Consider the following 144,179-nt stretch of genomic DNA (forward strand, 5'->3'; position numbering starts at 1 on the left):
TTTGAAAGACTGGAGATCATAGGAAGTAGGAAACACAGACACAGGGAGACAGTTCCAGGGTTGACCTGTTGCATAAATGAAGGACTGGAAGTAATGGCTAACTCCTGCATTACAAGAGTAGGACAGAAAAGGGATGAAGTTCTAGGATTAGGTTAGCTTCTTTTAAAGCTGTTAGGCCATTTAGATTGGCTACAAACTTGTTTTTAGGCTCATTTGGGAGGATTTAGGACTTCGTTGGGGAAGAATCCCAAAGCTCAAAAATACATCCCTATACTTTACATGTTAAATCAACCCGCTGTACGATACCCCACCAAGCAATGGGCTTTCTCTTAATGCATCCCATCACGAAACATAGGTAGCACTGTGTACTGTATATATATATATATATATATATATATATATTTATATATATATATATATATATATATATATATAATATACCCCACCAAGCGATGGGCTTTCTCTTAATGCATCCCATCATGAAACATGGGTAGCCCTGTATACATACACACACACATATATATATATATATATATATATACAGTATACTGTATTGTAGTAGGTGGGGGCACTCACCATCCACTCACTCGATGTAGTGCTGCTCTTGGGTGTCTGCCCTTTCCTCTCCATCCTTCTTTCCTTCCATTCTCTTCTGTCTTTCTTTCCTTCATTCTTTCCATGCCCTTCTGCCTACGGGTGACTTTACACTCCCTCTCCTGTCTTTCTTTCTTTCATTCTTTCCATTTCCTTCAGCCTGTGGGTGGCTCTACACTGAGTGACAAGCAAAATGGTTTCCTGTGCACCAGGAAACCATTTACTATGCAGGGTGGTAATCATATAACCAAATTTTGGCGCCTGGTGGTTTAGTGGGTAATTATTGCGCTCCAATCGGATCGAGCCAGTGAAGGTTTATATCCAAGGGATGGTTGGGGTTGATTGCTCATGTAATGCCACTCAGGGATGAGTGAGGCTGGTCACTCTCATCTTAAATGTTGGGACCAACTGCCTAGCCCTGGGCTCCTACGTTCCTCATGGGGCAATGTAGGATTGAATGATGGATAGATGGATATATACTGTATGAATGTATGTATGTATGTATGTATATATATATATATATATATATATATATATCACCTCAATCCCGTTTGGGGTGGCCACAAACAAATCGCCTCCAAGTCGCCCTGTCCCCCGCCATTTCACTGCCCTGCTCCCAACTCACACCCCCCTCTCTCATATACCTCTCCATTCCATCCCTCCATCTCATCCTCGGCCTCCCCCTCCCTCTTCCCCCCTCCACCTCACTCACATACACTCTCTTCATCAGTCTTTCACCCACATGGCCAAACCACCTCAGTGTGTTCCTCATAACGCTTCCTATCACATCCACATCCACACCACAACGCTCCTTTATATCTTCATTCGTCAGCCTGTCTCTCCATGTGACTCCACAGGCTCCTCTTAAATAACTCATTTCCACTGCTCTCACTCTTGACTTGTGTCCTTCCAACAACGTCCAAGCTTCACTTCCGTACGTTAGAGTTGGTATCACAATACTGTCATCATGTAGTAACTTTTTCACTTCCATGCTCACTTCCCTGTTTCTTATCACTGCTTTCAAAGAACCAGCAACCTTTCTTCCCTGCTTTACCCTTTCAAGCACTTCACCATCCAAACCTCCATCCTTACTCATCACACTACCCAAGTCCTTAAACGTACTCACATTTTCCAATTCCTCACCATCCAACCTCGCTGTACATTCACTGACTTCACCTCTCTCAAAGACCATCACTTTACTCTTCCCTACATTCACCTTTAGATTCCGTTTCTTACACACTCTCCCAAACTCATCCACCAAGCCTTGCAGCTCCCCTTCGTCTTCACTCAACAACATAGTATCATCTGCAAACAACAGTACAGGGAGTTTCCAAACACTATCCTCTCTCACCAGGGCCACTCCAACATCCAGTACCTTACCTTGTACCTCTTTTATTACCCCATCCATGTACAGATTGAACAACCATGGAGACATGACACATCCCAGTTTGAACCCAACCTTCAAAGAGAAAAATTCATTTAGTTCACCATCCACACGCACTGCAGCCTTCGCACCATCGTACATATTCTTCACAGCATTCAACAGCTTCCCATCTACTCCATATATTCTTAATACTTTCCACAATCCTTGTCTATCCACCCTGTCATATGCTTTCTCCAAACCCATGAAAGCTGCATACAACTTCTTTCCCTTCTCTAGAAACTTTTCCACTAAAGATAGAAGAATGAATATCTGATCTACACAACCTCTGCCCTTCCTAAAGCCTCCCTGTTCTTCTCCAAGTAATTCCTCCGTTCTATCTCTAACTCTGTCAATAAGTATCCTACCATACACTTTTCCTATTATACTAAGAAGACAAATGCCCCTATGATTACCACACACTTCTTTTTCCCCTTTTCCTTTGTACAAGGGAATAATTATACCTGACTTCCAATCCTCCGGGACTCTACCTTCCTCCCAGGCCAATCTGCACATCTTCCACATCCACTCTTATTACTATCTCTCCCCCATGCTTCAGCATTTCACCACACACTCCATCAATTCCTGGGGCTTTCCCCGATTTAACTTTCTTCATTGCTTCCACAACTTCTATCCTACTGATTTCTTCCTGTCTTCTCACCTCTCTCCTTCTCCCAGCCATTCCCCAGCCACTTATACTCGCATTGCTTCCATCCTCTATGTTCAACAATTCCTTAAAGTGTTCTCTCCATCTGCTCACTCTTTCTCCCTTCTCCACTAGTAATCTACCATTTTTATCTTTCACTCCCCTGCTAACTTCACCTTCCACCCTGTTTTACTCTTTTCACCTCTTTCCAGAACATTTTCTTACAGTCCCTCCACTTTACACTCAAATTCCTTCCAAATTCCTCATCCACTCTCTTCTTACTAATCTTTTCACCTCTCTTTTTCTTTCTACATATAACTCTCTCTTCCGCCTCTCAACTTCTTCCACGCCCCTATTTCTCATCCATTCATTGTATACTTTCTTCTTTTGTACCACAGCCTGTCTCACCTCTTCAGTCCACCACGCTGTTCCTTGCACCCCCCTCCGTCTTCTCTTCCTTCCACACACCACATCACATGCTGCACATATTTCTTCTGTAAATATCCTACACACACATTCCACATCTCCCATCTGCTCCAATTCATATTTGCCCAATTGTTCCTCCACTTCTCTCTTATACTCTGCCTTTCTCTCATCCTCTTGTACCCTTTCCACTTTCCTTACAACTATTCCTTCCTCTCATCTTCCCCTTCTATTCCTCCATCTTACTTGAATTCTAATTCTTGCCACCACCAAGTAGTGGTCAGAAAGTCCACTCCCCCAGCCTCTATAAGCTCTTGTATCCATTACACATCTTCGCATCCTTTCATCCACACACACATAATCAATCATTGCCTTCTTTTCATTCAGTTCACCACCCACCTTTCTCATCACTCGCCATGTATACCTGTGGATCATTTTCTACATATAACTCTCTCTTCCGCCTCTCAACTTCTTCCACGCCCCTATTAGTGGTCAGAAAGTCCACTCCCCCAGCCTCTATAAGCTCTTGTATCCATTACACATCTTCGCATCCTTTCATCCACACACACATAATCAATCATTGCCTTCTTTTCATTCAGTTCACCACCCACCTTTCTCATCACTCGCCATGTATACCTGTGGATCATTTTATGCCTGAAGAGGGTATTGGCTATCACCAACCCCCTCCCAGCACAAATGTCCACTAATGCACTCCCATTCTCATCTGTCTCAGCAGGCACACCCCACTCACCAACTATTCCATCCACCTTCACATTCCCAAGTTACCATTCATATCGCCGATCAAAAACACTCGTTCCTTCCAAACTTTTCCATGCACGTTTCTATATTTGTCCAGAACTCTTCTCTCACTCTTCTAGCACGATCTTGTGTTGGTGCATACACACACACAATCGCCCACTTTTGTATTCCAACTTTCAACTTTACCCACGCAATCCTTGACCCAACTGATCCATACTGTCTTATGCTCTTCTTCCATCTTTTACTCACAACTATACATACTCCTTCCTTTGCCCTCTCATTCTCAGCTACTCCTGCACATATACCCCATCCATACTCTCATTCTCTCACACTTCCTCCTCTCCATTTTGTTTCAGTTATTCCACATACATCCACTTTCGCACCCTCAAGTACCTGGACAATCTCTCTCTCTTTCACCTCATCATTCGCTCCCCTTACATTCCACGTTCCGATAACCATGTCCTTTGTCCGGTCCTTGGTCGTCATCGTTTGGTCAGTCCTTGTCCGAGGCTTATTGTTTGTTTTTTTAGTTAGTTGTTTTCCGGGGAGGGGCACTAACCCTCCGCCAACCCTTTTAGTCGCCTTTTATGACAAGCAGGGATACTGGGGGAGTATTCTTGAAAAAAAACCCTACCCCAGGGGTATATATATATATATATATAGGAGGAGGCTGTAGCACGGGCCAAATAGGGTGGTACTCCAGAGGGGAATGGGAATGCTGGTGATAGGGAGAGCCAGAGCTCGGGTTTCACTAGCTATTTACCCATCCCCTTTTGCTGACCTTTTCAGTGTGACAGTAACATGGAGAGTAGACCAGCATACTCTCTCAAACATTTCATCTACCTATCTTATCCACCAAACCACATGCACTTTACACTTCACACAACGTATCCCACTACATTACAGGGGTTGGCGCCAGCAAGGGCATGAGGCCAGAAAACTTTGCCCCTGCTACCTAGTGGCGAACTTCTGGGGGGAGGCGTGAATGGGTCCAGGGTGAGATGGGGTTCGAGCCTGTGCTAGAGGGTACAGGGCATTGTGGTTCCCAGGCTGCCATTTCTGCCCAATAGAGAGGGGCCCGAACCAGTGAGTAGCGCCCCAGGAGGCTGCCCTATCGGTGGATGTATAATGGCGGGACAGTTGCAGTGCCAAGGCGCACTTGGAGGGTGTCCCTGCAGCTGTCCTGGCAGGGTGCCCTGAGGCCACTACCACAGCCATTGGTAAGCTGGTGGGCTAGGGGTCCCAGATCCATTGCCTGGACCTGGGACTGTGCAGTGAGTGGGGCCTGTGGTATGTCTATCTCCCTTTATTAATACTGACTATGACAAAATACAAGAATAAGTTTCAAAGCAAGCCTGAGGACAGTAAATCACCCAGGGGGATGAGGGTGGGTTCATGGAATGTGGGAAGTTTGAGGGGAAGAGCAGGGGAAGTCGTTGAGGCATTCAGTAGGAGGTGGGTGGATGTGGCATGTTTGCAGGAAGTCCGGTACAGGGGTAGATCAGCCAGAAAGATTGTTGCGAAGGACTGTTACTATAAGTTGTTTTGGCAGGGGGGGACAGATGGATATGGGGGTGTTGGTGTGATGGTTGCAGAGAAATGTGTGGAATATGTTATGAATGTTATAAGAGTAAGTGATAGGATATTAGTAGTGAAAATTCTGTTTGGCAGAAACATAACTGCAATTATATCGGCACATGCTCCACAAGCAGGATTGGATGATATAGAGAAAGATAGATTTTGGGATTATTTAATACGTGTAGCAGATAGTATGCAAGATGAGATAGTGGTTTTGGGAGGGGACTTAAATGGTCATGTAGGTGAAGCAGCACAAGGTTATGAAATAGTCCATGAGGAATGCACGTATGGTATAAGGAATGCAGAAGGAGAAAGGATACTCGAGTTTGGGGAGGCAACGGACATGATTGTGTGCAACACACATTTTAGGAAAAGAGAGAGTAGGTTAATTACGAATAAGTCTGGGGGAAATAGCAGTCAGATAATTATTTTCTGGTTATGAGGGCTGATAGGAGGTTAGTGAGGGATGTTAAAATCATAGGAAGTGAGGAGTGTGTGCAGCAGCACAGACTATTGATTTGTGATATGGTGCTTAAAGAACAAGTGATGAAAAAAGGACTTATGTACCTAGGAGGAAAATATGGAAGCTGGAAAACCAAGCAGTAAGGGATCCCTTCTATAGTGAGATGAGGAGAGTGGTGGCTGAACAGGGAGCCATGGACAGAGGCATTAATAAACAGTACAGAGCCTTCAAGAACAATCTCTTGACAGTTACAGGTGTAACATGTGGTGGGACAAGAGGACCACCAAGACATAAAGTAACTTGGTGGTGGGATGAGGGTGTAGAAGCTGCAGTTAAGGAGAAAAGAAGGCATTTCTGAGAATGGAAGGAGGGTGGTAGCAAGGAGGAATACTTGGCTGCCAAGCGTAGGGCTAGGAGAGAGGTATACAGGGCGAAATTTGAGTCACAGAGACTTTTACTTGATAACCTAAATCATGGGGAAAGGAAAAATATGATATTTAAGGTGGCAAATCAGATGAAGGGGGATAATTGGGATATTACAGGTATGCAGTGTGTGAAGAATGATAAAGGAAGGGTAGTGGTGAACAGTGAGGATATTAAAGATGCATAAAGACAGCATTATAGCCAGTTGTTGAATGAGGAGTTTGACTGGAACAGGGAAGGTTTGGAGCCAGCAGATTCAGTGTTTGGCCCTTGGCCTTTGATTGATGCTCCTACTGTGAGTGAGGCAATAGGAAGGATGAAGGTGGCGAAGGGAACAGGTGTGTCTGGGTTGACTGCTGAAATATTGAAGGCCTCAGGAGATATAGGGGTGAGGTTGGTCACTGACCTGATAAATATGAATACTTATGAATGTGTTGTCCCAGATGATTGGCTGAAGAGTGTAATTGTAAATGTGTATAAAGGGAAGGGTGATGCTCTGGAAAGAAATGGAAAAAATGGAGTTCCCCCGAGCTAAGCCCTGTATTGGACTATATAGCCCCGCTAGGGTTACAGGAGCGAGCTACCACTCCCGGCACGGCAGCCCGGGCGAGGCTCGAACTCGCAATCCCCCGATTACGAGTCCAGCACGCTACCACTGTGCTACCGTGCCCCCCCGATGCTCTGGAAAGAGGAAATTATAGAGGTATAATGCTTTTAGATCAGATAATGAAGGTAATGGAGTGTTTTAGAAGGTATGATTAGAGAAAGAGTGAATATTCATGAGATGCAGTTTGGATTTATGCCAGGTAGGGGGACCACTGATGCCATATTCATTGTTCAACAGCTTCAGGAAAAATATATTGGGAAGAAAAGGGATCTGTATTTTGTTTTTGTTGATTTGGAAAAGGCCTTTGACAGAGTCCCTAGAGAGGTGGTGAAGTGGGCAATGAGGAAGCTTGGCTTGGAGGAGTGGCTGGTTATCGCTATGTAAGTGGGTGCTCGCACCCAGGCAAGAGTGAATGGAGATTTGAGTGATGAGTTTTCCGTGAACGTTGCTGTGCATCAGGGGTCAGTTTTGAGTCCCATGTTGTTTTATCATGGTACTTGAAGCCCTCTCATGTGACTTCAGAAACAAACTCCCTTGGGAGATGTATGCTGATGATTTGGTGCTGATTGCAGAGAACGAAAGGGAGGTGGAGGAGAAGTTTAGGAAGTGGAGAGATGGTATGGGGCACAAGGGCTTAAGGGTAAATGCAGATAAAACAAAAGTGATGATATCTAGGGTTGGTGGCGGTACTGTCAAAGACGAGGGAGAGTGGCCATGTGCAGTTAGCCACAAGGGCGTGGGAAGTAATTCCATCTTGTGTGGTGTTTGTGATAAATGGGTGCACAAGAGATGTAGCGGTTTCAGAGGTAAACTGCGAGATAATGCTGATTTTATGTGTATGGCGTGTTGAGGAGAGCAGGTGGAGATTGTCAGACGTGAAAGGATTGAACTTGCTGGTGAATCTCTTGAGTGTGTGGAAGAGTTTTGCTATTTGGGAGACATGTTGTGTGCTGGAGGTGGGGCCGGAGCTAGCTCTGTGGCTAGGGTGAGAAGTGGTTGGAAGAAGTTCAGGGAGCTGTTACCTATCCTGACATTGAGAGGACTCTCCCTACTTGCTAAGGGGTCTTTGTATGCAGCATGTGTTAGGAGTGTAATGCTGTATGGTAGTGAGACATGGGCAGTAAAGGAGGAGGATATTCGCAGGTTCAGATGTACATAAATGACAATGATTAGGTGGATGTGTAGTGTCCCTGCGTGCAAGGTCTAGAGGGGCTGGGTTTATGATGGAAGAGTTGAGATGTAGGATGGGACTGGAGTGTGTTGGTGTTTTGATGAGGAGAGGTAGATTGAGATGATTTTGGGCATGTGGAGAAGACAGGGGATGATAATTGGGTGAGGAAGGTGAGATGTGTTAACCCCTAGGCGCCGGTCCATGTCATATGATGTGTTGGTACAGGCCTACGGTCCACTTCATATGACGTTTTAATTTTTCGGGGGCATGTTTGAACTTAGTAGCACGCCATATGGACTCAGAGTTTTGTCCCGGCACGGCTGGTGTGTGGGGTAATACTGGCTGGCCGGGGGAGGGGGTGGGGGTGTGGGTTGGGGGTGGGAGGGCATCCCAGCAGTGAGGAGGGCTGTGGTGGAGGGTGGTGGGAGGCTGGCGTAGGGATAGTGTGGCCTTGGAACCAGCTGATATTGGTTCAGGGTTGGGGTAGGGGTCGGGAGGGGTGGGGTGGGGTGGAGGGGAGGGCTACTAGGGGGCCCTGAGTGGTGTGGGGGACAGTGTACGGGTGCATGAGTACACTTGTACTAACAACAGCCAGACTTTAGGGAGTTTCATACTGTCAAGAGTTACCAAAAACAGTGAAATAATGTGTAAATAGTGTGTAAATAATGGTGAGTAAATAAACAGACATAAATATGTTAGAAAATAAGTATCATGGAAAACATAAAACAAGCCAATCTTTATTAATACCTTTCTTGTGTGTTTTTGCTATTTTAGTTGTAATATTGTGTTCATACAGCACTGTGAATTATTGTGAGAAACAAATACACTCAACACTTATTTTGGTGCAAGGTAATCATCTCTTTTCCCTCCACCAATACCACCAACACACCACCGCGATCTTGAACATGATCAGCCCAGCTGCCACACACTGGTTCCCTCACACCACATCACCACCTCCAAATCATCAACTGAGAATAAGTACGCACTTTTTATGTGTTTTTTGTCATTTGTGATTGATTTGTAATGGAAAAAAAAAAAAAAATTAGGGGGGAAAACTAATTTTCCTGAAAATAACACAGTTCTGGGACACGGACAGGTCTACCCATGCCTGGTGCCTAGGGGTTAATATTGGTGGTGAGTTTATGAGGAGCAGACCGAAAAAGACACGGGACGAGGTCATTAAGTGTGACCTCAGGGTTAAGGTACTGAACAGGGAGGCTGCAATAGATCATGCAGCATGGAGAGCCGCCATTAGGTGACCAAGGCCAACGCATACAAGCATGTTGGAGCCTTTAAAAATGAAATGAAACAATCTATCTATCTATATATATAAATATATATATATATAGATAGATAGATATATGAAAGTGCTTTTGAAACATTTGAATGTGGCTTGGGATAATGGTGGAATTCCAAAAGTGGAAAAATGGAGTGATTATAAAAATACCAAAAAAGGGAGATTTAAGTGTGTGTGGCAATTGGAGGGGGATAATTTTGACACCTGTAGTTGCAAAAGTCTTTTCCAAAATCTTGTTGAACAGAATAAAGCCAGTAATTGACAAATTTTTAAGAGACGAACAAGCGGGATTTAGAAAGGGTCGAGGTTGTAATGATCAGATTTTTATTGTAAGGCATCTAATGCAACAAGTTAATGAGATGAAAATGCCACTTAGTATGTGTTTTGTGGATTTTGAAAAGGCGTTTGATAGTTTTTCACTTGAAGCTATGTTGAAAATTATGAGATTCTATGGTATACCAGAAAAGTTTGTAAATATTATTAGAAGCCTGCATGAAGATACATTTTGTAAGATAATGGTGGGTGGTTCTTTGAGTGATCCATTCGAAGTTAGGTCAGGAGTGATTCAAGAAGGAGTTCTTTCGCCACTGCTGTTTGTTTTGGTTATGGATTATGTTATGAGAAAGGTTGTAAGGAGAACAGGTGCAGGAATTAACTGGAAAGAAATAAGAAGCTGATGGATTTGGACTATGCTGATGATATTGTACTGATTTGCGGAAGTATTTACGAGATGCAGAGGATGCTTGTCTGGTGGAGGAAGGAGAAAAAGTGGGATTGGTAATAAACTGTGGAAAGACTGAAATTATTAATATGAATGTAGAGAACCAAATCGATTGTGTAATTGGGAATAATGTGGTGAAGAATGTAGAAAACTTTAAATATTTGGGAACGATTGTATCATCTAATGGATCATTAAACAATGAAATTGAGGAGAGGATTAGACAGGCTTGGCGAGCTGTTGGAATGTTGAAATCTGTTTGGAATAATATGCTTTTGGTACATACTAAAGTGAAAATTTACAAATCCATGGTTAGAGAACAATTTTAATTTATGGGCATGAGTCATGGTACAGTACAATTGCAACTGATCAGAAAGTATTAGGATTTGAGAATATAATACTAAGAAGGATTCTTGGGGTAAAGTGGCAAGACAGAGTTACAAATGAAAGAGTAAGGGATATTACGAGAGTGGAACCAGTTAATGAATATGTGAGACTGTCTCGCTGGAAGTGGCTGGGGCACATATACAGAAAAGAAGGCAGTTTAATACAGGATGTGCCCACCAATAGCTTTGTGGCACTGCACTGTCTGGCTCAGTACGTTGGGTATGTGTACACGTGTGTGTGCGTGTATGTGTGTGTGTGTGCATATTTAAGTCAGGGAAAGATTGTGTAGTTTTGCATATTTGAGTGAGGGAAAGATTGTATATGTGCATTTTTAAGTGAGGGAAAGATTGTGTATGTGTAAATATGAGCATGTTTCATGAGAGAGAGAGAGAGAGAGAGAGAGAGAGAGAATGTCAACATTTATGCAAAACTGATCTGTGGACTGGTGTCATAAAATGGTAGTAAATATGAGGAGAATAAGTCAACAACATGGAAGCAGATGGAGTAAAGTTCACGTACGGGGCCAAGTAACTTGATTTCCATTATGCAAATGGTGTGGTGTTTGGGTGGTGGTGTCGCTAAACTGAAGTTCAGAAAATTCTACTTCACAGAAAAGCTGAATAGCATTAGGTGATGTGTTCTGTTTGGTTACTACAAGGCATGATGGGTAAGGTAAAAGTGGGATATAGTAGGGAAGAAGGGGAACCATGGGAGGTCATAACATACTTTTCACATGTAACATTTACATACACTACTATCTATGTAGAACATGCTTGTCAAAGTAGATATGACTCTCCTCCCCCTCCCTTGAAAAAAATTAAAAAAATAAAAATAAATTACATTTATAAAAATAAAAATAGTACATGAAAGTCTTTGGGAGTGAACTAGGATTAGTTTCATTGAGTGCGTTGGTATTTGACAGCCCAGGCTGAGACAGGGAGTTCCTGGAGACGACGTACGGTTGGTAGCCCCCAGCGTGCCCACAGAAGTCCCACCACCACCAAAACTGCACTCTCTATGTAGTATCCATCCATCAACACCTCACACACACCTCCTCCACCTTCACACATCTGGGAAAAAAAAAAACACACACACATTTTACTCATCCTTTCAATAACCAAAATCAATAACAATAAATCTAGGCAGAGCTGGAAATATCCATACTGTACAAAGGAATTTCAGTGAGATTTATCATTTCCTCATAATTTAAGGACGTTCTAGCATTAAAGTAGTACAGTCGGTGGTAGGTGGTGGTGGTGACCATCATTCACTCACTTGATGAAATGCTGCCTACTTTTTCTTCCCCTTTTTCATTCCAACTCTTTGTCTGCCTCCTTTCTTCCTGCTTCTTCCTTTCTACCCTGTCACTTTTTATTATTTTTCTTTCCACTTCAGGTTGCTAACACAAGATATTTTACAAACAATTTTAGAAGTAGGAGAAAGGTAACATTCATGGAGGAGCCAAACTTAGATTTAAACACTGCAGATGGTAAAGCAATACCAGTTAGAGGAATGATTGAGTTAGACATCAAATATGCAGAGACTATCAAAACATTAACTACTGTATTCTTCATAGTAGAAAATTTATCTATAATGCAAATATGCTTCTTGGACTTTGTACAATGAGAGAAGAAAATATTATGTAAATGCCATATTTCAATGACATAAATTTCGACAAAGAATCTATCTATCTATCTATTGCCAGACACCATAATCCCGTAAGGGGTGGCCATTTGACTTTGAGTTAGTTGTTTTACGGGGAGGGGCACTAACCCTCCACCAACCCACTTGTTGACACGTAGGGAGCACGTATGGACTGGTTATGTGGTTACCACCCAGCGTTGTAAATGGTTTCTTGGCTTACACGAAACCATTTGGCTTGTCAATGTAAAGCCACCTGTAAAGGAAAGAAAAGCAATAAGAAGTGACAGGAAAGATGGGAGAAATAGGAAGAGAGGAGGGCAGGCACAGAAAAAGAAAGATAAAAGCTAAGGAAGGAGTAGGCAGCGTAGAATAATAGAGGAAATTTCTTCTCCAAATAATCATTATCATCATCATCATCTGGACCTCCTTTCCCACCCTAGGGCAGGGTAAGGAGCAGCAATGTCCAGACAGACCAAATCTGCCCAATCCAATAGGCCACACTTCCATTTACTCATCATTCAAGCCCCCAGAATCCTGGCTCTATTGGATACGCCAAAAACATTCACCACGTTCTGTAGCTTCGCATAAAGTATCAGACAGAGTCAATCCGGTGGCTGCCACGTTAAAAAGGGGTGCCAAATCCCTGATCGTGCACTTCTCCTCACAACATTCATCCAGCCAGCTTGATCTCCTGTCAGTTCCCTAGCCTCACTGACTTCCAAACCTCTCTTCCTCACACACTCATCCACCATATCTCTCCACCTTCTCCTTGGCCTACCTCACCTCCTCCCTCCTTCAAATTCACTCAGATATACCTTTTTCACCACTCTCTTGTTATCCATTCTCTTCACATGACCATACCATCGCAGTACACACTCTTTGATTCTGGTATCCACAGATTTCCTCATTCCAAATTTTTCATGAATCACATTATTTCATATCCTATCCACTCTCTGTACTCCATGTACTGTACATTCCTTAACAGTCCCATCTCCACTGCTCTTACTCTTGACTTTTCATATTCTTGCCACACCATGGTCTCACATCCATATGTTAAAGTTGGCACTAACACTCCTTCATGCAAGCCTCAAGCAGCTGCAACACTCAAGCCTCTGTTTCTTATCAAGGCCATCAGTGCACCAGTTACTTTTCTTCCTTGTGTCACTCTACTGTCCACTTCTTTTGTACATTTTCCTTTCTTTTCTATAACTGTTCCCAGGTATTTGAACTCTCTCACCAGTTCCAGTCTCTCTCCATTCACTGTAACATCACGAGTCACCTTCTCTCTCAGTAACCATCACATTACTCTATTCAACATTTACTTTCAAGGCACGATGCTCAGAGACATCAGCAAATCTCTGCACTAGCCCATCTAGTTCTTGTCCGGCATTTGCAAGTAGTACTGCATCATCAGCAGACAACAAATTTGAGATATTCCATCCATCACCAATGCCACACACCCCTGTTTCAGTCCCACATTTGATCTCAATGTGGGACTGAAACAGGGGTGTGTGATGTCTCCATGGCTGTTTAATATATATATGGATGGGGTTGTAAAGGAGGTGCAAGGTAGGGCAGTGGATGTGGGGGTGGCCCTAATGAATGAGGGTGAGATTTGGAAGCTTCCGGTGTTGCTGTTTGCTGATGATACAGTATTGTTGAGTGAAGATGAATGGGAGTTGCAAGGTTTGGTGAATGAATTTGGGACAGTGTGTAGGAGGAGGAAGCTGAAAGTTAATGTAAACAAAAGTAAAGTTATGGTGTTTGAGAGGAATGAAGTCACAGAGTGTGCAGTGAGGTTGGATGGTGAGGATATGGAGAATGTGAGTGCATTCAAGTACTTGGGTAGTGTGATGAGTAAGGATGGAACTTTGGGGGATGAAGTACGTGAAAGGGTACAGCAGGGAAGAAAGGTTGTTGGTACACTGAAAGCAGTGATGAGAAATAGGAAGGTGAGTATGGAAGTTAAGAAGTCACTGCATGATGGTATTGTGATCCCTACCCTGACGTATGGAAGCGAGGCGTGGACATTGCAAGAGGGGAACAAGTCAAGAGTGAGAGCAGTGGAAATGAGTTACTTGAGAGGAGCATGTGGAGTGACGTGGAGGGACAGGTTGACGAATGAAGAAGTGAAGGAATGTTGTGGGGTAGATGTGGATGTGGTTGAAAAGATTAGGAGAAATACACTGAGGTGGTTTGGACATATGGAGAGAATGGAGAATGAAAGACTGACTAAGAGGGTGCATGTAGGTGAGGTGGAGGGAGGGAGAGGGAGGGGTAGACCGAGGATGAGGTGGAGGGATGGAGTTGACAGGTATATGAGGGAGGGGGGGGGTGAGTTGGGGGGAGGGGAGTCAAATGGTGGGTGACAGAGTGACTTGGAGGCGTTTTGTCTGCGGGCACCCTTTGCGGGATTAGGGCGTCGGGCTATAGATAGATAGATAGACCAATGTCATCCCCTCTCCCTTAGTCATGTTTTTACTTCTCTCATCACCCCATCCATGTATATAAACTGAACAATCATGGAGACATCACACAACCTTGTCACATGCCCACACCGATCATGAACCATTCACTTAGATGACCATTAACCCTTACACATGCTTCACTACCATCATAAAAACTCTTGATGGCACCTAGCAGCTTACCATCTATACCGTACATGTGCAAAACTTTCAACAATCCTTCTCTGTCCACTTTGTCGTATGCTTTTTCCAGATCCATAAATGCCATAAACACCTTATGGTGTGAGTTGGGAGCAGGGCAGTGAAATGGCGGGGGACAGGGCGACTTGGAGGCGATTTGTTTGTGGCCACCCCAAACGGGATTGAGGCGTCTGGCAATAGATAGATAGATAGACCTTATGGTCCTTCTCACAAGCCTTCTCTGCTATCTGTCTCACTGCAAACACTGTACTTGATGCACACATCCTCTGCCACTCCTAAAGCCACCCTGTTCATCACTCACTAGGACTTCTGATATCTCTCTTATTTTATAATAAAAAAAAAAAAAGTTACTACATGACAGTATTGTGATACCAACTCTAACCTACGGAAGTGAAGCTTGGACATTGTTGGAAGGACACAAGTCAAGAGTGAGAGCAGTGGAAATGAGTTATTTAAGAGGAGCCTGTGGAGTCACGTGGAGAGACAGGCTGATGAATGAGGATATAAAGGAGCGTTGTGGTGTGGATGTGGATGTGATAGGAAGCGTTATGAGGAACACACTGAGGTGGTTTGGCCATGTGGAGAGGATGGAGGGTGAAAGACTGACGAAGAGAGTGTATGTGAGTGAGGTGGAGGGGGGAAGAGGGAGGGGGAGGCCGAGGATGAGATGGAGGGATGGGATGGAGAGGTATATGAGAGAGGGGGGTGTGAGTTGGGAGCAGGGCAGTGAAATGGTGGAGGACAGGGCGACTTGGAGGCGATTTGTTTGTGGCCACCCCAAACGGGATTGAGGCGTCTGGCAATAGATAGACAGATAGACCTTCCCAACCACACTCAACAAACTTATGCCATGATAATTCTTGCACTCACTTCGCTCACCTTTATTTCTGTATAGGGGTACAATCACAGCCTTTTTCTGCTCTGCTGGCACAGTTTCACTTATCCATGCCTTCTTACATATCTCCAAAAAGCAATTCATTCCACTCACTCCACTACACTTAATCTGTGCCAGCGTCACGTCTCCTGGCACTGCAATCCTTCTTCGCACACCCCTAAAACCAATCATGTTTACAGCCACTCTGCTCTCTATATTCCCATTCATCAGTCTTTCAAAATATTCGTTCCATCTGCTCCTTACTTCATCCCCATGGGTTAATAATCTACCACCTACATCCTTCACACCATCACAATTCTTTCCACTTTCACTTCTAGATTTCTGCACCTCTTTCCAGAATAACTTCCTATTTTCAGAGTGGTTTGCATTCATTTTTCTTCCTAGATCATCATTTACCTCCTCCTTTTTCCTCTTCACTAGTCTCTTTACGTGCTTCTTGCTCTCACTATATTCAGTTATTTCAATTGAACCCCTGTCCTGTAACCACTTCAGCCACTTCTTTCTCTTTTCCTCCACTGCTCTCTTAACTTCACCATCCCACCATGCCGTACCTTTCTCCTTTGTTGTTACTCTTGCCATACCACAAACTACTTTAGTATTTCTAACTAAGCAATCCCTATATGCATTCCACAGGCTGTCCAGATCCATTTCATTCCAATTCACTGATTCTAACTCCTACCCTACTTTGGTCCTGTATTCATCTGCCACTTCTTTGATCCTCAGCTTCTCATCTTTCAGTCTTTCTCCCTGACTGCTCCTCTCTCTCCTGATCCAACTCACTCCTCACAACTTGATCTTGCATAACACAATCATATGTTCTCACAGACCCCCACATCGTCCTCTCATGGCCCTCGTATCAGCAACCATTCCCAGCGTCGACCTCTCTAAGAGCACATAATCACATGGAGAGACAGGCTGACGAATGAGGATATAAAGGAGCGTTGTGGTGTGGATGTGGATGTGATAGGAAGCGTTATGAGGAACACACTGAGGTAGTTTGGCCATGTGGAGAGGATGGAGGGTGAAAGACTGACGAAGAGAGTGTATGTGAGTGAGGTGGAGGGGGGAAGAGGGAGGGGGAGGCCGAGGATGAGATGGAGGGATGGGGTGGAGAGGTATATGAGAGCGGGGTGTGTGAGTTGGGAGCAGGGCAGTGAAATGGCGGGGGACAGGGCGACTTGGAGGCGATTTGTTTGTGGCCACCCCAAAAGGAATTGAGGCGTCTGGCGATAGTTAGATAGAACTCATTTAATGTGGCTTGCTACACATAGTGGCCTAAATTCGGGTTCCAGTCAGGGAATTCCCACCAAACAATGTCTCCTCGCCATGCTACTCAGTTCAGCCCGAGTCTCTTACCGTAACAGACGTGCTCTGAGTGGTCTCCATCCTAAAACGTGACATATACTTACATGTAAAATAGGGGATTAGGTTCTAGGAGCCCCATATTTTTTGTTAAAAATGTATTTAAAGATAGGGTATTATAAATATGTCTGCCGTAAGACACCCAAGACAGTGTGTTTACACATGATGTCGCCGAATGGACACATCAGCGCATTCTAACCTAGCCTAACCAACTAGTTTTGCCCCTGAACACTCCCCATAAAAATTTTAACCACCAAGGACTGCCACTAAGCTTCTTGGAAGTCCTCATTACCAATCAAGAAAAAACTTCTGACCTATCCAACACGTCAATGGCTGTCCAGAATCACGCGTATTTCGCCGGGAACCACTTTCGGTGCACACACACACACACACACACACACACACACACACACACACACAAAATGCAGTGTGAAATTATTTCTGAAAGTCATTAGTAAAAAAAAAAAAAAAAAAAAAAAAAAAAAAAAAAAAGAGGCTATACTGAAGTCGTCAGCATGGAGTAATTGCGTACTTTTCACATCTCAGATATGCACGAATTTGTACATTTTTCTTTGTTTATTATTGTACGTTAGTTTGAATAAATATCACTGTTCTTTATAATGGAGGAGTATTAATGTCCATGTGAGTGTGAATATAATAGGTAATCATAAGTCTAACCCCTGAAGTGAGGATCGTCTGTCCACCAAACTCCATTTTTCCCATATGGCCTGTGGTTCCGTTTATGCGTGCTTGTTTGTCCACCAAATTGTCGCATAAAGGGGGGCCCTACTGCATATTTATTTGCATCTTTGTGTTTGAAATTGAGTTACAAATGCACAATCTCCTTTCCTGACATATCCTTCAGTTGCTTCGCGTTATCATTTTCTCCTGGTACTCCATTACAAACCATTATGTTATCTTCTCCACATAATGCATCCAACAATTATATAATACATTCAACAATTATAGAAGCTCTAAAGTAACAACAGTGGTCAAACATAAAAAGAAAAATATACAGTATGCCCTAAATTCTCTCAAAGAAAACAAAGAGTATAACCAGCATCTGATCAGAAAAAAACGGGACCTCTAACCCACTCTCACTTAACCAGTCAGACTTACCTAAACTGGACTTCTCACCCAAGGCCAAAGGTCACAACAGCAGTCATCCATGTTTTATTAACTCTAATATTACTTTACCGAAAAGATCATTCACAAAAATCATGATAAAGAGTAAATTGAGAAACTGCAATTTTTTGTATTAGAAGAGACCTGTAAAGTGAGAGGCTTATCGACTGAGAATGCTTTATGTTGGATAAATAACAAAGAGAAAACAAATGTCTTCCTAATTAACTTAATGAATGGTGATTAACAGATCAATAAAGAAACTTGCATATGTAATTCAGAGACCAGTCCAGATCCTATACAAGAAGTGAAAATAGCTGGAGTGTCAAGTAAAATTGTCATACACTGAGTGCATATAACAGCATTTGATTCGCTCAGAAAACTTTTATGTTTAGAATGATCAACTGGATTTACTACAGAAACATCGACAGACAGTCGCATTATCCGGTGAAAAATTAGGCTGTACTAATTTAATACAACACCAGATTAATGTTAAACAGACACCCAACCTATTTACATGCCAGCATATAGAGTCACACATTTGCAGCGTGCATTGGCTAAACAATGTGTGGATGAAATGTTAAGTTTGGGTATCACTGAACCTTCAGTGTCCCTATGGAATGGCTATTACCAGATAGAGAAAAATCATGCAAATACACAACATTTTTACAAATAATGGTAATTTTCAGTATTCAGCACCGAAGGATGCCAATGGGGCTTCATACAGCATGTGATTCACATATGGGTAAGATGCTGTACAAGCTGCTCTAGGTCATTATGGATAGAAAAGATGTTGGCATATTCACCAGGTGGATCAGTGAATGGAGAGGAGGGCCAAAGGTGGTGGTGAACACTGAAATCTCCTAGATTGGAGATTTCAGAGAAAGAAGAAATTGATAGGATGTGTTCCTCTTACAAGGAAGATAGTCAAAGAATTTTTCATAGTCAGCAGAATCAGAGGATAAGTAAATAGCACAGCTATATTAGTCAGAGAATGACGGGATAGCCGAAGCCAGAAAGTAGAGAATTCAGAAGATTCAAATTCAGGAGCACAATAGCAAGATATTTTGTTGCGTACATATACGCAACACTTTTGACTCTGAAATGAGTACAGTAACCCCTCTAAGACCCAGACAACCAAGACCCGGACATTTTGGGCTTGGGTCCATTAGTCGAAGTCTCAGATATTCCCTACGATATCCGGACAAAAGACCATCTAGACGAAGGTCCAAAACAATCTGGGGCACCAAAAATGGCCAAAAAACATCAATTTAAAAAAAAAAAAAAAAGCCAATATGTGTTCAACCCTATTCTTTAAATTTGCTGCGCGGTGACGAACAGCTGTGTTTCGGGGTATAGTTCCGGCGACGTCCGCTAGAGCTCCCCTGCATCCTCACCACTTCCCGCCTACCTACCGTCGTGACTGCACGCTCGTCGCCATGGCTGCCCACGTGCTTGCTTTGATCGTGATGCCCTACCTGCTGCAGGACCTGCTGTTCCTTTTCATTTATTTTATGGTTTCTGTCCCTTATTTGTGTGAATATGGTCTTATATAGGTGCTGTGCATGTCCAGTAGGTTCGGTTGGGGTCATAAGTACCTGTCCAGGGGCATTTTGTTCAAGTCCCGGACATTACTTGGACTCTATTACGTTGGATTTTGGAGGGGTTACTGTATAGAAAAAGCAGGAGGATACAGGAAAGGTTTTGCTATCAAGTCACCTCAGACAGCTGAGTCTCAGTGAGGAGGAGAGGATTAGGTTTAGAGGAGGAGAGGTGGCATTCAGAAAAGAGAAAATTTGAGGAAAGGCCACGAATGTTGCAGAAATGAAGAAGTGTGTCAGACAGTGGTTCCAGGCATCTCGCTTGGTCGTCACCGGGAGAGAGGCAGATGGTATGGGCTTGATGGTTCCCCCCCCTCTCCCGGGATTCCGAGGCTTTGTAATGAGATGCCACTTATTTTTTTTTTTGAATTTTGAATAGGAAGTGTAGTGTGTAATGTGCATGAAGTTTGGCACTGACAGTGAGAGGAACTTGTACCAGAGAGCATGCTGGCCTATTCTGTGTTACTGAAACAATGAAACAGTTCAGCAAAAGGTAATGGTCTGAAGCTAGTCCTGAGGGCTGATGAAACAGGAGTTCCAGCTCTCTCTGTCATCAGTTTTCCATCCACCTTGGGAGTACCACCCTGCTTAACTGGTACTACAGTGTATTAAGGCATACAATTTATATGTTTGCATAACTTGATTGCAAATACACTAGCTGAACTCAATAAAATCCATCCATCCATTTGCTTCACTACAAATAATGGCCAATAGAGGTAGAAACACTTTTTATTCCTCAAATTACATGCTTGATATACAGTACCTCCATCAATCACGACACCTGTTTTGAGAACTTTCTTGTAGACTAACTAGATGGCAGTACACTGCACTGCCGGTAGTAAACAAATTTCATGAGGACTGTGTGGCTGTATTCTTGATAATTTTATTACTGGTAAATCTACTGAGTAGGTAATCAAATGCATGAGATAAATAACTGTATGAGTGCTTTGAACTGAGCCTATGCCTACCCACACCTCAGTTCATTACTTCTGTCATCGCACATCAGGGTTCTTCGAAGCATATATATATATATATACAGTATATATATATATATATATATATATATATATATATATATATATAAATATATAAAAGGTGCATCTTCCACACCACAAAATATGGTAATAAAATAATTGTGGATGGCTTCTTTACAATTATCAGTAAACTGGGGAGTAAATCCATGTCCATGAGAAGAATCCCGGTTTTTGGTATTTGCAGAGGTTTTGGGAACCTAACCCCTGTGAATATCATGGGTATACTGTACTGTACATGGCTGATCAGTTTATGATACAAGCAAATCAACATACCTGCCTGTCCTTCTCTGAATAACATGTGGCTGGAAGATGCAGTTGCTCCTCCATATTCTCTACTGTGGCTGCAGGAAGGCAGGAAGTCCATGTTAGCTCTGAGACAAAACGGAGGGCTACCCAAGATGGCCAGTTGCCTCCCAAGTTTGTGAAAGTGTTGAGGAGTGTCATGTATGTCCCGCCAACAGTGGAGTCACTGATGCGTGCAAAGAATGCCATCACACCCACAAACATGCAGTTGACAAACACCTGTGTCAAGAGGATATGAGTTAGAATTCACTAGTTTTACTGTTTGTATTTCCTTTTCTCCAGCTTTTACATTTCTTCACACTTTAATTTTTTTTTTTTTTTTTTTTCATATTTCTACTTACTCTACACACTTTTATAAAACAGCATTGCTTCTCAAACTCTTTGACATCTGCTAAATATAGCAGCCTCACCTTTCACATGGTTAATTGGGGGGCAGACAAGCTCTGTATACGAAGAGCATGTAAACGGTAATATCTACTCATATCTATCTATAGTGTTACGGAACAGAGAAAGATAATGTACACTTTAAGTGAGAATACTAATAATCACTACTGTCCCGTAAAGTTCCAGGTTCAAAACAAAAGAGTTAGGTAAAATTACAAGTTAAAGTTTAATGCTCAAACTAACAACAAAACATTCAGGACTCATAAGGATAATGTAATGGCAAAACAGGTTGAATATATGGTTAACTGCAATAGCCTCTATTAACACGAAATTAGCATGAGTAAATTTATCTAAGTCAGCCCTGATAAAATGAGATACCAGATAATACTCAGTGAATGCAAGATAAATTATTACAGATACAAAATAATATTAAAACTGATGGACATAAAGATCCCTACATGAATTACAAAAACTTCACTAGGCCTACAAATTAAACTTATGCTATACAGTACAAGAAAAAATACAACAGTTATACTCAAATTACACACAGCTGCTAGATGTTTGGAGATTTCTTGAGCACTCACAATAATAATATCTGTACAGGGGAGGACAGAGATGTGAACAAAATGAGGAGCAGATCTAAGTGGCAATGATGCAGAGACTGAGCTCATTATATAGGGGCCAGGAGAGCCTGATACAACTTGTAAGAAGGACGCGCAAATGAAGCCATGGGGACAAAAGGCTGAAAATCCCGCTCTGAATAACAGAGAGAACGACTTACTCTACTATAACGGTAGAAGGGGGGGACTGAGGCAGAACACGCTCGTGATCAAACATGCAGCAACTGTGCGTTAAAATTACACAAAGGATGATGAAATCATAGGCTATGTAACACCTCCCCACAAAGAAAAAAGAAATTTACAAAGGAAATTTCTTATTACTCTAAAACAATCTGTACATGGCATTACAGAACATGCAAATGTCTTTCCCAATGTCACAAAACATGAGATCTCCCTAGCACGTTCAGTCATAGGTACTTGCCAGTATCCCTTTAACAAATCAAACTTACTTATGTACCTAGCCTTTCCGATCTTGTCTATGCAATCTTCCACACGAGGGAGAGGGTAAGTGTCTGTTTTAGTTATCTGATTAACACGTCTGTAGTCAATGCAAAGCCGCTGTGACCCACCTGGCTTAGGGACCAGAATGACAGGAGAACTCCACTCGCTCTGACAGGGCTCAATCATCTTGTGGTCCAACAGGTAGCCAAGCTCCTTCTGGATGAGAGGAACTTTCACTGGGTTCACACGGTAAGGAGGCAATTTAATTGGCTTTGCGTCTCCAACATCGACATCATGCATCAACACAGTGGTTCTTCCTGGAGTGGCACGGAACACTTGCGGGTACTCCTGCAGTAATGCCGAAAACTCCTGCCTTTCCTTGGGAGGTAGATGAGAAAGCTTAGTCTGGAGATCATTCATGATATCAGGATTCTTCCCCAAACTATCACTCAGTCTCATACTGCATGGGAGAGCTTCACTTGCAGACTCGGGTGGAACAGCTACAGTGCAGACTGGATTATTTTCGTCCCGCCTGTGATATAACTTAAGCATGTTGATGTGACATAGTTGCTTGCTCTTTCTACGATCTGGTGTGGCGATGACATAGTTGACATCACTGAGTTTCTTCTCCACGAAATAAGGGCCACTAAACTTGGCTTGAAGAGGTTGCCCATGAACTGGTAGCAGAATCAAAACCTGATCTCCTGGCTGAAAGTGGCGTAACCTGGACTTCTTCTCATACCAAGTCTTCATCTTCTCCTGAGCAGCTCCTAAATTCTCTCTCGCCAGCTGTAAAGCAGTGGACAGCCGTCCTTTGAACTTCATCACATACTCCAGCAGGTTGACGTCATCTTCCTCCGACAGCCAGCATTCCTTGAGTAACTTAAGGGGTCCTCTTACTTCATGGCCAAACAGTAGTTCAAAAGGTGAGAAGCCCAGTGATTCATTTGGAGATTCTCTTGCAGCAAACACAACGAATGGAAGACCTTTATCCCAGTCTTTCTGATGTTCCAAACAGTATTTCTTGAGCATCGATTTGAGTGTTTGATGATATCTCTCCAACGCTCCTTGGGTCTGGGGATGGTAAGCTGAAGACGTGATCTGGGTGATGCCCGAATCTTTCAGAGAGTGCTTGAAAACGTTTGACATGAAATTACTTCCCCGGTCTGACTGTACCTCCTTGGGCAAACCAAACTTTGTGAAGAACCCTAGCATTTCCTTAACCACGTTCTTTGCTGAGATATTTCTAAGTGGAATGGCTTCAGGATAACGAGTAGCCATATCAATCAGGGTCAACACATAAGAAAATCCTGAAGAAGTCTTAGGAAGAGGGCCCACAATATCCACCAACACACGGGTGAAAGGCGCCTCAAAAGGAGGAATGGGAACTAGAGGTGCAACCTTTTCAGTCTGATTACACTTCCCCACAACTTGACAGGTGTGACAAGACTTACAATACCAGGAAACATCCCTGAAGATACCTGGCCAGTAGAAGTGTTTCAAAATGCGTGCCACAGTCTTCCTCACTCCAAGGTGTCCTGCCAACTGGAATCATGAGCCACTCTAATGATATCCTGCCTACAAACACGAGGGATGACAACTTGATGTACAACCTCCCATTCACAGTCGGCTGATGCTGTTGGGGATCTCCACTTCCTCATAAGTACTCCTGACTTTACATAATAACAAGTAGAAGCACCGGCTGACTCTTCTTCACTGTAAGCAGAGTTAGCTAGACCTTTCAACTCAGGGTCAGCAACCTGCAACTCAACCAACTCTTGACGAGACAAATTATCAACACTACGGGGTACTGCCTCATCTGGTGAGTGGTCCAAATTAGCAAGAAAAGTGTCAGCTAGGATAACATCATCATCATCCTCTAAATCACCAGTAACTTTAGACTTAGCCCTAGTGACAGCACATGCAGGGAACACATCAGGGACATCACAATCCTGGGACGCAGCCACTGGCTCACTAGACAACTGAGGAGCTGGACACACTTGACTTCCACCAATATCATTTCCAAGTAAGAAAGTTACACCTGACATTGGGAGTGTCTCAACCAACCCAACCATAACGGAACCATTAACAAAACCAGACTCTAAATTCACTCTGCACAGAGGGACAGAGAAGTAATTATTCCCTACACCTTGTAAGATAACAGTTTCATCAGAGGAATTAACATTAGAGCCTAGAACAATGGTCAGCATAAGGGATTGGCAAGCACCTGTATCACGATATATTTGAACTGATTTCCTGTCATTACTGTCCAGAGGACTGACAAAACCATCAGACAGGAAATTAGCACATGAACTCTTGAGAGTGTCACCCACGGTACTGCTCAAAAGAGGAGCTCCATCATGAGAATTTAAGTTACCCCTCAAAGCAGGTTCAGTTAACTCAGTTAAAGAATTATGGGAACTCTCAAGGGTGGACACTAGACCAACTGACTGAATATTTAAAGACTCCTTTTTGTTCACATCACGCTGTCTCCTGAAACATCTCTCCGTAGTATGACCAAGCTTACTACAATAAGTACATTTACTTTTCTGAAATCTAGAGGTGAAGCTGGTATTTACTGCCTGAGAAACATCATCCTTATTCTCTTTCCTGTTACCTGTACTCTGAGTAGAGGCAACGTACTTACTCTCAGCTTTCCCTTTTTCTCTAGAATATCTCTTGTGAGTGAGAACATACTCATCAGCTAAAACTGCAGCATCAGACAAATTATCTATTCTTTTCTCATCAAGATATAGGCTTACATCTTTACTAATACACCTTTTGAAGTCCTCCAGCAAAATCATCTGCTTAAATTTATCAAAATCAGAATCCACATTCTTAGAATTTAACCACTGCTCTAACAGATCTTCTTTGATTTTTGCATACTCAACATGGGATTGCTTATCTTGCTTGTAAGTTGTCCTAAATTTTACTCTATAAGCTTCAGGAACAAGCTCATAGGCCTTAAGAATCAAGCTCTTAACTACATCATAATTATCAGACTGATCCTGAGGCAAAGATGCATAAGTTACTTGAGCTTTACCGGTGAGAACAGTTTGAAGGAGTACTGGCCAATACTCCTTAGGCCAATTAAAACCTGTAGCTACCCTCTCAAACAACTGAAAATACTTTGTTAAATCAGATTCATTAAAAGGAGGGACAAGTTTAACATTTTTAGCCACATCAAAATCATCAGAGCTAGATGATCCAGTTCCACCTTGTTTCATGCGATACTCATGGTCTGCCTGAATCCTAGCAAGTTCAATTTGTGCCTGAGCCTGTATCTGTGCCTCCTGAATCCGAACCTGAGATTCCGCCTCCTTAGCCTGAGACTCAGCCTCCTTAGCACGTGCTTGAAATTCAGCTTCCTTCACACGAGCCTCCTGCAGGGCTAGCTGTAACTTAGCTAATTCAATCTGCGTTTGCTCATTTGGAGGAGTTACATTAAACAAGCTTTCATTGATCATGTCAACAATTTGATCTTTAGAATGATGAGAGCGAACAGCAATTCCCAATTGTTGAGCAACGAGCTTAAGTTCATTCTTTGTTCTGTTTTCTATATCACACACTGTTTGCACATTTGACAAAAAATCTTTGGCTTCATCAAGTGTAGTAATAGTAGACATCATGAATAAGTAACAGTCACAAAATATCAAGCAATATCCTTATGATAATATCCTGAATATCCTGATGAGAGGTCGCCAAATTTATGTTACGGAACAGAGAAAGATAATGTACACTTTAAGTGAGAATACTAATAATCACTACTGTCCCGTAAAGTTCCAGGTTCAAAACAAAAGAGTTAGGTAAAATTACAAGTTAAAGTTTAATGCTCAAACTAACAACAAAACATTCAGGACTCATAAGGATAATGTAATGGCAAAACAGGTTGAATATATGGTTAACTGCAATAGCCTCTATTAACACGAAATTAGCATGAGTAAATTTATCTAAGTCAGCCCTGATAAAATGAGATACCAGATAATACTCAGTGAATGCAAGATAAATTATTACAGATACAAAATAATATTAAAACTGATGGACATAAAGATCCCTACATGAATTACAAAAACTTCACTAGGCCTACAAATTAAACTTATGCTATACAGTACAAGAAAAAATACAACAGTTATACTCAAATTACACACAGCTGCTAGATGTTTGGAGATTTCTTGAGCACTCACAATAATAATATCTGTACAGGGGAGGACAGAGATGTGAACAAAATGAGGAGCAGATCTAAGTGGCAATGATGCAGAGACTGAGCTCATTATATAGGGGCCAGGAGAGCCTGATACAACTTGTAAGAAGGACGCACAAATGAAGCCATGGGGACAAAAGGCTGAAAATCCCGCTCTGAATAACAGAGAGAACGACTTACTCTACTATAACGGTAGAAGGGGGGGACTGAGGCAGAACACGCTCGTGATCAAACATGCAGCAACTGTGCGTTAAAATTACACAAAGGATGATGAAATCATAGGCTATGTAACAATAGCCATATACCTTAATGCCGTAAGAGGTGGCACAAATAAATTGCCTCCATGCTGCCCTGCTCCCTGCCATTTCACTGCTCTCCCCCCAACTTATACCTCCTCATTCATATTTCTCTCCACTCCATCCTTCTATCTCATCGTTGGTCTCCCCCTCCCTCCACCCCCCTCCATCTCATTGACATGCAATCTCCTCATTAATCTCTCATTCTCCATCCTCTCCACATGGCCAAACCACCTCAATGTATTTCTCCTAATACTTCTGTCACATCTACATCCACACCACAATGCTCCTCAACGTCCTCGCTTATCAGTCTCTCTCTATGTAACTCCACATCCTCCTCTCAAATAAATCATTTCCACTGCTCTTACTCGTGACTTGTGCTCTTCCAAACATTAGACTGGGTATCACAATACTATCATGCAGTGACTTTTTAATTTCTATGCTCATTTCCTTATTTTTTAGCACTGCTTTCAAGGAACCAGCAACCTTTCCACCTTGTTGTACTCTTTATAGCACTTCACCCTCTAAACTTCTGTCCATACTCATCACACTACCCAAGTACTTGAATGCATACATATTTTCCATTTCCTCATTACCCATCCTTACTTTGCATTCAGTGATTTCATTTCTCTCGAAGACCACAACTTTACTCTTCCCTATATTCACCTTTAGATTTTGTTTCTTACATTCTCTCCCAAACTTATTCACCGAGCCCTGCAGTTTCCCTTCATCTTTATTTTATAATACAGTGTTATCTGCGAGCAACACAACAGGAAGTTTCCAAACACTACCCTCTCTCATTACGGCCACTCCAACATCCACTGCCCCATCTTGTACCTCTTATAACTTCATCCATTTACAAACTGAACATCCATGGAGACATGACATATCCCTGTTTCAATCCAACCTTCAAACAGAAAAATTCACTTAGTTCATTGTCCACACACACTGCAGCCCTAGTGCCCTCATCCATACTCTTCACAGCATTCAGTAGCTTCCCATGTTCTCCATATATTTCGAATATTTTCTTCATTCCTTGTCTATCCAGTCTTATGCTTTCTCCAAATCTATGATGGCTGCATACAACTTATTTCCCTTCTCTAGAAACTTTTACATCAAACATCCTAGAATGAATATCTGATCTACACAAACCCTTCCCTTCCTGAAACCTCACTGTTATTCTCCACCTAATTCCTCTGATTCCCTAACTCTTTCAGTAAGTATCCTACCATTTCTTTCCTTTTTACATGAAGACAAATAGCGTTATGATTACTGCATACAGTACTTCTCTTTCTCATTTTCCTCTGTACTGGGAAATAATTATACCTGACTTTCAATCCTCTGAGACTCTACATTCCTCCCAGGCCAACATGCATATTTCCTATATCCATTACACAATCTCTCCACCATGCTTCAGCATTTCATCACACACTCCATTAATTCTTGGTGGTTTCTCCATTTTGACTCTTCATTGCTTCCATTACCTCTATATCCTAGTGATCTCTTCCTCCCTTCTCATCTCCCTCCTTCTCCCAGCCATTTCTCAGCCACTTATACTCACACTACAGTACTTTCATTCTCTATCTATATTATGTAAAACAATTCCTTAAAATGTTCTTTTATAAAAAAACAGCTGATGGGGGGGAAGGAAAATCTTGAATAACTTTTACATACGAAGACTGTATTAAGGCTCTACTGAAATCTATACTACCACCAAACATATTCATACTCACTCACTGATCATCATTAGGTATATCAAATACTGACTGTAAAAGAATAATGGTAATCATCGTCATATCATTTATAAAGTTTCCAACATGCTTGCATGCGTTAGACTTGGTCACCGAATAGCGACTCTATACACTGCTCAATCTCTGGCAGCGAAACACATTCATATTCACTCACTGATCATTAGGTAAGTCAAATACTGACTGTAAATGAACAATGGTAACCATCATCATATCATTTATAAAGTCTCCAAAATACTTGCAGGCGTTAGCCTTGGTCACCTAATAGAAGCTCTCCACACTGCTCGATCTCTGGCAGCCTCCTTATTTAGTCTCTATCCCTCAGGTCACACTCTATAACCTTGTCCTAGGACTTTTTCCAGTCTGCCTCTTGCAACCCTACCCCCAATGTTCACACTGCTCACTTTCTGCATTTAACTGTCATTTTCCATCCTCTCCACATGTCCAAATCATCTCAATCTATCCCTCCTTATTGCAACACCAATACACTCTAGTCCCATATCCTCTTTTACTGCCCAGGTCTTACTACCATACAGCATTATATTCCTAACATATGCCACATACAAAGATTCCTTACCACTTAGGAAGAGGAAGGGCCCTCTCGGTGTCAGGAGACGCAACAGCTCCCCTAACATCCATCCTCCAACCATTCTTTACTCTTGCCACAGAACTAGCTCCAGCTCTACCTCCAGCACATAACAGGTCTCCCAATCACCAAAACTCTTCCACATACTCAGGAGACTCACCAGCAAGACCTATCCTTTCATACTCTCTACATACAGTACTCTCCCCAAAACGCCGTACACACAAAATCAGCATTATCTAACAGCTACATCTACTTTTTAACCTTCAATCTGTGCCTTCAACTCTAGCTTCCTTTCTGGCTGTTCTATAGCTGCTGTTGTAGATGGCCACTGCTCTGCTAAAGCTATCAATAGTGGTGTTCCTCGGGGATCTGTCCTATTGCCCACTCCCTTAGTCTCAGTCTATCATGGTCACTATCAACTCCCTCAGGATTTCCTCGTCCATATAATTTAAACTCAATCTCATGCTGGTGAGTAATCCATAAGTTCCTACAATGATTTTGTTTACATGCTTTTCTGGTGACAGGTCATCCTGAATAATCACTCCTAAGTCTTTCTCATCTTTTCTTTTACGAATGATCTCACTGTCTATTTTATATGTCCAGTGCGGTCCTTTTTCATTCATTCCCATTTCTAATACATGACACTTCTTGGCATGTGTCCTATTTGTGACATGCCACTTTGTGTGGGTGATTGCTTAAAACGGTACCATGCCGAGCGAAGTATTCCCTAGTGGAGCGTACACACACACACACACACACACACACACACACACACACACACACACACACACACACAACATAACTCCTCATCTTCAAACCCCACAAGATCCAGCCAGCAGCTCAACATCCCTGGAGGAAGTGAGTTTTCCAAATTTTGTCGATTTGTATATTGACCTATTCCAATATTTCTATATTTTTCACATAAATAAGCATTGCTTTCTACATAAACACATATGATGAAAGTACAGCTTCAGTATCAGTACCTAGGAAAAAGACTAGTGGTCATCTTGAGTTTCTTACAGCACTATAAAAAAAAAAAAAAATTGGATTTTTTACATGTAGACTTTGAATAAAACAAAAACCCTCTAGCATGTGAAAATATGTACATGTGGGTGAGGCGGGAAAAATTGACAGTGCACTAGGAGGTATGTTGTTCTCTTTCGTCCAAGTAATAGTTATGTTGATGTTTTGACATCATGAGGGAAAAAAAAAAAAAAAAAAAAAAAAAAAAAAAAAAAAACTTTGGGAGCATATTTTTCAAGTAAAGGTGGGGGAGGAGAGTGTTTTTTTCTCACTTGCAGTAAAACTATGCTGCGCTCGGAGGAGTATTCTACCTCTGTCGTCCATTTACTCGAAGTATTGAACGTATCAACTTCCTGTAAGAACCATGATAAAGAGCTGTAAATTCTATGTATGTATATGACCAAAAAATAAGCCTTTCGAAGCATATTTTTTAGGTAAAGGTGGGGGAATAATGCGTTTTTATCTCGTTTGCGGTAAAACTATGAAGCGCTTGGAGGAGTATTCTACCTTTGTCGTCCATTTACTCGAAAAGTATTGGACGAATTGAATTCCTGTAAGAACCAAGATAAAGAGCAGTAAATTCTATGTATGTACAGGACATAACAATGTAATATCTCTGATGAAAAGTCGCTGTTACGTAGGTGGGAAAATAGCGGTTACTGTGCATGCATGACGAAAGTGCAGCATAGGTGTGGGTACCCAGTAGTTTTTTGCGATTTAATTGGAAATTATGAGGCACATGAAAAATCTGTAGATACCATGAGAAAGCCCATGAAATTCCACACAAGATTATGAAATAAAAACACAACCTATGAGAGAAAACTTATGTGCTAGAGTACTCTGCACAAAGCATCAGTTTCCAGTAGGAAATGGCTTTTAGTTTTTTGCTATTTTCTCGAAAACTACAAACGTATCAACAATTCACAAAGCTTATTAGAAGACTGATGAAATTCTCTTTCAAAACTTCTAATAACATTTTTCTGTATGATCGAAAACATTCAAACTATGATGCTGGGATGTGAGACTGACATTCCAAAATGTTTATTCACACCGGCCTAATGTACTCCTATTTGTACTTTTTTTTTTTTTTTTGCTTATCAGCTACAACAAACATCAGCAAATAAGATAATGTAGGTTTCATGGCAATATATATATGTTTGGGTGGCGAAAATAAGGCGAGAATACATGTTTTCAGCAGCACGTGGGGGGGCTGGTGGGGAGGAGGGTGGAATAAAAATCGTGCGCCGCGAAGCTTACTGAAAACTTATTGTGCGTGAAAGGGTTAAGAAGAGATAGCTAGGATGATGATGATAAAGATTTCAAGAGTTCCTTGGTATTCATGGTCGTATGCATAAACATTAAGCTGATAAGTAGAATGGAAACTCCCTATTTTAAATGATAATTTATGAAGCATGTGAGTCAGACATAATGTGTTTAGCATTCCTATATTGTTGCTGACTGCACTCCATAATGTGGGATGCAGGCAAACCATGCCTAATAACTGCAGGCATTCTAAAAAATGACAAAAAGGAATCATGGGTATTTGCACTGCACTTTATGATTTAAGGTTCAAGCATATGGCACTCAACTTCACTCCAGTTGACTGCTGCATTGCTGTATCTGTACTACATTTCATGAAATTCTGACTGTTTATCGTACACTATAAAGTAATATCTCATCTTCCCTAGCTTCCTTTCTTACTTTTCTCATCCATCTTTGCTTTATAACTTTTCAATTCTTCAACATTTTCCAGTTTCACCCTTTCAATCTCCATCCTCTCTATCTCTCTTCTTTATTTTGTCTCCATTTCCTTCCTCCATAACTCACCTGATGTACAAGATATATGATGACGATGATAAGGTAGTAGTGGAAAGGGTATGAGCCATCATCCAACCTGAAGTAAGGTGTGTACCATACCAGTCCTGCCAATGCTAGTCCAAACACAAGTCTGTGAGTAGGTAAAAAGGTATAAGCATTATGTTGCGTTTAGAGACCACTGATGATGGTAACATGTGTTGGTCTTTTCATTTGATGGCAACTTTCCATGTGTCACTATCCTTAGTCACTTCCCTACTCTCCACTATCCAAGAAGTCTCTGCACAGGACTTTATTCCACATCTTCCTAGATCTGCCTATAGGCATTCTGCCCTCCAGATTCATACCTCTGAATCACCCTCCCCCTTCCTCAACCAGCCCAAACCATCTTGTCCAATTTACATATCTCTTTCCTATGTCAAGGCTCTTGCAATACACTATTCTCAGTTCTGTCACTCAGTGATGCCTTACTCATCCATCTATACAGTCTCATTGCTTCTCACTGCTGTGCATTTCAGTCTGCATTTATCCTCTTGTCTTACTGGCCAAGTTTCAATGGCACACAGAATAAGACTACTTATACAGTACATATTTTACAAAGAGTACCTTTAGCACAGAAGGAGAGTTTCTTCATTGTCAGGAGAGGCCACAGTTTCCAAAACTTCTTTCATCCGCTTCTCTTTTAAGCATCAGAACTAGTCTCTGACCCTCCTGTTGCAGTTAACATGTCCCCCAGTTACAGAAATCCTCCATCCACTTAAACTGGCTGTCACCCCAAACAGTATTTTCTATATTATTATCAACAGCAGGAACAACCTTACATGCTGCACAAGGAATATTTCTCACATTCTGCAATCTACCTATATCACCACTGCATTTGTTGTGGACCCATCTATTGTGGTACAAGTTGTACACCAAATAAAATTCCTCGCAAATCCATTTTTACTTACATCACAAGGTTACACACACCATTGCAGAATGTTACCAATCTCACATCTACTGCCCATGCCTTTGTTTTATCAGTTTAAACTTAAGTCTTTTGCCTCCATTCCATTCCTCTACCTCCTGAACTTCTATATGGCCTCTTACATACTTTTAGGAATCAAAGCTAAATCACTGGCAAATAAAAGGTCCTACGTAGCCCATGTCTAAACTCTCTTGACAATACCTCAGGTGCATGGATGAACTGCAATGGACTAGGCATGAAAACTTGATGCACCTGTATACTGACTGAGAAATCCTTGTTTTGCTCTGCAACCACTCTTATGCATGCAGCTGACTTTGTACATTTACATCACCAATCTGACAAATCTTTCATCAACACAGCTTTCTTATAACCTATTTTATTACCACCCTCCAGACAATCAAATGCCTTCTCCAAATTCACAAATACAGGCAGGTTCTACAATAGGAGTGGGATATGTTAATGGGGGACTGCTTGGATAGCTTAATGTTAGATAACAGATTACTACAACAGATTGCAAAACTTGTATAACAGAATGCAGACCTGGGAAAAATAGGGTTACATTAACTGATCCTGCCTGCATCACCAAATTTGGGTCTAAACTGCCCAATCTCATATCACTGGTTTCTCATATAGCGAATGCTTGTAAACCAGGACCCGCCTGTACATAGCATAGCTTTCCATTCATTCCAAGGTACCATACTTCTCTTGTGGCTGTTGGACAGTGAATACTTCATTATTTGTGCCTCTTCCTGGCCTTAGGCCATATTGTATTCTCCAAAATTTATTAATAAACAGCAAACTTGATAGTTCTAAATGCCATGATTTTGTACTTCAATCTTAAAATACTATAGATGCAGTACATCTATATGGTAGTACAATTTTTAAAGCCTTCTCTTTGTGAAAAACCAGTATACAACTGACCTGAAAATGTAGCCATACATAAAAGGTGAAAGCGGCCGAGGTCCAGAAGTATGACGTGAAATATAGAGGGGAAGAAAGATCTGAACAGGTGTAAGAGGGATGGACAACAGTGCCAGCCGGTCCTTTGGAACACCATACTCTGTCAGCTTCAGAGCTGTCAGTGAGTCTGCTGCTGCAAATCCAATCTGTTCCAGGAAATATCATGGCTTTACATATTACCGGTACTATAGTACATTATATATTGTATATACATATATATCCATCCATTCATCATCTAATCCTATGTCGCCCCATGAGGAGTGTAGGAGCCTGGGGCTAGGCCAGTTGGCCCTGACATTCAAGATAAGAGTGACCAGAATCACTCAATCCTGAGTGGCCCCCAACCATCCCTTGGATATAAAACTGCACCAACTCAATCTGACTAGAGTGCCTTAACAACCCACTAAACTACCAGGTGCCATAATTTGGTTATGTGGTTACCACCCAGTGTAGTAAATGGTTTCCTAGTGTACAGGAAACCATTTGGCTTGTCACTCAGTGTAGAGTTACCCATACACAAAAGGAGGAGGAAAGAAAGAAGGAAAGAAAGACAGAAATGGAAGGAAGGAAAGAGGGATTAATAATCATAATCATCATCATCACCACCATCATCATCAATTGGACCTCCTTTCCCACCCTAGGGCAGGGTGAGACGTAGCAATGTTCAGACAGCCCAAATTTGCCCAATCCAATGGGCCATGCTCCCATTCACCCATCATTCAAGCCCCCAGAATCTTGGCTCTATCGGATATGCCAAAAACATTCACCACGTTTTGTAGCTTCACATAAACATATCCGACAGAGTCAATTCAGACGCTGCTACATCAAAAAGGGGTGCCAAATCCCTGATCATGCACTTCTCCTCACAACATTCATCCAGCCGGCTCGATCTCCTGTCAGATCCCTAGCCTCACCGACTTCCAAACCTCTTCCTCACACACTCATCCACCATATCTCTCCACCTTCTCCTTGACCTACCTCGCCTCCTCCCTCCTCCAAATTCGCTCAGATATACTTTTTCACCACTCTATTGTTATCCATTCTCTCCACATGACCATACCATCTCAGTACTCTCTTTGATCCTGGTGTCCACCGACATCCTTACTCCGCATCTTTTGTGAATCACACTACAGTATTTCGTATCCTGTCCACCCTCTGTACTCCACATACATTCCTCAGCAGTCCCACCTCCACTGCTCTTACGCTTGACTTTTCATTTTCATGCCACACGAGTCTCACATCCATATGTTAAAGTTGGCACTAACACTCCTTCACGCAAGCCTCGTGCAGCTGCAACACCCAAGGCTCTGTTTCTTATCATGGCCTTCATTGCACCAGCTAGGTTTCTTCCTTGTGTCACTCTACATTCCACTTCTTTTGCACATTTTCCTCTCTTTTCTATGACTGTACCCAGGTATTTGAGCTCTCCCACCAATTCCAGTCTCTCTCTCTCCATTCACTGTAACATCACACTGGGAGTCACCTTCTCTCTCAATAACCATCATTTTACTCTTTTCTACATTTACTCTCAAGGCACAACGCTCACAGACCTCAGTAAAACTCTTCACTAGCCTACCAAGTTCTTGTCCGGTACTTGCAAGCAGTACTGTAACATCAGCATACAACAAATTTGAGATGATCTATCCATCACCATTCATTACCAATAACATCCCTCTCTCCATTACTCATGTTTTTACTTCTCTCACCACCCCATCCATATATATATATATATATATATTTTGAACAACCATGGGGACATCACACAACCTTGTCGCATGCCCACACCGATCATGAACCATTCATTTAAGATGCCCTTTAACCCTTGCACATGCATCACTATCTATCTATATCTATCTATATACCTAGGCTGCTTCCCCCAAGGAAAGGGAGGTAGCCGAGACAGGACGACTCACTCTCCACTTACTCATCCATTCAAACACATTCATTCGCATCTTAGCCCCAAAGGGGAGAACGGACAGATCCTCACCGCACCACACCGCACAAGGGTCAACTGGGCAATGCAATCAGTGACATCCGCAGCAGGGCCCGACAGCAGAACTGGTTTACCCCTGCCACATCATAACAGACCCATCCCCTTACCCGCACCTGACCTGACTAGCTGATCATAAAAACTCTTGACGGCACCTAGCAGCTTACCATCTACACCGTACATGCGCAAAACCTTCCACAATCTTTCTCTGTCTACTTTGTCATATGTTTTTTCCAGATCCATGAATGCCATAAACATTTTATGGTCCTTCTCACAAGCCTTCTCTGCTATCTGTCTCACTGCAAATATCTGATCCACACATCCTCTGCCACTTCTAAAGCTACCGTGTTTACCACTCACTAGGACTTCTGATATCTCTCTTACTTTCTCTATAATAATTCTTCCATATACCTTCCCTACCACACACAATAAACTTATGCCACGATAATTCTTGCACTCACTTTGCTCACCTTTATTTTTGTATAGGGGTACAATCACAGCCTTTTTCCGCTCTGCTGGCACGATTTCACTCATCCATGCCTTCTTACATATCTCCACCAAGCACTTCATTCCACTCTCTCCATTATACTTCAGCATCTCTGCATACACCTCATCAACCCCAGCTGCTTTCCCATTTTTCAGTTACTTCACAGCACTCTTCACCTGGGCGAGTGTCACATCTCCTGGTACTGCATTCCTTCTCTGCACATACCCAAAACCAATCATGTTTATAGCCGTTCTGTTCTCTCTATTCCCATTCATCAGGCTTTCAAAATATTCTTTCCATCTGGTCCTTTCTTCATCTCCATGAGTTAATAATCTACCACCGACATCCTTCACAATGTCACATTTCTTTCCACTTTCACTTCTACATTTCCGCACCTCTTTCAAGAATAACTTCCTATTTTCAGAGTAGTTTGCATTCATTTTTCATCCTAGGTCATCATTTACTTCCTCCTTTTTCCTCTTCACTAGTCTCTTTACATGCTTCTTGTTCTCAATATATTCAGTTCTTATTTCAACTGAACCCCTGTCCTGTAACCACTTTAGCCACTTCCTCCTCTTTTCCTCCGCCGCTCTCTTAACCACCTCATCCCACCATGCCGTTCCTTTCTTCTTTGTCGTTACTCTTGCCACACCACACACCGTTTTAGCATTCCTAGCTATGCAATCCTTATATGCATTCCACAGGCTGTCCAAATCCATTTAATTCCAATTAACTGATTCTAACTCCTCCTGTACATTGGTCTTGTAATCATCTGACATTTCCTTGATCCTCAGCTTCTCAACTTTCAGTTGTTCACCATGACTGCTCCTCTCTCTCCTGATCCACATCACTTCTCTCAGCTTGATCTTGCATACCACAATCATGTGATCTGACAGACCTCCACACCGTCCTCTCATGGCCCTAGTATCAGCAACCATTCCCATCATCGACCTCTCTATAAGCATGTAATCAATCAGGCTTCTTTCAACACGATCCCCGTTCCCTCTATACCATGGATATTTATGTGCATCTTTGTGTTTGAAATACAAGTTACAAATGAACAACCTCCTTTCCTGACACATATCCTTTAGTTGCTTCCCATTATCATTTTCTTCTGGTACTCCATAACAACTCATTATGTCATCCTCAGGACCAGTTCCTACTCTTCCATTCATATCACCCATTACAATCACTTTATAGCTCCTGGGCATTTCTCCCATACTTCACCCAGCTCACCCCAAAACATTTCTCTCTCTCACTCCTGTCCTCACACGGTGAATATGCTACAATCAATGCCACTTTCACCTTCTCAAACTTGAACTTGACATACATACACCTTGAGCTGACACATTTGTAGTCTCTCATTCCTTTCTGTCAGACCTCATTCATCAACAAAGCAACTCCTTCCTTGCAACTTTCTTGCCCATTCATTCCCGATCTTACACATTTAACATCCTCCCACTCCTCCACTTCACACCCTTTCATCTTTGTTTCACACAATGCCATCATGGCATATCTTGCACTCTTGAACACGTTCACCACTTCCACCCTCTTGCTCTCTTCATTCACACCTCTCACATTCTACACAGCCATGTGAATCTGCCCATTTGGTTGGGGCCCTGGGCAGGTATTAGGCCTGCTGAGGCTCTCTGAAACGACTGCCGTGATTAAGTGATTTTGGATAATAATAATAATAGTAATGATAATAATAATAATAATAATAATAAAAATCTTTCATTGGCAAGTGTCTTTATCCTGTGATGGGTGGCAACAAGTAAATCATCTCACTGTTGCCCTGTCCTCTGCTATTTGGCTGCCCTCCTTCCAATTCATATTCCCCTCTCTCATATATGGTGTATCTCCACTCCATGCCTCCATCTCATCTTTGGTCTCCCTCTGTTCCTCTCCCCCTCTACCTCAATCACATACATCCTTTTAGCCAGTCTCTCATTCTCCGTCCTCTCCTCATGGCTAAACCACCTTCAAGCATCTCTCATACTACTTTCAGTCATGTCCAGATCAACATCAAAATGCTCCTTTACTTCCACATTTGTCTGTCAGTTTCTTTTTCACATACCTCCACATCCTCCTCTTGAGTAACTCATTTCCACTGCTCTCACTCTACGTTTTAATCTCTCAACAGGGTCTAAACTTCACTTCCATTTGTTAGTTGGAGTAGGGATCACAATACTGTGATGCAACTTCTGCGTGATGAATCGTCAGAGAATGCTGGCATGCATTAGTGGTCAGTCTTGAGCCCCTTATTGTTGGTCATGGTGCCTGAAGCTCTTTCATGTGACTTCTGAAATGGACTCCCATGGACGGCCATGATTCTTCTCGTAGAGCAATCAATAGTGGTGTTCCTCTGGGTTCTGTCCTATCATCAACTCGCTTCCTTCTATTCATCAACGATCTTCTAAGCTGTACACCTATCTGTATCAGCTCATAAGCTGATGACTCCACCCTTCACCTTTCCATTTGCTTCCTGCAGTGTCCATCTCAGCAGTTACTTAATAAACAAGGGAGGAGGCTATGGTACACCTAATTTTTTACTTGGGTTGCAGTACATCTCTGATTGGGGTGAAAATAATCATGTTGTTAATGCTTCAAAAACTCAGTTCTTACATCCTTCAACTTGTCAAAATCTTCTGCAGGAGTATCCTCTTATTTTTAACAATATCAAACTCAATCCTGCATCATCTTTAAACATACGTGGGGTTTCATTCTCATGGGATTTATCATGGAATGATCATATTACCTCACTTGTAAAATCTGCTTCTAAGAGATTATGTGTGCTAAGCCGACTCCGTGCCTTCTTTACCCCTGTGCAGTTGTTGACTTTATCTATCTATCTATCTATTGCCAGACGCCTTAATCTCGTATGGGGTGGCCACAAACAAATTGCCTCCATGTCGCCCTGTCCCACGCCATTTCACTGCCCAACTCCCAGCTCACATCCCCCTCTCTCATATACCTCTCCATTCCATCCCTCCATCTCATCCTTGGCCTCCCCCTTCCTCTCCCCCCGTCCACCTCGCTCACATACACTCTCTTCGTCAGTCTCTCACCTTCCATCTTCTCCAAATGGCCAAACCACCTCAGTGTGTTCCTCCTAATGCTTCCCATCACATCCACATCCACACCACAACGCTCCTTTATTTCCTCATTTGTCAGCCTATCTCTCCATGTGACTCCACAGGCTCCTCTTAAATAACTCATTTCCACTGCTCTCACTCTTGACTTGTGTCCTTCCAACAAAGTCCAAGCTTCACTTCCATACATTAGAGTTGGTATCACAATACTGTCATGTAGTAACTTTTCACTTCCATGCTCACTTCCCTGTTTCTTATTACTGCTTTCAAGGAACCAGCAACCTTTCTTCCTTGTTGTACCCTTTCAAGCACTTCACCCTCCAAACTTCCATCCTTACTCATCACACTCCCCAAGTACTTAAATGTATTCACATTTTCCATTTCCTCACCACCCAACCTCACTGTACATTCACTGACTTCACCTCTCTCAAAGACCATCACTTTAATCTTCCCTACATTCACCTTTAGATTCCATTTCTTATACACTCTCCCAAACTCATCCACCAAGCCTTAGAGCTCCCCTTCATCATCACTTAACAACACAGTATCATCTGCAAACAACAGTACAGGGAGTTTCCAAACACTACCCTCTCTCACTAGGGTCACTCCAACATCCACTGCCCTACCTTGTACCTCTTTTAATACCCCATCCAGATTGAACAACCACATCTCTGTTTCAACCCAACCTTCAAAGAGAAACATTCACTCAGTTCACCATCCACATGCATTGCAGCCTTAGCACCATCATACATACTCTTCACAGCATTCAACAACTTCCCATCTACTCCATACATTCTTAATACTTTCCACAATCCTTGTTTATCCACTCCGTCATATGCTTTCTCCAAATCCATGAAAGCCGCATACAACTTCTTTCCCTTCTCTAGAAACTTTTCCACTAAAGATCTAAGAATGAATATCTGATCTACACAACCTCTTCCCTTCCTAAAGCCTCCCTGTTCTTCTCCAACAAATTTCTCTGTCATTTCCCTAACTCTGTCAATAAGTATCATATCATTCACTTTTCCTATTACACTAAGAAAACAAATGCCCCTATGATTACCACACACTTCTTTTCCCCTTTTCCTTTGTATAAGGGAATAATTATACCTGACTTCCAATCCTCTGGGACTCTACCTTCCTCCCAGGCCAATCTGCACATCTTCCACATCCATTCTACTACTATCTCTCCCCCATGCTTCAGCATTTCACCAGACACTCCATCAATTCCTGGGGCTTTCCCCAATTTGACTTTCTTCATTGCTTCCACAACTTCCATCCTTCTGATTTCTTCCTGTCTTCTCACCTCCCTCCTTCTCCCAGCCATTCCCCAGCCACTTATAATCGCATTACTTCCATTCTCTAGGTTCAACAATTCCTAAAAGTGTTCTCTCCATCTGCTCACTTTTTCTCCCTTCTCCACTCGTAATCTACTGTTTTTATCTTTCACTCCCCTACTAACTTCATTGCCACCCTGTCTTACTCTCTTCACCTCTTTCCAGAACATTTTCTTACAGTCCCTCCACTTTACACTAAAATTCCTTCCAAATTCCTCAACCACTTTCTTTTTACTCACTCTTACTAATCTTTTCACCTCTCTCTTTCTTTCTACATATATCTCTCTCTTCCACCTCTCAACTTCTTCCATGTCCCTATTTCTCATCCATTCATTCTATGCTTTCTTCTTTTATGCCACAGCCTGTCTCACCTCTTCATTCCACTATGCTGTTCCTTGCATTCCCTTCTGTCTTCTCTTCACCCTACACACCACATCACATGCTGCACATATTTCTTCAGTGAATATCTTGCACACACCTTCCACGTCCCCCATCTGCTCCAATTCATATTTATCCAATCATTCCTCCACTTCTCTCTTATATTCTGCCTTTTTCTCATCCTCTTGTAACCTTTCCACTCCCCTTGCAACTACTCCTTCCTCCCATCCTTCCCTTCTTCTATTTCCCCATCTTACTTGGATCTTGATTCTGGCCACCACCAAGTAGTGGTCAGAAAGTCCACTCCTCCAAGCTCTATAAGCTCTTGCATCCATTACACATCTTTGCATCCTTTCATCCACATACACATAATCAATCATTGCCTTCCTTTCATTCAGTTCACCACCCACCCTTCTCATCACTCGCCATGTATACCTGTGGATCATTTTGTGCCTGAAGAGGGCACACACAAACAAAAAAATACTCTACCTATACACTACTGTATGTACAGGACCCCTCCAAATTTTGGTATTGTTTTCAGATGAATCTGTCATATTTAGACATCAAAACAGACATAGGAATATTCAACACCAAGAGAACTATGCAAAAAATTAATAAATAAATAAAAAATAAAAACTACTTATATGTACAGTACCTCTCCAAACTTTGGCAGTGTTCTCTGGCCATTCTGCCATATTAAGACATCAAGACACACATAGGAATATCCATATCAATGCTAAACACCAAGAAAAAAAATGCATAAACAACAAAAATCCACAGAAATCCTGAAGATGGTTGGAAAATCAGTTATCACTGTGACACGCGTGATAGGTGCTACTGGGGGGGGGGGGATCTACGGCCAAATATGCCACTGGAAATTGGTTATATTGGTATAAATGGTATACCATCATCTTTGCTGGTGTTTATACTATAAGAGAAGCTAATGGGGAAATCTACTGCCAAATATGCCACCAGAAATTGGTTATATTGGTATAAATGGTATACCATCATCTTCACTTTATATTATAAGAGAAGCTAATAAAAACACAGAAAACTATTAAGTAAACTAACAAAACTGCTGTGAAAAAATGGTGTTCAAGAATAAAACTTACCTTCATTAACTCCCCAAGATCCTAGCGCAAAATTCTGCCCTCGCCTTGCACAAGTTAAAACATATGTCTAAATGCAGAATTTCATGAGCTTTCTTATGGATTTCACGGAATTTTGATACAACCAATAGTATTCAAATAAATCAACAAAAACTTTAAAAAGTCACAGGTCAGTGCTTTCAATGCAAAGAAGCGGAGGGACTGAGGAAGTGAGGGCGGAGCCTTGAGACCTGGCTAACAAGGCAGGGAGCATGGGAAGGTATAGAGGGAGAGGCAAGGCTGTGAGTAAGATTTTCACCCTTCTGTCACGAGGCAGAAGGATGCATTCACCTGGCATGTGGTCTTCTTACACGCATACTGGCCATTGGGAAACACAACTCCTGGTAAGGTGACTTTGGACATTTGGTGTAGAGGACGACGGGCGCTTTCACCTGACTTGTGGCTTGCAGTACCTGTTAGATGCGTGGTGGCAGTTGGGAAAGACTAATCCCGGTGGCCACACGACTTGGGACATTCGGTGGGGATGCTTACGGATGTTTTGACCCTGGTTGTGGGTTACATTCGGTATTACTTACTCAGGAGGTTCATAGAGAGCGATCAAACCAGTGCGCAACTTTGACCATTCAGTACAGTGGTGGACGGACATTTTAGCTCAGGTTGTGGGTTACGGCTTGCTTCTCATGCACGGCTAGAGCCCAGCAGCTATGATAACAAATGTCTGAACATGTCGGCTGGCTGGCTGAAGTTCTCGCGAACTTTTACATCCGGATAATAGCAAGTAAACTTGGATAATGGTTTAATACAGCCAAGGTCCAGTATCTGGATAATGAACAGGTCCGGATAAATGAGGGATTACTGTAGTTTGTAATATCAAGTGTGATACTGTATTATTGTTATTATATAATAAAGGGAGAAATTAAGTGCTCGTTATTCTAAGATCATTACTTTCCTCTGTCTTAAATCACGACTTCACCATACAGTACTGTACACAGTATGAACAATGTCCCGGTTCACTGAGGCTCATCTGCCCATATGTCATTGCACCACTTCCTGGCTGTCTCAGTGTCACACCAAGGCCTGAGAGAATGAGATGGTGAATGTTGAAGAGGTTTCGTTTTCGTTTCGTTTCATTTTTAAAGGCTCCAACATGCTTGCATGTGTCGACCTTGGTCACCTAATGGCGGCTCTCCACGCTGCACGATCCATTGCAGCCTCCCTATTCAGTCCCTTAACCCTAAGGTCACACTTAATGACCTCGTCCCATGTCTTTCTCGGTCTACCCCTCATAACCCCACCCCCAATATTAACACTTCTCACCTTCCTCACCCAATTATCATCCCCCATCCTCTCCACATGTCCAAACCACCTCATCACAACACCAATACACTCCAGTCCCATCCTACCTCTCAACTCTTCCATTGTAAACCCAGCCCCTCCAGGCCTTGGACGCAGGGACGCACTGCACATCCACCTAATCATTGTCATTTCTGTATGTCTAAGCCAGCGAATATCTTCCTCCTTCACTGCCCAGGTCTCACTGCCATACAGCATTACACTCCTAACACATACTGCATACAAAGACCCCTTAGCACGTAGGGAGAGCCCTCTCAATGTCAGGAGAGGCAAGAGCTCCCTTTTTAAAATTTCTTTACAGCTACTTTGTAACTGATTCTGAGATTCTTGACTGAGGCACACAACCCTGAATTTTCAGTGCGGTCAATCGTTGAGTACCACAAATAATACAGAATGCACAAGGACCATGGTACTCAAACTCACAGAACTCAACAATATGTCTGCATGTATTCTGGCCACTTTCCAAAACTCTCACCCTACCCCACATAAATTACCCCCTACTTATACCCACCATCAGATACAACATTGAAAGAGATATAGCTGTACTGTATTGTAATTATGAATATGAATGATATTAAAATAGCATTAACAAAAAACAAAACAGTAAATACAAATGATAGTGATGCTGTAACTAGAGTTGTTTTCTTATGGACCTACACTCTCAAGGAAAATCTATCTATCTATCTATCTATTGCCAGATCCATTAATCCCATATGGGGTGGCCACAAACAAATCGCCTCCATGTTACCCTGTCCCAAGCCATTTCACTGCCCTGCTCCCAGCTCACGCCCCCCTCCCTCATATTCCTCTCCACTCCATCCCTCCATCTCATCCTTGGCCTCCCCCTCCCTCTCTCCCCCTCCACTTCACTCACATACACTCTCATCATTCTCTCACTCTCCATCCTCTCCACATGGCCAAACCACCTCAATGTGTTTCTCCTAACACCTCCTATCATATCCACATCAAGGAAAATATATAATTTTAGTATTAGATACTGTACATCTCAGGTGATTATCATTTGATTTTCGATAAAAAAATATTGGAGAACAAACAAAATATACCTACTAAGCGATATTTCAGAAAGCTGCATGAACATCCCAGATAGCGTGGTTACTGCTGATCTCACCAACTGGACATGACATCAATACACCAAACAAACTCAAATGTATAAAATTTATAACCATAAATAGCAGTGGAAGCCTAACTGTAGTTGTTGAAAGTTAACCATGGAGGCTTCGCTCCCCAGACCCCCTAGTGATTATAACCTACCTCACAATGTGCAAACTAAACTGGATTAGGTAAAACTTGTGCCAAAACAATATCAAGCGTTAACAACGTTCATTACTCATGGTGAGTTTGGCAATCGTCACATGACCATGCATAATGCAAATCTTTATATACATCACAGTGGAGACATCCACTGAAATATGTCACAGGTTAGCAAAATAGTGCTTGGTGATTAAATCGGAATGCTTCATGTTCAGTAAAATCTAAGATACACACAGTATGAAAAACAATAATGGAACCTACTATTTATGAACATTTTTAAGAACCAACATTTAAAAAAAGGCCAATCCATATGGTAATCTATAAAAAAATAACAAAGGATCCTGTCAATACTTCAGTCCAACAGGAAAACTAGAAATACCTCGTCACTTTTGTACATAATAAAGAGTTAGGCTTGGTAACTGCATGTGTGTCTTGCTGATGCGTGGCTCCCCGGCACTGTCCCCCCACTCCCCACCCCCAATGTTGTTGCTATCATTGTTAAAATGTTGCTGTTCCATCACTTCCTTCTTCAAAATCAAAGCTTAATCCTTCGATGTCCAGGGCTGAGGAAATGAAGTTGACCTCGTCGTCGGAGGTGAATGTACCCAGACGTAAGCCGGCCAATCATGGTGAGTCTGGCGAGTGATGTCATCGCACACAACTTTTAAATTGCATCGCCTGGCTAGCTGAGACTTACCACTTGAGCTCAAGATTTTCCCAATGTTGATTATGACCTATCACATCATGCTGACTGTTAGAACAAAAATGCGTTATTCAACCGCATGTTACTCAAGGAATGACTGTGCTTGTAAAACTGAAGGTGTCCAATATTTGTCAACCTTGTAAAACTAAATTCCCATACAATGGACATTTGTAATAGGGAACCTTGCTGTACTTTGGCAGCAACCAAAGCATAAACACTGCATGAAAAACGGAATCAAAAGAGAGCAAGAAAAGAGGACAGATCAATTGCAAGTGCCCTCTATACAGAATAACAAAGCACAGATGCACTGCACACTAGTATACCTAATACAGTAAGCTCAGGATATAATGCAAGATAGGTTCTAAGAATAATCATGAAATATAATTTTGTGTTATATAATTACATGTAATTCACTGGAGAAAGCAGGGTTATGTTCTATATGAGCCAGGAAAGCAGCAACCAAAGCATAAACACTGCATGAAAAACGGAATCAAAAGAGAGCAAGAAAAGAGGACAGATCAATTGCAAGTGCCCTCTATACAGAATAACAAAGCACAGATGCACTGCACACTAGTATACCTAATACAGTAAGCTCAGGATATAATGCAAGATAGGTTCTAAGAATAATCATGAAATATAATTTTGTGTTATATAATTACATGTAATTCACTGGAGAAAGCAGGGTTATGTTCTATATGAGCCAGGAAAAAGTGGGGTTGGGTACTGTGTGAGGCCAAGGAATGTGAAGTTAGGTTCTGTATGAGGCCGATAAAAGTTTATAAATCATCTGAATGTTTTTTATTATTTTCTCACAAAGAACAGCACTTTTACTAACCACTGAACTAACTGAACAAGGCAAGACTGAAAAACAACTGAATAAACAGCTGATGCACCATGAACATATACCGATAAGTAAACAGCTGGCATAACGGTCTTTGTTTACCACTGCAATGACAGAGAAACACACTTTTGTGAGCCAACTTAGAATGCCATTTCAGTATCAATTTACCCTAATTAGTGCTGATTCATCCAAAACTAACCAAAATTAACCAAAAATAACCAAACATGTATTCTAGTCTACCCATACCTAACCTAATCTAACCTAAATTTTCATAATCTAACCAAATTTATCCAAACCTAACATCACCTAAACTAACTAATTCTAACCTAATTTACCCTATTTTATTCTAATCTAACAAAACTTATCCTAACCTAAACTACCCTACTTTATCCTTATCTAATGAAGCTTATCCTAACCTAATTTACCCTTATCTAACCTAACCTAATTCTAGCCTGCTGGTTTCGGCCTGTATAAAATTTTACACCATTATAATGCAGTACAGATGGCCCGATCCCTCTGTCTCCGATATAAATCATAATTTCTTTGTTTACTGATGGATCCATGTACAGTCAAACCCCCTTAATCATGGGTAATTGATCTGCTAAACTACCACAATAGCCCATAAACAATTCCTGGTAGTGAACCAGACAACCCTTTTCTCTCATATTTCTCATAACTAACATTGTGGGCCAGCATTCTTAACACTGTACAGTTCTGTCTTTTGTCTATGAACACAAAATTCTCACAGTTAACTACAGTATTCCTATCCATCAATTTCTGTTCTTGTGAATGTGACATTTCTAACATTTTGTTTCGTATACAAAGGTTCCAATATGCTTGCATGCATTGGCCTTGGTCACCTAATGGTAGCTCACCATGCTGCCCAATTTCTGGCAGCCTCCCTATTCAGTCCCTTATCCCTGAGGTCACACTCTATGACCTTGTCCCAGGTCTTTTTCGGTATGCCTCATTTTTTTATTAAATTTACTCTTAAATATCATATCAATGGTTCAGTTCATTTTGAACTGCTACCACAGTCAAATCTAAAGGCTGCTTCCATAACTGGTATCAATTGGGGCACTTTATAAATGTGTGTGGTGTGCACAAAGTGTTCTTGTGTTTCAGAGTTTTTTGAGTGTGGAAGCCAGTTTTGCAAGGGATGCAATTACCAAAGGAACCAATACAGAGCTACTAAGTGGCCTACTGCACTGGCTGCCTGTAACTTCACATATATTTTCACTCACCTTTCTGGTCAGCATGGTGTACTTAGAGCTATTTGGGGGATTTAATGCAGTAAGAAAAAATAAAATCTATCTTATCTATAGCCCGACGCCCTAATCCCACAAAGAGTGGCCTCAGACAAAATGCCTCCAATTCGCTCTGTCACCCATCATTTGACTGCCCTCCCCCCAGCTCACGCCCCCCTTCCTCATCTACTACTCAATTCCATTCCTCGACCTCATCCTTGGTCTCCCCCTCCCGCTCCCTCCCTCCACTTCACCTACATACACCCCTCTTAGTCAGTCTTTCATTCTCTGTTCTCTCCACATGTCCAAACTACCTCAGTGTATTTCTCTTAATTTTCTCAATCACATCCACATCCACCCCATAAATTTCTTTTACTTCTTCATTTGTCAACAATGACAAAAATGCCCATAGCAAAACCAGTAAAGAACACTATTTTTTATTTTTTCTGAAGGGGTGGATCAATATACTTCTTGCCAATTTTGCAGACATTAGTTCATTTATTCGTTTTTGAAAGCTCCAACATGTTTGCATGCGTCGACCTTGGTCACCTAATGGTGGCTCTCCATGCTGCTCCATCTCTGACAGCTTCCCTATTTAGTCCCTTATCCCTGAGGTCACATTCAGTGACCTCGTCCCAGGTCTTTTTCGGTCTAACTCTCACAACCCTACCCCTAACAATAACACTTCTCACTTTCTGCACCCAATTATCATCCCCCATCCTCTCCACATGCCCAAACCATCTCAACCTACCTTTCCACATCACAACACCAGTAAACCCCAGTCCCATCCTACCTTTCAACTCATCCATCATAAACCTGGGTCCCATGGCCTCACACCCAGGAACGCACTGCAAAGCCACCTAATCATTGTCATTACTGTAAGTTTGAGCCTGTGAATATCCTCTTCCTTTACTGCCCAGGTCTCACTACCATACAGCATTACAATCCTAACACATGCTGCATACGAAGATCCCTTAGCATGGAGGAAGAGCCCTCTCAATGTCAGGAGAGGCAACAGCTACCTGAACTTCTTCCAATCACTCCTCACTCTAGCCACAGAACTCTAGCTCCTGCCCCACTTCCAGCACATAACATGTCTCCCAAATAACAACACTCTTCCACACACTTAAGACTCTCAAAACCAAGTTCAATCTTTTCATGCCTGACAAACTCCACCTGCTCTCCCTGACACACTGCACACATGAAATCAGCAGTATCTCGCAGTAGAAGACTGTAGCACCAGTCGAGCAGGGCAGTACCCCCGAGGTGGATGGAAAGCTGATGACATGGAGTGCTGGAGCTCCCGTTTCATCAGCCCTCAGGACTAGTTCCTGACCATCCCCCTTTGCTGAACTTTTTCAGTGTCTCAGTTATACAGAGAGTAGGTCTGCATGCTCTCCAGTACAAATTTCTCTAACTATCTACACCAAACTACATGCACAGTACACACTACACTTCCTATTCAAAATTCAACTAAAATGGCGTCTCATCACCAAGCCTCGGAGTCCCCGGGGAGGGGGGGGGGGACCATAAATGCCCCCACCATCCGCTCCTCTCCCGGTGATGACTCGAGGTGCCTGGAACCACTGTCTGACTCTCTTCTTCTTCATTTCTGCAACATTCGCGGCCTTTCCTCTAACTTTCGCTCTGTTGAGCACCACCTCTCCTCCTCTAAACCTCACCTTCTTTTTCTAACTGAGACTCAGCTGTCTGAGGCAACTGACAGCAAACCCTTTTCTGTATCCTCCTACTTTCTCTATACTCATTTCAAAGCCAAAGGTGGCTGTTGTGTATATATACGCAACAAATTATCTTGCTCTCGTGTTCCTGAACTCGATTCTTCTGAATTCTCTACACTCTGGCTTCGGCTTTCCTGTCATTCTCTGACTAAATATATCTGTGCTGTTTACTTATCCTCTAATTCTACTGACTATCAAAAATTCTTCGACTATCTTACTTTTACGATGGAACACATTCTATCCATTTCTCCTTTCTCTGAAATCTCCATTCTAGGAGATTTCAATGTTCACCACCACCTTTGGCTCTCCTCTCCTTTCATGGATCCACCTGGTGAACAAGCCTACATCTTTTCTATCCTTAATGACCTAGAGCAGCTGGTACAGCACCCTACCCGTATCCCTGACCGCCTTGGAGAGAGCTCCAACGTACTTGACCTCTTCCTCACAACTAATCCTTCTGCTTACTCTGTTAATCTTTTCTCTCCGTTGGGCTCCTCCGATCACAACCTTATTACCTTAACCTATCCTATCACTCCGGTACGGCCTGTGGACCCTCCAGGGAAACGTCGTCTGTGGCATTTTGGAGCCGCAGACTGGGAGGCCCTCAGGCAGTACTTCTTTGATTTTCCCTGGAATGAGTATTGCTTCCATGGCCGGGAGCCATCTGAGTGTGCCTTGCGCATTACGGAGGTTATTCTCTCGGGCATGGAAGCATACATTCCTTTCTCATATCCTTTGACTAACGCAAGAAAGCCTTGGTTTAATCACGCTTGTTCTAATGCTGTCCGCAACAAGGAGAGGGCCTACAAAAGGTACCGGAGCCAACCTACCCCTGAATCACATCATCTTTACGTTTCTGCCCGGAATCGTGCTAAGTCTGTTCTCCTCTTTTCTACTCTGATGGCTCTGTTGCTATTTTTTCTACTGATAAAGCAGATCTCTTCGCACAGACTTTCTCCTCCAATTCCACCTTAGACGATTCCGGTGCTGTTCCTACATCACTTCCCCCCTCTGACTTCCTCATGGCTGACATTAAAATTTCTTCAGTTGATGAATTTTCTGCCATCACTGGCCTCAGTACTAACAAGGCATATGGGCCTGATGGGGTCCCTCCTGTTGTGCTTACACCCTGCCTAGGCAAACTCTTTCGCCTTTGTCTGTCAACTTGTACCTTTCCTTCTTGCTGGAAGTTTGCTCTCATTCAGCCAGTCCCAAAGAAGGGTGACCACTCCCAACCCTCCAACTATTGTCCAATTGCTTTAACGTCCAGTATTTCAAAAGTTTTCGAGTCAATTCTCAATAGAAAAATTTTAAGGCATCTTTCCTATCACAACCTTCTTTCCGATCGTCAGTACGGGTTCCATCAGGGACGCTCCACTGGCGATCTTCTCACCTACCTTTCAGACTCCTGGTCATCCTCCTTTCGGGACTTTGGCGAAAGCTTTGCCACTGCACTTGACATCTCAAAGGCTTTCGATCGAGTCTGGCATAAATCTTTAATTTCCAAACTGCCCTCCTACGGTTTCTATCCTTCTATCTGTGCCTTCATCGCTAGCTTCCTTTCTGGTCGTTCTATAGCCGCTGTTGTAGACGGCCATCGTTCTTCTCCTAGATCTATCAACAGTGGTGTTCCTCTGGGCTCTGTCCTATCACCAACTCTCTTCCTTTTATTCATCAATGATCTTCTAAGCTGTACATCTAACCCTATCCACTCATACGCTGATGACTCCACCCTTCACCTTTCCATTCGGTTCCCGCAACGCCCATCTCAACAGTTACTTCAACAAACAAGGGATGAGGCTATGGCACACCTAATGTCTGACTTGGCTCATATCTCTGACTGGGGTAAAAATAACATGGTTGTTTTTAATGCATCTAAGACTCAGTTCTTACACCTATCAACCCGACAAAATCTTCCACAGGTATACCCACTAATGTTTAATAATATTCAGCTTAATCCTGCATCATCCTTGAACATGCTTGGGGTTTCATTTACTCGGGACTTATCTTGGAAAGATCATATTACATCTCTTGTAAAATCTGCTCCCAAGAGATTGGGTGTGCTAAGCCGACTCCGCTCTTTCTTTACCCCTACACAATTGTTGACTCTATACAGGGGTTTTATCTGCCCCTGTGTGGAGTACAACTCTCATGTGTGGGGAGGCTCCCCACATACAGCTCTTCTCAATAGGGTGGAGTCAAAGGCTTTTCGTCTCATTAACTCTCCTCCTCTTACCGACTCCCTTCAACCTCTGTCTCTTCACCGCACTGTTGCATCTTTATCTCTTTTCTATCGCTACTTTAATGGTCACTGCTCCTCTGAACTGTCTGCTTGCATTCCTCCACCTCTACGACGGGCGCGTAGCACCCGTCTGGCAGCAAACTCTCATCCCTTTTCTGTCCAACTCTTTAATGCAAGAGTTAACCGTTACTCCCAGTCTATCATTTATGCAACAGGTCAGCTCTGGAACTGTCTCCCTCTGTCTGTATTTCCTGCAGCCTATGATCTCCAGTCTTTCAAACGCAGTGTGTCCAGGCATCTCAAAATGATCGGATCTTGAATTTGGCTCTCTATTGTACTGTATTTTGTTTTTCTCTTGGAGGGAACTGTTACTGTGGGCTCATGGCCTTTGGTTCCTTCTTCCTCGCATAAAAAATTAAAAAAAAAAAAAATAAATAAAAAAATAAATACCACCACATCTCTTATGCACCTACTTATCACAGACGCTGCACAAGATGGATTTACTTACCACGCCCTTGTGGCAAATCGCATATGGCCACTCTCCTTCTTTGACGGTACCACCACCAGCCCTAGATACCATCACTTTTGTTTTATCAGCATTTACTCTTAAGCCCTTGTGCCCCATATGATCTCTCTATTTCCTGAATCTTTCCCCTGCCTCCTTTTCATTTCTACAATCTACACCAAATCATCAGCATACAACATCTCCCACAGCAGTCCATTTCTGAAGTCACATGAGAGGGCATGAAGTACCATGATAAACAACAAGGAGATCACTGACCCATGGTGCACACCAACATTCATGGAAAACTCATCACTCAAATCTCCATTCACTCTTACCTGGGTGCGAGCACGCACATACACAGCCATAACCACCCTAACACAGCCACTGCTGGATCACAGGCTTTCTCATTGCCCACTTCACCACCTCTCTAGGGACTATGTCAAAGGCCTTCTCCAAATCAACAAAAACAAAGTATTGTTCCCTTTTCTTTTCTATATATTTTTCTTGAAGCTGATGATGAATAAATGAATGTCAAACAATGAATATGGCATCAGTGGTCCCTTTGCCTGGCATAAACCCAAACTGCATCTCACCAATTCACTCTTTCTCTAATAATACATTCTATGACTCTCTCCTTTACCTTCATTATCTGGTCTAAATACTTTATTCCTGTATAATTTACTCTTTCCAGGGCATCACCTTTCCCCTTGTGCACATTTACAATTATACTCCTCAGCCAATCATCTGGGACAACACACTCATATATAACTGTATTTATCAGGCCAGTGACTAACCTCACTCCTATACCTCCTGAAACTTCTAACATTTCAGCAGTCAACCCAGACACACCTGCTGCCTTCCCCAGCTGCATCCTGCCTACTGCCCCTCTCACAGTAGCAGCGTCAATCAAAGGCCAAGCGCCAAACACTAGATCTGCAGGCTCCAAATCTTCCCTGTCCCAGTCAAACTCCTCATTCAATAACCAGCTGTAATGCTCTCTCCATGAGTCTTTACTATCCCTACTGTTCACCACTACCCTTCTGACATCATTCTTGACACACCACCCACCTATATCCCTATTTTCCCTCTTCATCTGGTCTGCCACCTTGAGTATCATATTCTCCCTTTCCACAAGATTTAGGTTATCAAGAAAAAGTCTTTATCTAGCTATTAGAAAATATTCAAATTTGAACCTTACTATAGTTCAATGAAGTAATTATGGGAACAAATGAAAAGTTCAAGGAGCATTTAGTGGCTATCCAAGGTTTTCTCAATACTGAAGTCAATTAATTTCTGCTGGAGCAAACAGGTAGGAGGGAAGCCTAATCTGTGTCAAGACATACTTCATTAGCTAAGGGTAACTACAAACATAACAGCCAATAAACTAGCCCATTACATCACACACAGGGACCATGTCAAGTCTTCCACTCAAAACCTCCATCAGTCTTGTGTGTTCTACTCTTCTAACAGATGGTCTCAACACATGTACTTCTCTTTCATGCCTGTCCTTCCAAAGAGCATGTGTACTATAATCAGAGCCATTTCCACCATGTGAACTAAAATCTGACATACACCTTAAAATTATATGAGTAAGGATGAAAGTTTGGAGGATGAAGTGCTTGAAAGAGTACAACAAGGAAGAGAGGTTGCTGATTCTTGAAAAGCAGTGATATGAAACAGAGAAGTGAGCACTGAAGTACAGTAGGTACCCACAGTACGTGAATATATGGGCGGCAGAGGAGGTCACTTAGTAGGAATTTGCGTACTCTGAATACACAAACTTATAGGAAAAATTACATATGGGCAGCACCCCCCATCATCGGTAACCCCTGAGACTCCTTTCAGACCTAAGTATTGTACTGTACAGGGAAACTATCTAAGACATATTACCTAAGATAATGTATACCAACCAGATTATGGCTCTACTAAATCAACAAGGATATGGTTTAACTAACCCAACAAGAATATGGCTGCTCACCTTAACCCAAGAGAACAACAGGTTTAATGGAGATAAGAAGGGGATCCAAGGCAGGGTGAGACACCTACCGTGGGATTTGGAAGAATTTGCCATCAAGTCAATTCGTCATCACACAATAACAAGACAATTCGCCGTCATTAATGAAGACAGCTATGGGTGATACTAGACTATGTATTCAAAGGCGACTATAGTGAAGAAAAAACGATTTAATTATTGTCTGATAGCAAATTTTCTCGGAACCCTAGCGTGCCCCTAATGCACCACCCACCACACCACCCAACACACCACTCTTGTCACCAGCGCTTTCGACACTTTCACTAGCTAATGCACTCACTTTGTTCATAAACCCTTCAAAGGGAAGTCATCGCTTCCTCCACTCACAAATGACAGTGTTCGATGTTCTTGAATTCTTCCTTGAATTTATCTAGGGCACACAGTACCCGGCTGAGCTCCATCATCGACAAGTCTCCACTCTCCATCACTGGTGGTTGGCACTTCTTGGGGTGGCAATGTCGCGTGCTCAGGGTAAACCCCAGATTTGGGCCACTCTTCACTGCCGTCTCGCCTACAACAAGTTCCATTCGCGTACTATTAAAAAATACACTAAAATTCGGAAAAATATAGGTCCTCGCGTACAATGAGGATCGCGTACTCTGAACTCGCATACTGTGGGTACCTACCATAAAAATGTCACTGTATGACAGTATTGTGATACCAACTCTAACGTATGGAAGTGAGCTTGGACCCTGTTGTTGGATGGACACAAGTCGTGATAAAAAATAGGAAAGTGATCATGGAAGTAAAATGTCGCTGAATGACAGTATTGTGATACCACTCTAACATATGGAAGTGATGCCTGGACCCTGTTGGAGGGACACAAGTCAAGAGTGAGAGCAGTGGAAATGAGTTATTTGGGAGGAGCATGTGGAGTTACATGGAGAGACAGACTGACATATGAGGAAATGAAGGAGTGTTGTGGCATGGATGTGGATGTGATTGAAAGTGTTAGGAGACTTACAATGAGGTGGTATGGCCATGTGGAGAGGATGGAGAGTCAGAGACTAACAAGGGGAGTGTACGTGAGTGCAGTGGAGGGGGGGAGTTGGAGGGGAAGGACATGAGTGAGGTAAAGGGGGAGCCGAGGAAGAGATGGAGGGATGGAGTGGAGAGGTGTGAGGGAGGGGGACAGTGAAGTGGCAGGGGACAGAACAACATGGAGGCAGTTTGTTTGTGGCCACCCTTTATGGGACTGAGGCATCTGGAAATAAATAGAAAAACAGACAGATAGAGAGATAGTCTTTTCCATAATTCATTAACAAGCTAACTCATCTTTATTTTGCCCATGCCTGCTCATATCTGACATTACAGATGCCAGTTATCACAACCTCCCATTCATCCATGATATTCCCTCTCATTTTGTAAGTATCTAAATCTTGGCTTGACCTTCTGTTCTGTTGTGCTCTACTTGTGAGGAGCTTACTGCCTAATAAGAATGACTGGAAGGCTAAATACTAAGCTTATAATCACAAATCACTATCACTACAATACCTCTCAGGTCAGTGGTAACCAGCCAACTGTTATCTGGACAATTAAAGATAATTAGTAGTAGTGAGGGAATCAGCAACTTCCCATTTACAACAAAGTATGATAATGCACCAGACTGTGGTTTTCGTTTTCGTTTTTTCGTTTTTAAAGGCTCCAACATGCTTGCAAGTGTCGGCCTTGGTCACCTAATGGCGGCTCTCCATGCTGCACGATCCATTGCAGCCTCCCTGTTCAGTCCCTTAACCCTAAGGTCACACTTAATGACCTCGTCCCATGTCTTTCTCGGTCTACCCCTCATAACCCCACCCCCAATATTAACACTTCTCACCTTCCTCACCCAACTATCATCCCCCATCCTCTCCACATGTCCAAACCACCTTAATCTACCTCTCCTCATCACAACACCAATACACTCCAGTCCCATCCTACCTCTCAACTCTTCCATTGTAAACCCAGCCCCTCCAGGCCTTGGACGCAGGGACGCACTGCACATCCACCTAATCATTGTCATTTCTGTACGTCTGAGCCGGCGAATGTCTTCCTCCTTCACTGCCCAGGTCTCACTGCCATACAGCATTACACTCCTAACACACGCTGCATACAAAGACCCCTTAGCACGTAGGGAGAGCCCCCTCAATGTCAGGAGAGGCAAGAGCTCCCTGAACTTCTTCCAACCACTTCTCACCCTAGCCACAGAGCTAGCTCCAGCCCCACCTCCAGCACACAACATGTCTCCTAAATAACAAAACTCTTCCACACACTCAAGAGATTCACCAGCAAGTTCAATTCTTTCACGTCTGACGATCTCCACCTGCTCACCCCGGCACGCCGTACACATAAAATCAGCATTATCTCGCAGTCTACCTCTGATACCACTACATCTCTTATGCACCCATTTATCACACACACCGCACAAGATGGAATTACTTCCCACGCCCTTGTGGCAAACTGCACATGGCCACTCTCCCTCGTCTTTGACAGTACCGCCACCAACCCTAGATATCATCACTTTTGTTTTATCTGCATTTACCCTTAAACCCTTTTTGCCCCATACCATCTCTCCACTTCCTAAACCTTTCCTCCGCCTCCCTTTCATTCTCTGCAATCAACACCAAATCATCAGCATACAACAACTCCCACGGGAGTCCGTTTCTAAAGTCACGTGAAAGGGCTTCAAGTACCATGATAAACAACATGGGACTCAAGACTGACCCCTGATGCACACCAACATTCACGGAAAACTCATCACTCAAATCTCCATTCACTCTCACCTGGGTGTGAGCACCCACATACATGGCCATAACCACCCTAACCAGCCACTCCTCCAAGCCAAGCTTTCTCATTGCCCACTTCACCACCTCTCTAGGGACTCTGTCAAAGGCCTTTTCCAAATCAACAAAAACAAAAATAACAAAATAAAGATGTGGTGTTGGTACTAACCTTGCACGTGAGGAGAACAGCAATGAGCGAGGTCATAATGGGTTTGGTGACAATGGTTCCAAGTATCTTGTAAGTCCCCACTAGCCCAAAGTCTGGGTCTGCACTCTTTTCATCAACCTTAACAAAAAGAAAGCCAAGTTCACATTACTCTAGTTGAATGTTTCTTGCTTTACTTCCTACTCCGCCTCCCTATCTACATATCCCAGATGACTGTTCCCACTGTTCATTCAACATGACTAAAACAAAAATGCTTCCCTTTCTCTCTATCATAACTCACTGCACACTTTTCTGACATACTAAACAGATCAATCTCTTGCATGATGTTACATTCATCTTTTACCTTGTTCTGTCTTCCTCTTCTCATTCTCCTATCATCTTTACATCTGTTAATACACCCTCTGTTAGTCTTTCATCTAATACACAGTACTGTTACATCCCCATCCCACACTGCCACAGGTACCAACAGCAGTAGTTCAGTTTAGGAAGGACGTTGCCCACCAAATTGTTCTTCTGAAGGTCAGCCTTTCAGTGTACAACAGGTGTGGGAAATAAAAGCTGGCTTCATAAGTTTGCTGTCTTTATTCAACAAAGAATTACCCTTAATGCTGGCCAACTACGCTTCACTGTTTTCACATGCACCAGAGCTATACAATCTCCACTAGGCTGCACTGACACTGAACTGCACTGAAACTAAAACTGAAACGAAACTGACTCCTCTAGGCTCCTCCACCTCCTAGATAGCCTTCCCTGGTTCTCCAAAGTTCTAGTGCAATCTCAAAAGAGCAAGAGATACCACTTGAAGACATTCAAAACACCCCAGAATTTTCTTACACTATGTACCATTCTAAATATTCTGCATACAAACTGATAGAAAATTACATGATTTAGCAAACAATCACATACATAAAACATTTTAGAGAAAAAAAGGGCATAAAATTTAATGTACACTCAACCCCCTGCTATCGCACCTAACTGGTCACAGCAAACGCGTGTGATAGTTGAATACGTGATAGCTGAACTGAACAATCAATGGGAAAATTTGTAATTGGTGTTTTGGTGGCCCATTTTTCTAACCTTTAACCACTTTATGCCTGCAATTTCCTGCCAATCTCTTCTCCAACATGAAATAAAGCATTATTATATTAATAATAACATTATAATGAATAAATAACCAACATAAAAGGCCATCAAACTTTTATAAGGTTTAAGGCTTGGGCCCAAGGCTTGGGAGTGGCTTAATTGCCACCAGATCTCTTTAGGTGTCTCCATGATTTCTTAGTGTCCACAGCTAAAAGGGGTATCACACGGTACATCGTATCAGGAACGTCCGAGGAAGATTTAAGTGGAACAAAACTTGCACGCTATCACACATGTTCCTCATACTGTTGCCAGAGCCCAGTCTCAGTTGTAAACACATGATTACTTTATCGCATCACAGTTCTACATAGGAAATATTAACTCTTTATATGGGTTTCAAAATGATTGATATTTATTCTAAAATACAGTATTAATAAATATTCAGTGTTAGGCTAAATTTCTATGCTGTAGTACGATATATTCTTTCGAGTCGAATGGGCTTTGTTCACACTGTTTTCGTTTTGTTTTTAAAGGCTCCAACATGCTCGCATGTGTCGGCCCTGGTCACCTAATGGCGGCTCTCCACGCTGCACGATCCATTGCAGCCTCCCTGTTCAGTCCCTTAACCCTAAGATCACACTTAATGACCTCGTCCCATGTCTTTCTCGGTCTACCCCTCATAACCCCACCCCCAGTATTAACACTTCTCACCTTCCTCACCCAATTATCATCCCCCATCCTCTCCACATGTCCAAACCACCTCAATCTACCTCTCCTCATCACAACACCAATACACTCCAGTCCCATCCTACCTCTCAACTCCTCCATTGTAAACCCAGCCCCTCCAGGCCTTGGACGCAGGGACGCACTGCACATCCACCTAATCATTGTCATTTCTGTACGTCTGAGCCGGCGAATGTCTTCCTCCTTCACTGCCCAGGTCTCACTGCCATACAGCATTACACTCCTAACACATGCTGCATACAAAGACCCCTTAGCACGTAGGGAGAGCCCTCTCAATGTCAGGAGAGACAAGAGCTCCCTGAACTTCTTCCAACCACTTCTCACCCTAGCCACAGAGCTAGCTCCAGCCCCACCTCCAGCACACAACATGTCTCCCAAATAACAAAACTCTTCCACACACTCAAGAGATTCACCAGCAAGTTCAATCCTTTCACGTCTGACGATCTCCACCTGCTCACCCCGGCACGCCGTACACATAAAATCAGCATTATCTCGCAGTCTACCTCTGATACGACTACATCTCTTATGCACCCATTTATCACACACACCGCACAAGATGGAATTACTTCCCACGCCCTTGTGGCAAACTGCACATGGCCACTCTCCCTCGTCTTTGACAGTACCGCCACCAACCCTAGATATCATCACTTTTGTTTTATCTGCATTTACCCTTAAACCCTTTTGCCCCATACCATCTCTCCACTTCCTAAATCTTTCCTCCATCTCCCGTTCATTCTCTGCAATCAACACCAAATCATCAGCATACAACAACTCCCACAGGAGTCCGTTTCTAAAGTCACGTGAAAGGGCTTCAAGTACCAAGATAAACAACATGGGACTCAAGACTGACCCCTGATGCACACCAACATTCACGGAAAACTCATCACTCAAATCTCCATTAACTCTCACCTGGGTGTGAGCACCCACATACATGGCCATAACCACCCTAACCAGCCACTCCTCCAAGCCAAGCTTTCTCATTGCCCACTTCACCACCTCTCTAGGGACTCTGTCAAAGGCCTTTTCCAAATTAACAAAAACAAAATAAAGATTCCTTCTCCTACCAATATATTTTTCCTGAAGCTGTCGAACAATGAATATGGCATCAGTGGTCCCCCTACCTGGCATAAACCCAAACTGCATCTCATCAATATTCACTCTTTCTCTAATCATACCTTCTAAAACTCTCTCCATTACCTTCATTATCTGATCTAAAAGCTTTATACCTCTATAATTTCCTCTTTCCAGGGCATCACCCTTCCCTTTATACACATTTACAATTACACTCTTCAGCCAATCATCTGGGACAACACACTCATAAATAATCCTATTTATCAGGTCAGTGACTTAACTCACCCCTATATCGCCTGAGGCCTTCAACATTTCGGCAGTCAACCCAGCCACACCTGCTGCCTTCTCCACCCTCATCCTGCCTATTGCCTCACTCACAGTAGCAGTATCAATCAAAGGCCAAGGGCCAGACACTGGATCTGCTGGCTCCAAACCTTCCCTGTCCCAGTCAAACTCCTCATTCAACAACCGGTTATAATGCTCTCTCCATGCATCTTTAATATCCTCACTGTTCACCACTACCCTTCCTTCATCATTCTTCACACACTGCTCACCTATGATATCCCGATTATCCCTCTTCACCTGACCTGCCACCCTAAATATATTTTTCCTTTCCCCATGATTTAGGTTATCAAGTAATTGTCTCTGTGACTCAGACTTTGCCCTGTATACCTCTCTCCTAGCCCTACGCTTGGCAGCTAAATATTCCTCTTTGCTACCACCCTTCTTCCATTCCCGGAAAAGCCTTCTTTTCTCCTTAATTGCAGCTTCTACACCCTCATCCCACCACAAAGTTACTTTATGTCTTGGTGGTCCTCTTGTCCAGCCGCATGTTACATCAGTAACTCTCAAGAAATTGTTCTTGAGGGCTCTGTACTGTTCATTAACACCTCTGTCTACAGCTCCCTGTTCAGCCACCACTCTCCTCAACTCGCTATAGAAGGCATCCCTTACTACTTGGTTTTTCAGCTTCCATATTTTCCTCCTAGGTACATAAGTCCTCTTTTTCATCACTTGTTCTTTAAGCACCATATCACAAATCAATAGTTTGTGCTGCTGCACACACACTGTTTTACCTGTCGTATCCTCGGCAGGAATCCGTTCAAATGCATTCCAAATGCCCGTGGTATCGTCGGCAATTTTACCATGTTACCGTTCCGATTAACCATCGTATCCCCGGCAAACCTCATTTGAAGTGCCGTGTGAATAAGTTTCACTTAGCCTGTCTTCAAACTCGATGCGTGATAGCAGTCGTGGGATGCGTGATAGCATGTACGGTTGTGCATTTGATGTGTGCGCAATAGCAGATAAACGCGATAGCTGAACACGTGATAACAAGGGATTGAGTCTATAACTTTACAAAATAACTCCCCTCACAAACAGCAGGCTAACTGGCAACTCTGATTCGTACCTGAACTATGAGAATTTCTGAGAACGTTCCAGTACCGCCCAACTAGCAAATACCGCTTCTCAACATTACCCCCTCCTTAGTCCTTCTGTTGTCCCAACAAAACTACACAGTGTATACAAACACAATCCTTAATCCAAACTAAACATTTAATTATACACAAAATAATCCTTAAACTTATCAGGTCTTCTTCTATGCCGCTTCTGACGACGTCCCTGCTCCTCCACACACTCCACTCCTCCTGGGAGGTTTTGGTCCTCTTCCTGATTAACTCCTTCCCTCGGGAAACTGTCACCATCCTCTTGTACTTCAGCTCCTTAGACCTCCTCAACATCCTCGGCTGAGGATGAGCACGATTCCTTGGAGACGTTTCAGTTGTACTGTCCTGACCCGTGATACTACCACAGACGATTCACATGTACCACCTTTGGGCGAGGCTTCCTGCCTCCCCAAACCCGGTACGCTACTTCTGACAGGCGTTCCATCACAGTGTAGGGCCCATCCCACGGGCTCTGCAGTTTCGGTGACAATCCCTTCTTCCACTGAGGATTGTAAAGCCAAACACCGTCACCATCCTTGAAGCTCACCTCACTTGCCTTGGCATCATACTTATGCTTCATCACTTCTAAAAATTTCAGAGCCTCTCAAACTTGATGATGTACACGCACGGAAAAAACAAGCTTTACGCTAAATGCTTTAAACATTCTGGAAGTGGGTCAAAATCTTGTGATAATACTTGCATCCACTCAGCTGTGATATTGGTAACCCTGCTGGAGGTCGCCAAGTATGTGATTTAAGTCTTCGAATGAACCCCCACCATTAAGATAATAGTGTGAACAACCTTCATTCACATTAGCATATTCAGTTGCCTAACAACATACTATTTAAAGATAACAGTATATGATAATAAACACTTCAGTGAAATTTGATATTTTATTATGATTAACTCAACACACACAAATACATAGACGTGAAAACTCTCTCTCTCTCTCTCCCTCTTGAACGAGGTTTATCTTGGTCTCTTATCTCAAGAAACTGCAGTGTCTCTATATGAAAAGTCAAATAAGCCCATGTTGCACATGGCCAAGATGTTGACATATTGTGCCCATTTGCAAATGATTTATTGTATCACAAATAACTGCTGTATCAAAATGTATTATTGTCAGCCCGCATCCACTTTGTGGGGCGGTAAACAGAGATTAAGTCATGTCTCTCTCTCTCTCTCCATATTTTTGTAGTTTTTAATATTTTCTCGCTCTCTCTCTGTCTCTCTCACATATTCTTCATACAGTATATGGGTATTTCTCTCTCTCTCTCTCTCTCTATCTCTCTCATATATTCTTCATATATTGGTATTTTTTAATAATTTATATTTACATATAGCTAGATACACCCTCATTTATCTCTATCTGCAGCCCAATTAGGCTGTCAACATCCATATAAAGGATATTCTGCAGGAAAGTAGTAATATTGCCCCCCCTCTCCATTTTTTTTACACAATTAGTAAAGGATGTAAGAGCCTCCAGCACTCAAAACATAATTCAACCTTTAAGGCATCTGGCAACTCTTCCAGCAATGTTTTACTTCAATCCTGACCCACTTTTGAGCACAATGAATCCCGAGACAGTTCTGCCATTGTTTACAAAATGCTTCAGTAATATTATAGGAAATACCTGTAATAATCACGGATGTAAAATATAACAATGTAATATGTATATTTGTAATAAAGATATGTGTTCACGTCACACCCTCAAGGTAGGATGGTTAGATCAGTTATCTATAGACTTATGCAGGTGTTTCTCAATGACACGTTTATATGGGCGAATCTTACTCAGGCTAGGGCCAATTGTTGGAGATCTCACTTGTCCTTGAATCAGCATTACCAACATCACAGACTGATGTTTCACCCAAATCATTCCATTCAAACAAACATATATACAACTCACCAGCGTAATGACTGTTTTTTCCGCGAGTGTACCTCAGCCAGTCTTTCCTGAAGACGCTTTGCATAGCTGGAGGTGTCTATAGACAGCTCTTCACCAGGTGGTCCCATTAACAAATCAACTGGCAATCATAATTTGTGGCCCAACATCAGTTTTGCAGGGGTGTAGCTGGTAGACTCATGGCATGCAGACCAATATGCCATCAACAATGCAGGTAACTTCTGGTCCCATTCCTTTTGTCCCTCTACACAGTACAGTAGGTACCCACAGTAGGCGAGTATTGTACATGGGTGGCAGAGGACGTCACGTACTAGGAATTTGCATACTCTGAATACATAAAATTATCGGAAAAATTACATACGGGTGACAGCCCCCTTCATGGGCATCCCTTGAGACTCCTTTCAGACCAAAGTATTGTACTGTACAGGGAAACTATCTAAGACATATTACCTAAGATAAAGTAAACCAACAAGATTATGGCTCTACTAAATCAACAAGGATATGGCTTGACTAAACCAACAAGAATATGGCTGCTCACCTTAACCCAAGATGACAACAAGCTTTATGGAGGTAAGAAGGGGATCTGAGGCAGGGTGAAGCACCTAGCATGGGTTTTGGGAGAATTCGCCGTCAAGTCAATTCGCCATCACAACAATAACAAGACAATTCACCATTATTAATGAAGACACTATGGGTGACACTAGACTATGTATTCAAAGGCAACTACAGCGAGGAAGAAACAAATTAATTATTGTCTGACGGCAAACTGACGATGGCGAATTTTCTCGGAAACCTTGTGTGCAACTCCTGCCACATCACTCTCGTCACCAGCACTTCGACACTTTCATTAGCTAATGCACTCACTTCGTTCATAAACCCTTCAAAAAGAAGTCATCACTTCCTCCACTCGCAACTGACGGTTTTCGATATTCTTGAATTCTTCCTTGAATTTATCTACGGCACACAGTACCCGGCTGAGCTCCATCTTCAACAAGTCTCCACTCTCCATCACTGGTGGTTGGTGCTTCTTGGGGTGGCAATGTCCCGTGCTCAGGGTAAACCCCGGATTTGGGCCACTCTTCGCTGCTGTCTCACCTACTGTACAATGAGTTCAATTCGCATATTATTAAAAAATACACTAAAATTCGGAAAAAAATAGGTGCTCACTTACAATGAGGATTGTGTACTCTGAACTCACGTACTGCAGGTATCTACTGTACTTGGCCAGTTACTGTCCCAGGGTCCAGCTGAATTTCTCCACCATCCTATCTGACTGTGGTCTTAATGGGGTCATCCTGGTCTTCTTGATCCCCAGTAACTTGGAGCACTCACAGAACACAGCAGACTTCAGGTTACTACCCTGGTCTGAATGAAGCTATTTTGGCATCCCAAAATGACAGAAATTTGGTCAGCCAACACCTGAGCAACAGTCACATCCTCTTTATCAGGGATGGCACAGGCTTCTGGACACTGTGAAGTAGTCCATGGCGACAATATGTACTGATTTCCTCTTTTAGTGAGTGACAGAGGTCCAGCACTGTCCACTGCGACTCTTTCCATTGGTGCACCCACTTGCCACAGCAGAAGAGGGTTGCAACCACATTTCTTGGGTCCCTTCTTGGCACAGCATACATCACAAGCCCAACACCATTCTTCAACATGCCAGTCCAGTAGAACCTCTGTCGCAGCTGACAGCGTTTTCTTCACTCCCATGTGCTCACTAGTGATCTGGTTATGGGACTCATCCTAGATCTCGAACCTCATTTTCTTTGGAACCACCAGTTGCCAATACACCTAAACTCCCATTATTTGACAGGGATGCATTCCATAAAAAGTGGCTGAATAACAAACCAATCTTTTCCCATTAGATTGTTAAGAAGTAGGGAGGTTAGGTTACTGACCACCTTTGTCACTCAAAAAATGAAAGTTGTCTTGATATCCTGATCTAACTCCATTTTTTACCTACTTACAGCCTCTTTATTCACATTTTTGTATTTATCTTATTTATCTATTGCCAGACGCCATAATCTTGTTAGGGGTGGCCATTTGACTTTGAGTTATTTGTTTTAGGGGAAGGGGCACTAACCCTCCACCAACCCACTTGTTAACATGTTGGGAGCACGTATGCTTTGGTTATATGTTATCACTCAGAGTTGTAAATGGTTTCTTGACTTACAGGAAACCATTTGGCTTGTCACTCAATGTAAAGCCACCAGTAAAGGAAAGAAAAGCATTAAGAAGTGACAGGAAAGATGGGAGAAATGGGAAGAGAAGAGGGCAGACACAGAAAAAGAATGATAAAGGTGTGGGAAGAAGTAGGCAGCACTACATCAAGTGAGTGGATGATGGTCACCACCACCTACCACACTGTCCTATAAGAATTTGTCCTTCTGGTTATTCTGTTATTCTACCCTTTAGTTTACTGTTGGGGTATACACATTAATCTATCAGGCTATCAAATTTTACTTTGCCCTTCTGGCTGTGACAATATTTGTTCTAGGATATTCTAAATAAGTGCAGCTTCGAGCAAGAATACACTTTAGCCCTTCTAGCTAAATAATTAGTGGTCTCTTAAGGACTGTTTTCAGTAACTGCTCCATATCCTCTGATGGGTACATTGCACATACCTTTTAGGGTCAGAATAAAATACCATACGGTACTGAAAAACATCCTCCAGTATCAGCTACCTATGTACTATAAACCATTATTTTAAAAAACACGCAAAACATGGCCTGAAATGAGCACTATGCATAATAAAGTTCTTAACAGAGTATCAACACTTACCAGTAACAATGCTTAACAGATTTCAAACTCTTGACTACAGTGTCAATTGTGAAATTAACACTTGGATTCTTCTCATTCCTGACAATACAGTACAGTACACTTACCTTACCCACTCTGGCTTCACTCTTGAATAGCCAAACACCAGTGGTGGTGAGGCAGAATACCACACCCCAAAAGTACAGAAAGCCTGAGGGGAATAGGAGAGGTCTGAGGTTAGGCAGAATGACGGCTGAGGGATGATACTATTTCTTTCACACAACAAATAAGATCTGCATGCCCTGGTAGTTAGAATGTCATGAATTAGTATGTTAAAAACTGTGATTCTCTCTCTCTCTCTCTCTCTCTAAGAGATATATATATATATATATATATATATATATATATATAATATAGCTGAGTAAAGAGAGACATGGCCCGGACTGTTGATTACATTACCTGTCGAACATTTAAGTCATAGGTGTAATTTATATATATATACATATCTTCTCTATCTATTCTCTTGCCTCTCCTGACATTGAGAGGGCTCTCCCTACATGCTAAGGGGTCTTTGCATGCAGCATGTGTTAGGAGTGTAATGCTGTATGGCAGTAAGACCTGGGCAGTGAAGGAGGAAGATATTCGCCGGCTCAGACATACAGAAATGACAATGATTAGGTGGATGTGCAGTGCGTCCCTGCGTCCAAGGCCTGGAGGGGCTGGGTTTACAATGGAAGAGTTGAGAGGTAGGATGGGACTGGAGTGTACTGGTGTTGTGATAAGGAGAGGTAGATTGAGGTGGTTTGGACATGTGGAGAGATGGGGGATGATAATTGGGTGAGGAAGGTGAGAAGTGTTAACATTGGGGGTGGGGTTATGAGGGGTAGACCGAGAAAGACATGGGACGAGGTCATTAAGTGTGACCTTAGGGTTAAGGGATTGAACAGGGAGGCTGCAATGGATCGTGCAGCGTGGAGAGCGGCCATTAGGTGACCAAGGCCGACACATGCAAGCATGTTGGAGCCTTTAAAAACGAAAACGAAACGAAAACGAAAACTATTCTTATATCACTGAATGAATTTTCCTATTCTTCAAGTTGAAAATTATGATGGGAAAGAAGAAGGGAAGATAAATTGTAGTGTGGAAGAATGGGAGGTACACACAGACCTCCCTCCTCACTTCACCTCCCCCTCCTCCCTCCTCCTCCTCTTCCTTGGTGCCTGCATGTGTCACACACACACACACACACACACATATTCTCTAATTACTGCCACCTACTTTCCCACAAGTTTTTCTGATTTTGTTTCACATGACAAAAATTGGGATGCTGAACACAAGTTATCTCCCAGGGAGACTGTCCTACAGGGGTGAGGTCAGATAAGGACATCTATATATATTTGTCTAGCTAATTGCCTCTTGCAAAACTTTTTATTTAGTATTACTGAAGACCTAATGTTTGACCCAAAAGGAAGCTAATTACTTATGTATTTATTTCTCCTCCTGGAAAACTTTGTTAGAGGAAAAATACAGAAAGGCGAGAAGTGTAGGAAAAAAATAAAGTGGTTACAGACTAGGAAGGTTTGAAAATAATAGGAAAGTAGCAGAAAAGTAAAGGAACAGAATTTAGTGATGCTGAAGGGAAAAGGGAAAAATTCTCTCTCTCTCTGAATTTCTTCAATTATATTTTTTATGCCATATCCCACTCCAATCAAAATTGATAGTAGCATCAGTGCCTCGAAAAATATCTCTATTCTTCTGCACCACTTCAGGCTGCCTCCTCCAGCTGTTTCCTTTTCTCTTGTTTCTTCTTTCCCCTTCTCTTCTTCTCTCTCTACCTCTTCATCTGTCTCCATCGTCATCTCCATCTGATGCATTCTTCTGCTGCCCCTTGATCCCCCTCTTGTTCCCCATAGTCAAAGGGAATTCATATAAATTCCCCCTTGACAAAAGCCTGCACATCCAGGTCCTCCATTGCTCAGGTGTCTGACTGGGTTTACATCACGTGCGCAGTAAATTTGCTCCATTTTTTTTTTTTCTTTTTTCACAAACGGCAACCACTTGTCATAAAGCATGGCCAACGTAATTTGTATTATTGAATGATTACGTAATTTTCATATTACAGTCCTATAATAATATATATGTATATAAACAGATGCTTACCAACACAAAACTATAAATTGGAAACATCAGCCTGAGAAGGAAGTTACCAACTTGTGTAGTAAATTGTAGTGATTTTTTTTTTCCTCATTGCGATTCCCAATAGGTATTATTCCATGGACCTAAATATTCAGTGAAGAAGCTTTGCTTTACAGAGAAATATGAAAACAACAACTGATTAGCAAATGCTTGAGGAAAAAGAGGAGATACAGATGAGTGGGGCACGGAGGTAGGGGAAGTAAGACAAACCAGATTTGAACTTGGCGTGCTCAGAAGACAGGCTGGGACAAAGGGGTTAATGATAAATATGTGCCTCTTGAATTTTTAGAGACAAACCTGAACAACACTGATACCAAACTAAGTAAAGTTGTAACTGGACGCATAAGGACAACAGTCAGCGACTGATTTGTTTGTTTAAATTTTCATTTTATAATCTCTGATTTCATTCACATGCACGCGGTTTTATTTTAGCAGCATAGTTCAGCTACTATTTTCTCCTGGGGTTTGCTTTTATCTTACTTTCCTTTTTTCCATCATTAACAAAAAATCTGGTTCATTCTACACTGATGTAACCCATTAATTTCCCTGCTCCTCTCAGTCGAGGGGACAGAGAGATATCTTGCTTAAGGAGAGGGTGCATGGTGACCAGAGATAGAGTGTCTGTCTGTCTGTCTCATATGATACTTATGAAAATGTTAAGAAAAATAAAACACCTAACTTATTAATGTAATAAATAATTGTACTGAATCTGACTACGAATACAAACATAAATGCAGAATTTTAAAGCTACTGTTACCTATAAAGGTAATGACAATGTGTATGTACAGTATATTAAGAACAGCATGTATCGGCCTCAGTGAGGTGTGTGTGTGTGTGTGTGTGTGTGTGTGTGTGTGTGTGTGTGTGTGTGTGTGTGTGTGTGTGTGTGTGTGTGTGTGTGTGTGTGTGTGTGTGCTTACACAAACCATAATTATTAGAAGGTAAGCAAAGCATATCTAGTGTAAGGTTGTATATTAGTAGATGAGGTAATGAACGGCGTGGTGTAGACTGTATACTGTGACACTGTGTAGTAGTGGTGGGAAAAACATTCGAGCCTTCACAGGACCTCAGAACCACCTTGCTATGAACGTCTGAATTCCCCCCCACAGTCAGTGACTGTTGTCCGTATGCGTCAAGTTGTGATTTTACTTAGTTTTGCTATCACTGTCATTCAGGTTTATCTCTGATAATTCAAATGGCACATATTTATAATTAAATATATCACTGCTATAATAAGTATCTGTGTAATCTGGTATCTTACAAATAAATAAGTTTTGGTTAGAATACAAAGTCAATTTGGAGCACATTCAAACATGACGGGAAATGACCAATCACCGCCCGAAAGCATCGCGCAGTGTTAAAAAATTCTACCTGTCCTCAGCTGGCAAACTCAGTGCATCAGACTCGCTGAAACCGACTATAGGTTCGAATTCATATGAGCCTGTGGCAACAACAACAATGACAGGAATCACAAAACAAAATCATTTCGTATGAGTACAGTTGAAAATGAACGAAAGACCAATGAGAGTCAGAATTAAAAATACAGATTATTACAGGGACCCTCATCATACCAAATCCAGTATGCCAGCAGATCCATCCTTGGTACCACCAGCATACCACACTCACAATGGAAATGAGGTTGTCCACAAGGTACTACAAATGGCAGAACAAGGATTACTGTACAATCCTATATCCTCTATATTCACCTCATGTCCTCCTAGGTAGGTATGCCCCCCAGTCTGGGAACCACTGGTCTATGCGATGGTGATGATAAATGGTAAAAACCAGTTGGAAAGAACAGGAAGAGTACATCACAAATATATGATTCAACATGCAAGGATAAAACTATACCTGATAGTGTGACGAGTGAATCTGGTTGTCCAAGGTAGTTGATGCAGAAGTCCTGTGACTCAAGTGCTAGGAAGACAACAAAACCCAAGAAGTAACCCGCCGTCTGGCCAACCGAGTTGCACGTAGATGCCCATCCCACATTCTCCCTGAGAAGAACGAGGATCACTCAGGTTTGTGAAACAAAAAACTTGGTTTTATACAACTCTGACTTTCTGAACATACTCATCTTCATCATCATCTGGACCTCCTTTCCCACCCTAGGGCAGGGGGAGGGGTAGCAACGTCCAGACATCCTAAGTCTGCCCAAGTCAATGGGCCATGCTTCCAGTTACTCATCATTCAAGCCCACGGAATCCTGGCTCCATCAATCAATCAATCAATCAATAATTTCCTGTGGCACCCCACGGGATGCATAGGGCCTCAATGAACTCTCTTCACTAGTATTTGTCTCTTGCCATCTCCTTCAAATCCCACCAACACTCCTCTCCTGCTTCTCTTTTCATTGTCCTCAACCAGGTTTCCCTCGGCCTACCTCTGCCTCTTCTTCCTCTAGCAGTCCATGCTGGCACATCCTGTACTAAATTGCCTTCTTTTCTATATATGTGCCCCAGCCATTTCCAGTGAGACAGTCTCACATATTCATCAACTGCTTCCACTCTCGTAATATCCCTTACTCTTTCATTTGGAACTCTGTCTTGCCACTTTACCCCAAGAATCCTTCTCAGTATTTTATTCTCAAACCCTAATACTTTCTGATCTGTTGCAATTGTACTGTACCATGACTCATGCCCATGAATTAAAACTGGTCTAACCATGGACTAGTAAATTTTTACTTTAGTATGTACCGAAAGGATATTATTATTCTACACAGATTTCAACATTCCAACAGCTCGCCAAGCCTGTCTAATCCTCTCCTCAATTTCATTGTTAAATGATCCATTAGATGATACAATCGTTCCCTGATATTTAAAATTTTCTACATTCTTCACATTATTCGCAATTACACAATCAATTTGGTTCTCCACATTCATATTAATAATTTCAGTCTTTCAACAATTTATTACCAATCCCACTTTTTCTCCTTCCTCCACCAGACAATCAAGCATCCACTGCATCTCATAAATACTTCCGCAAAATCAGCACAATATCATCAGCATAGTCCAAATCCATCAGCCTCTTATTTTCTTTCCAGTTAATTCCTGCACCTGTTCTCCTTACAACCTTTCTCATAACATAATCCATAAACTAAACAACAGCAAAGATGAAAGAACTCCTCCTTGAATCACTGCTGACCTAACTTCAAATGGATCACTCAAAGAACCACCCACCATTACCTTACAAAAAGTACCTTCATGCAGGCTTCTAATAATATTTACAAACTTTTCTGGTATACCACTGAATCTCGTAATTTTCAACACAGCTCCGAGTGAAACACTATCAAACACCTTCAGATAGGACAAAAATTTCACCACGTTCTGTTGCTTCACATTAACCTGAACCCATCTGACAAAGTCAATCCAAACGCTGTCACGTTCTGCGTTTTTTCCTCACAAAACTCATCCAGCCAGCTCAGTCTCTTGTCAATCCCTTAGCCTCACCAACTTCCATACCTCTCTTCCTCACACACTCATCCACCACATCCCTCCACCTTCTTCTTGGCCTACCTCGCCTCCTCCCTCCTTCAGATTCACTCAGATATACCTTTTTCACCACTCTACTGTCATCCATTCTCTCCACATGACCAAACTATCTCAGTACACTCTCTTCGATTCTGAATATACTTACAAATTTTAACATCTTTAAAACTTTTAAAGCCTAATTATCATCTGCAGACACAGGATACAAATGACTTCAGTATTCCAAATCTATGTGGGAGAGGGAACTCCACCTTCATTTTTTATTTCTACTTCAACATGGACACATATTAGAAGAAACAGGATGTCCCAGTTATGTCTCTCCTTTTTCCTGTACTGTTTGCAACATAACTGCTGTATGGTGAGGTTTCAACATCCTTGGGTTAGTACTGTGAAAAGAAGAGGGCTCCCTTCCAACTGTCTCCATTTAATTGTCTTTTATGATATGCATGGAATACACAGGCAGAAATCTTTCACTTTTATCCCCTGAAAACATGATTTACAACACAAGATGAAACTATCAAAAAAAAAAAAAAAAAAAAAAAAAAAAAAACTGCAGGCAAAAAATAAAGAATGGCCTCATTTTATGATGAGATGCTTTAAAAAAAAAAAATCCATCCCATAACAATTTATTATATATCAAATCAATTATAACATGGGTTCACTGGGAATACATTTTTGGCCAAGGGTCACCCACCTAACGAAGTCTGAAAACAAGTTTCAAGCTCATCTTAACTGTTAGTTATTTCACTTCACTGCCCTTCACTTGTTGCATACAATAATAAAAAAAAAAGTATAAAAATCATCATCCAACTCACCTATGCTGGTCCTATAGTTATTTCACTTCACGGCACTGCACTTGCTGCTTGAACTCCAATACGAAAATATAAAAGTAAAATTGATGGTAGGCAGCAGTTTCTTCAAATATTTCTTTTACATCATATGTCACTGTTAAAGCTCTGTACTCAATGTATCATTTTTGTTTTTAAAGGCTCCAACATGCTTGCATGAGTCGGCCTTGGTCACCTAATGGCGGCTTTCCACACTGCATGATCCATTGCAGCCTCCCTGTTCAGTCCCTTAACCCTGAGGTCATACTTAATGACCTCATCCCATGTCTTTCTCGGTCTACCCCTCATAACCTCACCCCCAATATTAACACTTTTCACCTTCCTCACCCAATTATCATCCCCCATCCTCTCCACTTGTCCAAACCATCTCAATCTACCTCTCCTCATCACAACACCAATACACTCCAGTCCCATCCTACCTCTGAACTCTTCCATCGTAAACCCAGCCCACCCGGACCTTGCACGCAGGGACGCACTACAAATCCACCTAATCACTGTCATTTCTGTACGTCTGAGCCGGTGAATAACCTCCTCCTTTACTGCCCAGGTCTCACTACCATACAGCATTACACTTCCAACACATGCTGCATACAAAGACCCCTTAGCACGTAGGGAGAGCCCTCTCAATGTCAGAAGGCAAGAGCTCCCTGAACTTCTTCCAACCACTTCTCACCCTAGCCACAGAGTTAGCTCCAGTCCCACCTCCAGCACACAACATGTCTCCTAAATAACAAAACTCTTCCACACACTCAAGAGATTCACCAGAAAGTTCAATCCTTTCACGTCTGACAATCTCCACCTGCTCTCCCCGACACAACGTACACATAAAATCAGAATTATCTCACAGTCTACCTCTGATACCACTACATCTCTTGTGCACCCATTTATCAAAAACACCACATAAGATGGAATTACTTCCCACACCCTTGTGGCAAACTGCACATGGCCACTCTCCCTCATCTTTGACAGTACTGCCACCAACTCTAGATGTCATCACTTTTGTTTTATCTCCATTTACCCATAAGCCCTTGTGCCCCATACCATCTCTCCACTTCCTAAACCTTTCCTCCGCCTCCCTTTTGTTCTCTGCAATCAACACCAAATCATCAGCATACAACATCTCCCACGGGAGACCATTTCTAAAGTCACGTGAAAGGGCTTCAAATACCATGATAAACAACATGGGACAGTTCCCCACAGACCCAGACTACGCACCTTTCACTTACAATCAGACGAAACACATCATTAACAACCTCAAGCACTCATCTGCCTGTGGACCAGACAACTATAAGCAACATTCACCTTAAACACCTAGGACTACAAGGCATACAAGCACTCACCAACATATCAAACTACAGCTACTCAAACAACATAATACCCAACATCTGGAAGCATGGCTATATCATCACTATCCCTAAACCCAACAAAGACCCCACGTTACCCTCCTCACATCGCCCCATCACACTCCTCTGCACCCCCTCTAAAGTCACTGAATGACTGGTACTACAACTAGTCACATCTCACATTCCCCTAGCCCAGTCACAACATGGCTTTAGGCCACTACACACCACAAACACCCTTCTTACAGACCTTACACAGAGAGTTTCTGATGGCATGAATTCAGCTAGGCTACCACACAGAACGCTCCTAGTCACACTAGACATTAGCAAAGCTCTTGATGCCATCCCCCGCCACAACCTCACAAACAAAATACTCAAGACAAACATGCACAATAACACAAAAAGATGGCTGGCAAACTACTTAGCAGGCAGATGTGCACACGTAACATTTCCCGGTCAGTCTTCTAACATCAGAAACTTCACAAACGGCATCCCCAAAGGATCTGTTTTGTCCCCTACACTCTTTAACCTATACATGCACGATGTACCCACACCCCACACACCACAGATACACATAGCTTCCTATGCAGATGATATAACACTTACATGTATGCACCAAAATGCAAACATAGCTGCACACATCATTCAACCTTACCTCAACACACTACACGAATGGTTCACCACAAACAGGCTCAAAATAGCCCCAGCCAAATCTACAGTGACTCTTCTCACAAATGGGACAGCAGAACACAGTCACATCCCACACCTCACCATAAACAACACCCCCCTACCACACACACACACACACACACACCCAGAATCCTTGGTGTAACATACAATATATCAATGTCATTTAAACAACACATCACAAACATTAAAAATAAAATAACACCAAGACTCAATGCCTTGAGGTCACTTCCCCATACAACATTCGGACACAACAAAGAAACCACCACCACAGTATACAAACAATACATACGTTCAGTGATGAATTATGCAAGCCCTGCCTGGGCTTCTAACCTCACCAAAACAAACTACAACACTCTGCAGACCATACAGAACAAGGCCCTAAAAATATCATCACAGACTGCACAGCTACTACACCCCACAGACCACCTACATCAAGAAACCAAAGTCCTCAAAGTCAAGGATCACCTAGACATGAGAGGCACCCAATTTCTTGCTGCAGCCTCCACAAACCCACAACATCCACTACAGTACATGGCAGCACATCCACCCACACCAAGGAACATCAAAACAACACCCAACACACGATACCATACACAAATACTGTCATCTCTCCCCCCTCGCCCACCTCAGACCAGCTTCCAGAAGCATATCCACACTCAGATCACTCGCCGCTCCATCCAGTCACTTAAAGACAACACACAGCTGCATGCACGGCCTCCTGACATCCACCCTTCTGAATCCTATCTTCCTCATGAGGACAGGGTCCACCTGGCCAGGCTGAGATGTGGGCACCATCCAGCCGTCTTAAACTACCAGAAGAGGCTGGATGACTCCGATGCTGATGCCTGTCCAGGATGCAACACAGCACCCCATACTATTATGCACATTATGGAAGACTGCATTGCACACAATCACCTATGCCAACAACACAACATACACTCTTTGAGAGCTTTGAGGGAAAGCCCAGTCTCGGCCATGGCCTTCCCAAGGGACTCGGGGCTGTCTAGCCAGACTGCCTAGGGAACAACTACTACTACTACATGGGACTCAAAACTGACCCCTGATGCACACCAACATTCACGAAAAACTCATCACTCAAATCTCCGTTCACTCTTACTTGGGTGCGAGCACCCACATACATAGCCATAACCACCCTAACCTGCCACTCCTCCAAGCCAAGCATTCTCATTGCCCACTTCACCACCTCTCTAGGGACTCTGTCAAAGGCCTTTTCCAAATCAACAAACACAAAATACAGATCCCTTCTCTTAGCACTATATTTTTCCTGAAGCTGTCAAACAATGAATATGGCATCAGTGGTCCCCCTACCTGGCATAAACACAAACTGCATCTCATCAATATTCACTCTTTCTCTAATCATACCTTCTAAAACTCTCTCCATTACCTTCATTATCTGATCTAAAAGCTTTATACCACTATAATTTCCTGTTTCCAGGGCATCACCCGACCCTTTATACACATTTACAATTACACTCTTCAGCCAACCATCTAGGACAACACAGTCAACCATCCATCCATCCATCATCCAATCCTACATTGCCCGAAGAGGAGCGTGGGCGTCTGGGGCTAGGCAGTTGGTCTCGACATTTAAGATGACAGTGACCAGCCTCACTCATCCCTGAGTGGCATTACATAAGCAATCATACCCAACCACCCCTTGGATATAAACCTTCACCGGCTCAATCCGACTGGAGAGCAATAATTACCCACTAAACCACCAGAAGCCAAAATTTGGTTATATGGTTACCACCCAGTGTAGTAAATGGTTTCCTGGTGTACAGGAAACCATTTGGCTTGTCACTCAGTGTAGAGTCACCCACAAGCAGAAGGAAATGGAAAGAATGAAGGAAAGAAAGACAGAAGGGGATGGATAAATAATCATATTTATCAGGTCAGTGACTAATCTCACCCCTATATCTCCTGCGGCCTTCAACATTTCGGCAGTCAACCCAGCCACACCTGCTGTCTTCGCCACCTGCATCCTGCCTATTGCCTCACTCACAGTAGCAACATCAATCAAAGGCCAAGGGCCAAACACTGGATCTGCTGGCTCCAACCCTTCCCTGTCCCAGTCAAACTCCTCATTCAACAACCGGCTATAATAGTCTCTCCATGCATCTTTAATATCCTCACTGTTCACCACTACCCTTCCTTCATCATTCTTCACACACTGCTCACCCATAATATCCTGATTATCCCTCTTCATCTGATCTGCCACCTTAAATATCATATTTTTCCTTTCCCCATGATTTAGGTTATCAAGTAAAAGTCTCTGTGACTCAGACTTCGCCCTGTATACCTCTCTTCTAGCCCTACTCTTGGCAGCCAAGTATTCCTCCTTGCTACCACCCTTCTTCCATTCCCGGAAAAGCCTTCTTTTCTCCTTAACTGCAGCTTCTACACCTTCATCCCACCACCAAGTTACTTTATGTCTTGGTGGTCCTCTTGTCCAACCGCATGTTAAATCAGTAACTCTCAAGAGATTGTTCTTGAGGGCTCTGTACTGTTCATTAACACCTCTGTCTACAGCTCTCTGATCAGCCACCACTCTCCTCATCTCGCTATAGAAGGTATCCCTTACTACTTGGTTTTTCAGCTTCCATATTTTCCTCCTAGGTACATAAGTCCTCTTTTTCATCACTTGTTCTTTAAGCACCATATCACAAATCAATACTTTGTGCTGCTGCACACACTCCTCACTTCCTATAACTTTAATATCCCTCAATAACCACCTATCAGCCCTCCTAACCAGAAAATAATCTATCTGACTGCTATTTCCCCCAGACTCATACGTTATTAACCTACTCTCTCTTTTCCTAAAATGTGTGTTGCACGCAATCATGTCCACTGCCTCCCCAAACTCGAGTATCCTTTCCGCTTCCGCATTCCTTATACCATACACACATCCCCCATGTACTCCTTCATAACCTTGCGCTGCTTCACCTACATGACCATTTAAGTCCCTTCCCAAAACCACTATCTCATCATCCCGCATATCACCTACTACACGTATTAAATCAACCCAAAATCTATCTTTCTCTGTTTCATCCAATCCTGCCTGTGGGGCATATGCCGATATAATTGCAGCTATCAGTCTACCGAATAGAATTTTCACTACCAATATCCCATTGCTTTCTCTTATAACATTCATACCATATTCCACCAATTTCTCCGCAACCATCACACCAACACCCCCATATCCGTCTGTCCCCCCCTGCCAAAACAACTTATAGGAACAGTCCTTCTCAACAATTTTTCTGGCTGATCCACCCCTGTACCGGACTTCCTGCAAACACGCCACATCCACCCACCTCCTACTGAATGCCTCAACGACTTCCCCCGCTCTTCCCCTCAAACTTCCCACATTCCATGAGCCCACCCTCATCCCCCTGGGTGATTTACTGTCCTCAGGGTTGCTTTGAAACTTATTCTTGTATTTTGTCATAGTCAGTATTAATAAAGGGGGATAGACATACCACAGGCCCCACTCACTGCACAGTCCCAGGTCCAGGCAATGGATCTGGGACCCCTAGCCCACCAGCTTACCAGTGGCTGTGGTAGTGGCTTCGGGGCACCCTGCCGGGTAAATTACCATGTAACTTGATAATCTATCTATCTATCTATTGCCAGACGTCTTTATCCCATTAGGGGTGACCACAGACATATCGTTCCCCCACCATTTCACTACCTTGCTCACAGCTCACACTCCCCTTTCTCATATACCTCTCCAATCCACCAATCCATCTCTTCCTTGACCTCCCCCTCCCTCTCCCCCCCTCCACCTCACTCACATACACTCTCCTCTTCAGTCTCTCACTCTCCATCCTCTCCACATAGCCAAACCACCTCAGTGTGTTCCTCCTAATGCTTCCTATCACATCCACATCGAAACAACAATGCTCCTTCAAATCCTCATTTGTCAGTCTCTCTCCATGTGACTCCATAGGGTCCTTTCAAAAAACTCATTTCCACTGCTCTCACTCTTGACTTCTGTCCCTCCAACAAGGCTCAAGCTTCACTTCCATACATTAGAGATGGTATCACAATACTGGCATGTAGTAACTTTTTCACTTCTCATTTCCCTGTTTCTTATCACTGCGTTCAAGAACCAGCAACCTTTCTTCCTTGCTGTACCCTTTCAAGCACTTCACCCTCCAAACTTCCATCCTTACTCATCACATTACCCAAGTACTCAAAAGCACTCACATTCTCCATTTCCCCACCATCCAACCTCACTGTACATTCACTGACTTCACTTCTATCGAAGACCATAAATTTACTCTTCCCTACATTCATCTTTAGATTCCATTTCTTACACACTCCCCCAGACTCATCCACCAAGCCTTGAAGCTCCATTTTGTCTTCACATAACAACACAGTATCATCTGCAAACAACAGTATAAGGAGTTTCCAAACACTGCTCTCCCTCATTACGGCTACTCCAACATCCACTGCCCTATCTTGTATTTCTTTTATAACCCCATCCATATACAGACTGAACAACCATGGAGACATGACATATCCGTGTTTCAACCCAACTTCAAAAAGAAAAATTCACTCAGTTCATTATCCACACGCACTGCAGCTTTAGCAACCTCATACATACTCTTCACGGAATTCAACAACTTCCATTCAACTCCATATATTCTTAACACTTTCCACAATCTTTGTCTATCCACCTTGTCATATGCTTTCACCAAATCCATGAAGGCTGCATACAACTTCTTTCCCTTCTCTAGAAACATTTCACAAAAGATCTAAGAATAAATATCTGATCTACACAACCTCTTCCCTTCCTAAAACCTCCCTGTTCTTCTCCAACTAATTCCTCTGTTATTTCCCTAACTCTGTCAATTAGTATCCTACCATACACTTTTCCTATTACACTAAAAAGACAAATGCCCCTATGATTATCACACACTTCTTTTTCCCTTTTTCCTTTGTGCAGGGGAACAATTATACCTGACTTCCAATCCTCCGGGACTCTACCTTCCTCCCAGGCCAATCTGCAAATCTTCCACATCCATTCAGCATTTCACCACACACACCATCAATTCCTGGGCTTTCCCTATTTTGACTTTCTTCACTGCTTCCACAACTTCCATCCTACTGATTTCTTCCTCTCTTCTCACCTCCCTCCTTCTCCCAGCCATTCCCCAGCCACTTATACTCACATTACTTTCATTCTCTATGTTCAACAATTCCTTAAAGTGTTCTCTCCATCTGCTCACTTTTTCTCCCTTCTCCACTAGTAATCTACCATTTTTTTCTTTGACTCCCCGACTAACTTCTTTGCCACCCTGTCTAACTCTCTTTACCTCTTTCCACAACATTTTCTTACATTCGCTTCACTTTACAATCAAATTCCTTCCAAATTCCTCATCCACTCTCCTCTTACTCTCTCTTACTTATCTTCTCACCTCTCTCTTCCTCTCTACATAAAACTCTCTCTTCCGCCTCTCAACTTCTTCCACGCCCGTTTCCCATCCATTCATTCTATGCTTTCTTCTTTTGTGCCACAGCCTGTCTCACCTCTTCACTCCACCATGCTGTTCTTTTCACCCCCTTTTGCCTTTCTTCACTTCACCCCACATGCAACCTCACATGCTGCACAAATTTCTTCTGTGAATATCTTGCACACACCTTCCACATCCCCCATCTGCTCCAATCCATATTTACTCAATTGCTCCTCCACTTCTCTCTTATATTCTGCCATTTTTTCATCCTCTTGTAACCTTTCCACCCTCCTTGCATATACTACTTCCTTCTGTCTTTCCTTTCTATTTCTCCATTTCATTTGGACCTTGATTCCCACCACCACCTACTGGTTGTCAGAAAGTCCACTCCCCCAACCTCTATATGATCTTGCATCCATTACACACCTTTGCATCCTTTCATCCAAACACACATAATCAATCATTGCTTTCTGTTCATTCAGTTCACCACCCACCCTTCTCATCCCTCGCTATGCATAACTATGGATCATTTTGTGCTTGAAGAGGGTACTGGCTATCACCAACCCCCTCCCTGTACAAATGTCCACTAAAGTACTTCCATTCTCATCTATCTCATCAGGCACACCCCACTCACCAACTACTTCATCCACTTTCACATTCCCTACTTTACCATTCATATTGCCAATCAAAAACACTCTCTCATTCCTTCAAACTTTTCCATGCACGCTTCCACACTTCTCCAGAACTCTTCTCGCACTCTGTTTGCACAATCTTGCGTTGGTGCATACACACACACAATTGCCCACATTTGTAGGCCAACTTTCAATCTTATCCAGACAATCCTTGAGCCAACTGATCCATATTCTCTTATGTTCTCCTTCCATCTGTTACTCACAACAATACACACTCCTTCTTTTGCCCTCTTATTGTCACCTACTCCCGTGCATATACCCCATCCATACTCCCATTCTCTCACACTCTCTCCTCTCCATTTAGTTTCAGTTAATCCACATACATCCACTTTTGCACCCTCAAGCACCTAGACAATCTCTCTCTCTTTCACCACATCATTTGCACCCCTTACATTCCACATCGCAATCCGTACCATGTCCTTTGTTCAGTCCTCAGTCGTCACCTTTTGGTCAGTCCTGGTCCGAGGCTTCTTGTTTGTATTTTTAGTTAGTTGTTTTCCAGAGGGGGGAACTAACCCTCCACCAACCCACTTGTTGCAATATAGGGAATATGTGTTGGTTGGTTATAAGGTTACCACCCAACTCTGTAAGTGCTTTCCTGGTTTACAGGAAATCATCTGGCTTGCCATTCAGTGTAGAGCTACCCTAAAAATACTGAGTACCAGTACACTAAGTGGGTGGATGATGGGCATCCCCACCTACCATGATGACTAGCTGATGAGTGCAATTGTAAATGTGTATAAGGAGAAGGGTGCTGCCCTGGAAAGAGGTACAGGGGAATAAAACTTTTGGAACATACTGTAGGTAGCAGAAAGAGTCCTAGACAGTATGATGAGGAAGACAGTGAATACTGATGGGATGTAGTTTGAGCTTATGCCAGACAAAGGGACCACTGATGCCATATCTGTCCAACAGCTTCAGGAAAAATATATAGGAAAGAAAAGGGAGCTGTACTTTTTTGTTGTTGACTTTCTTTAACTGTCTCTAGGGAGGTGGTGAGATGGTCAATGAGGAAGCTTGGAACTGAAGAGTGGCTGGTTAGAGTGGTTATGACTATGTATGTGGGTGCTTGCACCCAGCTGAGTGAATGGAGATTTAGTGATGAGTTTTCTGTGAATGCTGGCATGCATTAGGGGTCAGTCTTGTGCCTCTTGTCGTCTGTCATGATGCCTGACACTCTCTCACGTAGCCAAAAATGGACTCCTACAGGAGATGTTGTATACTAAGAACTTGGTGTTGACTGAAGAGAATGAAAGGGAGGCAGAGGAATGATTCTGGAAATGGAGAGATGGAATGGCGCACAAGGATCTTAGAATAAATGTGGACAAAACTAAAGTGATGATATTTAGAGCTGGTGGCAGTACTATCACAGCAGAGGGAGTGTGGCCATGCGCAGTTTGCTACATGAGTGTGGGAAGCAACTCCATATTGTGCAGCTTCTGTGATAAGTGAGTGCATAAGAGATGTAGAGCCATCAGAGGCAAATCGTCTGATAACGCTGATTTTGCAGTTTGTCAGGAGGAGCATAAAGAGACTGTTAAGTGTGAAAGGACTGATCTTGATGGAGAGTCCCTTGAGTGTGTGAAGGAGTTTGTTATTTGGGGGACATGTTATGTGCTGGAGGTGATGCTGAAGCTAGCTCTGTGGCTAGGGTAAGGAGTGACTGGAGGAAGTTCAGGGAGCTGTTGCCTCTCCTAATACTGAAAGGGCTCTCTCTCTCTGTACTATGGGATCATGGTATGTGGCATGTATTAGGAGTGTAATGCTGTATGGTAGTGGCACCTGGGCAGAGGATATTTGTAGGCTCAAATTTACTGAAACTACAGTGATTAGATGGATGTGCAGAGCATCCTTGAATTCGAGGTTTTGGGGGGCTAGGATTGCAGCTGAAGAGTTCAGAGGAAGGATGGGACTGGAATATATTGGTGATGTGATAAGGAGGGTGCACTGAGATGGACTGGGCATGTTGAGAGGACAAACGTTGATAACCAGGTGCAAAAGTTGAGAAGTGTAAACATCCTGGCTGGGGCAGGGAACAGTTTAAGGATTTGAATTTCATAAAAGCAGACTTTCCTGATCTACCAGATGACCCGCCGACATGTCGTAAAAGTATCCCCGCTAATACCAATACACCAGTCCTGTATGAGACAGCCCTATCATGTATTCAATATGGACGGTGGGTGTTAGCGCCGAAGTGGTGACATGTAGAGAGATGTATGATATGTAGGAGGACTACTGGGCCTTGAGAGCAGGCTGTAAAGCCTATGCCCAGAGTCGGACACATAAAAAAAAAAAAAAAAAAAAAAAATATGGGGGTAGGGTTGTGAGAGGCAGACCAAAAAAAAGGGCTGGGACGAGGTTATAGAGTATGACCTCAGGAACTGAATTAGGAGGATGCCAGAGATCGAGCAGTGTGGATAACCACCATTGGGTAACCAAAACCAATGCACGCAAGCATGTTGAAGCCTTTATAAAAAATGCAAGTGATACAAAACTAAGCATTCTGTGGGTGTGCTATGCATTACCATGTGAAGAATGGAGTGTAACATCACACCAAACACATCAGCAAGTTGTAAACAGAAGTCAGATGATCGCACGTTATCAAACCCAAGGCGATGATTAAAGATACAGTAGATCCTTGTTGCAATGAACTCATTGGGAGAATGCCAGGTTCATTAAAGCCAACAGTTCACTATATCTGAGGGTCTGTTCTTGAGGTGGGATTTCAAGCACATGTTTGAAAATACAGTAAATGAGTACAATAGCAAATTCTAGTACTGTAATAAACATGAAAACTATACCTATTTACAATAACTTGGCCTATAATTCCACCTTTTTGTAACTTAATTCACATCCACATCATGGCACTTCTTCAAGACTAGTACAGCACAGTAGTACTTCCCTTTCAGCAGTGTTCACTCTACCTGGGTTTGGTTATTAGCAGAAAGCAGATGGTCATTCTTCAAAAGCACCTGAGAAATGTTGGAAAGCATCGGTGGGGTTCCACATGAAGCACTATTCTCACCTGCACAGCCCTTCCTGTGTTTTCTCACATGCCCTGCACTCTCCCCTTGTTTGTACCACTTGGGTGGTTCCAGTGTTGCTGGTCTGGCAGAAAAGTCACAAAATCTAACAACTTTCAATATTATCTAGTTGCGACTCTAGCCGATTCATACAAACTTATTTGTCTATCTATCTATCTACTGACTGATGCCTTAATCCTGTAAGAGGTGGCCACAAACAAATCACCTCCATGTCAACCTGTCCCCCAACATTTCACTGTCCTGCTCCCAGCTCACACACCCCTCTCTCATATACCTCTCCACTCCATCAATCCATTTCATCCTTGGCCTCCCCCTCCCTCTCCTCCTCTCCACCTCACTCACATACACTCTCCTGGTCAGTCTCTCACTCTCCATCCTCTCTACATGGCCAAATCACCTCAATGTGTTTCTCTTAATGCCTCCTATCACATCCACATCCACACCACAATGCTCCTTCACTTCCTCATTTGTCAGTCTGCCTCTCCATGTGACTCCACATGCTCCTCTCAAATAAATAATTTCTACTGCTCTCACTTTTGACTTCTGTCCCTCCAACAAGGTCCAAGCTTCACTTCCATACGTTAGAGTTGGTATCACAATACTGTCATGTATTCGTCATGTACCTGACATACAGCATAATTAATCCTTCATACCATCCATCCTCTTCTGTCTTTCTTTCCTTCATTCTTTCCTCTTTCTTCTGCCTGCGGGTGACTTTGCACTCCCTCTTGTGTCTTTCTTTCCTCCATTCTTTACTCCTCCTTCTGCCTATGGGTGACTCTACACTGAATGACAAGCCAAATGGTTTCCTGTACACCAGCAAACCATTTACTATGCTGGGTGGTAACCATATAACCAAATTTTGGCGCCCGGTGGTTTAGTGGGTAGTAACGGTGCTCCAATCGGATTGAGCCAGTGAAGGTTTATATCCAAGGGGTGGTTGGGGTTTATTGCTCACATAATGCCACTCAGGGATGAGTGAGGTTGGTCACTCTCATCTTAAATGCCAGGACCAACGTGCCGAGCCCCGGGCTCCTACGCTCCTCATGGGGTAACGTAGGCTTAGATGATGGATGGATGGACTAAAATTTTACCAAACTATAATTCATAAAATCACTGCCATTTTCATTTCCACATATTACTTCTCAAATTAAATGATCACAGAAACAAGCATTCTTGTGAAAAAAAATATGTATAAAAACAATCCAGCCCTGAAAATGTTGTGTGTGTGTGCAGGTGTTATGACTGTGGTGAAGGAAACATGACCATGTATGACACAAAACCTGATAACATTCAGAACTTTTATGATTAACCAACTGAAACATGTTCATACCAGTTTGTGCATGCATTCTCAAAGACAGTCATGGTGTTGGAAACTCAACAGTTTACAACTTTACAAAGCTATGTGATAAGATTCTGAAGTCCTATCACGAGTGAAAATACAGTAAATATCCTTCAACCGTGCAACAGCACCAGTCAGAAGTCATTAGCTGACGATTTAACTCTAACAAAAGCAAATTTGTTGTCTCCTAAAATATTTCTTTACATCAAGTAAGTGAATGAAAGGTGCCACCACATACCAGTAAACACACAAACTACTGAACAACAACATTAAGGATAGTACTATAATGGAACAAACTTTTTGAGATGTTCATAGAGTTCTTATATACTGTACTCAAGTTACTCTTCATCTATCAATCTGTCATCTCTTACACATATTTCACTTACTTTTACCATTCCACTTTTCAATCTATCTTTCAAATATCCAAGCCTATTGTCTTCTTTTATTCTGTCCTAACCTGGATAGGATGGTAAGAGCCCAGCCATCAACTGCAATATCCTGTGTGGCAGCCAGAAAGTTGAGAGCAAAGAACACTGAAGTGATGATGGGAACATTTGGTGGGACTGTAGGATCATCATCTCCAAACAGCATGTTGGTCTTCATTGACAACAGCAGCATGAACCCACCTGCAGGAGAAAAGTGACATATTACCATAGTTTCTTTTCTTTAAATCAACCAAGTCAGAGGATTAAGAGATGGTATAATGGGAGACAGGAGAGGTACAGCTGAAGTCTGACATTTCAACATCATCGTCATAATGATCTTCACCTTTTTTTCTGAAAGCAGGAAACAAGGAAAGTGAATGTACAAAAGTGGGAAACCTATAACCAGAATGCCCAGTGAAACAGACCACAAAATCCTTTACAAATCATTCAATTCCCACATACATCAACATTTAATGAACTCAAGAAATGCTGCAAGCCTCATTACAGGCACTACAGCTGCAGGATATTAATTTTCCTTTAATTTCAGAGATATAACTTTTTCTTTTACTAAAAGGCTCTGCTAAAATTGCAAGTCTTGCTTTTATCTGAATGGCTCAGAGGATTTCACTTTAACTGCTTATGCTTAAGTTTGCCCTATCAAAACAAGGCAATCAAAGAGTAAATGAAATACTGCACTGGTTTGAGTACAGATACCTGGTAAAACTTCTGAATGGATGGTAAATCTTACATGATTCTAGCCTGACTGGCCATTTGATAAAAAATTTATTACATCCACCTCTTCACACCACTTGACAGCTTTCCATGCACAACATACATATATACTATAAAACCTTCCATAATCCCTTCTTAATAACCATGCTGTTCTACATCCTTTAACCCCTTCATTGCGATATCATCTTTTTACATTTTATTTTTGCTGTTAGATATTTTTACATAACTTAGGAAGGCATCCTGGTAGCGACACAGTTCATGAAGGCTATAATCAACCATTCCAGCTCAAAAAGACTTTCCCAGTTTGAATACATTTCCTTGAAAATAACAAGAATTGAACAAAAAAGCTGCCATCATACTGAAGGGGTTAATACTATTAATACCATGAAGTTCTTTTTACGTGCTTTCTTCACTATACGTTTTACTGAAAAAGTTCAATCAATATGTCCACTAAAACCCCAAAAACTTCAACCAATCTGTTCATCACTCACCAGATATTCAAATATTATCAATCACAGCCCATGCAAGCATGTGTCTGACTTTTCACTTGATGGCAGCTCTCCATTAGTGACACTGAGCCATTTCCCTAGCCAATCCCTATCCCTGAGGTCTCTACACAGGATGTTACCTCATATTCCTCAGTCTGCCTCTAGGCACTCTTCCCTCTCTATTCAAACCTGTGACCATACTCAACCAGACCCTCTCCTGACTCTTCTCTATCATCATCATCATCATCCAGACCTCCTTTCCCACCCTAAGGCAGGGTGAGGAGTAGCAATGTCCAGACAGCCCAAATTTCCCCAATCCAATGGGGCACGCTTCCATTCACTCATCATTCAAGCCCCCGGAATCCTGGCCCTATCGGATACACCAAAAACATTCACCACGTTCTGTAGCTTCACAAAATCGTATCCGAGAGTCAATCCAGACTCTGCCATGTTAAAAAGGGGTGCCAAAACCCCTGATCATGCACTTCTCCTCACATCATTCATCCAGCCAGCTCGATCTCCTGTCAGTTCCCTAGCCTCACCAACTTCCAAACCTCTCTTCCTCACACGTTCATCCACCACATCTCTCCATCTTCTCCTTGGTCCACCTCGCCTCCTCCCTCCTTCGAATTCACTCAGATATACCTTTTTCACCACTCTATTGTTATCCATTCTCCCCACATGACCATACTATCTCAGTACACTCTCTTCGATCCTGGTGTCCACTGACTTCCTCACTCCCTATCTTTCACAAATCACATTATTTCATATCCTATCCACCCTCTGTACTCCACATACATTCCTCGGCAGTCCCATCTCCACTGCCTTACTCTTGACTTTTCATTTTCATGCCACACCATAGTCTCACATTCATATGTTATAGTTGGCACTAACACTCCTTCATGTAAGCCTTGTGCAGCTGCAACACTCACGCCTCTGTTTCTTATCAAGGCCTTCATTGCACCAGCTACTTTTCTTCCATGTGTCACTCTACTTTCCACTTCTTTTGCACATTTTCCTCTGTTTTCTATCACTGTACTCAGGTATTTGAACTCTCTCACCAATTCCAGTCTCTCTCCATTCATTGTAACATCACACTGGGAGTAACCTTCTCTCTCGATAACCATCACTTTACTCTTTTCTACATTTACTCTCAAGGCACGACACTCACAGACTTCAGTAAAACTCTTCACTAGCCTATCAAGTTCTTGTCCGGTACTTGCAAGCAGTACTGCATCATCAGCATACAACAAATTTGAGATATTCCATCCATCACCATTCATTACCAACGCCATCTCTCTCTCCATTACTCGTGTTTTTACCTCTCTCACCACCCCATCCATATATACTGTATATTGAACAACCATGGGGACATCACAAAACCTTGTTGCATGCCCACACCAATCATGAACCATTCACTTAGATGTCCATTAACCCTTACACATGCTTCACTAATATCATAAAAACTCTCAACGGCACCTAGCAGCATACCCTCTACACCGTACATGTGCAAAACTTTCCACACTCTTTCTCTGTCCACTTTGTTGCATGCCTTTTCCAGATCCATGAATGCCATAAACACCTTATGGTTCTTCACACAAGCCTTCTCTGCTATCTGTCTCACTGCAAATATTTGGGCCACACATCCTCTGCCACTCCTAAAGCCACCCTGTTCATCACTCACTAGGACTTCTGATATCTCTCTTACTTTCCCCATGATAATTCTTCCATATACCTTCCCTACCATATGTGGCTCTCCACGTTACACGATCCATTGCAGCCTCCCTGTTCAGTCCCTTAACCCTGAGGTCACACTTAATGAAATTAATGACCTCGGCCCACGTCTCTCTCAGTCTACCCCTCGCAACCTCACCTCCAATATTAACGCTTCTCACTTTCTACACCCAACTAACATCCCCCATCCTGTCCACATGCCCAAACCACCGCAATCTACCTCTTCTCATCACAACACCAATACACTCCAGTCCCATCTTACCTCTTAACTCTTCCATCGTAAACCCAGTCCCCCTAGGCCTTGCACACAGGAACGCACTGCACATCCACCTAATCATTGTCACTTCTGTTCATCTGAGCCTGCAAATATCCTCTTCCTTTACTGACCAGGTCTCACTACCATACAGTATTACACTCCTAACACATGCTGCATACAAAGACCCCTTAGCACACAGAGAGAGTCCTCTCAATGTCAGGAGAGGAAACAGCTCCCTGAACTTCTTCCAACCATTTCTCACCCTAGCCAAAGAGCTTGCTCCAGCCCCACCTCCAGTACATAAAATGTCTCCCAAATAACAATACATTTCCACACACTGAAGAGACTCACCAGCAAGTTCAATCCATTCATGTCTGACAATCTCCACCTGCTCTCCCGGGCACGCCACACATATAAAATCAGCATTATCTCGCAGTCTACCTCTAATACAACTACATCTCTTGTGCACCCACTTATCACAAACACTGCACAAGATGGAATTACTTCCCATGCCTTTGCAGCAAATTGCACATGGCCACTTTCCCTCTTCTTTGACAGTACTTCCACCAACCATGGATATCATCACTTTTGTTTTATCTGCATTTACTCATAAGCCCTTGTGCCCCATACCATCTCTCCACTTCCTAAATCTTTCCTCCACCTCCCTTTCATTCTCTGCAATCAACACCAAATCATCAGCATACAACATCTCCCATGGGAGTCCATTTATGAAGTCATGTGAGAGGGCTTCTAGTATCATGATAAACAACAAGGGACTCAAAACTGACCCCTGATGCACACCAACATTCATGGAAAACTCATCACTCAAATCTCCATTCATTCTTACTTGGGTGCGAGCACCCATATACATGGCCATAACCACCCTAACCAGCCACTCCTCCATCCAAGCTCCCTCATTGCCCACTTCACCACCTCTCTAGGGACTCTGTAAAAGGCCTTCTCCATATCAACAAAAACAAGTACAGTTCCCTTCAGTTTCCTATATATTTTTCCTGAAGCTGTCGAACAATGAATATGGCATCAATGGTCCCCCTGCCTGGCATAAACCCAAAATACACCTCATCAATATTCACTCTTTCTCTAATCATATCTTCTAGAACTCTCTCCATTACCTTCATTATCTGATCTAAAAGCTTTATACCTCTATAATTTCCTCTTTCCAGGTCATCACCCTTTCCCTTGTACACACTTACAATTACAAATTTCAGCCAATCATCTGGGACAACACACTCATATATAATCATATTTATCAGGTCAGTGACTAACCATACTCCTGTATCTCCTGAGGCCTTCAACATTTCAGCAGTCAACCCAGACACACCTGCTGCATTCCCCACCTGCATCCTGCCTATTGCTTCACTCACAGTAGCAGGGTCAATCAAAGGCCAAAGGCCAAACACTGGATCTGCTGGCTCCAAACCTTCCCTGTCCCAGTCAAACTCCTCATTCAACAACCGGCTATAATGCTCTCTCCGTGCATCTTCAATATCTCCACTGTTCACCACCATCCTTCCATCATTCTTCACACACTGCTCTATAATATCCCGATTACCCCTCTTCACCTGCTTTGCCACCTTAAATATCATATTTTTCCTTTCCACACGATTTAGGTTATCAAGTAAAAGTCTGTGTGACTCAGACTTCACCCTGTATACCTCTCTTATAGCCCTATGCTTGGCAGCCAATTATTCCTCCATATTACCACTCTTCCTCCATTCCCGGAAAAGCCTTCTTTTCTCCTTAACTGCAGCTTCTACATCCTCATCCCACCACCAAGTTACTTTATGTCTTGGCGGGCCTCTTGTCCAACCACATACTGCATCAGTAACTCTCAAGAGGTTGTTCTTGAGGGCTCTGTACTGTTCACTAATGCCTCTATCAACGGCTCCCTGTTCAGCCACCACTCTCCTCATCTCGCTATAGAAGGCATCCCTTACTGCTTGGTTTTCCAGCTTCCATATTTTCCTCCTAGGTACATAAGTCCTCTTTTTCATTACCTGTTAAGTATCACGACACAAATCAATAATTTGTGCTGCTGCACACACTGCTCGCTTCCTGTCACTTTAACATCCCTCACTCCTCACTTCCTATAACTTTAACATCCCTCACTCCTCACTTCCTATAACTTTAACATCCCTCACTAACCTCCTATCAACCCTCCTGACCAGAAAATAATTTATCTGACTGCTGTTTCTCCCAGACACATATGTAATCAACCTACTCTCTCTTTTCCTAAAATGTGTGTTGCACACAATCATGTTCACTGCCTCCCCAAACTCGAGTATCCTTTCCCTTTGCACATTTCTTGTACCATATGCACATCCCTATGTACTCCTTCATATCCTTCAGCTGCTTCACCTACATGACCATTCAAGTCCCCTCCCAAACCACTATCTCATCATCCCCCATACTACCTACTACACGTATTAAGTCATCCCAAAATCTATCCTTCTCTACCTTATCCAAGCCTGCTTGTGGAGCATATGCCGATATAATTGCAATCATCATTCCACTAAACAAAATTTTCACCACTAATATCCTATTGCTTACTGTCATAACATTCATAACATATTCCACCCACTTTTCTGCAGCCAACACACCCACACACCCATATCCATCTGTCCCTCCCCTGCCAAAACAACTTATAGTAGTAATCCTTCCCAACAATTTTTCTGGCTGATCCACCCCTGTACCAGACATCCTGCAAACATGCCACATCCACCCACCTCCTACTGAATGCCTCAATGACTTCCCCCACTCCACCCCTCAAACTTCCTACATTCCATGAACTCACTCTCATCCCCCTGGGCGATTTAATGTCCTCTGGCTTGGCAATGGATCTGGGACCCCTAGCCCACCACCTTACCAGTGGTTGTGGTAGTGACCTCAGGGCACCCTGCCAGGATAGCTACAGGGACACCCTCCAAGCACCTTGGCACTGTAACTGCCCTGCCATTATGAGCCCACTGATAGGGCAGCCTCCTCGGGTGCTACTCCCAGGTTCGGGCCCATCTCTATTGGGCGGACGCGCAGCCTGGGAAACACAATGCCCTGTACCCACTAGCACAGGTTCGAGCCCCATCTCACCCCGGACCCATGATCTATGTCAGTGGAACCCGTCACACCTCCCCCAAAAGTCCGCCACTAGGTAGCAGGGGCAAAGTTTTCTGGCCGCATGCCCTTGCTGTCGTCAACCCCTGTAATGTGGTGGGATACGTTGTGTGATATGTAAAGCATTTGTGGTGTAGTGCATAACACAGTTAGAGGAAATGTTTGGGAGAGAATGCTGGCCTACTCTCCATGTTACTGTTGCATTGAAAAGGTCAGCAAAGGGGGATGGTTTGGCAGCTAGCGAAACAGGAGCTCCAGCTCTCCCTATTACCAGCATTCCCATTCCACTCGGGAGTACCACCCCGTTCGGCCTGTGCTACAGCCTCCTCCTCTTCTACTACCTTAAGATCGTGTTCATCTGTTACTGCTCTGTTTCTCATACTTTCTGCTTTCTGTCTTCCTCTCACCCTATATCCATGAAATTTCCCTTAGTGCCACCTTGCTTACCACAGTCATATGATCAGATAATCCTGTACATTATCTGCTCACTGCCCGTCAACAAAATTCAAAGCATTTCACTCTATGTCCCCATCATCATCATCATCTCACCATCCTTGTGCCAACAGTACTGTACTCCAAAATATCCTACTCTCTACAACCACATAACCAATCATGATTTTTTGGCTATGTTTCCTATGGTAACTGTATGTGTACTGATGTGCTTCTCTGTGTTTAAAATATGAATTAATAATGCATGAACTTCTTTCCTGACACATATCATCTATCTGTCATCCATCGAAGTTCTCCCCTGGCAATCTAAAAATGACGGACTACATCAATTACAGGACCAGTCAACTCTCATTCAGGTCTCCCATCACAAAAACCTAGTAACTCCTGGACATATATCCTATCACTGCTTTTATCTGCCAAAATCTCTTTTAGGTATGTGTTCTGTGAACAATTTAGGTGGGAATAAAGGTTAGCGTGACGATAACGATGATGATGACGATGATGGTAAAGAGGACGATGATTATGACTATGAATGCAGATTTCTTTAGATGAATTTGCTGAGATTTATAATCATGACCTTCTCTGAATAAACAACTATATCTTCGTGTCCTGAGCCCAAATAACAAAACAATATACTGCACAAGCTACAAAATATTCTTCATGATACCAATCCTAACGAGGCTGATCTTGCTCTCCCATGACGGAATTGACTATACTAATAATGCCATCACATGAATTAAACAATGGAACCAAATTAAACAATAACATATCTTAACACACTACCTATAAGATATTGTGCTGGTACAAGCCATGACTTGCGACGGCCGACGCTCTCCAGGTACACAGAGTCAACCAGGGGTGCCCACAGAAGCTTGATGCTAAATGGCCAAAAGGACAAGCTGAATGTTGCCTGGAAGATAAATGTAGCAGTACTCCACCTGTTCTCAGTAGAGCATATTCATAGTAAAATACTTAGCTTAGCTTCAAATAAACCTTAAACTACAATAAGATCCTTTATGCAAACTGAATGGAGCTGGCATGGACTGAAAAATATAGGACAGTATAATACTCCGCAAGAGTGAATGATTGCATTCAGTACTTTCTGTAAGCTGTACTTTTTTTCCTTTGCAGACAAACACCCATTTTTTCCACGCTCTCTGATTGCGCATTATGTAAGAGGTGACTGTACTGCCTAAGAAGGGCCTCCCAATCAGCAGCTCCAACGTGCCACAACCGACGTCTTTTTGGAGGGTCCACAGGCCGTACTGGAGCAATAGGACAGGTTAAGGTAATAAGGTTTTGATCGGAGGCAAGGAAAGCTTTACAGCTTAAGCAGAAGGATTAGTTATATGGAAGAGGTCAATTACAGTGTGTTGGAAATCTCTCCAAGGCAGTCAGGAATATGGGTAGAGAGTGGTACAAGCTGCTCTAGGTCATTAGGGATAGAAATGATGGCTTGTTCACCAGGTGCATCAGTGACAGGAGAGAAGAGCCGAAGGTGGTGGTGAACACTGAAATCTCCAAGAATGGAGATTTCAGACAAAGGAGAAATGAATAGGATGTGTTCCATCGTAGAAGTAAGAGAGTCAAAGAATTTTTCAAGGTCAGTACAATTAGGGGAAAAGTAAACAGCACAGATATATTTAATCAGAGAATGAAAAGAAAGCCGAAGCCAGAATGTAATGAATTCAGAAGAATCAAGTAAAGGAACATGAAAGCAAGATAAGTCGTTGCATACATATACACAACAGCCACCTTTGGCTCTGAAATGAGTATAGAGAAAGTAGAAGGACACAGAGAAGGGTTTGCTATCAGTTGCTTCAGACAGCCGAGTCTCAGTAAGGAAGAGAAGGTGAGGTTTAGAGGAGAAGAGGTGGTGTTCAACAAAGAAAGTTAGAGGAAAGGCTGCAAATGTTGCAGAAATGAAGCTGAAATGAGTCAGACACTGGTTCCTGGCAACTCGTTGAGTCGTCACTGAGAGAAGAGTGGATGGTGGGGGTATTTATGGTCCATCCCCCCAGGGACTCCAAGGCCTGGTTCAATGATGCTATTTTTTTTTTTTAAATAAGAAGTGTAGCATTTAATGTGCATGTCGTTTGGTGCTGGCAGTTAGAGCAACTTGTATTGGTAAGTATGCTGGCCAATTCTCTGTGTTACTAAACAAAGAAAAAGTGCAGCAAAGGGGAATGGTCAGGAACTAGTCCCGAGGGATGAAGAAACACAAGCTCCAGCTCTCTCTGTCATCAACCTTCCATCAACCCTGGGAGTACTGCCCAGCTCGAATGGTGCTACAGTCTGTTTGTAGGTGTGAAGTGGTGCTGTGCTGGGTAGATGCGGTCACAGAACATGTGTCTTTTAATCAATGTGTTTGGGTTAGTTTGTGAATTCTGTGATCTCAAAAATGAAGGATGTAGAAGAGCAACATCTGTACATCAAGTTTTGTGTGAACAATGCAGCAGAAACCCAAAAAATGTTAAAACAAGCACTTGGTGACAATGCTTTCGGGGTTACATAAACCTACGACTGGCTTATATGTTTCAATATGAACGAACATCACCAGATGACAATGCATGTTCTGGGTGCCCTTTTACCAGTTCAACTCATGACAATGTGGCCAAAGTTTGTGCAACCATTCTTGAAGACTGCAGGACAATCCACGATGTTTGTGGCATTGTTAACCTATCGCATGGAACTTGCCAACCCATTTTGTCTGGCGACCTTGACATGAGACGAATCACCCCCAAATTTGTCCCATGACTCCTGACTGATGAGCAAAAGCACCATAGCATGGAGGTCTGCATGGAGCTCATAGAAATGACTATAAATGACCCTAACTTCCTCTCATGTGTCATTACTGGTGATGTAAGCTGGATTTACAGGTACGACCTGGAAACCAAACAGCAATCATCATAGTGAAAGAGCCCAGCTTTACCCCAACCTAGAATGGCATGTCAGGTCAAGGGAAATGTGAAGTCAATGCTCATCACTTTCTTCGATATGAAGGGCATTGTTCATAAGGAATTCATTCCTCAAGGACAAACCATCAATGCTAAGTTCTACTGTAATGTTTTGAAATGGCTCCGGGAGGACCTGAGGCAAAAATGTCCAGACAAAAGGTACACAAACACACGGATGCTTCATCATGACAATGCATCTGTGCACCATCCCCTTGTTGTTCAACAGTTTTGAGCATAAAAAAACATGCCAGTTGTCCCCCATCCCACAGTCAACAGATTTTGTGTCCTGTGATTTTTTTCCTCATTCTAAAAATGAAAATCCAGCTGAAAGGGCTACAATTTAACACGACTGAGGAGATCCTGGAGGAATTGCAGAAGGGCCTGAACAAGCTGATGCTCAAGGACTTCCAGAACGCAATTCGATCATGGGAGAAGCGCTGGGATTGATGTCTGCATGCTCAAGGAGACTACTTTGAAGGGAACAGTGGTAATTAGGACTTGACATGTTTTTTTGTTTTTTCTTCTTCATTAGTCAAATTTTGGGAACCTTTGAGTAGCATCTTGTATCATTTTGTTTCAATCTCCTTTCTTCCACACCACATAGATTAGTTAGTAAGTTACCCATATCTATAAAGCAATCTACCTCTGTGGAGGGATTTAGGAAACTGAAAACTTTTCTTATCTAAAAAAATTATGAGCCTGTTGATAATATGATCGATGATTATAGAATTTAGCAGAGATCACTACTCTGATGCAATATAAGTTGGGAAATAACTGATATCGGTAGTTGTGTTGTTATTCCAAGGTTTTGAGTACATGCAAATTCTGTAGAGGAACAAATGATTAGCCATTACCACTGTCATTTCTCATTAATATATGGCAAGATACATGCTGCAACTGTAAGAGTTACATTTTTTACTTTGATTTTATGCATTACTGGCCAAACTTTCAAATCATGTTCATGGCCATGTATCTCTCATATGGTAACATCTTTCAGGGTCAGTTGCAGCCAACAACCTACTACTACTATTATTATCAGTTACCTGGTCTTTATACGAGACATGACGATGTTGGAGGATCATAGGTATGCTGGCAGCAAGCCCGAGTGGGATGCCCTGCAAGACATAGAGTAACAGCAGCAGTGCAATGTTGCCACCATCACCACCCACATCATTGCCACCTGGTTCCACATCTGCACCCAAGAGAAAATGCAGTATGCACACACCATAAAGGAGCAATATTACTTAATCTATGCTGAAGATGTGCCATATTCCTAGCAACTAAAACATACAGGGCATTAAAAGTATGAGGCAAGTGACTGTGTCATACATCATGGATGGGAGCTCTCTCTCTCTCTCTCTTTCAATCCTCACTATCAGGAAGAGATGCTTCTGAACTATAAGAGAGAGAACGCCCTTCAAAACCTGTGATGAGGTTTATATACCGGTAAGTGAGATATTCTGTGGGATGGATAAGAGACTAACTAGAAAGCACTCTGCAAGTGCATACCTCTGCCAACACCAAAAAAATTTCAGAATATGGCTGCAATTTCTCCTTCCTACTGAACGAATATTTTAAGAGTCTCACACAGTCAACTGGTCTGCCCTGTTACACCATCTCACGGCAAGCATCCCTCCACAGACACTAATACAGTTTACTATTAATTCCTGCATCCGGATCTGGACCCACCTCAAAATCTAATCAACTCTTCCTTGATCCAATACCCACTTATCCACCAGATTTCACTGAAATCCAATACCAGCTTTTTGTGGTGAATTCAGCGTAGACTGCAACAACTCTGATGAGGATGACACAAAGTGCGGAGTGGGGACCCAGTTTATTTCAATGTTTTGCCAAGACTGGCATCTTAAGGAATGGCTAGTCTTGGTGAAATGTTGTAATAAACTGGGTCCCTACTCTGCACTTTGTGTCATCCTCACCAGCTTTTTGAGATACAGTATCTTGCACACAAGCAGACAAACCGACAAGGACATATGGGAATATATAACTTCCATCCAACTTTGTTCATGGAAGCAATTAATAAATAAAAAACAAAAACCTGGGACAGCCAAAAAAAATAAAAATAAAATAAATAAATAAATAAATAAAAGAACATAAATCAGTCTTTTTCAACTGAATATTGGCAAGATAAAACAGGTCTCATAGCATTCATGGAATGGAATGCAATGTAATGCATGTAAATTACAGAATGAAAATTTAATAAGTACAGTAAACCCTTCACAAGTCCAACCATGTGGGACTCTAGGGTAGTTCGACTTACTGAATTTTCCGATTAACTGGAAATAATCGCAAAAACAAAACTATATTAACCCCCCAGTGGTAGCAAATTATATGTGAGTACTTGTTTATTAACACTAAACTAAATAAGCATTTATAGAGCAATTTAAAAAAGATAAATAAAAAATAAAAAAACTTGTAAAAACAATTCAGTGCATGTCATAGGCAGCATAGGAGGAGGGGTGCAACAGTCACTTAATTATGTAAAGTTCTGGACTTAACTACCGAATCTCACTGTACAATCAATTAAACTAAAATGCAAAACTTGGGAACCAGTAAACTAAAATGTAACTCTTTGAATAAACACTAAGCCACACCTCTGTTAGAGTTTAACTTACTGGAAATTCTGCCTTCTGCAAGGTCAATTATCAAGGTTTTACTGCAAAAAGTACTGTGGATGAATGTAAACAAATGCGGTGGAGATGCCCACAGAGACAGAAGGAACAACTCAATGAGCTTGAATGATGTGAAAGTAACACGTTCTGATAAAGCAGTCTGTATGCAGACATGATAACATTTTGTGATGAGACTGTAATGAATGTGTGAAATATGCAAGAAACTCAAAAGCTGACTTGTACCAATGGAGTCAAAAATGGCAGTAACTGTACCTCCACACAAAAGTACTGTACAGGTAACAGCAGATAAGGTGGATGCAATATTACAATATGGCAGAGGTTTGTTAAGCACTGTAAGACTGAAATAATAAAAAATTATGATAGATAAAATAAAAGAGATTTCAGAATGCTGAGCAAGTCTTATCCAGGGTGGCTTCTGAACTGACTGGACATGTGGAGAGGGCATGTAGATACTGTCAGGCATGAAAAGAGTGACCCTGCTGGAGAGCCTCTTACGAGTGTGGAGCCGTCATCATCGTACTATTTATAAAGACTCCAACATCCTTGCATGCATTGGTCTATGTTGCCTAATGGCAGATCTTGACATTGCTTGATCTCTGGCAGCCTCCCTGCTCAGTCCCTTATCCATGAGGTCACACTCTATGACACTCATCCAGGTCTTTTTCAGTCTGCCTCTTGCAACCCTACCCCCAGTGTTCAGACTTCTCACTTTCCGCACCCAACTGTCATCTTTCATCCTCTCCATATGCCCAAACCATCTCAATCTACCCCTCCTCATCACAACACCAATACACTCCAGTCCCATCCTTTCTCTCAACTCTTTAATCGTAAACTAGCCCCCCCTCAGGCCTCACATTCAAGGACACACTACATATCCATTTAATCATTCTCATTTTTGTACATCTTAGCCTACGAATATCTACTTCCTTTACTGCTGAAGTCTCACTAGCATACAGCATTACACTCCTAAAACAAGCTGCATACGAAGATCCCATAGCAAGGAGAAAGAGTCCTGTCAATGTCAAAAGAACGAACAGCTCCCTGAACTTCCTCCAACCATTCCTTACCCTGGCCACAGAACTAGCTCCAGTCCCACTTCCATCACGTAAAATGTCCCCCAAATACAAGGCAATTTGTTCCAAGTCGAACAATGAAGGATCTTGAAGAGCAACAAATCTGCATGAAATTCTTTTACAAACTGGAAAAAGCTATTATGGAGACTTTTCATGTTTTGCAATATGCCAATAGGGATGACTGTTTGAGCTGTACACATTATCACAAGTAGTTCCAGCGGTCAAAGCCAGGAATAACATCCACCAAAGACAGTCCCAAATCTGGACGGCCTTCCACATCAAGAGACAACAATCACACTGAGAAAATGCATGATATGATCCATGAAAATTGCTGCCTGACCATCCGTGAAGTTTCTTAAGAAGTAGGCACCTGCCAAAGTTCGTGCCACAAGATTTTATTTTTAAAAAAACTGAAAATGCATTGTTCTGCTGCAAAAACTGTGCCATGTCTGCTGATAGATGTGGAAAAGAGAACCATGTCAGTCAGTCAAGAGCCGTTTGATTGTTTGAATGCTAATGAAAGCTTTCTGAAAAATGTCATAACTGGTGATGACAATCGGGTGTACTGTAATGATGTGGAAATAAAAAGGCAGTCATCACAGATGGTCAGAACATCATTAACGTGACCATAAAAAGTACATCAGAGTCACTCAAACATGAAGGCGATGTTTTTTTTTTTTTTTTTTTTTTTTTACTGGAAAGGCGGTATTAATCATAAGCTTGTTCCACGCGAACTTTTTTCACGCGATTTCGGTTATCCACGAATTTTTCGTACAATAATTAAAACAAAATTATAGTATTCAAATAAGTAATTTCAATATACAAGAGAAATAAAATATAAAAAATGCCTACCTGCTGCCCGTGTGCACACATATATGTATGTGTGTGTGTGTGTGTATGTGTGTGTGGGAGCCTGGGAGGTCAGTCTACCACGCACCACGCAGTCAGTTTGAATCCGACGGTCGAATCGTGCATGACTTGAGATCGAGAATCGTTATTTGTGGCTTATTTTTCTGCCTTCCAGTGATTGCTTGCCTTGTCTGCCAACATGGGGCCTAAGCGTAGTGCTAGTGATGCATGTGGTAACACACCAAAGCGGGCTGGTAAAGTGGTGTCACTGACAAAGTTAAAGTGTTGGACAAACTTCAGGGTGGAATGTCGGCGACAATTCTCCGTCAGGACGATTCCCCGTCATTTATTTACATACAAGTTTATTTAGCAAGTACAGTACACTAGTTTTTTACTTATATGAGTTATAAAATCCCCGAAAATTAGTTATTAAAGTATTAATTAATCAATAATAAGTATATTAATAGAATGACGGGGAATTGTCCATGTTTTGATGGTGAATTGACTTGATGGTGAAATGTCTCCGAACCGTATGTTTGGGGTGAGTCAACTGTTCATACAATAAAGAAGAACGTAGCATGCGGGAGACAGTGAGGGCTAGTACACCAGACTGTGCTAAAGTGTCTCCACCTACGCCTGTGAATTGTCTTGGAACCGCATGTTTGGGGTGAACTAGTCACCTGTTCATACAATTAAGAAGGCAGAATGTAGCATACGGGAGGCAATGAGGGCTAGTGCACCAGACTGCTGAAGTGTCTCCACCTACGCCTGTGCTTGTCAGGTTTCAGTTTTAAATTTCTTACATTTTTGTTGTTTTTAATACTTTATGCTAGTTTATAAGGTGTATGTAGTGCATAAACAGTATTATTCAGATGTAATATACGTATAGACATGCGTAATTATGTGCACACAAGGGCAGAACATATACGCGACTTTACCACATATGCGAAGGGTCTGGGAACCTAACCCTCGCATGAATTAAGGGCTTACCTGTATATATATATATATATATATATATATATATATATATATATATATATATATGTGTGTATATCTCATCTCGTCAGCCGTTTTGAGTGTCCACTGCAGGACCAGCCTATCCCGATCAAAGTAGGGACGATACAGCCAATGTATGTCTACCAAGTGGCTTACGCAGTCTAGTAGAGATTGTATGCAGGGTGAGAAGTGCTTGTAAACGTAATTGTTGTGTTGGAGTGGCTTTGGATGTGTGTGTGTAGTCTGTGAACCAAGAGTAAACGGACCGCACAAGCCGACTAGATGCAAACATACTTTACAGTATGTGACACTGGTTCAACCACAGGACTCCTTGTGTCCGCCAATGCAGTACATGGCCTGAAGAACACTCCCAAAGTTTATTATCCTGGCGAGGCGTGAACCATCGTTCTTCAGTGTACGAAAATGCACACTTTATCACTGTACTACAGAGGCTCCATATATATACAGTAATCCCTCTAATATCCGAACGCCCAATATCCGAACATCCCCACTAACCGGACATAATCCTCCTGGGATCCAATATTCCCAAAATGGGCCAAAAACTGCAAAAAATTCGAAAAAAATCTGACTTTTTTCCTTCCCATAATTTGAAATTCCCGCCTGGCGCCAAACAGCTGTTACACCATGGTCCCTTCACCCCTTCCTCTCTTCCCACTCCCCCCTCCCCTGTCAGGTTGCCATTTGGTATTTTTCATTACCAAGTGTGGGCCAATTTGGTAATGAAAAATTCGTTTGGTAATGCATTAGAATAATGCATTACCAAATGGATTTTTCACATGTATGAGGATACACAGGATGGAGATGGTGGATTGTTTGCTCTCTCTGATTAATCTGCTACCCTACATAGTGTGAAAATAATCAACATGGTATTAGTTATAAGGAGAGTGATTACATGTATTTCCACTTGTATATATAATTAGTGAAGAATATATGCTAGCTTTACGAATTTGGTAATGAAAAGTTATATTTGACAATGAAAGTTGAGGAGATTGGTAATGTGGCTGTTGCGATCTGGCAACTCTGTTACCCCACCAACATCAACAGTCACAGCTTAACTCCGATGGAGAGCAGATACTCATAACAGTGCAAGCCACAGGTGCTTGTTTTTTGTGAATAAACAGTGAATAAACTGCAATACCTTGCCACTAGAACACACAGGAATTTACAGTGTTGTGCAGTGTTAAGAAATTAGAATTTAGAGTGCAGAGGATTAACTGTGGACTGCAAACTGGCGGTTCAAACCAGTCCAAGACCAAGGGACTTGTAAGTACCCAGAATGTTTAATATTGTATAAACTCACCTCTAAAACCTCATTTTATGGTTCTTTTGCATTTATTTCAGTCTTTTATGTCCCTTATTGGTGTGATTTGGGTCTTAAATAGGTGCTATGCATGTCCAGAGGGAGTTGTGTAGGTGTTTTTCAGAGTTAGGGTCCGTAAGTACTAGTCCATAAGCTGGGGCCCAATATCCGGACAGGACCACTATCCGGACCTGCCTATGGCTCTATTGATCCGGATATTGGAGGGGTTACTGTACAGTATATATACACAGCAATCCATCAATTATCCGATGTAATAGAGCCAAAGGCATATACAGATAAGGGCAAAATCCGGATGCAAACCATTATCCTTTACTGTACCCATGCCTTGACTATACTCAACCTACTACCTATACCCAACTTCTATGTACAGTACCTGAGTACCTCTCTTAATTTTGGCAGTGTTCTCCATTATTTCATCTGTATTTAGACATCAAAACACACATGGGATTATCCAATGCAATGCTAGACACTAAGAAAACAATGCATAAACAACAAAAATCCAAAAACATCCTACAGACCATGGATCATCATAACATTGAGGTTGTATTACCTTCGCAGCACCATGGAGAAGATGGTAAGAAGGAGTAATGTTGGAACGTATAACGCAGTGCAACGCTTTTGGAAGAAATATAACATAAAGCACACCATCGACAACATCAATGCAACATGGAAGGAGGTGCAACAAAGCACAATGAATGCTAGGTACTGTAAGGTTTGGCTGGAGGGTATATACTCCTTCATGGGGTTCCTGGCAGTTGAAAGCATCCATCAAGACATCCTTGACCTCTCACATGAGGCTGGCTTTGAAGAGGTGGATGAGGAGGATGTACAAGATGTCCTGGACAGCCACACGAAGCAGCTGTCCACAAAGGAGCTCACTGAGCTCAAGGAATGAGTGGCAGAGACACAGGAGGGTGGTGAGGATGGCATCAAGCACATTTTGGACATAAATACTCTGAAGGAATTCCTTGCACTTATGGACAAGGGCACTGCATTTATCAAGGGCAAGGACCCAAATCAGGCAAGGTGTGACACATCAATGCATGGAACTGAACAACACCTGAGGGTGTACAGGGAGCTGCTGTTACCTAGGAAAAAGGCGGCATGCCAGACTACCATCACCTCCTTCTTCTCCCTTGCCAGGGCCACTAAGGATGAGCCAATGCCATCAACGAATGGTCTTCGAAAGCAGCATCCTACATCACTGCCTCCATCACACCACTACGCACTCCCTCATCCGCACCACTCTGCTCTCCCTCTGCCTCACAGCATTTTTTTTTTTTCATGCAAGAAAGGAGGAACCAAGGGCCAGGAGCCTGAAAGATTGTTCCCTCAAAGAAAAAACAAAAAAGAGATAACAGAGAACCAGATTCAAGATCTGTTCATTATGAGATGCCTGGAAACACTGTGTTTGAAAGACTGAAGATCATAGGCAGTAGGCAATAAAGAGGGAGACAGTTCCAGAGTTGACCTGTTGCATACATGAAGGACTGGGAGTAACAGTTAACTCTTGCATTAGAGCTGGAAAGAAAAGGGATGAGTGTTTGTTGCTGGATGGGTGCTACACACCCGCCATAGTGGTGGAGGGATGCAAGCAGACAGTTCAGAGGGGCAGTGACCACTGAAGTCATGATAAAAAAGGGATAAAGATGCAACAGTGTGCAGCAAACAGACTGGGGTTGAAGGGAGCCAGTAAGAGGAGGAGAGTTAATGGGGCAAAAAGCCTTTGACTCCACCTTGTTTAGAAGAGTTGTATGTAGGGAGCCTCCCCACACATGACAGCTGTACTCTACATAGGGGCAAATAAAACCTGTGTATAATGGCAATAGCTTTAAAGGGATAAAAAAAAGCATGGAGTTGGTTTTGCACACCTACTCTCTTAGAGGATGATTTTATCTATCTATCTACAACCAGACACCACAATCCCGAAGGAGTGGCCATTTGCCTTTGAGCTGGTTGTTTTACAGGAAGGGGCAATAACTCTCCATCAACTCACTTGTTGACACATAGGGAACACATGGGTTGGTTATATGGTTACCATGTAGTTACCATGTAAATGGTTTCCTAGCTTACACAAAACCCTTAAGCTTGTCACTCAATGTACAGCCACTTGAAGTGGAAGAAAGAATAATAAAGTGACACAAAGGATGGGATAAATAGGAAGAGAGAAGGGAAGATGCAGAAAAAAAGGGGATTATTCCCCCAAGCTAGAACTAGACTGATCATATAGCCCTGCTAGGATTAAAGGAGAGTGCTACACCTCCCAGCAAAGCCAGCTACCCGGGGCACAAACTCTCAACCTCGAGATCTTGAGTCCAGCACTTTACCACTGAGTCACCCTGCTCTTTACAGAAAAAAAATAAATAAATAAATAAAATAAAAAAAAGGTGATGGAAGTAGGCAGCACTACATCAAATGAGTGTATAATTGCCACCACCACAGATTTTATGAGAGAGGTAATATGATCTTTCCAAGATAAATACCAAGAGAATGAAACCCCATGCATGTTTAACCCCTAAAGGTCAGTCAACATTCCCAAACTTCTGCTAAGGAAAGGGCGGTTGACGTTCTGGAACGAATTTCTGTTCTGTGGGTCTATTGTATGAAATAAATGGGAGATATGGCAACAGTGCCTGTTCGGACGTGAATATATCTCACGACAGCACCTTGAGTCACTTCCAGTTGATGCAAATGACTGTAAACAACAGATGAGGTGCATTGTGTACAGTAGACCCTTTTATCCACGGATTTTGCATCTGCAGATTTAAGTTTCCGCGGATCAAACTTATTTTAATACTTTACTACTGTATATGCTGTAACTTAATTTGAAATTGGTGCACAACGTACACTTCTTTTGTTCCTACAGTTAGCATACCCGTACCCACAGACATTCCTGCCACTCTGCCTGTCTTATCGTAAACACCAGTCAGTTCACTACTTACGTCGTTGTCGCTCTTCTCGTGTTTACAACTCTACTGTACTTTCATTGGGTAAGTGAAAAAAGGCTCCCAAGAAACAAGTAAAGGACAAAAACAATCCTTCTAAGCCAAAGAGAGAGTGTAAGGTGTTATCACTGGCAGAGAAAAGGGTCAGACTAGACTCACAGCTTACCTACAGTGCCGCCACACATCTTGTTGCCTCACCACATTCACACTGTAAAAACTGCACTAAAATCATCATCGTCATCATACAGCAATCATCGTCATCTATGTAGCAATCATCATCATCATACAGCAATCGTCATCACTGTACAAAGGTTATGAAGAGAACACACAGTCTTTTGGTGAGTGTTAATATGTACTTGTAATACTTTAAAGTACGTTTTTATTTTTTCAGGGATGTGCTTAGCTTATGTGGAAATAATATGCCTTTATGTGATGATGACTTGAGTATCCGTGGAATCTGCCTTCCGCGGGGGTCTCTGGAACCTACCTCCCACAGATAATAAGGGTCTACTGTACAAGAATTCAGTGAGATGCCCAGCTAAATGAAGAGATGTGACTACATGGTGTCCTGAGAGTGGTGTGGGTCTCTGTATCAATTGCTTTACAGAATATGATACACTACAGACATATTGGTATGAACCGTTGTAATATACACTTTTACACAATATTTACATACGTATGATTATAGCTGTAGAGACACAAATTTTACATTAGTGTTCAAAACCCACTACGAAGACACAGAACAGTGTATATAATGTAAAAAATATATATTTTAGGCTGCTGTAACAAATAAGAGCAGAAAAAAAGACTCTCTGCCCGCCTGCTCTCAGTTGCATGCCACTGAGAGTGCCCCTGATATGCCACCTTCCCGCTCACTCACCTCTCACCACCACCCAGCCCGCACGCAATTTGAAGAGAGTAACATCAAATTCTTTGTTTTTCCAGCTATTCTGATCTATTTATGCAAGTTTTATCTGATTTCATAACACTTTATTCTTTCCAAAATAATTCGTCCCAAACGGATGTAAAATTGGGAAGTAGCCCGCCGTTTAACAGTTAAATTGATGCCCCTGGCATCACCACATCACTCTTCTCATCATTAGTCACCTCCTCCTTAGGACATGGAGTGACTGTCCAGGTCTTCCAGCTGTCCCCTGGTATCAGGGAGGAAGAACCTTGGTGAGTCACAACTCGGAACAGCCTTGGACAAATTTCGAGTAGGTGGCAGAGTTTTTTTTGGTCACTTTAGGATTGATGGCTGAGGTGTCCCTCCCTAACCTCACTGAACACGTGTTATATTAACCTCGTTACGTTATAAATTGTTATGCGATAGGTCTTCAATTAACAAATTCCTATCACATACCGAGGCCAGACTGTGTTGAATAAACTGGGTCCATACTCTACATTCGGTGGTGCATTCTCCATCATTATCATAATCTATGTTGGATTTACACCTCCTTGTTGAACCATTTAGTTGACTTAAATGTTAAAAAAGGGATATAATCTTTTTTTTTAAATGCATCTTCCTACATACTACAATTCAACCATCTAGCTCAGAACAGTACTGTACTATTGTTCATCAATTTGCTTGACTTCTTTGAGTCCATACTTCACTTTTCACACAGACACATAAGTATATAAAGCCATCTTCTTCAGATTTCATATCTTCTATTACATTTTGTATTCCTATTAATAAACAAATCTGAAAAAAAAAAGAGGAAATATAAAAAAGAAAAATTAATAAATAACCATGAACGGTCTAGGGCAGGCGGTGGCAGCTTTGGTAGACAGACGGCCTGCAGTCCTAATGGACCCAGGTTCAAATCCCAGCTGGGGCAGGGAACAGTTTAAGGACTTGAATTTCACAAAAAGCAGATTTTTCTGATCTACCAGATGACCCGCTGACATGTCATAAAAGCACCCCCGCTAATACCAGTACACAAGTCCTGTATGAGACAGCCCTAGCATGTATTCAATATGAATGGCGGGTGTTAGCACATTCAATATGAATGGCGGGTGTTAGTGCCGAAGTGGTGACATATGGAGATGTGGGAGGACTCCTGGGCCCCAAGGAGGACTGCTGGGACTTGGGAATAGGCACTGAAGCCTTTGCCCAGGATCAGACACACAAGATCAGAAGTTGAGGAAGTGGTACGGACAGAGAGTTGGAGAGAAGAGGGTATTAATAATGTCAAAAATAATTTGAAGGTGATATATACTAATGTTGATGGTTTCATATCGACAAGGATCGAAATTAATGATTTCTTGAGAGAACATGAACCTGATGTCATGTGCTTTGTAGAGACCAAATTAAGAGAAGATATTGATGTTCATTTGGGAGATGGTAAATACAAACTGTGGAGAAAAGACAGAAAAGAAAAAAAGGGAGGAGGAGTGATGATAGCAGTGAAGAACAACATAAATGTAGATACTGTGGAAATGGGAGAAGGCAGGGCTGAAGTGATATATATGAAATTAGAAACTGGAGAGAATGTTAAGAGAGATATGGCGGTAGTGTATGTTCCCCCAAAGACGAGAGCATGGAAGGATGACGAATACCATGAGATGTTGTCAGATATGGCTAGCTACTTGCAAAAAATAATTGAGAAAAGCAATAATATAATTTTGGTGGGTGACTTTAATTGTAAAGAGGTGAACTGGGAGGAATGGTACTCGGGAGGCGGCGAGGATTCGTGGGGTACTATGTTATTAAATATAATAATGAACAATGTGATGACGCAGTGGGTCAAAGAAGAGACACGGTTTCGAGGTGAGGACACACCAGCAAGGTTAGATTTACTGTTCACCAAAGAACCTGATGTAACAGAATCATTGGAATATCTCTGTCCTTTGGGAAAAAGTGATCACGTGGTCATTGAGTTCCAGATGTTAATAGGAAACGTCGAGCCAAGAGACGAGCTTCATAGACAGGGAAGATACAACTTTGGCAAAGCAAATTTTACAGGATTGAGAAACTTTTTTGAAAATGCGGATTGGTGAAAATTCAGAGAAACAAGAGAGATACAGAGGAAGTGGGATATCTTTCTAGCCCTCTATAATTTGGGAGTGGAAAAATTTGTACCAAGAGTAAGAGGGAAAGAAAACAGGAAAAAGGAGTGGTTTAATAGAAGGTGTATGATAGCCAAAAAAGAGAGAGATAAGGCGTGGAACAATTGGAGAAAGAGAGGTAACGACAGAACAAAGGAAGAATATAAAAGAACAAGAAACGAATACACAAGAATACGTAGGGAAGAAGAAAGGAATTTTGAAAAAGGTATAATTGACAAATGCAAGGATGAACCCAAACTGTTTTATAGATTTGTTAATGGCAAACTGAAACAAAAGGAAGGAATCACCAAGCTGAAAGTAGATGGAGAGGTCTTTAATGATGCGGCAATGCAAGCAGAAATAATGAACAAACGTTTCCAGTCAGTTTTCACTAAAGAAAAGGAGCTTGCGGAAGGGGAGGGAGTGATTAGAAATGTTCCGGTGATGAAAGATATAAAAGTGGAGGTGCAGGAAGTGTATAAATTACTGGAAACTCAAGATGTAAGGAAAGCCCCAGGACCTGATGGAATTTCTAATTGGGTACTGAAGGAATGCAGAGAACAACTGGCGGATAAAATTCACAGCTTAATTGTATGCTCACTGGAAGAGGGGAAAGTGCCAAAAGAATGGAAGAGGGCAAATGTGGTACCAATTTACAAGGGAGGAAACAGGGAAGAACCCCTGAATTATAGACCAGTGTCTCTAAACAGCATGGTCGCAAAATTGTGTGAGAGAATCCTGAAAGACAGATGGATAAAATATCTGGAAGAGATGAATATTTTGGCTGAATGTCAGTTTGGATTCAGAAGTGGAAGGTCATGTGTTTCAAACTTGTTGAGCTTTTACTCAAGAGCGATTGATGTGGTACAGGAGAGAGATGGTTGGGTGGATTGTGTGTACTTAGACTTAGAGAAGGCCTTTGACAAGGTACCTCATCAGAGACTAATGTGGAAACTAGAATATATAGGAGGACTAAAGGGGAAACTTCTGGAATGGATGAGAGACTTTTTGAGAGACAGACAAATGAGGACAGTAATAAAGGAAAAGATGTCTGGATGGAGGGAAGTAACAAGTGGAGTCCCTCAAGGCTCAGTGTTGGCGCCAGTAATGTTCCTGATTTATGTAAATGATATGGTAGATGGAGTGAACAGTTATGCGAGTCTGTTTGCTGATGATGTAAAGATCTTGAGGAAGATAGAGGTTGAGGAGGATTGTAAAATACTGCAGGAGGATTTAGATAGGATACACAATTGGAGCCGGACGTGGGAAATGAAATTTAATGTAAAGAAATGTAAAATATTGGAAATGGGTAAAAGTACCAGGAGACCATCACTGAATTATTTTTTGGGTAATGAATTAATCACAAAAAGGAGAGAAGAGAAAGATTTGGGAGTGCTGGTCCAAGATAGTTTGTCACCAGAAAAGCACATTAACAAGATAGTTGGAGAGACTTATAAGCTCTTGACTAACATAAGAGTAGCATTTCATTATATGGATGAGGAAATGATGAAAAAATTGATAGTGGCCATGATCCGCCCCAGGTTAGAATATGCAGCGGTAGTGTGGTCCCCACACAAAAAGAAAGATATAAACAAGATTGAGAGAATACAAAGAACAGCAACCAAGATGGTCCCCAGTCTGACAGACCTGTCATACAGAGAGAGGCTGGAAAAACTGGATTTGCCTTCGTTAGAGGAAAGGAGAAAGAGGGGAGACATGATTGCTGTGTTCAGGACCATGGTGGGAGTAGATAAAATTGACAAAGAAGATCTGTTTGTATGGGATAAGAGAGCAACAAGAGGACATGGAATGAAATTGAAAAAGTCAAGCTGCTTGAAGGATATCAAGAAATATAGCTTTCCTTACAGAAGTATAGACTTATGGAATAGCCTGGACAAAGAGATCGTCCAGTCTAAAAACATAAACGAGTTTAAAGTTAAATTCGACTTATTGAGAAACAGCGACGGAAACCCACGAGCATAGTACATTCCGTGTATATCACAATTAGGTATATTCTTAAATATTTGGAACGACTTAGACAAAGAGGTGGTGCATGAGAAAAACATTCATGTGTGTAAAGGTAGACTTGATAAATGTGGATATGGAGACAGGACAACACGAGCATTGCTCAATTCCTGTATACTACAAATAGGTAAATACAAATAGGTAAATACACACACACACACACAAAGCTAGTCTACTCACATTCCACATTTTTCTCCATCAAACTGTCAGCTTCACTGCTACTGCCCCCTCCTGTGCCACGCTTTCTTTGATTCGCCATCCTGTTCTCACTGTTCAACCTGTTAAGACAACACAATTTATCTCAGCATTCCATCAGATCCTAATATAAAAACAATAAATGCTACAGCTTAAATCCACTACCAAGACATGGAAATGGCAGTACATTTGCAGTTAAATCTATATTTACATACTGGTATAATAAAGAACCATGCACTCATACACATCGTATCTCTCTGACAGATTTTAAAAGTTGTTTATGTTGTTGTTCCTGCTTAACCCGTCTGTTTGGCCAAACTGACCCATCAACCACAGGCAAATAACTGCCCCAGCAGGACCATCCCATGTAGCGAACAGATGTTCCCTTGCAGATAACAGCGTCTCGCTATGGTGAGGAACAGAAAAGTGTAGAGGTTTGGTTCCTGGGTAGATGCCATGTTTTCACCTATCTACCCAGTTATGATAAATACAGCACCCTCCCACAGTGAACATATTCAGAGTAGATTGTAGCACCAGTCGAGCAGGGGAGTACTCCTGAGGTGGATGGAAAGCTGATGACAGGGAGAGCTGGAGCTCCTGTTTAATCAGCCCTCAGGACTAGTTCCTGACCATCCCCTTTTCCTGAACATTGTTAGTGTCTCAATAAAACAGAGAGTAGGCCAGCATGCTCTCCAATACAAATTTCTCTATCTACACCAAACTACATGCACATTACACACTAAACTTCCTCTTCCAAAATTATAAAAAAATCATGGCTATGCAACACTGAGCCTCGGAGTCCCCGGGGGGGGGGGGACCATATATGCCCCCACCTTCCGTCCCTCTCCCAGTGATGACTTGAGCTGCCTGGAACCACTGTCTGACTCGCTTCTTCTTCATTTCTGCAACATTCCCGGCCTTTCCTCTAACTTTCGCTCTGTTGAGCACCACCTCTCCTCCTGTAAACCTCACCTTCTCTTTCTAACTGAGACTCAGCTGTCTGAGGCAACTGACGGCAAATCCTTTTCTGTGTTCTCCTACTTTCTCTGTACTCATTTCAAAGCTAAAGGTGGATGTTGTGTATATATACGCAATGACTTATCTTGCTCTCATGTTCCAGAACTTGACTCTTTTGAATTCTCTACACTCTGGCTTCGGCTTTCCTGTCATTCTTTGACTAAATACAGTACCCTCGCGTCCAACACGCATTAGTCCAGCACGATTCACGTCCAGCACGGAGAGCAAATAATTAGTATTATTTAATACGATTTAATTACTGCAACACGAGTGTGTCAGCATAACACGCACAGAGCTCCGAGAAGTGGGCGAAATCCGCGGAGTTCAACTCTAGTACGATCACCCCCGGTCCAACACGGTCATACTGGACATTCCCATGATGATGATAGCCAATGAAAAACTTCTGATCAGGTAGCCTTCCCCGCCCGCTATCGTGACATGATCGTGATGCCGCCCAATTAAAAACGCTTCTGCTGTCACGTGATGTTTTGTTTAAATTTCTCCCGCCACAGCGCCACTCAGTCGCATAATTGCATTGGAAGGTGCTTTTTTCCTCCTGAATTTTCTGCCCTTGTTACTGCATTTTACCCTGCTCACAATGCCTAGGAAGCCTTCTGAGAACCCCAAGAAGAGTCGGCACCTCGCTCAGGCCACCAAGCTAGAATCGAGGGGAAGAAGAAAGAGGAGAGGAAAGTTGACATTGCCGAGGCCTACGACATGAATGAAGCCAACTTGAGGACCATAATAAAAAAACCAAGACAAGATCCTGGCAGCTGAAGGCTATCAAACGGCACTTCATACCAGGTCTGCCGAGGATACGATGGTAAATCGGAACGGTAACGTAGTAAAATCGCCGACGATACCACAGGCATTTGGAATTCATCTGGATGGATTCCTGCCGAGGATACGACGGGCAAAACAGTGTGACCAAAACCCAGGCGACTCGACAGAGAATGTATCATACTACAGCACTGAACATTTAGCCTGATACTGAATACATATTAATATTTAAGAATAAATATCAATCGTTTTGAAACCCTTCTCATCAGCGTGTGTACCAGTTTATAAACAAAGTTGCTTCTCCTTATTCTCTACCGAGTCAGCAACAGCGATCACTTTCCACAGTCACGAAACGGGGCTCTGGCAACAGTGTGAGAAGCATGCCGTTTGCCGAGGATTACAGAGTGCTAGGACAGGCAGAAGCAGGACCTTCCATGGCTGTGGACGAAGATAGTGATTCTGAGTGTGATTTCGAAGGATTTATGAGGGAGGCTGAGGAGAAGCAGCAGCCATTACCCGCTAGTGACGCCAGCAGCCATCCTCCGGGGACCCAGTTGGACTACCTACAGCCTTACCACCTTCCATTCCCAGCAAGCCCACCAACACTATCCTAAAAGGTTAGTTATCATTCATAGCACAGTACCATTTATTATAATTACAATAGTACCAATATATGTATAGGTATATGGTAGGTATTTAGGGTGACTTTTCCTAGGGTTGCTGACATAATTTATTTTTCCCCATAAGCTCTGTTGTTAGTCCAACACGTTTTTGGTCCAACACGTGACCCATGCATGACAATATTACTGTGTTGGACGCGAGGGTACAGTACTGTATATCTGTGCTGTTTACTTATCCTCTAATTCTACTGACTATCAAAAAATTATTCGACTATCTTACTTCTACGATGGAACACATCCTATCTGTTTCTCCTTTCTCTGAAAACTCCATTTTAGGATATTTCAATGTTCACCACCACCTTTGGCTCTTCTCTCCTTTCAACGATCCACCTGGTGAACAAGCCTACATCTTTTCTATCCTTAATGACCTGGAGCAGCTTGTACAGCACCCTACCCGTATCCCAGACCTCCTTGAATAGAGCTCCAACATACTTGACCTTGTCCTTACAACTAATCCTTCTGCTTACACTGTTAATCTTTTCTCTCTGTTGGACTCCTCTGATCACAACCTTATCACCTTAATTTGTCCTATCGCTCCGGTACAGCCTATGGACCCTCCACAGAAACGTCGTCTGTGGCACTTTGGAGCTGAGGATTGGGAGGCCCTCAGGCAATACTTCTTTGATTTTCCCTGGAATGATTATTGCTTCCATGACCAGGAGCCACCTAAATGTGCCTTACGCATTACCGGTACGGAGGTTATTCTTTCGGGCATGGAAGCATACATTCCTTTCTCATATCCTTTGTCTAACGCAAGAAAGCCTTGGTTTAATCACGCTTGTTCTAATGCTGTCCACAACAAGGAGAGGGCATACAAAAGGTACCGGAGCCAACCCACCCCTGAATCACATCATCTTTACATTTCTGCCCGGAATCGTGCTAAGTCTGTTCTTTGTTCAGCTAAAAATAATTTCATCCATACTAAATGCTCTCAACTCTCCAACTCGAATTCTTCCTGCTCCTTCTGGCACCTTGCCAAAAACCTTTCTAACAACTTTACCTCATCATCCTTCCCTCCTCCTTTCTACTCTGATGGTTCTGTAGCATTTCTTCTACTGATAAAGCAGATCTCTTAGCTCACACTTTCTCCTCCAATTCCACCTTAGATGATTCCGGTGCTGTTCCTCCATCACTTCCCCCCCTCTGACTTCCTCATGGCTGACATTAAAATTTCTTCAGCTGATGTATTTTCTGCCATCACTGGCCTCAATACTAACAAGGCATATGGGCCTGATGGAGTCCCTCCTGTTGTTCTCAAGAACTGTGCTTCTGTGCTTACACCCTGCCTAGGTAAACTCTTTCACCTTTGTCTATCAACTTGTACCTTTCCTTCTTGCTGGAAGTTTGCTCTCATGCAGCCAGTCCCAAAGAAGGGTGACCATTCCCAACCCTCTAACTATTGTCCAATTGCTTTAACATCCTGTATTTCAAAAGTTTAGAGTCAATTCTTAATAGAAAAATTTTAAGGCATCTTTCCTATCACAACCTTCTTTCTGATCGGCAGTACGGGTTCCGTCAGGGATGCTCCACTGGCGATCTTCTCACCTTCCTTACGGACTCCTGGTCATCCTCCTTTCGGAACTTTGTCGAAAGCTTTGCCATTGCACTTGACATCTCAAAGGCTTTCAACAGAATCTGGCATAAATCTTTAATATCCAAACTGCCCTCTTAAGGTTTCTATCCTTCCATCTGTGCCTTCACTTCCAGCTTCCTTTCTGGTTGTTCTATAGCTGCTTTTGTAGTAGGCCATTGTTCTTCTCCAAGGGCTATCAACAGTGGTGTTCCTCACAGCTCTGTCCTATCACCAACTCTCTTCCCTATTCATCAGTGACCTTCTAAGTTGTTCATCTAACCCTATCCATTCATACACTTATGACTCCACTCTTCCACGTATGACTCCACTCTTCTCCTTTCCATCAGCTTCCTGCAGTGTCCATCTCAGTGGTTGCTTTAATAAACAAGGGATGAGGCTATGGCACACTTTATGTCTGACATGGCTCACACCTCTGACTGGATTAAAGTAATCTTGTTTTTAATGCATCAAAAACAGTTTTTACCTCTTTCAAACTGTCCAAATCTACCACAGGAATATTCTCTAATTTTTAACAATACCCAACTCAATCCTGCACCATCTTTGAACATACTTGGGGTTTCATTCTCTCACGATTTATCTTGGAAAGGTCATACTGTATTATCTTTCTTGTAAAATCTGCTTCCAAGAGATTAGGTGTGCTAAGCTGACTCCATGCCTTCTTTGTCCCTCCTCAGTTGTTGACTTTATGGGCTACATGTCTTTTACTTGCCTGTGAAGAATACAACTCTCATGTGTCACAGCTCTTCCCAACAAGGTGGAGTCAAACGTTTTTCGGTATTATTTTACAAGTGGACAATGTGCAGTTTTGGAATTTTCGTACCATTATCGTATAGTATAGTCCCTAAGGATCACAAATAACCCCCATTACCCCATTTGGAAATTGATTATTACTCCCCTAAGATAGGTTAGGTATGTTGGGTTTGGTTTGATTAGTTTTATTGTGTTCGGTGAGGGATATTTCCGACAAAAATGAAGGTCAGGAACATTCGAATCGCATCAAAAACTGCCAGAAAAATATTTTGCACTACCTGGGGTGTGTATTGTCCACTTGTAAAAATTTACCCGTTTTTCATCTCATTACCTTTCCTTCTCTTACTGGCTTCCTTCAACCACTAGCTATCTCTTTGATGCACTGTTGCATCTTTATCTCTTTCCTATCACTACTTCAATGGTCACTGCTCCTCTGAACTGTCTGCTTGCATCCCTTCACCACTATGGTGACTGCATAACACCTGTCTCGCAGCAAACTCGTATCCTTTTTCTGTCCAAGCAAGAGTTAGCCATTACTCCCAGTCCTTCACATATGCAACAGGTCAACTGTGGAACTGTCTTCCTCTGTTTGTACTTCTAGTTGCCTATGACCTTGTCTTTTAACTGCAGTGTATCTAAGCATCTCAAAATGAACTTATCTTGAATTTGGCAGTCTATTATTTTGTTTTTATTTTTTCTTGGAAGGAACAATCTAGGGGGTTTCTAGCCTTAAGTTCCTTCTTCCTTGTATAAAAGGAAAGGCATACAGTATGTCTGGTTAAACATTACAACTTAAACTGCTGTTCTGGCTTCTCAGTACTATCCCTATGTGTCAGTTCTGCTTCAGGTAAGTTATTGTGCCGGTGAGTCTCAATTGGTCCGTCAGGTAAAACCACTAAAAGGTGCCTAGAGAAACTGATGGATACTACTCAGCCAACTCGTTATGTAACTGGTAAAAGCTAATCTGTCTGACTACGGTAGGCGATACTAATGGGCACCAAACAACATGACAGCTGTGACACGTTGCGGGAACCGTACCAAAATCGCATCTTCCATGACGTAAAGCTAATTTTCTATCAGATCAAATTCTATGGCCATCAGTAGATAGCTTTCTCTCATACGTTTACATTCTATGGTACTTACTGTCATAAACTGGTAAATACATGCAGCATCAACAGACATCTGCGACCTATTACGTCAACATCCCGGATTCACTCTGGTCTTGTCATACGACAATACGACATCGTCCTTTTACCTTATTGTTATTATTATTTTCTTACGATATAACAAACAACATAATTATTTCATGTTTTATAACAATTGACAAAGTATCATTTACGTAACACTTAACAATGCCGAGACTAACTGGACATTTACAATCGGATAAGAAATATACAATGCTCTTGTGAAAATACTAATTATATATATATATATATATATATATATATATATATATATATATATATATATATATATATATATATATAGATTACAAGAACGTTTCGAATGGATAAATAAAATATCTCTAAGCTTTGTGGGCTTGGGACATGAACTAATGATTACACCTGTCCCACACCATGACATCCAATTATTCGTGTGTCACTAGGCACCCTTTGCATATTCTCTGGGCATAAAATATTAAATATGTGATTTTCTGTGATGTACAGAGAGCCACTTTGACTTAAGCAAACTACTCTTTCCATGGGGTAGGCTACTTAGTTTATAGACAATTTCCCGTGAAGACTATTCCCCGTCAAAATATGGACGATTCCGCTCCCGGTCATTATAAATTTACTTAATATTAATGAATACCGTAATCATTAGAATACCATAATCATTAATTTTCATGGGGAACTATCAGTGTCCAAGCCCAATCAATATCGTTAAATTTGGAAATGATTTGCAGATACTTACAGACGTCCTTCTGGAAGAGGCTCAATGAGCCTGATTCCCATAAATATTTTGTAGCCAAACAACTTGACATTAGTTTTACTACATAGACTTATGTGTTTGAAAGTTTTATTTGATTAACACTATATTAAACAATGTGACTGGAATGTACATAATTGGTTTGAAGCTATGAAGAATATTTGTCCCGAGATTTAGATGGTTAATTTACCTAGTTTATTGATAATATTTATTGTAATGCTGTGTTTTTAAGGCGACTTCTCGTCGCAAAAACACTAGCTACTGAAGCGGGGTCCTCTTTCTAGACCGGGTGTAAAGCACTAACAAAGGAACAGGACATAAAAACCAGACAGTATACCGTATCACATCTATTACCTAGGTCCTACTCATAACAGTGTACATACAATGATATTTAGTATACAGAGAAACAGAGATACAGAATTAACACTTGGCTTCACAGAATGATCATATATATTATCACTATTACACAGGGAGACCGCGGGTATTCTTTAATAGGGTTCTCAAGTCACTTGGAAGGTAATATGCAAATGGGGTTGTTCACTTTATGTTCTTGAATGGGATTCTCATGTCATTGAAGGGTAATATAAAAATGGGGTTGTTCACTTTAAGAATACCGAGATTGAGAGTCTGTTTCGAGGATATTACTATAATAGAGGTAGGGTGCGGATAGCGACACTCGACACTGTCACCTGGTCACGGAGACACGTACACTTAACTTTCAACTCGCCCGCGCACCTACCTCTGGACTCACAGAAAACTCCCTGGTTCCTTGATGTGGGGAGGTGTCACTGTCACTGTTTTTCCCCTTGTTTCCTGGGTTTAGTAGTTCACTGTTGCACTTAGGATACAGGGAGGCTCTCCTGTCTGGGGGCCTCGACCTGAGAGGCGGCCCTCGTACTAGGGCAGCGCCGGTGGGGTGCAGGGAGGCCCTGTGGTCTGGGGGCCTCGACCTGATCGGTGGCCCTCAGGACTGGGGCCGAACAACCGGAGCAGTCGGGCCTGTTTCCTCCGACTCCGGGGAGTGAGGGAGTCTGGATCGCCTTCGTCGTGGACTGCGGAGTCAGGCCTGGGCGTCCTGGAACTGCGGGTACCAAGGGGGAGAGGCGCCATCAGGACTGGACTGCGGCAGCGTCTCCTGCGGGGCTCCGGCAGGGACAAGGAACTCCCGGGTGTGGGCGGTAGGTCCGATATCGGGCCTTGCCACCACTCTAGTGTCTCATCCGGGACTATATTCCCGGATGGCGATGAAGGGCTCCCCGAAGGGAAAGAGGCTAGAGGAGGACTCACGCTACCCGTGGTCTCTCGAGTGTGTCTGGAGGCCTGAGCCGGGGATCTCCTTCCCCTATTGCGCACCTTGGCTGTGGCCATGAACTTGCCCGGCGTACGGGGTACACCTATAGGGTGATCGATGTCGCCCTTTCATCGTGGCAAGGGACCGCCGGCGTGGTGTTCCTCCCGTAGTAGGAGACAAGCCGGAGTGAGGGGCACAGAGGCCACACTCTCTCCAATACGGACTGATCCTACCTGCAGGGAATTCTCTACCCTGGTACGTGCCCCGGCTGGAGCCGAGTGTCTGCCCGTACGGAAGACGACTAACGGGCGAACTGGTTCGCCCGTCCGTTGCGGCAGGGTACCGACCCCGGGACGCCGCTTCCGTAATAGGGTAGTGCTACACATATGGTAGCAGGGGCTCTTTACCCTGGACGGTATTCTGGCCGTAGCCGAAGAGCAGCTGGAGAGGGATGCACAAAGGCAACTCTCTCTCCCTAGTGTGTTAAGGCCAGAGCCTGGGGTCACCTTCCCCTCTGCACACTCTGTTAGGCCGTAGCCTAGGTCTGTCAATCTCTCTTTACTTTTATTTAGGCCGTAGCCTTGGGCCTCCTGCCCTAGAGGGTGTAACAAGACCGTCAATACGGTGTTACCTGGGACTGATTTGGCTTCAGTCCCACCCCTATTCTGACAATCACTACCCTGCCCGCACAGTAGTTCAGTTCCCCTGATCACCTGGGGTTGGGGCACTTGCGGGGAATAGGGGCTCAGGGCCGTGATGCTCTGATGACCCTCTTGCCCGAGATCACTAACCTCACCGGTGTGTCCTCCTGGGGTGGTGGTGGGGTGGCGGCTCGGTGGTGGTGTGGGGAGTGGTGAGGTGGGAGGTCCTGCGGCGGGCACGGCGGGCATTTTACCACCCTCTGCATCGTTGAAGTCACGGCCCCGTGACTGGAGGTGGTAGGTGGTAGAGGTGGCTGTCTGGTAGGCCGGGGTAAGGTGTTGGGTGAGACTGACCCAGTAAGTGGTGAACTGGTTGGGCTCCTGATGGAGGTTGAGCGTGAAGTGGAGGGAGGATGGATGGTTGGTCCGGCGTAGGAGGCGTAGCAGGTGGTCGGTGCCCTTGACTCTGGTTGGTGGGTGGTTGTATGGTTGCCAGCGGACTTTCGTCACCTTCATCTTGGGGAATAGTGCCTGGTGGGGAGATGAAATTTGAATGCTGGAGAGTGATGGGAGGTTGGTGGTTTTATTGGGGCTAATTTGGTGGGAGGAGCGTCGTCCTTTGGGGAATTGGGAAAGTTCCAACGTGCTTGGTGGAGGGGTAGGGTTATGGGGGAGGTGTTTGGGGGGGTATGTGGGGAGGGTGGGTTTTGGGGTGGGTGTGTGATGGGTGGAGGTGTTGGTGTGTATCTTGTGGGTGGGCGTGAGAGTCGTCCTGATCTGGTGGTGGTAGTGGTTATGGTGGGTGTGGGTGGTGAGGCTGGTTGTGTGCGTGGTGGTGGTGAGGGTGTGCGGTGATGAGGGGGGGGGATGGTTGGGGGTGTGGTGTGGCGCGTATAATGGGAGTGGTCATGAGGAAGGGCGGTGGTGGGTGTGGGGGTGGTGGGGTGGCGAGTGGTGTGGTTTTCGGGGGGGGGGGCGGTTGTGGTGATGTGGGCGGCATGGGTGAAGTGGGTTGGGAGGTGGTGGGTGGATGGGTGTTTGGTGGGTGAATTTCAGGTTGTGAGGTAGTGGTGGTTTCAGGCTGTGGTGGTGGTGAGTCGGGGGGTGGGCTGGTTGCTGGAGAGTTTGAGGAGGGTGGTGAGAAGGAGTAGGAGTAGGAGTCTGGGGGGTGATTCTGAGAAAGGTCGGGGTGGCCAGGTGTGCGGGCCGGGGTGCAGGTAGGCTTAGTGCGGGGGTGGGCGGTGTCGGGTGGGTGGAAGGGGCGCACGTGGCGATTTCTGTATGTGCAGTGTTGTCCTTGTTGATCCACAGTGACTTGGTATGGGTTGGGTACTCGCACAATTTTGTAAGGTCCGTTGAATCGGGGGGAGGTCTTGGGTGGGGTAGGCAGGTTTGCTACAACAACAGACTGGCCAGGTGTGTATGGGTTGGAGTGGGTTGCATCAGGTGCTAAGTCTTGTTTTGAATGCAGATAGTGGAGGGGGCGTTTGAGGTGGTGGAGAGGGTCGGTGGTGGAGGGTGGGGTGGGCGGTTGTAGGTGGTGGCGGAGTGGTAGGAGTAGGGGCGATTCTCCGAAGACTCTTTCGTGCGGAGTTATTCCATCTTCTCTTGGGCACGTATTTAAATCCCATTGTATGATCTTGACGTGTGCAGGCCAGTCTTCGTTTCCCGTTTGCATAATGCGTGTGCGGACCTGATTCATAAGGGAGCGATGGCTTCTCTCGCAGATGCTGTTGCCCTGGGGCCGGTAGGGGGATGAGTGAGAGATGTTGTATCCGAATATGGTAGCTAGTTCTTCCCAGATTTTTCCCATAAATTCTGGAGCATTATCAGAATGAAGGGCCTGTGGGATCCCAAAATAAGGGAATACATGTCGGGTGAGGGCATCAGCGACTGATAGTGCGGTGTGATCCTTGGCGGGGCAGGCGATGATAAACTTAGAATATACATCCACGAAGGTAATTATGTACTTGTAGCCTGCTTTTGGTGTGAGAGGGCCGACGACGTCTAAGGAGAGTAGTTGCCACGGTTTTTGTGCTGTTAACTTTCCTGTAGGGCCTGGTGTTCGGGTGATGTCCTTTCCGAGGGCGCACGCTCGGCATGATTGTATGATCTTCTTTGTGATGGTGGATGGGTTTGGGGTCCAGTACATATCATTAAAGACTTGTAGCAGCTTCTTCGTTCCCAGGTGGATGCCATTGTGGGCATGGAGGTGGAGCATGGTGTTGTGGGCAGTGGCTGGGCTAAGGACAATTTGTCCGTTAGGGTCGAAGAGATGTTCGCCGTGTGGATGGAGTTTGGTGAACGTGGTCTGTGGAATCCAGGTGGGGCGTTGTTTATTGTTCCACATCTGGACCAGGTCTGGTTCTGTCTTGATGGCGTTGATTGGGAGACGGGATAGGGCATCGGCGTTGGTGTGGAGTTTGCCTGGTCGGTATGCGATTTCGAAGTCATACTCTTCGAGGGTCTCTCGCCAGCGTATCAGTTGGGCATTGTTGGTGTTTGATTGCCGTAGCCATTGTAGGGATTGGTGATCTGTAATGACTATTACATGGGTGCCTGAAATGTAGGACCTAAAATATTCTACGGCCCAGATGATCCCTAGGCACTCACGTTTGGTGGCCGCGTAGTTTCGTTCTGCCGCATTCAGGGTGCGACTGGCACAGGTGATGATGTGTTCTCTCCCATTTTGTACTTGTGCAAGGACAGCCCCTATGGCGATGAGGGACACGTCAGTATACAGGCGGAATGGGAGGTTGTAGTCTGGGAACGCGACTACTGGGGCGGTGGTTAACTTTGATTTGAGGGTGGTAAATGCTGTTTTCCTTGTTTCAGTCCACACGAAAGGCTCACCCTTTTTTGTTAGATCGTGAAGGGGTTTGGCAATGTCAGCGAACCCTTTGATGAACCGCCTAGAGTATGATGTTAACCCCAGGGAGGCTCTGGTCTCATGTACGTCGCGGGGCAGGGGGATGTCTGCGATGGCTCGAAGTTTATCTGGGTCTGGTGAGATGCCTTCGGCGTTAATTAGATGTCCTAGGAAAGACACTGATCTCTCTGCCAAGACGCATTTTGTTGGTTTCAATTTTAGCCCTGCTTGGCATATGCGGTGAAACACTTGCTTGAGGCGATGAAGGTGGTCGGTCCAGGTACGACTAAAAACGATGACGTCGTCGAGATACGCCAAGCAAGTCTCCCAGGTTAGTCCACTAAGGACAGACTCCATCAAACGGGAGAATGTGGCAGGGGCGTTGCAGAGTCCGAAAGGGAGGACGCTGAATTCATAGTGTTTGCCATTCGATGTGGAGAAGGCGGTTTTGTGTTTGTCGTCGGGGTGTACAGGGACTTGCCAATAGCCCGACTGCAGGTCTTGGGTGGAGAATCATGTCGAGCCATGTAATGAGTCAAGTGAGTCGTCGATGCGGGGTAGGGGAGTTGCATCTTTGACTGTGACGTCGTTGACTCGGCGGTAGTCAACACAAAAACGCATTGTCCCATCTTTTTTTCTTACGAGTACCACCGGAAAGGACCATGGGCTAGTAGAGTTGGAGATTATGCCGGCATCTAGCATGTCCTGGACCTGCCGGTCTTCTTCTGCCCGTTGCTTTGGATTCTTTAGTCGTGATGGTTGGTGAATTGGAGGTCAGGTCGTGTGTATCTCGTGGCTGAGATAGGTGGTATGGCCAAGGTCGGTTGGGCCAGAGGAGAATAGGTCTTGAAAATCCAGGAGGAGTTGTCGTAGGCTGTTGGTTTGGGCAGGGGATAGGTGTGATGGTCTGGGGGTGGTGTTTGGCATGGTTCGGTTTCTTCTGTGTCGCTGATGTTGAGTCCTCTTGGTAGGGTTAGTGGGGTAGTAGCGAGGTTGGTGATACGGATTTCGTGAGCATGTGGGGGGAGGAAGGTGGGGCTTACTAAACAGGAAGAGAGTGGTCCGGTGGGGATGGATGGTGAGAAGAGGACGGAGGTATGAGAAGGTTTGTTTAGTTTTACCCAAGCTTCATGGTGGGGTGGAATAGTGATTGAGGAGGCGACAGTGGCAGGAAAAGATGGGGAGGGATGCAGATGATGTGTGGTGGGTGATGGTGATGTCGGTAGTGTGAGGGGTTGGGTTGAGGTTAGGTGTGTGTGTGATTTGGGACAGGTGAGTGTTTGATGGTAGTGTGTGAGGGGAGGTGTTCCTGTTTTTTCTTCGATGTGTTTTTTTTTTCTTCTTTTTTGTTGACTGCTGCTTGGTTGGGATGGGCTGGACTGAAGTGGAGGCGGCGTTGATGGCAGTCAATGGTGGCGTGTAGTTTCTGGAGGAGGTCCAGCCCTAAATATCCATCATACTGATTGCATGTCGAGTCGAATATGATGAATGGGTGGCTAGTGGATATTTGTTGGTGGGTGTGGGTTTGAAGGGCCCGAGTTTCCCCACGGATAGGCAGGGGGCCGTCCCCCTCGTCAACGAGGTTGGCTGAGGTGGGGAAAAGAGGGCCGAACGCACCAATGTGGCGGGAGTAGAAGTGGGAGTAGAGGCACAATCTGGCTGCTCCCGTATCCACTAGTAGACGTGCCTTGACCCCGTTTAGCCAAATCTTGTTGTAAACTGGGGGTCTGTAGTTCTGTGAGGTGGCCCCCGCCACCGTGGGGAGGTGCGGGGGCGGGCCTAAAAATCCATCTGTTGTGGAGTGGTGTCATCTTGGTCGTCGTCGTCCGTTCCCGAGTAGTGTTGTGGCGGTGTGTCGTCTTCCGGGGCGTCGTCGTCTAAGGAGGAGACTTTCTTGCGCCCTTGGTGAAAGGTTCTGCGCCTGCTAGCTTTAAGCTGTTCCCTAATGTCGTGCAGAGGGCAGGTGCGACTGCAAGCCGTGAATTCCCAGGGATTAATTGTGATGAGGTTTCCTTGCTCCCTGGGGTTTGGGCGTTTCTTCTGCGGGTAGGCTCTAGGGACTGTGGGAGACGGCTCAGTAGTTGGCTGGTGAGGCGGCAGCTTCGGTTTGGATGGGGGGTGTTGCTTTGTTGGAAAACGTGTCACCGCGTGGAGTGGCTGTGGTGTGGGGCGGGCGGCGAGCAGACGTCGGACGAGTTGCAGGTCATTTTCCATGTCCCCTGAGGGGTCGTAGATTGAGAAATGCTCCCTGACTATGCTGGGGAGGCTCCTCAATAGAGCATTGAATGTATGTATATCCTGGGCATTTGGAGGTGCCTCGGGATAGGCAGCGCTGATGAGGCGCCGAGCCTGGGTGAATGTATCATCCAGGTTTCCGTCGTAGGTAAGGGCGTCGAGTTGAGAGAGAGCGACAACTCGGCCTATTGATGGCATAAAGCCTGTCTCACTATTTGCGAGAATTGGTCCCATGACAGTTCTGGGACGATTTTTGGTGTGACACTAGTGATTATTTTACCCAGGTTAGGTAGTGTGACTGCGATCTTTTCTCTGAGTCGAACACTATGTCTAGGAGGGGTTTGACCATGTCTAAATATACATCTATGTCGCACTGGTCCGGGTTGAACCTCGGCAATTGGACGTGTGGTTTGGCTGCCATTGTGTAAGTTTCCTTTCTTCGTTCCTCCGTGCTTTACTCGGATCCAGAACCACCGCTTGCCACCAGTGTAATGCTGTGTTTTTAAGGCGACTTCTCGTCGTAAAAACACTAGCTACTGAAGGGGGGTCCTCTTTCTAGACCGGGTGTAAAGCACTAACAAAGGAACAGGACATAAAAACCAGACAGTATACCGTATCACATCTATTACCTAGGTCCTACTCATAACAGTGTACATACAATGATATTTAGTATACAGAGAAACAGAGATACAGAATTAACACTTGGCTTCACAGAATGATCATATATATTATCACTATTACACAGGGAGACCGTGGGTATTCTTTAATAGGGTTCTCAAGTCACTTGGAAAGTAATATGCAAATGGGGTTGTTCACTTTATGTTCTTGAACGGGATTCTCATGTCACTGAAGGGTAATATGAAAATGGGGTTGTTCACTTTAAGAATACCGAGATTGAGAGTCTGTTTCGAGGATATTACTATAATAGAGGTAGGGTGCGGATAGCGACACTCGACACTGTCACCTGGTCACGGAGACACGTACACTTATCTTTCAACTCGCCCGCGCACCTACCTCTGGACTCACAGAAAACTCCCTGGTTCCTTGATGTGGGGAGGGACTAAATCAATTGACAAAATACACTTCCTGCCCTGATAGCACTAGATTCTAGTGGGCCACTGTTTAATATATTTTCTGTGTAAGCACTGTCACTGTTTTCTTGGTCACTGTCACTGTCACTGTTTTTCCCCTTGTTTCCTGGGTTTAGTAGTTCACTGTTGCACTTAGGATACAGGGAGGCTCTCCTGTCTGGGGGCCTCGACCTGAGAGGCGGCCCTCATACTAGGGCCGCGCCGGTGGGGTGCAGGGAGGCCCTGTGGTCTGGGGGCCTCGACCTGATCGGTGGCCCTCAGGACTGGGGCCGAACAACCGGAGCAGTCGGGCCTGTTTCCTCCGACTCCGGGGAGTGAGGGAGCCTGGATCGCCTTCGTCGTGGACTGCAGAGTCGGGCCTGGGCGTCCTGGGACTGCGGGTACCAAGGGGGAGAGGCGCCGTCAGGACTGGACTGCGGCAGCGTCTCTTGCGGGGCTCCGGCAGGGACAAGGAACTTCCGGGTGCGGGCGGTAGGTCCGATATCGGGCCTTGCCACCACTCTAGTGTCTCATCCGGGACTATATTCCCGGATGGCGACGAAGGGCTCCCTGAAGAGAAAGAGGCTAGAGGAGGACTCACGCTACCCGTGGTCTCTCGAGTGTGTCTGGAGGCCTGAGCCGGGGATCTCCTTCCCCTATTCACACCTTGGCTGCGGCCGTGAACTTGCCCGGCGTACGGGGTACACCTATAGGGTGACTGATGTCGCCCTTTCGCCGTGGCAAGGTACCGCCGGCGTGGTGTTCCTCCCGTAGTAGGAGACAAGCCGCAGTGAGGGGCACAGTCATTAATTTTCATGGGGAACTATCAGTGTCCAAGCCCAATCAATATCGTTAAATTTGGAAATGATTTACAGATACTTACAGACGTCCTTCTGGAAGAGGCTCAATGAGCCTGATTCCCTACTACATAGACTTATGTGTTTGAAAGTTTTATTTGATTAACACTATATTAAACAATGTGACTGGAATGTACATAATTGGTTTGAAGCTATGAAGAATATTTGTCCCGAGATTTAGATGGTTAATTTACCTAGTTTATTGATAATATTTACCTAGTTTATTGATAATATTTATTGTTGGGAAAGTTAGAGTACTTATACAACAAAGGAAGGTGGTGGATGTAGTTTAGTGACTCCCTTCAACTTTATCGCAGTGAAGCTTCATTTCCTTCTTTTATTCAGTAAATATGTTAATAAAATAATACTTATGAACAAAGTGATAAAGGAAACATACAAAACAGCGGGGTAAATGTTAAGACAAGTGACTCAGAGATTCAAGCTGTTTTCTTACTGACCTACTTTCTACAGGAAAATTATTTTAAGGATACATCTCAGGTGATTAACATTTGATTTTTTATCAAAAAATATTGGAGAACTAACGAAATATACCTGCTTAGACCCATCCGTCAGGTAACGTGTATTCACGTCACAATCGGGCTGCTACGGGGCCGCCGGGTAGCGACTGTACATGCAAGTGTCTTCCTGCCACCATTTGAACCAGCTGCCATTTCATCTCAACACCAAAGAGTAGGGAGGGAGTCCCTCTATACCATAAAGGTGAGAGTCGGTCTGTCCTTTGCCTTTGCCAGGTGTACAATTCTTTCTTCAGATTCCTCTTTGATTCTGTTCCTGCTGCCTGTAACCCATGCCAAACCTCTTTTCAAGGATACTAGAAAAGGTCTCAGTGATAGTGCCCTAAGGTATGCCTTGGATGCAACAGTGTCTAGTTTATCTAGTGTGGAGCAAGTTATCACACTGAGAGCAAAGCCATAGTCGGCTCTGCAGGCAGATGCTCAAACAAGTCCTGCTCATGCCGCTCCTGTGGCGAAAATTAGTTCTCTTTCCCACGTCATTACACATTGTTGCAACGACCTAGAGACCTGTGGAAACTTTTCATTGGCAGGAAGAGTTGATGAGTAAAATGGTCATTAATTCATTTCCCCAAGTGCTATAGTTTCCAAGATATTAAGGTTTGAAAACAAGCAATTTTCTGCAGTTTCTGAAAAATTGCCAGTAATGAGGAGATGACTTCGTTAAATATTACCTGGCATTTGAGGGTTATTAATATTACAGACAGCCACCTGAACGACCCCGATAGTTTCTCTACTGCCCATCCCACCGACTGGACATGACGTCAGCACACCAAAACTAACTCAAGTGTGTACAGTTTAAAACCATAAATAGCAGTGGAAACCTGACTGGAAGTGCTGAAACATAATTGGGGGGCTTTGCCCCCAGATCCCCCAATCATTATAACCTATCTAACCTGCTGCAAACTAAAATGCACATTAAGTAAAACTTGGACTCTCTGCCTGCCTCTCGCCCAGGTCAGACGTGTTTAGTCAATCCCGCCAGTCGTAGAGGTGTATATCTTGAGAGAATAGAGGAGTGACCATGGAGGGTCTTGTGTACAGTGAAAAACATTAGTGGAATGGAGAGCTTTGCCCCGGATACGGGCGGTACGGGCCATTCACAAGCTATGGACGCCTCCATCATTGTAAACAAGAGGACCTGTGACGTCTCCCCGCTGAGCGCCGGTTCCCCTGATGCAGCTGTCACCCAGCAGGTCAAGCAGTCCAAGGTGGTTGGGAGAGAAAAGTCTTCTCTTAAAGGCAAAGGTATGCCCAATACTGTTGGGAGCCCCATGGAAGCTGCCACTACCCCACAAACAGCAGGTAAGACCGCTACTGTTATGGCTGACCAGCAGTTCACTGATCCATATGCCACTTTTCACCTGCAAGACCGGACAGGGCACAGGATCTTTAACAATCCACATAAAATCACTGATGCCATTGTCAAGACCCCTTTTGCCAAATACTTTAGGGAAGGAGAACCTGAGGTTTTGGGGTCTGGCCGGACCCTAGTTATCAGGCTGAAGGAAGCAGATCTTCCTAAGGTGAGTCCTCCCATGGAGGCTCTCCAGACTCTAGGGCCTTGCAAAGTCAAGAGCCGTCAGGTTAGTGGAATGAATGAAGGCCCATATACTTTTGGAATAGTCGGGTGACTTGGCTTAGACTTTGATGTGAATGAATTTCTTGAAACCTTACAGATTCTTGACAGGAACCATGATAGACCTCTAGACCCGTGCACAGTGGTGGAGGCCTCTCGCCTCCCTGCCAAATTTCCAGGACCTAATGATCCTCGTCAGTCAGAGATGGTCAGATTACGGTTTCGGGGCCCACTGCCTGTCCGGGTCCAGTGTTGGGATATGTCTTTCAGGGTGTCAGAATATCGCTTCCCCGTCTTGCGCTGTTATCAGTGTCATCAGTTTGGTCATAGCTCTGCTACTTGCAGGAACCCTGTGCGATGCTCCATGTGTAGTGGTCACCACCGCTTTAAGGGGGAGGATGGGATTCGCTGTGACAAGGATCCATTTTGTTATCTTTGCCTGGGTGACCATAGGGTAGTATCCTGTACTTGTCCAATTTATTGTTTGGCAGACAAGATATATAGTAAAGGTTGCCAGAATGGAACCCCCAGGCAGGACATCAATAAGGAATTACGTGCTCTACCAGCCCGCTTCCACAGTGACTGTGCAGTGCTAGTTGTGGCTGGGCAACGGGTCCCTCAGGTGGCCTCCCAGTCTCATCTGCCGGATAAAGATCCATCAGTCTCGGCCAGATGATCTTCACCATCTCACACCCTAGCTGAGAGGGTGGCCTGGTCTTGAGTATCATCATCCCTATCTGATACTCCCACCCCAGTGTCTAATCGCTTTGCTCCTCTGATGCCCCAAAGTGATGATTTGGAAGACGAGACTCCCAGTGACCCCATCCCGGTCCAGCCCGTTGTAGTGTCCAAATCTCCAGCCTCTTATGCAGACGTAGTTATACACTCTTCTCAGTCGCCCCTCCCCAAGCGATGGTCTCGTCCCCAGCATCTAGCTAGTAGACACCGACCTCTCTCTGCTGATTGGGAAGCTGAGGAGGAACTGTCTGCCGCTCCGGTCCGAACTGAGGACAGGGGCACCTTGCAGCCTCCTCCTAACAGGAAACACTTGCACATGTTTACTTCCCTTCGCCTACCACCACTATAATCAGATTCACCCACCAGTAATGGCACTTATTCCGTCACCCCCGACATGTTCACTCCTCTTCTTCGAATCTTACTTGAAGCACTTTCCCTTTATTTACAGGGCATTGCCCCCTTAGACATCTGTAAGCAGCTTCTGCCCAGGATTTCAGCCCTTGTCCCTCCTTCGTAATGGGCCTCCCTGTGCATTTATCTTTTTTGTTCTGGAATGCTCGCTCCTTTGTTAGGAAAACTCAGGACTTTAAAATGTTTGTAGATGAACTCCGGCCAGCATTTATAGGAGTGTGCAAGATGTGGTTGCATCTGACAATCAGTTTTAAACTTAGGAGCTACGTCCTCTTTCGTGAGGACAGATTCCCCTGGATGGGAGGGGGGTTAGCTGTTATGGTTAGAGACGACATCAAGTGCAGGCCTCTTACTCTCGTGATTTGAGGACGGTGTGTTGGAGGTCATGGCAGTCCAGATGGAGTTGGCAGGAGGCTGGGCTTCTGTATTGGTGGCTTACAACCCATGCCAGTCTTTGGGGCGAGGCGAATTGGATCATTATACAGATCAGATTCCTTCTCTGGCTCTGGTCCTTGGTGACTTTAATGCACATCATTGTTGCTGGGAACCAGGTCTCCCGGACAGTTCCTGGAATGCCTCGGGCCCCTCAGTATTCAGTTTCCTCTTAAACTCATCATGGATGGAGTGGACTTACTGACTGACACATCGAAGACGGACTTTTTGGCCTCCTTTTTTTTAATCCAAGCTTGGCACCCCTGTTCCTCTCCCTGACCTGAACTTTCTCATGACAGAGGTTAGTAATGCAGAGGCTGCTAAACCCCCATCTGGCTTGGTGGATCCCTTCACATCAAGAGAGTTATCTTCAGCAATCTCAGCACTAGCCCCTCACAAGGCAGCTGGGCCAGATCTCATCCCATATGAATTTCTGACCCATCTCCCTTTGTCGGGTTGTGACATCCTCCTGGACATATATAATACTAGTTGGTTGATAGGTGTTTTCCCGGACCCTTGGAAAGTCTCTACCCTTCTCCCATTTCCAAAGCTGGGTAAGGACCTTACACATCCTGCAGGATATCGCCCCATTGCCATTCTGCAATGTTTAGGAAAATTGATGGGTAGGATGGTTGACACTCGTCTACAGTACAGTGGTGGGCAGAGACAATTAATATCTACCTGGAGGAACAGTGTGGTTTTCGGCCAGGCCAGGGCATGCTTGATGTCTTACATCAATTAGAGCACCAGATACAGGAAACGTATCGCAGTGAAGGTGTCGTGCTGGCACTGTTCATGGATCTAGCAGGTGCTTTCGACTCTGCATCCCACGAGACTGTCTTATACAAACTGGCATCTATGGGGATCCAAGGTTCCCCCCTCTCCTGGCTGTGCAGTTACTTAACGGGTAGGCAGTTACCTTTATCAGTGGGAGGGGCCAAGTCTACACCACGTCATGTTAGGCGTGGCATTCCTCAGGGATCCGTCTTAAGCCCATTTTTATTTAATGTGCTTCTATCAGATCTCCCACGTCCCCCAGTCACCACCCCACTTGTTTATGCAGATGATCTTATGCCGCTCAGTACAGCTCCCACGTTGTTGGAAGCTCAACAGTGCCTTCAGGCCGGGGTGGATGCCCTCCTTCAATGGTTAGGCAGGCGGGGGCTGCAGGTTAATGTTGAGAAATGTGCATTGATGTGTTTTACCCTCAAGCGTAGCTTTCCCTCTCTCCCTCATATCTCCCTAGGAGGTGGATCGGTCCCCCTGCAACGCCAGCACACTTTCCTAGGCCTCTGTCTGGACGGACCTGTCCTAACATGGAAATCCCATATTGAGTAATTAACCTGCCCCGTCCCGTCGACGTATGGGTACATTGCAATGATTTGCATTTGCCAGTCCCGGCGACGTACCAGTACGTCGTGCAATTGCAAGGTCCCTAATTTGCACAATTTTCAATTTTTGCACGTGATTTTTCGTATGTATACACGGGACACCTTCCTCTATTCCTCTACAAGATGCCAAGCAGGGACAATGCCTTACACTGCATAACCTCCCCCCTCCCCCCCTCACGCCATTGTCTCGGCAATTCACCTGTTACCAGTGACCTGGCTAGTAAAGATATTCAGGGCCAGAGTGATTCCCCAATCGATGACAATGTGGAGGACAATGTTTACATAGCATTAGAAGAAGAAACAGCCAGAAATAATGATCAGGTAATGTGGCAAAAAAAGGTCAGATATGGTGATTAGTTAGTGAGTGAAACAATGCTTATAATGCCTTTATTACTGCTTGAAAACCAATATACTCTCATACTACATATACATTCATACCAAGTAAATAAATAAATACCGTTTATGAGTGGATAAAATAGTTACCCTCCCATAGAACTCGTTTTCTTTGGTGCCAGCATGTTAGAAAACCCAGTCAGGTAAGGAGGAACTCCTACCTGGATTGGGTATTTTTAACCTCAGGTGAGAGATTTCTCCATGAATTTTCGATGTTTCTCACCAAAAGCGAAGGTTTTAGCCCAAAAATCTTTTTTCGAAAATACCTCGGGACTGGGGGATGTCGGAGGTGCGGAAAACCTCGGGACGTGACGGGTTAAGATCCTCATTCTTGAAACACCTAGACATAATGAAAAGTTTAGCTGGTACACACTGGGGGGCCTCCCGGGAAGTCTTATTGAAGTTCTATAGCGTCTACATCCTGAACAAGATACAGTATGGGGTCAGTGTTTATGGTTCGGCCTCCCCGTCAGTCTTGGATAGGTTGGAGGTCATCCAGAACACTGCCTTATGGATAGCTTTGGGGGCATTTAGGTCCTCCCCAGTGGTGTCCCTACATGCGTTGGCTGGTGTTTTGCAGCTAGCATGGGCCAGATATCATCATAACTGTTCGATTTATTGTCGCATCATGTCCTTCTCCCCATCCCATCCTCTTCGTGTGCTTTTCACCCATTCTCCTGTTGACCCCCTCGCTCCCTCCTGGCCTCTACGTTCCCATGCCCCTTTCCTTGTCCGTGCCCTTCGTTCCTTCTCTGTCCTCTCCCTTCCTCCTCCTACTCCTTCCCCAGTCTCCTCTGTCCCACCCTGGTCCCCTCTGCCTTCCATGTTTAGTCTCACCCTCCATGTCCCCTACTGTAAAGTTAGCAATGATCTCTCTGCCCCTAATTTATTTAAAGAACTTGTCTCCCTTCATTATCAAGGATTCCTCCAGGTTTTCACCAATGGCTTCCATTCCCTTACACCACCATCATCCTCTGCAGCCATGTTTGTAGAGGCCCTTTCCATTTGTCGAACCTGGAGACTAGATGGGAGCCACTCTGTGCTGGCCTCTGAACTGTATGCTATTTTAGGGGCCTTACAGTTTGTTAGAGATATGATACCCTCCCAGCCAATAGTTGTTTTCTCGGACTCCCGGTCATCTCTCTCACTCTTAAGTTCCCTATCCCCCTCTACACATAGGCAGTTAGTGTTTGAGATCCAGTCCGTCCTTCTATTCATGGATTCCAATGGGTATTCCATGCATTTCCAGTGGATACCTTCCCATGTGGGTATACGAGCTAATGAGGTTGTTGATAGAGCAGCTACTATGGCGCATTCTTCCCCCTCTGTGGAACATTACCTATTAGATTTTGGCAGCTTCTCCCATTTTGTCCAAGTCTTGCTATTCCCACTGTAACTCAACAATGCAAGCAAGTCTTTCCCGTACCACCCTAGGGCATTATAGACAAGATTCCTCCCCCAATCCATGGGCGCGGTCATCGTCTCGAGCCTTGGATACTGCTCTAGTGCATCTGACAATAGGTCATACAGGTCTGGCATCCCATTTATATAGGATGAATATAGCCCCAAGTCCTAATTGTCAGTGGTGCCTGAATGCTGAAGACTCTATACATCGTTTCCTGTTAGCCTGTTCCCGCTTTCACTCCCTCTGAGTGAGACTCAGAGATGCTTTGGCTTCCATGGGTATCACTACCCTCACTCTTCCAGTGGTGTTAAGGGGCTGTGGTCTGGCCACCATGGGTCAGGCTGTTGTTATCCACGGTCCACCACACCCTGGAGTTCCTGAGGCAGTCGGGGGGGGGGGGGGCGTGTACTCCGGCTGTAACATCTGCAAGTTACCATTGGTCCTGCAGCCTAAGAAGGCCCTGGCGAGGGTGAATTAGACTACTGCCTACAGTGCCCTTTAACTCAGGAAGAAGAAGTAAAACTTGCACCAAAACAGTATTGTGCATCAAGAGCGTTAGTTAATCATGGCATAATCGTCACATGACGTTGTGATGGCGAAGGTAGGTGCGGTCAGAGCAAATCTTTGTATATATAACACAGGAGACGTCCATTAAAATATGATACAGTATAGGAAGGATGTTGCCTAGTGAGTTGTTCTTCCTATGGTCAGCCTTTCAGTGTACAGCACACAAGATGAGCTGAGGTGAAGATAAACACTGGCTCCTTAAGTTCAGTCTTTATTGTCCAAGTAATTACACTTGATGCTTTCCAACTTCACTTTACCATTCTCACAAGCACTGGAGCTATACAAACTTTACTAACTGCAATTACACTTAATGCTTGACAACACTTCACTATTTTCACAAGTACTGATGATAAACAAACTTCAGTAACACTTCACTGTTTGCCAACAACACTTCACTATTTTCACAAGTACCAAAAATATACTGCACTGCACTGACACTGAACTACACTCAGACTGAACTAACAACTTACAGGGCAATGTCCTTCCTGTCTGAACTACTGCTGTTGGAACCTGTGACTGTGTAGGGGTGGGGACGTAACAATATTATGGAGCTCAGTGGGTTTATCCTAAACACGAAGAAATGGCCCAGTGGTTGCACTGCTGCTCTAGACATAGCCCAGACACATGTCCCGCAAATCCTTAAAATGTTATATTGGAAAATGAGTGTGGATAATTGCCAAAATATCGGTAAATAGGTTAAAATATGCCTGTCAATACAGATAACAATTGTTTCCATTTTAAATCAATGTTTATGCCAAACAGAAGTCTGTCAAGGCAAGTTGGCAATCTAAAGGCAGAACACTTCTGTTAACTGTAGCAATTTTTTTTTCTTTTTTAATAGCTTTGTACAGTGGCAGTATTGTAACCAATGAGGTCTTGCCTAAGTGACGTTTTTTCTGCTGCCATAAAGCTCAAATTGGGAAAAGTTGTAAAATACCATCTCAGCACTTTTGTGGCACCTCGGTTTGGGTTAGGGTCATCTTTCCTAGAAAAGCAGTCAAGTCGTACCCCACGAGCTAGTGGTGACCTTGGAGACAGTTCATTGTGTTTTTTCGGTTTTCTTTATCTTTTTTCCCCCCCTAAATTAGGGTGACATAAATAGGGGTGGTGCTACAGTACCCGGGTTTATTCCAGGCAGTATTGTATAGACTTTTTGCTGTTGTTGTTGTCATTGTTTGTTTTTGTTTTGTTATTTTCTTTTTTGCCAGCCATGAGCAAACAACACCAGTGCCCTCACTCCAGTAGGTCTGTAGAAAATAGTGTGCAAGCACTGATGTGCGCCTACTGTGGCGGGTAGGTTCATTTGGCATGCGAAAATATGGATGCTAATGATTATCCATTTATGAGGAAGAGCCGCCAGCTGGGCTTTCGCTGGCTGTGTAGCCCATGTGTTGCACCAGAAGATGAGGTCTTGGCTGATGGAGGAAGTAGAGTACCGGTACTAATGAGCTGGAAGATGGGGTTGTTAGGCCAATCTTTCAAGCTATCAAAGATATTTCAAGCAGACTGGAGGCACTATAGAGACCAAGGTCTCATCACCCATTGCTGGCACCCAAGACCAGGCCAAGTCATTTGCTGATGATGTTCGGGGGTCTCTCATGGGGGGAACAAAGGATCTGCCTGGGGGAGTTGTTGAGATCAGTGCTCATGGGCAGAAAAAAGCTGTTTGTTCTGACCGCAAAACCAAAGTGTGGTGCTGAGGTTCTGATGAGTCAAATGGGACCAGAAGACATCAGAGGTGTACTTGACTCGGTACCGGTTGATAGCTGTCTTAAGACCAAGGCTGGTGGGCTAGTAATGAAGTTTCCATCAGCCGAGGCCAAAGGTGAAGCGGCTGGGATACTGAATGATCATTTTGGCTGTGATGGCATTTTTTGCATATCAGAACCAAAGAAAATGCTGCCAAAAATGACCGTGACAGGCCTTTCCTCTTCTTTGGGCGACTATGACATCATCCCAAACATTCTGAGAAAAAACAGTAGAATTAAGATGCTCATTGATCGCGGTTGTACTCTCAACCTTCACAAGAACAAGGAATGACATTAAAACCACTGTCTTGAAGATGTTGTCAGAGGTGAGACCCTCCATCGTAGAACAGGGCAACTATATCTACAAAATGCCGCGCTTTTGACAGATTCTGGGGTACACAGTGTCATCACTGTCAGGGTTTTGATTATACATCTCAGAGGTGTTCTAGAAAAAGTGATGAACCTAAATGTGTTTTTTGTGCTGGAGCCCATAAATCTAAGGACTGTAGTAACAGAAATTCTCCCAAATGCATCAACTGCTCTTCCTTAAGACATCAAGAAGCTAATACTAATTCACAGTCGGTTGCTGCCCATTTTGCATTAAGTAGGGACTGCCCAATTACGGTATGATTTCTCATAGGAATAAGTCGATTGAAAACACCAATTTTGACCATTCAAAAAATTGATCACGACCCTCTCGAACCAGTTAAGGATGGGTCTTTTAAATATTCGTTCCACATGTAATAAGATAGACCATATTAATGAAGCTCTAAATAAGCCCGAGCTTGACATTTTGTGTTTGACGGAAACCTGGTTGTATGAGTCTGATATTAATATTATTGACTAAGACATATTCTGTCGTAAGTATTCCCATGCCTGATAACTGCTGACACTACGGGAGGAGGTGTGGCACTTATCTACTCGGCAGCACTTGCAAACATTTCTCTCATAGACTCGGACCTTACCCCATCATCATTTGAATTTATGGAAGTATTAATAAATTTCCATCAGAATACCATTAGAATTGCAACTGTATATCGACCAGGTCATCCGGGCATAGATCAAGGTTTTATGGAGGTGTTTGGGCAATTTCTTGAAGTGTTTTCTCTTAAATCTTGAGGACTTCTTGTTTGCGGTGATTTTAATTATTGGGTTGACAGTCCGCAGTCAAAGCAATTTTCTTCAGAATTCCTTGAGCTGATCACTCAGAATAATTTTTTCAATCATGTGAGTGATCCAACTCATGTCTCGGGACATGTCCTTGACTTGATCTTGTCCCTTGTTGGTTCCAGGCATGTATCTGATGTGGAGGTTGACTCAGTTGACCCCTTCATCTCTGACAATGCTCTTATCACTTTTAGTTTTGATATCCCGAAATCCCCTTCCTATAAAAAGGTCATCATATTCAGAAATTACAGGAACGTTGACCGCCATCTGATATATTTTGAAATTGACCAGCGTTTAAACTACATTGATTCTTCACATATTTCTTCTGATGAGCTTAGGTCAGTTTTTGATCATTATTGTCCTTATGTGGTAAAAACAATCATTGTACGTGATTATTCTCCGTGGTATGGTCCATCCATTAATTCTTTGCATAAAGATCGTAAAAGGCAGAACATAAGTGGTGCTTGCAACAGACCGAATTAACTCGTTTGCATTATGTTTTTGCGAGAAGAACAGTTGTTCACACTGTAAAAGCCCAAAAGGCAAGGTATTATCAAAATAAAGTTGATCCATGTGGTGGTGATAAAACAAGAAAAACTGCAGTTAGTTGTGAACAGTTTGGTTGGCCAGAGGAATGTAATTGTTAAACCAACTTCTGTGCCCAAGTGGCTTCTGATTTAATCCTATCTCGCATAAGAAATGATTTTGACAAGAGTTCTTCTAGTGAAGTGTACTCTATTGACTTCCAGCCACGGTGTACAAGGGGTCATTTGTTTTCAACATTTCATCCACTGGATGTAAATAAAGTCAAATGTTACATTAGAGAACTTAACAAAACATTTTGCCTACTCGACCCATATAACTTGTCACAACTGCCGGATGTGTACGGGCACACAGCAGACTTTATCGGCAACATAATAAATTGAAACTTCATAGAAAGTAATTTTGTGCAGTCTGAGAAGCGTACTTTGCTTTAAGCCCCTAATCAAGAATGATATCGAGAGCATGACAAATTATCGTCTCGTCTCTAACCTGTTGTTCTTATTCAAGATTATTGAGCGGGCCATACTTGATAAGGTTACCCTTACTGGACCATGGTCCATAACAGAGTTGTTCTCGTTGTTCAGTCAGCATATAGAAAATACCATTCAACTGAAACTGCATGAACAAGAATTCACAGTGACTTGGCAAACACCTGTAGTGGGATGTCCTCTCTCTTAGTTCTGTTGGATCTGTCTGCAGCTTTTGATACAGTTGGTCACAAACTATTGTTGGATGATCTGTATTTTTTTGGCGTTCGTGATAGTGCGCTTTTGCTCCTTAAGTCATATCTGTTGGACAGATCTCAGAGAGTGGTTGTTGATTACGCTAGCTCAGCTTCTGCTCGCCTTCTGTTTGGAGTCCCTCAAGGATCAGTTTTGGGTTCAATTATATTTACAATCTACACGAGTTGTTTATCATCTACTTGATGCTCATGACGTTTCCTATTATTTTTATGCTGAAAACACTCAGGTCTGTGTTAAGATGTCAGATATTAAAGATTCCAAGACTAAGCTTGAACTCTAATGACTGATTTTAAGATTTGGATGGCTAGGAGGAAACTTAACCTGAATGATGGTAAAACTGATATCATCATCATCATCAGAGGAAACAGAAGGGGTGATGACACTGATAATGCCCTGGCTTTGAACATTGGTGTGTCACAGTTTGATCCAGTCAGTTCTGTTCAAAATCTGGGTGTTTATTTTAATTCAAAGTTAAATTACAAAGAACATAGTCATCATGTTCAGAGGGTTTAACTTGCATATCAGAAATCTGTACTCTGTGAGAAAGTTCCTGAATAGACATTGCCTTTGAACATTGGTCCATGCAATGGTCTTGTCTCGTGTTGATTATTGTAGTTTATGGTGGATTGGTCTTCCAAATGATATACTAACAAAAGTTCAGTCTGTGTTGAACAGGTCAGCAAGGCTTATCTTTGGTCTCTCCCCGAGAACCTCGACTATCCTGTTCCTAATTGAGCTGTATTGGTTACTAAAATGCCCGCGACCGGACCTTCCGCCCCGCCACCCCCCACACCACCACCGGGCCACCACCACCCCACCACCCGAGGAGGAGATAACGGTCAGGTTAGTGACCCGGGACAAGAGGGTCATCCAACCACCACTGACCTGTGCCCCTTCTTCCCGCAACTACCTCAACACCAGGTGAGCCTAGACCCGCAACAAATTACACGCGGGTTAACCATCGACAGCAGTGGGGTGGGACTGATACAATATCAGTTCCTAGTAGTTTTGTGGTGACGACCACAGGAGGTCCCTAGGTGAGCCATGAGGTGTTTACACCTACTGCCACCGTGAGCCACGGGGAAGTACCGTCCTCTGCCGCAACAACCCTGGTGAGCCACGAGGGGCTAGTACCCTCTGCCACCGTGAGCCACGAGGGCGTAATACCCTCTGCCACAACCAGGACAGGAGGTCCTTTGACGAGGGAGAAGAACCCTCTATAACAAACAGGGCAGGAGGCCCAATAGTGGACTATACGGGGCCCACACCCCTAGCCACACCAAGGATAAGAGAACCTCACACAAAGCCACAAGTGGGTCCCAGGACCGATCAACCTGGTGCCACGGCAGTTGTGAAGACAAGAGAGAGAGAGTCGCCTCTGTGCTACCCTCCCTAAGTACAAGAGAGACCACAGCCTCCGTGTGTCCTCTAAAGTCAGCTAACTCCTGCAGGAGTAGCTGGACACCACCCGGGAGAGTTGCCCCGAAAGTGTCACCCGAACAGAGGCCTGGTCCCAGTCGGGACCCGGGAAATTCTTGTCTTCCCCAGGTACCAGCAGGAGACGAGGCCGCAGCCCACACCTGACGGCGCGTCCCCCGGCAGACCTCCGCAGCCCTCGGACCCCCAGGCGAGCCCAGCAGCCCGTCAACGCCGACCTCCCCCTGCCGCAGACCCTATGACATCAGACCCGTCTGCTACACCTGTTTGGCCCCAGTCCCTAGGGCCAACATAGACAGGCCTCCCTTCACCGTGACCAGAGGAGGGCCTACAACAGGTCGAGACCCCAGGCAAGAGGGTCTCCCTGCACCGTGACCAGAGGAGGGCCTACAACAGGTCGAGACCCCAGGCAAGAGGGTCTCCCTGCACCGTGACCAGAGTGAGGACCTACAACAGGTCGAGACCCCAGGCAAGAGGGTCTCCCTGCAACATCGGACCCGGGTCGAGTCTCCCCCCAGCGGGTACGGTGATTCCCGCCACGGGTAGAGCCCCCGGAGGTCCCCTTATAGTGACAGAGTGATATCGCCCCAGAAACTCGGGCAAGATTAGTGACTTTTCCTTTCCTATAGTGAGACAGAGACAGTGATACAGTGACAAAGTGAACCAGCGGGATTACACCAAAAAGTGTCCGTAAATACCTTCCCTTGGAAAAGACTATAAGTTCTGGGCCGGTACAACTAGTGCTATTCCCAAGTCCAGTCTAGAGGAGTCCCCCCCCTCGCCAGTGTATGCGCGGGCGAGAGTTGCCGCGCCGAGCCCAAACAGTGAATTACGAGTATAGTGATCTGCTCCCCTTGTTCTTTTATAGTAATAATCCCTCCCCGGCTCATCAAGCCCAGACATCTCGATTGCACCAGTACACTAAGACCTTTTGGACTTTAATGCAAGTTAGTCTCATTCACTTATGGACCCTTAACCTATTGGAAAGTATAATTATAGTGTGTGTGAATATCCCGTGTTGTACTAACGTAACTTTGTATATCTGTATCCTCTGTCCATAATATCATGCTATGTAATATTGTCACGGTGTTAGAATTAAGGTAATAGATGTGTTAAAGGTGGACTGCCTAGTTTTTATGTCCTGTTCCTTTGTTAGTGCATTACTTCCGGTCCGGAAAGAGGACCCCGCTCAGTAGCTAGTGTTTTTAGTACGAGGAGTCGGCCTAAAAACACTCAGCATAACAGTTACCAGTAAAGGCTAGAACTGAATTTAAACTGTGTCTTATTACATTCAAGGTTCTGAAGTTTGGTGAAAATGGGAGAAATGGAGTTCCCCCGAGCTAAGCCCTGTATTGGACTATATAGCCCCGCTAGGGTTACAGGAGCGAGCTACCACTCCCGGCATGGCAGCCCGAGCGAGGCTCGAACTCGCAATCCCCTGATTACGAGTCCGGCGCGCTACCACTGTGCTACCGCACCCCCCTGAAGTTTGGTGAACAAAAGTATCATGCTGAATTGTTAAAACTCCCATAGGCATGCCCAGGTGTGTTGTTATGTAGTGAAGATGATTCCCTGCGTCATGATGAGCCTGGAGTCATTCACCAGTCATCTTTCTGTATAGAGCCCCTAGATAATAAAATAGATTGTCATTGTCCATGAGACAACGCTTTTCTATTGAATCCTTTAAGAGACAGCTGAAAGCCTTTCTTTTTTCAAAATGCTTTGATCAGGAGAGAGGTACTATGACGGATGATTATAGGGTTTAATTATTGCCACTTTTATATTTTTTTTACTGATGAAGTTTGTATTGAATATGAGAGATGTCACTGTCTATCTATCTATCGCCAGACGCCTCACTCCCGTATGGGATGGCCACAAACAAATCACCTCCATGTCACCCTGTCCCCTGCCATTTCACTGCCCTGCTCCCAATTCACACCCTTCTCTCTCATATACCTCTTCACCCCATCCCTCCATCTCATCCTCAGCCTCCCCCTCCCTCCACCTCACTCGTATACACTCGCCTTGTCAGTGTCTCACCCTCCATCCTCTCCACATGGCCAAACCACCTCAGTGTGTTCCTCTTAACGCTTCCTATCACATCCACATCACAATGCTCCTTTATATCCTCATTTTTCAGCCTGTCTCTCCATGTGACTCCACAGACTCCTCTTAAATAACTCATTCCCACAGCTTCACTTCCATACGATAGATTTGGTATCACAATACTGTTATGTAGTAACTTTTTCACTTCCATGCTCACTTCTCTGTTTCTTATCACTGCTTTCAAGGAACCAGCAACCTTTCTTCCTTGTTGTACCCTTTCAAGCACTTCACCCTCCAAACTTCCATCCTTACTTATCACACTACCCAAGTACTTAAATGTACTCACATTTTCCATTTCCTCACCATCCAACCTCACTGTACATTCACTGACTTCACGTCTCTCAAAGACCATCACTTTACTCTTCCCTACATTCACCTTTAGATTCTGTTTCTTAGACACACTCCCAAACTCATCCACCAAGCCTTGCAGCTCCCCTTCGTCTTCACTCAACAACACAGTATCATCTGCAAACAGCAGTACAGGGAGTTCCAAACACTACCCTCTCTCACCCAGCATCCACTGCCCTACCTTGTACCCTTTTTATTACCCCATCCATGTACAGATTGAACAACCATGGAGACATGACACATCCTTGTTTCAACCCAACCTTCAAAGAGAAAAATTCACTCAGTTCACCATCCACACGCACTGCAGCCTCAGCCTCATCATACATACTCTTCACAGCATTCAACAACTTCCCGTCTACTCCATATATTCTTAATACTTTCCACAATCCTTGTCACAATTCTTGTAATTGAAAAAATAATGTACAGTATATGAGTGTCAAGCACTAGTGAATTCCCTGTTGAAGAACTGGCGTTTTTGAGAAACAAAGGGCCAGATTATTATTACTGTATTCTTCTTATTATTAAACATTGTTTTTGTCTGGATTTCTGGTAATCATGTGTGTATCAATCTATGTGGTGATAAAACTTACATTTTTCAGTTAAAGGTGTCGAATTAGTAACTGTCGCTCCCCTTTCTATCACATCTACACAAAACTTCGCTTCCTCATCTGTCAGTTTGTCTTTTCATGAAACTCCATATGTTCCTTTCAGATAACTTTCCCATGCACTCATTCTTGACTTGTGTCCTTCCATCAGTGTCCAAGCTTCGGTTCCAAATGTTAAGAGTAGGGCTTACAATATTGGCTATAACCAGTCGCCATAATCCCATAAGGGGTGGCCATTTGTCTTTGAGTTAGTGGTTTTACGGGGACGGGCGATAACCCTCCGCCAGCCCATTTGTTGACACTTAGGGAACATGTATGGGTTGGTTATATGGTTACCACCCACCATTGTACATGGTTTCCTGGCTTACAGGAAACCATTTGGCTTGCCACACAATGTAAAGTCACCTGAAAAGGAAAGAAGAGTAACATGTGTGTCACGGGGTTTTTAAAATCACGAGGTTTTTAAAATAAATGCTTATATTATTTAAAATGATAATAATATTCAATAATATTGCAGAGCAGAGACAATGATTGTCTTGCTACATCAAGCAACGATTACTTTACGCTGGCTTGCGCACGATTCTCTAAGAACGAGAATTTATAAACTTTCTCTCAACAGTACACAGCAGAGACTAATTACTCAATTGCTGTTTATAGTACTGTTAGCCTCTGGAGAAAGTTACTTCACCCCTGACAATAAATAACTAATACTAATAATAATATCAGGTTCTTGCTGATGCTTAACTCCTAGGAGGCACAACGGATTTTAAGCTTAATACAACAAGACTGGCCTAAGTACCAGTTTTGAATAGCAAAACGTTTATGCAAGCTAGGAGCTATATGGAAATAAGCTTATGGAGAAATGAAACAAGAGTTTACATTACATTAAGCTCAAGAAAAAGAACTGTTAAATTTATTGATTACAAAAATAAATTCAACATTTCAAATCAAATTAATGAGATCGCACTCACTCACTCACACACGAGCTAAATTCTTACGCCTAGGGAAAAAAACACCTTAACTAAGCTCTTAAAACTAGGAAAATACAAAAAGAAATACTGGTCGATGAATGCTGTGTATCACCAAGGTGGGAGCACTGGATAACTGTGATTCTAGTGGAGCTTGGGTTGACCTCTCACTTCTGGAGCACAAGACCTCTCTCCGTCAGAGCAAACACTCGACTGACTAAGTCGTGGGAAAGAAAAGCGGAGCACTAGGCCGCATTTTTCTAACGGTCGAGGCAAGCAGGGGCGAACAATAAAGAAACAATAGTATCGCTCAGTAGAGCACTTAGTGACGTGCATTAAATCGGTCACTTTTGAAACAATGACGAATGTTTTGAAAAGTATACCACCGAAGTGGAGAGAGAAACGGTTAACTGAGCGATACACAGTGAGTTTTCCACTAATAGTTCGTGTTTTTCACAAAAGGGAAATGTCGCGAATTTGATTCGTGACAATGTGACAGGAAAGATGTGAGAAATAGGA

The 144,179-nt window shown here is 43.4% G+C and overlaps 1 protein-coding gene across 1 annotated transcript; it reads right to left on the reverse strand.

Annotated features, from left to right (window-relative positions):
* Nucleotides 1-11,134: 11,134 nt before the first annotated feature.
* LOC145400248 (acetyl-coenzyme A transporter 1) lies at nt 11,135-116,878 on the reverse strand. The gene is made up of 12 exons (XM_080272763.1): nt 116,798-116,878; nt 110,819-110,916; nt 96,750-96,898; nt 93,533-93,659; nt 85,990-86,158; nt 70,463-70,608; nt 66,544-66,626; nt 57,413-57,529; nt 34,116-34,300; nt 32,240-32,360; nt 21,084-21,332; nt 11,135-11,556 (listed from the first exon to the last, which is right to left on the reverse strand). The coding sequence occupies exons 2-12, from the start codon at nt 110,895-110,897 to the stop codon at nt 11,383-11,385; spliced, it is 1,599 nt and encodes a 532-aa protein (XP_080128889.1). The 5' UTR covers nt 110,898-110,916; nt 116,798-116,878; the 3' UTR covers nt 11,135-11,382.
* Between the last annotated feature and the right edge of the window lie 27,301 nt (nt 116,879-144,179).

Source organism: Coenobita brevimanus, chromosome 51 (assembly GCF_032717465.1).
Source record: "Coenobita brevimanus isolate Jiangsu-jjx chromosome 51, ASM3271746v2, whole genome shotgun sequence".
Taxonomy (NCBI): domain Eukaryota; kingdom Metazoa; phylum Arthropoda; class Malacostraca; order Decapoda; family Coenobitidae; genus Coenobita; species Coenobita brevimanus.

Coding starts and splice junctions, on each gene's coding strand:
- LOC145400248 (XM_080272763.1), bottom strand. CDS start 110,897: ATGGCGAATCAAAGAAAGCGTGGCACAGGAGGGGGCAGTAGCAGTGAA. Junction 57,530..66,543: donor GTGAAGCCAGAGTGGGTAAG/GTAAGTGTACTG, acceptor CTTTTTGTTAAG/GTTGATGAAAAGAGTGCAGA. Junction 11,557..21,083: donor ATTCAGAGAAGGACAGGCAG/GTATGTTGATTT, acceptor TTTTTTTCCCAG/ATGTGTGAAGGTGGAGGAGG.